Source organism: Cibotium barometz, chromosome 38 (genome assembly GCF_041138505.1).
Source record: "Cibotium barometz isolate CiBa-2024 chromosome 38, ASM4113850v1, whole genome shotgun sequence".
NCBI lineage: Eukaryota > Viridiplantae > Streptophyta > Polypodiopsida > Cyatheales > Cibotiaceae > Cibotium > Cibotium barometz.
Genome location: NC_141083.1, coordinates 5,190,558 through 5,334,736, shown reverse-complemented (window position 1 = coordinate 5,334,736; position 144,179 = coordinate 5,190,558). Strand labels below are relative to the sequence as shown.

Here is a 144,179-nt window from a genome sequence, read left to right as displayed (position 1 = left end):
CAGAGGGATGTCTGCACACTAGGGTGGGCTAATTCACCGCACCAGCCTGGGGCCCAAGAACTAGGCAGCATCATAACCTCTCGCCTCAATCGGCAAACCTTAGTCTTCCCACATGGTACGAGGGATACCTTGGGCCATTCCCGGGCTTTGCTAATGACGCCGCCCGGCTACACAAGCACGGAACGGAGTTAGCGTTGAAGCCAAGAAAACTTGCACTCTTTAAAGATAACAATTTCAATGCAATTTATTAAATACAACATCACACAATTCGTAACTTCATACAATTTTATGTCATTATTTCAAAAAGGAAAAGATACACATTTATTAGCAATATATATGACAAAAACTTTTCTTGAAAATATAACCAATCTAACTTGGCCACCATTTCCTTGAGGAGCTTGAAGAGGGAGGGTTGGAGTCGCATTGGGAGCATCTTTCTTAATTTCGTTGTTGCGTGCTCCTCTCGAGGCAATAATCTTGACCCTTTCAGCTTTGATCCTTTGGCATGAGAGACATTGCTTCAAGTACCAAAGCACATCATTTTTCTAGCCTGCCCAATGAAAGCTCCTTCTTACGGCATTTAATGTTTTTGCATAGCCTGGGTGTCCTGCAAAGCAGGGCTATCATGAGCTTCATGGAGGATTAGTTTCTTTAAAGTAGGATCCTTAGGGATACATAGCTTGTGATTGAAGTAGAGGCTTCCTTCATGAGTGGAGTATCCCTTGATTAGATTCTTCTCTTTCTCAAAATTTCCTCCTTCTTCTACTAACTTCATCATCCTCTGATAATCTGGGTCATGAGATGAGACTTCTTCCACCTTGACCGGTATGGGATTATTTGGCATTGAAATTGCACTCAAGAAAGATTTGCAGCTAAGTGCATCTGCTACCACATTATCTTTCCAAATTTGATGTCGAAGTCATATTCTTGTAGAATTTCAATCCATCTCCTTTGCCGCATGTTAAGGTTAGGCTGGGTGAAGATCCACTTTAGACTTTTGTGGTCAGTTACAAGCTGGAATTTGCCCCCCAAGAGATAATGTCTCCATAATTTCAGGCAATGAACAACTGCTAAGAGCTCCAAATCATGGGTGGCATGATTTGCTTCATATTGCTTCAGCTTGCGGAAAGTATAAGCGATTGGCCTAAGACACCACCAAGTGCTAGACTACTAGCATCAGTAATCACTTCAAATTCCTTGGCAAAATCAGGAAGTTTTAGGACTAGGGCGGCAGAAGTAATAATGACCTTGAGCTGATCAAAACTGTTTTGATGGATTGGCAGCCACACTATTTTGCAATCCTTCTTAAAAAGATCCGTCAAAGGTGCAGCTATACCAAGGCATAATCTTTGATAAAAATCCTATACCATCCCGTGATTCCCAAAAACCCACGAACTTCAAGAGGGGGTGGCCACTCCAAAATATCCTTGACCTTGGCGGGGTCTATTGAAATGCCATCTTTGGAGACGATGAATCCAAGATACTCAATTTGATGAGTAAAGAAGGTACATTTGCTTTTCTTGGCATAGAGTTTGTGTTTGCGCAACAATTGCAGAACTTTACGTACATGCTCCTCATGCTCTTCAATTGATTTGGAGTAGATTAAGATGTCATCAAAGAAAACAAGTACAAATATCTTGCATTAGGCGGTTGAAGGTTGCAGGAGCTCCTTGACTTTGATCTGATAGTAACCAGACCTCAAATCTATTTTTGAGAAGATTTTGGCCCCATGAAGCCTGTCAAGAAGTTCGTCGATGCGAGGGATAGGATACTTATTCTTGACAGTGACTTGATTTAGCCCTCGATAATCTATGCAGAGGTGAAGAGTTCCGTCCTTCTTTTTTTGGAAAAGAACAGGTGGCCCCCAAGGAGAACTACTGGGGCGTACAAATCCTTGCTCAATGAGTTGGGAAAGTTGCTCTTTAAGTTCAATGGCTTCAGGAAGGGACATTTTATAGGGCGTTTTTGAGACGGGTTGAGCTCCAGGGATCACCTCGATTTCATGATCGACTTCTCGAGGAGGCAGTAGCCCTGTAAGCTCGTTAGGGAAGATGTCAGAGAATTCTTGGAGCCAAAAAGGTTCTGTCTCCATACTGGGTTCAATGGCTTTGTTGAGCTCGACTAAGAAAACTTGCTAACCCTTACGTGTTCCCTTGAGAAGATGTTTTGCCTTAACTACCCTAGGTTTAGGTTTTCCTGTTATCCCCTGAACAGATATTACTTGGCCATGCTCATTTTCAAAAATGATACTCCCCTGGTTACAATGAATGCTAGCTTTGTTTGCAATTAACCAATCCATCCCAAGGATTCCATCATAAATTCCTAGTGGCAAGACTCTAAAGTGGCCATGAGTTTGCTCAATACCTAGCTCAAAATCAAGGTTCGAGATACTACTTCTTTCCCATTGGCTAACTCTACAGTCATTCTTCTAGCTGTTTTTTGACTCAAGTTTAATTTTTGCAAGCACCTAGGAGAAAGAAATGAATGGGTACTGCCACAATCAATCAAAAGCTGAAATGGCTTACCGTGATGAGTGGTTGGGGTTTGGATTACACCAAATTGTTTATTCGGACCTTGGTGTTCTACTGCGTGGACGGTGGCACGCTCTTCTTCAGCCATTTCCAAGGTCGGTTCTTCACTTATGATATAGGCGGACCTAGCAACTGCTCCTCCGCGGCCTCTGCCATGCCGACCGCCTCTTGCACCTTGGTTGATAGGGGTTCCACGGCCTTGATTTCCTCTGCTACCTTGGGGAAATGATGTTGCCATCTTGGGACAGTTGGCTCTAAAGTGTCCCGGCTCATTGCACTCAAAACACAGACGGCCTTCTCTGGAAGAAGCAGCATACGAGTGGGGGACAAAAGAGTTGCCTTGTCGCCCTCTGTTGTAGTAGGGAAAATTCTGTAATCAGTCTTATTTGCTATCAAGGGAAATTCCTAGGCCACCATATTATGACATAAGGATAGAGCGATCCACATAGGTGAAATATGGGGGTTCCGCTGTAGTTTCTAAGACTCTAAAACCTGATGGTAAGGGTGGTAGACTCTGGATTGGGGTAGATCCCAACACAGCTACTCTATCAGCAGGTAAGATCTATATCACTTTGTCATACACCCAGCGATCCTGAGGTATGCGAATCCCATCTATAGTCACGGAGATGTCGAATTGTGAACGGATGGGCAGTTTACAGGCATGGGTTGCCTGATTTGGCGGGAGGGGACTGTTGTTGGAAAAAAATTCCTGCTTCCGCTTCGACATCTTCTCTTTTTCGAGGCCTTTTTTTTCGAAGGTGTCGGTTTGTTCTTGGACTTTTGTCAGCATCATTTGCTTTGTCACCCTTCTCCCTAGTCTTGCATCTTTTCGATGTAGGGAAAGGCCATGTGGAGGCCTTTTCCTAGAGGAAAATGGGGAGTTGATGCTAGCCAGTGACCCATTTTCGTAGAGAAAGGCTAACCCATGGCCTTTCCCAACCATCATGGTCTTAGGGAAGTGAACAATTTTTTTAAAATCTCCTTGTTGATGTGACAAATTTTTATTAGCTTTCTATCTTTTAACATTTCATGTGTTGATGTGTCAAGCTTTTATTGGCCTTCTATTTTTTAACACTCTCATTGCTTATGTGTCATCAACTCATTTGCTTTCATTTGAGTAAAATTCCCAGTACGGATGTGTCAATATCTTATGGAGCATTCTTTAAAAACAAAGCTTGCAGTTGTGCGTTGTGTCCCACTTGTGCGTTGTGTCCCTCTGTATCAGCAGGCTATTTTTTGCGTGGTGTTCTACTTCTCGTTCTCTCTCTTGGCGAAAATCAATGCTCCATCTCTGTCTCTCTCTCTCATTCTCTTATCCTCCGAAAGCATAAAATAACAAAATAAAATAAATGGACAGCTTATCTTCGTGCATGCTCTCTCTCCCCCTTTCTTTCTTGCTACATGTCGGCGGACTTGGAGCATAGAGAGGAGGCAGATCGGCCAAGGGAGGTCAACACAGAGAGGCATCAGCCGGTGGTGGCATGTAGATCTATGTGGAGAGGCCGGGGAGGCCATTGCAGAGCAAAGGTGACAGGCTACATCAGAGGTGGCCTCTAGATTTGCATGGAGAGTGTTGACATGGAGGCGGAGTTGAGGCCTCTGCGTGGCCACATGGCCATGGTTTTTTTACTTTACTCGCTTTTGCTTGTTCTTGTGGGATCTCGCTCTTGCTCTTGTGGCTTGTTTCTTCTAGCTCTCAATCCTTTGATCTCTGCTTGTGTGCTTTTGCTTCTGCTCACACGCACTTCGTCGCTCTCGTTTGGTGAACTCCTCGCTTTTTCTTCTTCATGGGATGCCGGTGACGATTTGTTGGCAAGGATGGTTCATGGGATACCGACATTGATGTATTTTAGCAAGTCAGTGTGCGCGCTGCAAGTGTGTGCCCTAGTACAATGTGTGTAAATGTGTATGTGCACGTGTGTATACTAGCACGATGTGTATGTACACGTGTGATTGTTTTATTTTTTATTATTTTCTTGTTTTGTTTTAGTTTTTAGGTTTTTTAATAGTTCATGGTAGATGTCTCTATATAACTGGTAGGTGGCATTATGTTACATATTTATAAGGGGGGTTAAAGGTTCTGGCTTACCAAGTGAAGGCATAGAATCACTTTAAGCCAAGTGAAGGCATAGAATCACTTTCCCATTCAATCACCTTCCTTTTACGAGCTCTTAGGCTTGTTTCATCTTCTCCTTCTTCAACATGAGGTTAGGGTACTCTTTGAGATTTTTTGGAAGATTTTCGTAATGAATTACCTTCTTTTCTTTGAAAAGAATGGGTTCAAGCATGGGAGATCTCATGTTGTCTCCATTTGGAGCTCTAATTTAAAGCACTTTCAATGGTCACAATGTCATTATACTTAACAACTAATTGTGCATTGTGTTTTTACGTGATCTTTGATGTTTTCTTCTTTTGGACCTCTAGCTCTGATCTCTTAGTTATTTCAGGGACTACTATAGGCCTTTGGGACTTGCGTCTCAGACTCTTTAGCTCTAGGCTTTGAAGTTGAAGCGTGCATGTTCTCTTTATTTGGTAGCCTTAAATGTTTCCTTGGCTACTGCCCTCACCTTGTTTAGAGCTTTGTGATGGCATTAAGGTGGACTATATGAGTAAGTCCTTTTTGTATGCTTATAACAAGTTAGGTGATTGTCACTCTATTGGGATAATCCTTGAAAGCATGTTCAAATCCGTACTTGTAACATGTACCTCAGTATGGAATACCATTGGGATTTGGCACTAGATTCGAGGATGGAGTTGGGGTACTTGGTGTGATGGCTCTACGAGGACAATAGTCAACAACATGGTGCAGGTCCTTACAAATGGAAACATTGTAGAGGTGGCATGTGTGACATATTATTAAAGTCTCTCGCCTTTTGTTGCTCCATAGCTTCAAACAAGGAGGCATAGTCAATAGCTAGAGGGCTATTGGATATCCATATAAAATCGTATTACTGATGTGACTGATCATAACTCTCCTATTATGAACTCTTGGAGTTTGCTAGCAAAGTCAATGATTACTATTGTACTAGTGCAATACCAGAAGAAACTGGTTGGGGTGGTAATATTAGAGGTGGGTATGCATTGGTGCCTTTCAATAATAAAGCTACAATGGACTATGTGCATTGGACTATAAGGGGTTTTAATAAAGGTGCACTGGACTATATGCCAATTGAGGTGCATTTGGAATGGTTGGTTTAACATCGAGAACATAGGTTGTGGTGCCAGGATTCCCTAGTTTTATCAATTGTTATTATAAGGAGTAATTCATAGAATTTGTATTCCCATGTTTTTATTTATTACAAATTCTCATAGACGGGTTTATATTGGAAGAGCGATCATAGACTACTTTGAACGTACATGGGTGACTTCGTATATGTGTGAAATATTGATTGTATCGTTTCAATTATTTAGATTTTATGAGGATATTTATATTGGTAGTTTAATCAATTAATGTGAATGGTGCAATTAATGTAAATGCAAGTCCTTAGGTTGGATAATGAAGGCGAGCTGGTGGGGTCAAGCAGATTTTGAGACGCTCAACTTTGGACATCGATGGATTATTATTTCATCATGTAGGACTTCCATTGTTTATTTTTTAGTGGCATCCTTATTATTCTATGGAAGCGGATAATTATTTACATTGGACATGTAAAAGCTCTCTTATAGACATCTGATTTTTGGTACAAAGGGTGTAAAGAATACTTATCATAAGGTTATTATTCAATTGTTCAATTTTAGAAGAAGAGCTTGTATGTAAAGTAAAGCAAGCTATTTTTTCTTGAGATGTATTTTGAGTCCCAAAAAGCTATTTTGAGTATAATCGATTAGAAATACACCAACATGAAGTGTGGGCTCACTCTTGTGTGGGAGAAAATTGGACCCAATCTTGTGTTATTATCTCTACTCTTGTTTTTGTGCAATTTAATATTTGAAGGGTCCTTGTTGCGCCCAACACCAACAATGAGCTATATCATGGTTCTCGTGGCACTAGCAATGAGTACACAACTATTTTGTCTAGGACTCAACATTGGATGTGCCATACCATTGACAAATTATGCACACCAAACTATATCTCCGCATGGAAATAAATGTGGGTGTCCCACTTGAGAAATTGGTTGGGACTAACCTTGGGGTTTCCCTTGGAGCTGGCCTTGCTAGCCTAAACGGTTGAGCAAGGTTTTTGCCAACTCGTCCATGCTCATGTCCTTAACTTCCTAGGAATCTAGCTAGTGGGACTGAAAGCTTATGCAAGTGTTATAATTACCTTTCTTGTTTGGATTTTGGCATGTGGCTACTCCATTAGCAAACTTTCCTCTTTTCATGTTAAGCCAAACTTTTTCTCAGGTAAGACTCTGCTCATCATAACTTTTGTGACATGGCACCCTCACATGCTATCTCCTTTCTTTTCTAGTTTGCGGAGAAGACATTTTGTGGGCACTCTTTATGTGTAAGAGCTTTATATAAAAGTAAGATCTTATGCATAAATAGGAGCTAATGTGGGAACCATCTAAAATATCATAGCCTTATCCTAATGTAATAATATGCTATGTTAATCAAATCAAGGTTTAGCCACCACTGTGATTTGACTTATTACTAATGCATCTTGCTTCTACAACTTTTTCTCATAACATCCCTTAGCCGCCCAGGTTGTGCCATGCCTTTTCTTCAATTCTCAATCCCCCTGGGCCCTAGTGTGGGGTGAATAGAAAAGGGGTATGTAAATGCTCCATTTTATTGTATTGCATAGGTGTGTGGTGCTTTATTGAGTGCTTACTATACTTAAACATGATTATTGTTAATTATGTGATTGATCATTACATAGAAGCCCGTAGGCTTGAGAGACGTCACACTCATTTAGGGTTTACATATTTTAATCATTAGTTAATTATGTTTTATTATTAGTAAACTAACGTTACATTCTCACATTCCCCCTCTTGTAAAAAAAAGAGATTTTTTTGTTGTTATTATATTTTGTTCATCATTAATTTTATTTTATTTGTGTGTTTATATTCATTGAGAAGATTATCTCATGCTCTAAGTGCCTTTGTTGGAACGTTTAGCATGCATCTTTTGCAATCTTTATCCAAATTTTGCACACCTATAGAAAACCAGTTTTTTGTGGAGGGTTGTTATGTGGATTGGGATTGATCAAGGGATTATTTTGAGAAGCCATGACGTTAAACAAAATTATATTAGGTGGTGGGTGAGTAAATTTCGTTGGAAAGGATTGCATTAATATACTTCAATGATAAAAATTAACTTTCTTTTATTTATTTATTTTAATCAATAAGGACAAAAGCCTTTACAAAATAAGAGCAAAGGGTTTGCAATCTAAAAATTATGCAACAGAGAGTACTTCTGCTTCGATCCTGCGTTTGAAAGTTCCTCATCTTGATGGTGACGATGAGTTGGGATCGTTAAAGCTTTGAAGCCTTTGAAGGCGAATGATACCATGTTGAATTACGCTTTATTATTTAAGTGCTTCATGAATTCTATTGCGCACATAGAATATCAATTTCAATGAGGCTTGACTTGATTATGGTTTTGTGGCAACAAACCTTATGAAGAGTAGCACCCATTAACGGAAGCCAATGTCATCTGTGGCATCACACCTTTAAAAACATATTACACCATGGACGTAACTCTTCCAATGCTAACTTAATACTTTTGCAATTGCATGCCTTGCTTTTAGACTTAATCCATATCCCATACTTGTATAAAAACCTAAGTAATTGAAAAGTGGTAAGCTGTTTGGTGATTTTCTGGATCGAGAAGATCACTATCAAGATTGGCATGACATGGTGTCTAAGATTGGTCTGCTCAACCCATTACCAAGTTTTGTTATCAAGATAATGGGAGAGCAAAAAATGGGCTCCCAATTAATCTTTTTGGAAGCTGGGGGGTAACAGTTAAGGAACTAGAGGTTGGTGCATGCAGGCTTCCATGTTGAGGCAAAGAGAGTGCTTTGATCTCTCCAAGTGAGAAGCAAGCATTTGTCGGCACTAGTAGTTTTGAGGCCCCAGCCTTCTTTGTAGCGCTTGAGGAGTGCCCTAACATCATCCACAACATCATCGCTGAATTGGGCCATGCTGAAGCCCGCTCTTGCAAGCCTTTCGCCCCATTGACTACTGTTTTCCCTCTTCTCACAGTGTTCCTCTTCATCACAAGCGAGGAGGTTGAGCATGCTGCGTGCTGCAGCCCGCTCTAGCATCAGCCTCTCACTGCTTACCCTTGGAAAGCTCTCCTCCAGCGACTCGAAATAGAGAGCGTAGAAACGCAACGCTTCACAGAAAGAAGCCAGAAAATCACCCGACACTAGATCAACCTCCTCCTCGACCACAGTTAGAACCTTAGGGTTCATGTTTCTTAGGGTTTGAAGGATCTTATCCCTCGGGCCCGGGCCACCAGCTACTCCTTGCTGCTTCGACTTGCTTTCGCGCTCTGGCACATGGTGAAGAGATTGGTTGCAATTGATAGCCAAAGCTTCGCCTGGTTGAAGATCGAAAGCCCCTTGCTGCAGCCTCTCAAGCTCTAGCTCTTGCTGCACGTTGAAGTCAAAGGGAACGCCCATCAACCTGGCAAACTTCTCCATCCTAGCACCCACCTCTTTCATTGCTTTCATGGCTGACCTGTCCTTTGATACTATAACTGTGGTTAGCCTCAGATGGGGAGCCCCATCTGGCCTTGTTGCAAGAGCCTCTAGCAAAGTAGGCCACTGTGTGCAGAATGTGTTGCTCAGATCTAGAATATGAACCCTGCTCTCACCATTAAAAGCCTCCAGAATGGCCCCATTAGCAGCAACATGGCCAAATGTGGTCCAAGGGCTAGCCTCCTGGAACTTCAATATGGTTTTCCTCAGTGAATCAAAAGAGCAATTCCTCTCCACAGCTTCACAGAGAGTGCTGTGGTAGCTTGGCCCACTGCCACTGATCTTGCAAAACAAGGCTTGGAGAAAGCAGTATGCAAGCCTTTGCTCATAATCCCCATATGGGGAGGCAAGCTCATTCAAGATCCACAAGAGATGCTGCACTCTAACCATGGCTTTTTCTGAAACGGCCTTTGCACACTCCAGCACAAGGGTGCCTGCCCAGTGCCCACCACCATTGGCACTGTTAGCGCCTCCTCCAGCAGGAGCATTCCCAAACTGATCCAGAGAGGTGCCGAGTTCTGCAATCAAAGAAGTCGGATCAATTGAATCAGAGCCATCATGCTTACTAGAAGAAGAGTACCCAGCTTCTTGGGGCCCAAATACGTCTCTCAGTGGAATATCCTGGCTTGGCCTTAGATCCTCCACCTCTTCTTCATCTAGGGTTGTTTTAACGGCTGCTGTGACTCCATCCGCATCTGAGCAGTCGGCCATCTGCTCAGCGCCAGGCGATGGAGGTGAAGCATCCTCCCCATGATCATGGCTTGCAGGGCTTGATCTCTTGCTAGTGTTGAAAGTGGGATTAGATTGCTGGTGATCTAGGATGGGAAAATCCAGGACAAGCCTTGAGTTGGGTTTCTTATCCATTGACGGAAAATCATAATAAGATATGTTATTCAAAGAGGGTGCAGGGATGGGGGGAAGGGGAGGGGAGGGAACTTAGGGAAGGGGAGGCTCTTAAGGAGACAAAAAGCAGAGGGTGAAAAAGTGATGATTATATGTTTGATGAAACAGGCCCAAATGATCGGTGGTGGATGTGCGAGAGAGAGAGAGAGAGAGAGAGGGGAAGACCAAAAATCAGGAGTATCCACACCGTCTCGGCATTATATATATATATATATATTTAGGACAACTAACATCCGCTTCGGCGCACAAGCAACCACAGCTAAAGGCCCAAGCGCCGCACGCGGATAGAGGAGAGACAATACGTGCGACGAGTCACCGCTGGATAATCCATGGGAAAGTACAGCCCCCCTCCTCCGGGAAAGATTCTGTAGGGGGGACCCACCCGCACATAGCGGAGCTGGACCCTTGGCACTCATTCGCCCCACATCTGGCAGCCTACCCTTCATTGCTCTCCGCCCCAAAAGAAAATAAAAATAGAGTAGCTCAATTTTCAAGTCTCCGTCCGCTAAGTCAAAAAAGAGAGACTATGGTTTTGGACTTCACAATAAAAATCACTTCTCACGGGCCCAAGGGTCCCCCATGGTTAGCCAAAACAATGGATGGTGGACAGGGTGAGTCTTGGAAGGCCACCAGTGGGGGGGCATTTGCCACACAAAATGGGAAGGAAGCTCAAACTTAAAGGCTACCATCCGTGGTGGTGGTGGGCCACACCACGGCGACTTGAATAGTGAACTAGAAAAACCGGTCACGACCCCACCAAAATCGAGACCATTGTTGCACCCTACTCATAAGATGCATTCACTGATCCTCAGTCACCACTTCGAATTGGCCTACGTGAATAGTTGACCGAGCATATCCCAGTATTTGTGGGAGCATAAGAACAAGCCCTTTGGATGCCTCAATCATGACTTCTTTTTCTACACCTGAAACAACCATCCAAATGATCATGCCCAAAGCTAACTTTCACAAACAATTCAGTAATATCCTGTTTTTTGCCAACCAGTAGTGCACATCAAATCAAAATTTTGTAATCTAAACCTCTTGACAAAAAATTCCATCTTGGTTGTCACTTGAGTACTTGCTTGGTACATTTCACCTTTTCATACAGTCGTACACCTTGAAATGAGTATCTTTGTTACAAAAGTGTGCAAAAGTTTTTGATCACTTTTGTAGGTGCATGACAAAAGTAGATGTTGCTTTAGCATATGATATACCATTGTTTACAACTTACATGAATTTTTAAGGAAGCATTCTTAAGGCATTGGTTATAATTTTTTAACAAGCCTCCATAAAATATTAGTGTGTCTACAAAGCTAAGTGTGGAAAAAGGTGTGGAAAATTCTGAAACATAGAAAGCAATATAACACTTCATTACCTATAAGGTCTTTGAGAAAGTTAGGCTTGCCACATAGCTACATCACCTTAATTATATCTTTTAGCATGTCATTTACCTTGTGATGTCTATTACCTCTCTTCCTCCATATGTAGCCCATCATTCAGGTCATCACATAAAAGCAAGGAAACACGCATGATATGCTGATGATCATGCACACTTTGTGTCTTTATTTAAAAACCCCAAGCTATCATCCTTCTAGTACACATAACTAGTGTTAAACAAATCATAACGTAGTGGACACATAGTGCGAGTGTTAACCTTATTGTGCATGACAACATCTTTCTCTGTTAGCATGGAAATCCCTGGTGTGAACAACCCTACACACGAGCACTTTTTACTTTGTGTTGGAAGGGGTTTTTTCCTGTGTAAACACACTCTTGTGTGCTAGCCACATCAACCCTAGGGCTAGGGCTTCTAGTAGTACTCTTGTATTCCACTCATTTCTTATCATTATCATCGAGTACTTTCCACCATCAAGAGATTCGTCTCTCGCTCTCTGAGCTTGTCTGTCACATTGTGTGTGCGTGTGTGTCTATGTGATTGTGCAGAGAGCATCTTCTTCCTCATCCAACATTGGTAACGGAGCTAAGGTTTACGACCTCAGTTTCAGAGTTGGTTTTGGTGCCTGCGTGCATTTGACTTTGGACACCTGTCCCATCGACATTTGTGCCTCCTCCCGTCTCGACTTCCTGCCATTGGCCTTGATGCTCTCTTCATTAGTGTGTCCACCTATTGGCCTTTCAGATCTTGGTTACAGAGCCATTAGCTCCTCGTCGCCATTAGTCTTTGAAGCGATGAAGCTTGGTGTACATTTGCTGGTGTTTTACATCTATGCCACCATACATCCATTCATCTTTGCCACCACAAGCTTGGGTAAGCTGTTACACTTCTCACTTTCCTTAGATCTAGGGTTTCTACCTCCTCTGTACATTGGTCAGCTTTTCTTTATGATGTCGTACATTCTGGCCAACCCCACACACTAGCACTATACTCAGGTCAAGCTTTAGACATTGGATTTCTGTATCCATCGAGTTTTCTTGTTTCGGTTGTTTTGTTGCTGCTGTCTGAATACTAGCATTCATCTTTTGACACTGGACACCTAAGTCCGTCGATTCTGCCTGGTTAGCCATTCTACACACCTTTTGGCATTGGACTATTGTGTCCGTCGTCGATTCTGTCTGGTTGGCCATCACCCTGTGTTTGTCAGCTTGGCATGGTCAATAGATTAGCCTTTGGCTTTTCTCAGTCTCAGCACTTCAATATTTAACATTCAATTGTAGCTTCAATTGTACTTAATGATTGATTAGCCATTCAACTGCTTCCGTCAGTTTTGCCATGTCAACAATTGAACCTTTGGCTTCTAGCTTTCGGCATTTGACTTTCTTGTCAATCAGTTGTTTCAGTCAGCTTTGCTCGGTCAGCCATTCAACGTTTGACTTTCCTCATTCAAACATTCCGCATTAAAGCATTCAGGTTCAGCATCTAGCTATTCAGCTATTTTGGCTTCAGCTTTGAGCATTCGGCGCTTAGCTTACGGCATTCAGCGTTTGGCTCTAAGGCTCTCACATTCAACCTTTCAACTTCCAGCTTTTAGCTCTTCAATCATTCGGCTTCAACCTTCAGCACTCAATGCTCGGCTTTCCACTTTCAACGTTCGGCTAGGCATTCTGCAAGTCAGCATTTGGCTACTTCATTTAGCTTTCAACCATTAGCATTTGTCATTTGATTGTGGTCTCTGCGTCCGTAGCTTAGTAATTAGCTTTCAACGCTTTCAGCATTTAGTATTTGATTACAGCTTCCGTATCAACAGATAGCTTTCAATTCTTCAGCTGTCAGCATTCAGTAGTTGGCCAGGTTTTTACCCACAGGTAATCACCTTTCTACTTTGGCACTCTGCTTTCGACGTCTCGATTTTAAACTTCTGCCTTCGACACTCGGCATTTGACTTTCAACTTCCATCAGTCAACTGATTCAGTGCTCGTCAGTCACCTGATTTGGTGCCCGTCTGTCAACCAATTCACATTTTATCTATGGCAGTTGGTTCAACTTCCGCCCATCAACTGATTTTGACGATTCCATCTTAAGCTTCTGACCTGTTGACCTACTGATGCCATGTCAGGCTTCCGAATTGCTGACTCCACGTCAGCATTAGATCTACTAATGACATGTCAGCTTCAGATCTGTTGATGCCACATCAGCTTTGAAACTACTGACTCCACGCCATCAACCTACTAATGTCATGTCAACTCGAATTTGCTAACGCCACACATCACCTTCAGACCCGACTCCACATCAGCATCAGACTTGCTGATTCTACATGAGCTTCATCTTGCTAATTCCTCGTCAGCTTCGGATCTGTCTCTACATCAGCATATCGAGCATGCAGTCTCCACATCAGCATCAGACCTGTTGATTCCTCATTAGCTTTCGGTCTTGTTGATTTCTCGTTAGCTTTCGGTTAGTTGATTCCAACTTGCTACTTCCCCATCAGATTTCAACTTGCAGATTGCTAATTTGCGTTGGTTTTTAGTTTAAGAGTTGCCACCTATGTAGCTCCCACATAAAGTCCTAACATTTTGCAGACCGATTGAAAGGGAGAATACTCATCACATACAGGATTGTCAATTGTTGGTTCATCTGATGTAGAATTGCATGATGCTACTATGCCTGACATAGATCTTGGTGATGATCTGTCCTCAGCTGATTATGCTTTATCGCAGTTGTGAACATAATTGTGTTAATGACTTTTGCATTTGAGGGGGGACACATGATGTGTATTGCTGATGGTGATGTCTGTGCTCACTTATGCATTTAATTGAAGAGCCATTGTGATCTGCTACCTACTGACAATAGTTGGACACGCATTACCTCTTATCATGCATCTTATTTTACTTATTCCGCCCTTGTTGCCTCCGCATTACATGAGGAGCCACCTTCTCTTCTTGATGCATTGGAATTTATTCATTGGGTTTTACAGTCATGCATTTAGCCTTCTGCTCTTGCTGACATTCATCAAATTTAGCAAAAATTGGCCTTGACAATTTTCCCATTGACGTTATAGTATGTATTTGATGTTCAGGCATTGGGCTTTCGCATAATCTAAGTATCCAGTTCATAGCAATCAGGGAGGCATCCTGCTACCTCCAATGAAGCTTTTGATGTTTCCCCTTATCAATGAATTGTCCGATTCCTTATTCCATATGCAGTACCCGTTTGGAAACTCAGTATGCAGTGTCACAGTTGAGCAGATTTTAGCATTGCCCCAGCTTTGGCATTGGCACATAGTGAAGCAGAAATGTGTTTTCTTTATGCTTGCTGCCTCCACCACTGACAACTATTGGGCATGATGTTCTGACACCTTACACTAAGGTGTCTAACAATGGTAACTGTTTTCAACAATAGCCACTTCAGGTTGTGAAGCTGAGTACAACGTAGCATTCACAGCTATCGTGGAATGTGTATGGCTTCGCCCGTTTATCAACACATCTTAGTATTGGACAGTTGTCTTCTACCACCATTTTTTGATTGACACAGCACATTCAAGTGCATTATTGTTATGTCAAGAAAGGCTCCATGTAGGAGAGATTGCCTTGACCTATGTGCCTACACAGGCGAATGCAGCAGATGGACTTACCAAAACTCTTTCCTCGGTAGTTTGCTACACCTTGTGCACATTCACATCATTCACTTTTGGGGGGGTTGTTAGCCTGGAAGTTTGCAACCGGACCTTTAATTTTCTTGAAGAGATTAATCAAAAGACTCATAAAAAATTATATCAAATATCAAAACAACTACTTGAATTAAATTGAAAATTAAAACATATAACAAAACATAAGCAAGAGAAAGAAATACATCACCATCAACACAAGGCAACACAAGACTGGGTGCAATCTTCCCCCCCCAACGTGAGTGGCTTCTTCTCGCGTGGGTTTATTTATATATTTTAAAAAGCAAGCTTTTAGCCAAAAATAAAGTATACATCCATATTTGGACTTTGCCATTTAATTAGCCTTTGTCCTCAATTTTAGCCTTGGTCCTCAATTAACCTTTGTCCTCAATTTTAGCCTTGGTCCTCAAACCTTCTAAGGTTTGCACAATTTTTCTAATACAATAATCTAACTTGTGCACATATGCACATTACAAAATAAATCAACTAATGCTCGTACGCACACTGTACAATAAATTGACACATACACACACACACACACACACATCACACTGATGTCAAAATAATATCAAATGCCATAATATAGCCACAAAATATTGCGAACATAATAATGAGATCTGTCCACACGCCACGACTCAATCCACCATCCGTGCGACACCTAAATCGGTACCCTCGCACTGTGCAACACCTAAATCGGTACCCTTGCACACCTCATCACCTAAACTCATAAACATAAACCACGTCAGTAGTAACAATCAATTGACATCACATCAATCAATCCTAACGTGTTCATGATGAGAAATAGGCATCATAAAAAATATATACAAATTTAAATGACCATGATTATTATTCAAATAACATGGGTCATAACAAAGTTCCTGTTGTGAACTGCCCTACTCACGGGCACTTTTTACCCTGTGTTGGTGGTAGGGTTTTTTTTCTGTGTGAACACACTCGTGTGTTAGCCACATCAGCCCTAGGGCTAGGGCTTCTATTAGTACTCTTGTATTCCACTAATTTCTTATCATTATCATCGAGTACTTTCCAGCATCGAGCTTTGTCTCTCGCTCTCTGAGCTTGTCTGTCTCATCACTATGTGTGTGTGTGTGTGTGCAGAGCATCTTCTCCCTCATCTAACACTTTCTTCGAGCTTCGTCTCTCACTCTCTGAGCTTGTTTGTCTCATCACTATGTGTGTGTGTGTGTGTGTGTCTATGTGAGTGTGCAGAGCATCTTCTCCCTTATCCAATAGTTTCTTCAAGCTTTGTGCTACTAGGATTCACTATTTTGGTGGTGTTGATAAGCCTTGGACTAGCTTATATGGCCTACTTACTCCTCTCTTTAACAAGTAATTCACACTTGGCTTGTTGGGTTTCTCAAGGACTATTTTCTATGTCTTAATTTTCTCTGTCTTACATCCTAATAAATCTCTCCACTCTTATGATCCAAACCAAAATTAGGGTGGATGGACCTTGATTTATCCATGAAACTTTTTCCTTTTAGAAAAACCTTTAGGGGATGCTCCAACGTTAACTTATCCAAGCACTAAAGGAAGTGAAAGAGGAAATTACTTAAACAATGTGATGGAATAGTCTCAAGAGTTGAATTTGACAGAAGAGAAATTTAAGGATAGAGCCAAGGAGCAACAGCAGGAACTTGGACGACTAAAGAGTTGAGCGAGCGAGCGTGAGGCATGAACTAGGGTTAGGGTTTGCTTCTCTAATTTCCTCTCATCCGTCTGTTTTGTTAGTCTACTTTGGCAATCATAACAAGAAAGGCCATAGCCCAAGCTCCTTTCCTGATGGCCGCAAGGCCAATGGGAACAGTAAATGGGACCCCATCTACACACAAGTCACTAGCAAAAGCACACAAAAGAGCCCGTCTCGAGATCATCCAACCCCCAAAGAAGCTAGGCAACCAAGAATTCCAAACACAACGGGAAAAGAAAAGTTCCTCCCCTCCAAAAGGTACATATGGGAGGGTTGAATAGGTTCTAAAGCAAAGTTTACGTTCTCCCACAATGGTAGGGCCAGTGGAATGGAAAGGAACAGCCCAGGGACCTCAGGGCCCTCGGCCTCTACGAGCAACCTGAGTGGATAGGTCCTCTGGAGGAGCAAAGCTTGTTCTAGAGGATAGAAAAAGGTGACTTGATGCGCACACACCCATTACTCAAGTGGTTTAGGTTGGCCTCTGCCACACATGGTAGGAGTTGCACCCTCCCTTTTGTGAACTCTAATTTTTCTTTACTTCCGCCTCGGGGGGGTGTACTATTAAGAAACCCTATATATCACGTGCGTTCAAGTGGTATTTAAAAAACCCCTTACCTGTGAATTTTTCATGAATAAAATGACCCCTTTTTCTTTATGGGACTCACGTGGTATACTTACATATTTTTAAGTGAACTCCCCAAGACTTCCGCAACAACCCTCCGTCTTCACCCCACTTTCCCTTCTTGACTCTATAGCTAGAGATCCAAGAGCCCCTCAAGAGCTATCTTGAGCAACCTGACAAGCCCTATGGCACACCAAGAATAAAGCCTCATCTCAGAAACACATGAAAATGAGGGGAGATGACAAGGCAAAATTGTATTACCTAAGGGAGGAGGCAGAGCTCGACCATCTAAAGGAGGTGCTACACAAACTCCTTCAAATAGCTAAAGGGGAGATCATCCCCAACATATGTAGGGCGTATGAAGTCAATCTAGTGGAGGAGGTTCTTAATAGAACGGACGTGGTAAGCTCTTTGTTTCTCTATGGTGCATCTTGTTCAAGGCTGCAGAAAATGTATCAGGAAAGAGGGACCTCGGCCTCCAGCTAAATCCCTGAGGGCATGGATCCAAAATAACTAGGACACAAGAGGTTTGGTAGTGGAACACATGCAGTACATTACCTCTCACTAATAACTATTTTTGGTTTCTATTCAAAGAGGAAGGCATGGTTGTAAATTCCCTAGGTGTTACAGGACAATGGCTATTGAGAAATTCTCTCTCTCCTCAGGTGGACATCGAAATTCTCTCTAAACGAGCTCGAAACCCACTCTTTGCCCAATTTGGGTTGAATTCCCAAACCTGTTATTACGTAGCTCGATTGGCCTCTGAGACCATCCACCAAAGTGTGGATGGCGAGCAAGCCGGGTTCAGGGTAGAGGGCCATGTCCGACTGCTCGTCGCAGGACTATGCCCAGGCTGTGGGTAGGCAGATCACTATATATGTCCAGTGGTGAAGATCCCTATCCTCATTCCCTCTATGGTTGAGTGGTGATCCAAAGCTCTCCTCCATTGTTGATGCATTTTTGCTACTACATTGGTATTAGAGCCTTGGTTCTCATTTTCACCACGTGAAGGGGGGCATGACCACAAAGTTTAATCAACCTTAGGAACATAATTTTTATTTTTATTTATTTTCGTAGGGTGGAGGAGAATTATCTTATCTGCACGACTGAATGGGTGGAGGGGAAGCCATAGCCATCGCCTGAGGGTGTGTGTGTTTGAGAGGCTTACAGCCATAGCAAGTTCTTGTTCTCTCTCTCCCTCGTAATTCTCTCAACAGCACACTGTGTGTGGAAGAGGAGCTTCAGGCGTTGCATCATCTGTCATGGCCGTTCTCTTCTACTCACAACTCGTGTGTGGTGGGTGTAGCAACAAGGAGCCCATCGCATTTGGCGCTTGGAGGGGGGGTTGCACAAGTCTGGGAACCAACTTCACAGTCGCCTCAAGTTCTCTCCTTCTCTAAGCGCAAGAAGCAGCAACAAAGGGGGAGAAGCATGGTTGAAATAGAAGTGCGCAACAGCAAAGCGTGGTTGGGATAGACGTGTGCAGCAGCAAACTTCACAGAGTACAACAGCACACCCAGCCTCCCACCCGACAGTGCACGCACCAATAGAAGCAAGGAAGGGGGGTCATCACCTTCTCTCTCCCTCTCTCTCCTGTGTGCAAACAGCAGCAACAGGCATAGCTATATCTCTCCCGAAGATAGCAGCCGCCTACTCTCGACTCGCGTGCATCAACAACAGCCCAGAGAGGCACAAGAAGAAAAGCAAGCTTGCCCAGCTATGAGAATCGAACTCAAGTTCGAATAAAAGTAGCTAGCCAAGACTCCATACTCGACTCATCCAGCAATGCAATTCAACGTCGTGCCGTCAAGCCCACGCCAACATCTCCGCATGCATCGCCATAGAGCACCGTCGTTGTGTGTGCTCTATCCTCGACATCGACATCGACAAAACAACAGTGCCTAACACACCTATCGCCTTTGAGTAGCCTCGCTGCACTGCACTGCGTAGGAGATTGCCATCGATGTCACAGTGCATCGAGCGATGACCGTTACCAATACACGGACACATTAACATCAACGAGACCACTGTTAAGAATCATGGGTATCTAGAGCATGCAACAACTGAAGCAATGGAAACAAGAGGATAGCAAAGTATGAAACAATGAACAAGCACAAACAACTTATGAATAGCCATCACATGAAGACACATAGCTTGAGAGAACAAGCATAAACAACTTATGAATTGTCATCACATGAAGACACATAGCTTGAGAGAACACAAGATGTATAGAAAGCTTCTTGTATTACTTTCTACTTTAACCACTCCAAACTTGGCTTACCCGTCTCCTTCATGTGTTACATATCTTGTTACTTGTTACAAAAAGTAGGGTCTCCTGCCCTTTATATAGGGTCCACCAAGGGCTAGGGTTGGGCTAATCTCCATTACCTCTTCCTCTCATCCTTAACCTTATACATCATATAATTCAACAACCGCGTCTCCAGCAACCCGGTACACTCTATGGGACTTGGGTAGCTAGTTCCAATTTCTCCCTTGTTATTTATTTATTTATCATATTTCTATCTTATTTTATCTATAAAATAAAAATCAATAAAAAGAACAAGACTTGAAAAATGTTTCCCTATCCGTAGATGACCCTCTCAATCTATCCGCAGACAGTTAGTGGACAAGCATCCCCTGCAAGCTGACGACACTAATGAGAATTACTCCAAGGACGATCTTCTTGATGATGAGGACACCTATGGAGATGATACTCGATCCATGGATGAGGAGTTAGAGGTTGAGATGGATATCTTGAGGGGGTCCATAGCCCAGTTGTTTGCAAGGACCAGCGCATTGGAGAGAAACCAAATAGAGATTTTGTCTATGCTTAGGAGTATTCATGACCGTGTGGACACTAGTCCTGCTACTGCTTGTTGCAAGGAGTGTTCTTGCACTGAGATCTACACATAGGAGGGTACATTTTCCTCCTACCGAGGATGTAGTACATCGAGTGGGATTTGCTTCGCGAGCTGGAGTGCCTGTGAAGCAACCGTAGGCAACAGCTAATCTCCTCAAGGACATGTAGAGGTAGGGAGTGAGTAGGTGAGCATGAAGCCATGTGGAAAAAGTGCATTATCCCACATTGTATACAAAGAGCCAAGGATGTACCCAAACTCCTATAAAAGGAAACCATTTCAAGAAATGAGAGCAAGTAAAACATCTCAAGTCTTTTTATGAGTACAAGTTTCCATCTTGTAACCTAACTGAACTTGAGTCTAATCTTAATTAGCACACACTCACAATGAGTCTTTTTCATTTCTATCCACCTTAGATTAGCAATATCATTAGAGTAATTAGTGTCAATTTAGCAATTAGGAGAGCTCGATCAGTGTTTCTCAATATGGTAAGTTCAACTCATTAGAATTTCATTAGGTTGAGGTGATTAAGGTACAACTAGCAATTAAATTAGTCTCTTATTTCTTCTCATTTCATTTTCTCAATATGGTAGGTTCAGCTCATTAGAATTTCATTAGGTTATTGAGGTGATTAAGGTACAACTAGCAATTAAATTAGTCTCTTATTTCTCTCATTTCATTAAGATTAGGGTTCTTATTTCACTTAGCCATCTCTACATTTTTGTTGCTCCAAAATTGTTAGTGAAAGCTATATCCAAGAGGAGAAAGGAGTTGTCTAGCTTCATCTGCAATTTCTTAGTAGAGCAACTCCCAAGGAAGCAATGGAGTCTAGATCGTTCATTCAACTTGCCATTTGTGCATGCACGAAGTAGAGGCACAAGGGAGATTGTGGAGGAAGAACATTTTCTAGTGGTTCTTACAGAGAGGAGAGAAGCAAATAGCTCTTAGTTGGTGAATAGGTGTAGAGCAATGCAAGACGGAGGGAGAAAGAGAAGGTAGCCTCCTTGGAGTCTACCGTAGGCCATCAACTGAGGCAAAACACAAAAGGCGACAGCTCAGTCCCGACTGCAGTATAGATGCACATTATCAGCACATAGGTTGAAGTGCAAGCAAAGCAACTATAGCAGAGTCACAACACTAAAGTCCATGTACATTGCAGGCTGGCCTGCAAAATAGAGTAAGGGTTTCACATAGCAGAACAACAAAGAAGACGAGCAAGCGCTTAGGCAACAAAGTAGCGTTGGCAGCCAAGGTTGCATAGTGTAGTTCGCTCACAATGGGTTTCGTAATAGTAGGCAGTCGAACAGCTCTCGCCAAAGCATTAAGAGCAATAGATCATTTAAGCTGAGCAGCGGAGCCTTTTTAGTGTGGCAGTGTGCAGAAGAAGGCAACCACCATCAATTCACACGACTTTATCTTCTTACATAACAAAACCGTGGAGAGGAGAACTATTGTGTATGGCTTAAAACAACCTTAAAAAATAAGGTTTGAATCTTAGATAAAATATGGTGTAAAGTGTCTTATTTAAGAGGTTGTTCATATGAAAAAGAGAAAAGTCTTAAATCAGGCCTCCACAATGGCATTTCGACAGTATGGGATTCATCACCAACATTGAGGTCATCACCAATGTTTTAGACACCAACAGGGCGCAACCGGGATTGATGAACCAGTTACCTACTATCAAGGTGCCCAGTGGTCCCTCCGAAACTGAACCCAAAAAAGCTTCCCTCGCCTGGAAGGCACGGGTGATTCCACTAGAAAAATCATCTATCGGGAGAATTGATCTAACAAGTCAAAGTCTTAAATATCCAAACTAATCCGACCGAACCCGAAAGTCATATGGTTAGATCAAGGAAAAGACTTGCACTTGGTCATAGAATCACCGCTTTTTTTCTCTTTTAGCGAGGCATAGCCGTTGATTCCCTCCCACAGAACAAGGGTCTTTCTAGGACTTAATCTAACTAACGTAACTTAATCGTAACTATTTGTATCGCAAGAATCCCTCGATCTAGCCTACCGGCCCTTGGGTTAGCCAACCATCCAACCACTGTATTGGTAGGATTCCTTTATAAAAATTTGGTTATGTTTTCCCTGGGTATCGAGGAAAAGAGTTCCCAGGTCCCCTAGCCGGCGCTTCAAGCAAAATTTAAGGTAAGCATACCACTTACACACCCAATATGAAATTGCCATTATAACAGATTCGATTGTCTTTAAAACAATCTTTCAATGAAATCATAGTATTACTGATCATAATCCTCCAAAATATTGAGTCTATTTTTTTACAAAATATATCACTCACACTCTCCGTTGAAGACCAGCTGGTCAACCAATGAGATCCAATATCAAAACTTAGTTCACAAAAGTAACTCTTTTCAGTTTATCTGTATTTTCCTCGATGTACGCATGGGTGTCCTAACAACCGCGAGCCCATGCATCACTTGGTCAGAACCCTCTAAGATCCTACTTAGGTGTCCTAGCACTTCACTCAAGGACTGCTTCATTGATCCTCGCCCATCGTACCAAAAGCGCACCATTTTTAATGATACTGAGGCTAGTCAAGACCTTGGCAGGCTTTGTCAGAGCGACGTCCCTCAATGACTCCCCACCAGCTCTGCAATGAGTCTCTTCTTAGTTAATTACATACCAAATGCTTCCTCCAGCATTCTGGCGTAAAATTGTCCTTTAAAAGAAAAACAGAGGTTCTATGCAAGTAGAATTCCCAGTTCGAGATTGATTCCACAAAACCCTTTTTCCTTAATCAGATTTTCTTAATGAGAATCATTGATCTCTCATTAGGGTAATCTACCCATCATTTGGCTGAATGTCCAACTAGATTCTTGGTGATTTCGATTAAGAGAAAACTACGCTAATTCAATGGTAGTCTATTCTTTGTGTCAAAAATTAAAATTGGTCACGAGGTGTTTTCTCCATTCAGATTCGAGAGATGGGCAAGTAGTTTACTGGCCACCCTTCTCATAGTCGTGGTCTAACCAAAATTATTCGGTTTACTTCTAGCTTTGATTCCTAAGGATTTTCTTCAGATAAAAATCTACTGAACTTCTAACCATAAGGAAAATTCCAACTTTATGAATTTCATTCCTTCCTAACCATAATAGATAAAGAAATGGATCTATATGAGAATATCGGGTTTTTATAAAAATACTCTTCTTCCATTAATCTAATTTTGGGTAAATATCAATTTGGTGATTTATCCACCTAAAATATCTAAGAATATTCTTTCTACCAATTTAATTATCAATCCTAAGTTTCTAGGTGGAATTATGGTGAAAATTTCTCTTTTGTCACCAAAATTTAATTTAAACGTTTCTCTACTTAAAATACCATAAAAATTCTTCTTTTAATTAAATACAAATATCTATTTTTTTGAATATGCTTAAAATTCCTCTTTTTGCATTTAAATGATTGAATTCCATATGTCATGGGAATTTCTCTTTTATCATAAAATAAATTTATCTAAAATTTCTCTTTTTTAAATTAAATAAAAATATCTATTATTTTAAATATACCAAAAATTCATCTTTTTGTATTTAAATGATTAAATTATAAATATCCTGGGAATTTCTCTTTTATCATTTAAAAATTTCTTATGCATAAAATAAATTTACCAAAAATTTCTTTTTTTTAAAATTAAATATTTATGCATAAATACTAAAAATTTATTTTCCATGAATATAATGAAAATCATTCTTTTTGGATAGGATGTCCAATCCTAGAATATGGTAGGAAGTACTCTTTTGGCATTATGCATAAAAATAAGATATGTATTTTTTTCTAAAAATTTTGCCATAGCTTCGCTGCTATTACTGATAATTTTTAATTTTCTTAAAAGAATAAAACATTGTAATGAAAATATGATAGAAGATCTATTTTCAAGCTTAAATCTAAACTATGAATTTAAATCATAATTTTAATCATAATCATAAACTTAATTATGATTATTCCACTAGATTAAGTTATTTCCATTATTCCTCTTTTTTCAAATTGATAGGGTTATCTCTTTCTCATTTAGAATCAATTAAATTAGTTTTTAACTACTTATAAATAATCTAAAAGAATTAACTATTATTTTGTTAACATAAAAGCATGAAAATATAATTTTCTTATTCTCTAGCTTAACAAGCTTAGAGTTTGGTTTTGAAATAAGAATTTATCAATGGGAAGCATTCTTTTGCTAAAGAATCAGCTATAGAAATGACTATTCTTTTAGAGAGAGATATACATAAGAAAGCATTCTAAATAAGCATAAAGATTAACTTTTTCTTGATTACACATTAAAAATCTTAGGGAAAGCTTGATTTGAATTTAAAACAACCAATTAGAAAACTTCTCAAGCTTGAGAGGGATTGAGAAGAGAAGTCATTTGAGAAAATTAACAAAAACCCATAAAATTTATTCTTACCTCAAGGATTAGCTTGCTTCTTTTTCTAGAAGTAAGCCCCCAACCAATCAATTGGTTTAGCAAGTGGAGAAGAGAGCTCCAAGAGTTGTTGAAGAGAGAGAGAAACTCCAAGCTCCCCAATAGTAGAGGAATTTTAAGGGATAATAAAAAATATGATTATTTTAATGTAATATTGGCATGGTATAGCTCGCAGATGAGAATACAAAAGAATGAGGGTCTATTTATAGGTGAGGGAGGCCACTAACTGAGTCCAACTAGGTTCTAGAATTTTCTAGCTTCAGTTTGACTCAATTTGGATAAGATTTGGACCAGTTTGGGTCCCCTTGTGATGCGGTTTGATCTAGGAGAGAGAGGAGAGATAAAAATATCACAAATTTTTTGAATTAAAAATCCTTCCACACATGTGAAGGAGGCGCCTACCTCAAAGGTCCCCCTCTCCTTACCAAGGTATCAAAAATTCATCATTTCTCTAAAATATCTCATTTTTTAGTAATATCTCTTAATTTTTAACTAATAAACCTTGTACTTAGTCAACTCTTCATCTTATGTGAGCATTTACTCATTTTTGGATATTTTCTTTTATTCATTAGATTTATCTCATCTCAACACTTGGATTAATCCTATTGGCCCATTGGAACCTTAATTGGACCATAATCCAAAAATTTCTAAAAAGTCTAGACCCTTAGGCTAAGGTCTCTTATATCATTTTTAATTGATTCTTAATACACATTGGAGAATTTATTTTGAACTTTTGTTTCAAGAAAATATATTTTAGATATTAGAAAAAAATTTATATCCAAAAATATCTCAATATTAAATTACCGCTCTCTAGAATTTTTCTTCTCTCTAGGCAAAAAACAAGAAAAAATAATATTTTCTTGTATTTTGAAATGGGGAATGATTACAGAGGATTGAAGTAAAAGCTTATTTATTATTCAGACTGAGGAGGAATCCTACATCCTCTTCCACTTGCGAGATGTCCTCAGCTCGCAAAGTGGGGGTAATCTTTTACGATCTCTTCTTTTTTCTCCTAGGTGGTGTCTTCTAGAGGGAGGAACTTCCACTTGACTAAAAACTCTCTGAGGACTCTGCTCTTGAGAACCTTCTCTCGAACGTTAAGGATTTCTTCAGGCTGGAGTACCATCTGGGCCTTGAGTCGGAGAAATCAATTCTTCATCTCATCAAGCACATGACTTGGGCTGGGTACATATTTCTTAAGCAAACTGATGTGGAATACATTATGTACCTTGAGATAGGGAGGCAGAAGAAGTTTATCAGCTAGATCACCTACTTTCTTTATAACAGCATACGATCCATAGTATCTGGGAGAGAGCTTCTTGTCTTCCCTAAAGATACGGAACTTCTTTTTGGTCATACTCGAATGAAGACCATATCTGATTCTTCAAACTCTCTCTGATCTCTTTTTATCTACATACTGCTTTTGCCTATCTTGGACTGCCTTAATATCTTTACAGATTGATTGCATTTGTTGGTCTATGTCATCAAGCATTTGTCTAGACATCTCAACTCTGATCAATGGGTCGGACCAAGTCGATGGTGTAAGGCAATCTTGTCCATATAGAGCTTTGAAAGGACTCATCCCAATGCCTCGATGATAAGAAGCATTGTAAGCAAATTCAACTAGATGCAAATTCAACTAGATGCAAATGGCTTAACCACCTCTTGGGTTCCCTGTCACACACAGTATGACCAAAGGATATCTTCCATTACCTGATTCACACAGTGTGGCCATTTGTTTTGGGGTGATAGGCTATACTAAGATCCAAGAAAGTTCCTACTACTTCGAAGAATGTAGTCCAGAATTTCGACGTGAACTTGGGATTTCTCTCACTTACTATCCTCTTGGGTAAGCCATGCAATCTATTGATCTCTTTAAGGAAAACTCTGGCAACTTCTACTACAGTGTATGTTTCTTTCAATGGAATCAGATGGAAAACTTTGGTTAGTTTGTCAACTACCACAAAAATGGAGTTGTAACGTGATTGCACTGAAGGTAATCGAGTGACAAAGTCCATACTGATACATTCCCACTTCATCTGTGGAATGTCTAGAGGCTGCAGTTTTCCTGGCATCTTGACTCTCTCTGCCTTGACTCTCTGACACATTAAGCATTGCCGCACATGATCAAGTACATCCTTTTTTAGTCCTGGCCAGAAGACATATAGGTTTTTATAAATTGTGGATGTCTAGCTATCAGGCTATCATGGGCTTCTCTCAGAATCCTTCCCTTAATTCCCTCTTCATTGTTGGGAATACATAGCCAATTATTATAATACATGCATCCTTCATCCAATTTGTATCCAAGAACTCGACTCATTTCCTAAGGAGTCTTGCTTTTCTACATCAGAAGGGTAGCAATAGGGGCAAAGAATTTGTCCTGCTGCATGATTCTCTCCCTTGTTTCAATGATTAATGGATTTGACACTACTAAAATTGCAAGCAAGGAGCTTTTCTACTGAGCGCATCTGCCACCACATTTTCTTTCCTTGGCCGATACTTGATTATGCTCAGAGAGCATCCCCTTTAACTAACCTTCTCAAGAAGAGTACCCTATTTCAGTGGAGTGCAATGTGTCAGAGTTCCTTTGATAAGCTGAAGACAACCTTAGAACCAACCCTGTCCTTAAATTGCCAGATTTTACCAAACCTTTTGAGGTAGTTATTACTGATGCCAATGGGTTTGCCCTAGGCAGTGCTCTTATGCAAGAAGGTCATGCACTGGCCTATGAATCCAAAAAGCTCAAAACACATGAGAGAAATTATGCCGTCGATGACTTGGAGTTACTCTGAGTAGTTTATGCTCTGAAGTTATGGAGACATTATCTTTTGGGGACAGAGGTTCACCTTGATGACAGATCATCAAAGTCTGAATCGGATCTTTACCCAAAGGGATCTCAACATGCGTCAAAGGAGATGGATGCAGACCCTGCAAGAATTCGATTTTGAATATATATTTTAGTTCTCTCTCTCTCTCTCTCTCTCTCTCTCTCTCTCTCTCTCTCTCTCTCTCTCTCTCTCTCTCTTCCCCTCTTAAGTAGACGTATGCATGTGTAAAAGAAGCAACAATGTGCTTTTGTTGCCATATATATAGGTAGTGATGTGTGTGAACACACTTAGGACTGCCGGGGTACTTTTTTTCTCTTTAGGAGGTTTTTTCCCCCGGCTTGTATATACGCCCATCATTCTAGGGCTAACTTATCTTTTGTACATTGACACAATCTAATACACTTTGTGTTGTGTGCATTCTTGCTTCTTCTTCTCCAAGCTTTGTTGCTTTCCTGCAATCCTAATTCCAACAATTGGTATCAGAGCAGGCATCGACTCCCAGGGCTACGTCGCCCGCACCCTCCGACTCACGTTCTCCGATTGAGGTGAGCTTTCACGAGCGCTTGCAAGTCCCTATACTCTGCAAATAAGCCCATAGGGCTTGGCGTTCTCAGAAATCGCATCTGAGGTCGTTCGGGCTCCGTTTTTGCATTGCAAGTTCTACACAGGTGTTTTCGTCATTTTCTGCAAAAATTTCGACTGTGCAGTGTTCTGCAAAACAGGCATATGTATTCTATTGTGGACCGTGCTACATAGCACGAGTCGTTCTCTGTTCAATCTTTGCTTCATTACAGGTAGCTTTTGCATCAGTTTCAGTCAGTAGCCATGGCTGATAACAACAATGATGTATTTTGCATGTTGTCTACTGATGACAAATTGGATAGAGACAGCAACTACCCACTTTGGGCATACATGATGTAGCATGTTTTGGTTGCAAAAGGAGTGTGGAACATTGTGCAAGGTATGGATGTACGTCCAGGTTCTGTGGATGTAGGATCTATTGAGGATGTTGCAGGTTCTAGCAGCTCTACTGTTGCTGTTTTACCCACTGCTGAACAAGCTCGTTGGGATGGTAAAGATGCGCAGGCTCATGCCTTGATTGCACTTTCTGTCAAACGTAACATCACCCCACATATTCGTTCAGCTAACACAGCAAAACAGGCTTGGGATATTCTAGCTGGTTTGTATGCAGGTCGTAACGAGGTAAAAATCTCTTACCTGCGTAAAGAGCTAGAATCGAAGATTATGCAGGAAGATTATGAAATGAATGTTTTTCTTGCTGAGATTAAAAATCTCAAGGAACAGTTGATTTCTGCAGGTGAGATTATTCCTGATCATTCTCTTGTGCAGACTGTTCTTGATGCTTTACCTGAGTCATATAAAACTTTTTCTTCCACCTGGAGACTTGTTACTGAGGACAGACCTGATGTTGTCAAGTATGATACTTTAGTCAATAAGCTCTTGCAAGAAGCGCAGTCCAGGCAAAACAGGGCTAGGCAGCATGCAGTTGATCAGGCATTTGTTGCTGCCCAGCAAAGAAGAAGTGGTAAGGTAGCCCCTTCCACTGTTTCTTCTCCTATCAGTAGGTCTGCAACTTCTTCTCCTTCCACAAGTAGCAACAATAGGCCTGAGAAGGCTCTTGATAAAGGCAAGAAAAAAATGAGGTGCAACTATTGTAAAGGAGGCAACTGATCATGTCATTAAGAATTGCCCTAAGCTAAAGGCTAAAGAGGCAAAGAAGAAAGAGTCAAATGCAGCCACAATAGCGGATGCTTCTACAAATGCAGATTCTGCAAATGTTGTGCATGATACAGAATGGGCGTTTAGCGTGTATTGCCAGTATGACCCATCTGTACATGATGCATGTTTGGCAGTTTCTGTTGACTCTGATGTTTGGTATTTTGACAGTGGTGCTACAAAGCACATTACCTCGCATCGTGATATGTTCACTTGTCTTGAGGCTGTCCCTAATGGGAATACTATCACATGTGCCAATAATGCTTCTTACCCAGTGAAGGGCATTGGTAAAATTATGCTTACTGCTGCAAATGGCAGCGCTTTCACACTTTCAGATGCTGTATGTGCCAGGGATAAAGAAGAATCTATTGTTTGTCTCTGCGTTTGTTAGACTTGGACTTGTAGTCAAATTTGTGGATGACAGATGTACTATTCATGATTTGACTTCTGGTGATACGATTATTGTATCTGGCACCTTGTTTCGTGGGGTGTATAGGCTCAATTCTTATGACAAGTGTGTGGAAGATTCAGCAAATGTAGTTTCTGATGAAAAGGCAGTTTCAGATGCAAAACTATGGCATGTTCGTTTTGGTCATCTGAACTTTGCTAGTTTGCTGCGTTTGCAGAAATTCGATATGGTTGCTTCATTGTCCCCTCTTGAGGCACCATTGAAACATGTTTGTGTAGGCTGTATTATTTTGGGCAAAATGCAGCGTTCTGCGTTTCCAAAGGATGGTTCTGTGTGGGCCACTCGCAAATTGCAACTTGTACATAGTGATGTATATGGGCCTATGCAAACTCCGTCATTTGGTAAACACTTGTACTTCGTGACTTTCATTGATGATTACTCAAGGCATGCATGGGTATATCCACTGAAGGCAAAGTCCGAAGTGTTTTTGTGCTTCAAACAGTTTATGCTTATGGTTGAAAATGTATCCAATTGTACTGTGGGCACCCTCCGTTCTGATCGAGGGGGGGAGTACATGTCTAAAGAGTTTAATGCATTTCTGGCTAGTCGTGGGATAAAACACCAATGTACAGTGCCGTATACCCCTCAGCCAAATGGTGTTGCTAAGAGGAAAAACAGGTCACTTATGGAGATGGCACGATGTATGGTCAAGAGCCAAGCTTTGCCACATGCGTTTTGGCTTGAGGCTGTCATGTTGTGTGCTGCATATGTACTCAACAGGTGTCCCACTAAGGCCTTGCAGTCTATTACTCCATACGAAGCTTGGCATGGCAGGAAGCCTTCTATTAGTCACTTGCATGTCTTTGGTTGCTTGGCCTATGCTTTAGTGTCTGTGCAACAACGCAGAAAATTGGATGATAAAGCTGTCAAATGCATTTTTGTTGGTTATAGTGCTGAGAGCAAGGGTTACAGATTGTATCATCGCAGTCAAATCCTATCTTGCTTAGTCGAGATGTTGTTTTTGTGGAAGATGCTGTGCAGCCTTTGTTATCATGTACCAAAGAGACAGGTGTGAGCTCACGGGATGTATTACGTTGTTGCCTCTATTTACAGGTGGGAATTCTAATGTAAGTCCTAATGAGGCAAATACTCAGCTTATGCAAATTTCAAATTACATCATAGATCAGCCTATTTCTGATGTAGATTTACAGGATGTAATTCATGAGGATAGGGCTGAAAATGAGCAGGCTAGAGGTATGCCTAAATGGCTTGTGCAAACCTTGCGTGATAGTAAAATTGATGCACCTATATCTCGTCATACTCGTTCAGGTTTTCAGCATACCTCTTATGCATTAGATTGTTATGCTTTGGCTGTGTCTAGCATGTGTGAAGAGAAAGAACCTCTTTCATTTGATGAGGCACAAAAAACAGAAAATTGGTTGGCTGCAATGCAAAGTGAATATGATGCTATAATGAAGAATGGTACATGGTCTTTGTGTGATTTGCCTATTGGTAAAAAGGCCATTGGATGTAAGTGGGTTTTTAAGTTCAAACGAAAGCCAGATGGCAGTGTTGATCACTATAAAGCTAGACTTGTTGCAAAGGGTTATGCTCAAGAAAAGGGCATTGATTTTGATGAGACCTTTGCTCCCACTTGTCGTATGACTACCATTCGTAGCATTTGTGCATTGGCAGCTCATAATGGTTGGAATGTACATCAGTTGGACATAAAGACTGCGTTCTTGAATGGAGATTTGCATGAGGAGGTGTATGTATCGCAACCTCGTGGTTTTGTTCAAAGAGGGCAGGAAAACAAAGTGTGCAGGTTGAAAAAGGCTTTATATGGTTTAAAGCAAGCTCCACGAGCTTGGTATGAAAAGATACATGCATGTTGACTGCACATGGTTTTTAGAATAGTCCAACAGAAAGCACTTTGTATGCTAAACATGTGGATGATGTACATATAATCATTGCTCTCTATGTCGATGACATGCTGCTCACAGGACCAAATGAGAGTCATATTGCTGATTTAAAGGCTGATTTGAATGCCTCTTTTGAGATGTCAGATTCGGAACATTTGCATCATTATTTGGGGATACAATTTAAGCAGTGTGATGGAGGTATTGCTTTGTGTCAGACAAAGTATATTGAGACATTGTTGCGAAGATTTGGCCTTGAAGACTGCAAGCCTATTGCTACTCCAATGGAGATAGGTTTGAAGTTGAGTCTTCATGATGCTGCAGATCACTTTGATGTCACACTCTATCAGACAGTTGTTGGTTGCCTCATTTATGTATACATTACGAGGCCGGACATTCAGTTTGCAGTCTCACAGGTGAGCAAGTTTATGCATAGCCCAGGGTCTTAGCATTGGAAGGCAGTTAAACGCATCTTTCGCTACTTGAGTGGCACCATACATCTTGGGTTGTTTTATCCCAAGGGGGGATCGTTGCCGCCAGATTTACATGCTTTTTCGGACTCAGATTGGGCTGATTGCTATGACACAAGAGTGTCCACAAGTGGTTTTTGTTTCATGCTCGGTAGCTCATGCATATCTTGGTTGAGCAAGAAGTAACCTACTGTGGCCACTTCTAGTTGTGAAGCTGAGTACATGGCACCTTTCACAGCTACAGTTGAGTGTGTGTGGCTCAGACAGCTTATGGCTGACTTGGGTGTTGGATAGGAGTCTGCCACCTCTATCTTCATTGACAGACAGAGCGCATTGGCAATTGCGAGAAACCCAGTTTTTCATGCTTGCACAAAGCACATTGAGGTGCATTATCACTATGTCAGGGAGAGACTCTCAGCAGGAGAGATCAGCTTGGTCTATGTACCAACACAGGACAACCTCGCCAATCTTTTCACAAAGGCGCTTCCTCATGAGAAGTTCGAAGCTTTCCGCAAAGCTTTGGGCTTGCTCCCCTTTGTGGACTGATCTACTTCGGGCATGGCACTTCCCTATACATGAGTGCCAGCTCTCGTTGACACCATCACTCCCAGGGGGGATTTGTTGCCATATATATAGGCAGTGATGTGTGTAAACACACTTAGGACCGCCGGGGCACTTTTTCCCTCTTTAGGAGGTTTTTTTCCCTCGGCTTGTATATACGCCCATCATTCTAGGGCTAACTTATCTTTTGTACATTGACACAATCTAATACACTTTGTGTTGTGTGCATTCTTGCTTCTTCTTCTCCAAGCTTTGTGTGCTTTCCTGCAACCCTAATTCCAACAGTGCTCATATATTCAACATGTTAAAGTAAATTTAACTATTCAAGTTATCTTAATGGCTTCTTTTGTTTACAAAAACCTAATTGCGTGGTTGTTTTGTGGAATACAATGAGTTCAATAGGTTCAAAATTAAAAACAAATGTTCATACAAAAATATTGGCACATCCATATCACTTTTTTTTATTTTGTATATGATATAAAGTTGCAAGGTATACCCTCTTATGCCTGTAATATTGTTTATACGTCTATTTGGGATGGCGCCAACATCATGAATGTTGTTGTTTACTCACTGGTTTCTTGGTCATGTAAATATATCGTAGAAAATATTTTTTTGGGGGGAACAATAGTAAGTATCTATATTAGCTAGAAAACCAAGTACACCAATAAGTCATTTAGATCAGAAATTTTCTCAATTCAGTCCTCTACTTCATCTAGAAGTTTACAAAGCAATGCTCATCTCTCCTCCTCCAACAGAAAGCTAGACTGCTCCCAAGAAATCTGATAACCCAACATAATGCAGGCCTCTATAATGCCTCAGTGGTACACCCCCTTGGGATCTGGTTTTCCAAAATGTCCCCCTTCTTTGACCAAATTTTCATTGTGGGCCTGGACCCCACAGGGTTCTCTATAAAAGCAACAAAGGTGTAGTCTGCCATACATGCGCACCATATCATGCGGACCTACAGCAGGCTGCCACATCACTGGTGTCACTGAACAAGCGTGATGCTCATCACAATGACACACTGTCACCTCTTTGAACTCCGCAGAGGCGCATCGGCCTGTACTCCTGCAACCACTAGCGAGGCTACGCTCACCCGTGCCGCAGGAGCTCGGCTACCACAAGGAGTCGGAGTACTAGCCGAGGCGGCTGTTAGTGCATCTAACCGAGTGGAGATGCTCTGTAGCATCGTGACTAAGTCAGCCTGGACTTTACCCATATTGTTCAGTTTTGCATTAAGATATTTAAAAAGTCTACTAGAGAGCTCCGTCTCTGTCAGGACGTCAGCAGGGTCCAATAGGTCATAATCATCGTCGTCATAGTCCAAGAGGTCATCCTCGGTCCCCTCGGCGACGTCGGTGTTCATGTCATCTGGCTCATCGGCCAAAAAGGGGTCATCTGCTACTGCAGCTGTTGCGGGCTCGCTGGGTCCTAAGGTGGGGTCAACAGACGAGGAGGGCACTGGCGGATCACGCGTGATCGACGAGCACACTCCGGACCAAACAACGATCGAGCGTATACAGCCTGACAATTTAGTCGGGGTCAAACCTGCGAGACCGAGGACAAGAGACATGAAAACCCTAGAGAAGTAGAAGGCGGTGGGGACACACTATGCCTAGCAGACATCTTTAATTCTTGCACAAATAAAAATGCGAGAACTTGGAAATTACAAAAAAAAATGTTAATAAAATGAGCAGTGGTGAAGAGAGAATAGTCACCCCCCTTACGGTCGCCTGCGACTGTCGTCGTCTGCTGATTTGTGTTGCGCTGCGAGCCTCTATAAGCGTCGCTACTCCGGGATGCTCCGATCCGAGAGAAAGGTGCCTACAATGGAGCGCTTTGTTGTGTGCAACGGAGAGAGAGAGAGAGAGAGAGAGAGAGAGAGAGAGAGAGAGAGAGAGAGAGAGAGAGAGAGAGAGAGAGAGAGAGAGAGAGAGAGAGAGAATTCTTCCTTCCAGTTCTGGCCGCCTCCCTCCACAAAGTCGATGGTGCCCTGTAGAGAGATAAGGATAAGATTTTTTTGAATGGTTGAAAACCATTGAGTGGGCTCCGGTCCCCGGTCACGCACGGACCCTGACCCAATCAAAACTGACGCTTTAATACCAATGTTAGATTCTCGTAACACCACTACGCGTTACAGCCTACGTGACAGGTAATCTCAGACATTAGCTCTTTATCCTTCCTTGTTCCTCATTCGAATGGAGAACTACTGGAATTTGGTTCTGTGGTGAAGATGCTTCTATAGTGAGCTCCTATCTCAAGTGGGACTCCTACTTATGCATTGTGTATGCTTGCTATTTGTGTGTTTGAGAAACAATTTTCCCTAATGGTATAGCAAAGGAGACATGTCCCAATAATTGTGGTTATTGGGCTGCTTTTGATGGTTGTAGTTAGCTTGGGATAATCCAAGCTCATGATTGACTTTAGATGTTTTAAACATTCTGGCATCAGATATGGTTTGACCACTTCCTAAGAGACTGAACTTTGGTTTTTGGTCATGCTCTCGCTCCTTCATTATAGCTGCTCCCAAAGATAGGGTGGTTTAGCGCCCTTCTCATGAACTTTGGTTTTTGGTCCTGCTCTCACTCCTTCATTGGAGCTTCTCCGAAAGATAGGGTGGTTTAGTGCCCTTCTCATGAAGTTTATGGCACTATTTACAAAACCAATTAGTGAATTTGAAGCTAGGAGGATTGTGGCAGCTCCTCTTTCCAAGTGTTTTGCTATTCCTTCACTCACATCTGTGGTTGTTGGCTCGTTTCTTTCCAAATCTCTTGAAGTGGATCCAAAGGAGTCTAACCTTCTTAACTGGGGGGAGCACTTTGCTGAGTGATGATTGTTTTCTAGGACTGAAGGTGGGTAGATTTGAGGAAGTGCAGTTTGATGCACTATAGTCGACTATATTATCATTTCCAATAATTAGTTAAGGTCGGGTTTCACTTTGGTGAAACAATTCCACAGTGCTTCTTGAAGCAAGTCTGAAAATGATTTCAAATATGTCTGTTCTACTAAAGCTACAAAAAATGTTTTTTCACACTGTTTTTTTTTAAGTTTAAAGTTTTTTTTAAAAGGTTCACGTGTGTTGACTCATGCCCTTGCCGACTCAAGTTTGTTAACTCACGCCTCCGACTCACATCTCTAGGAGTAAGTGTGTTGACTTGTACCTATTGACCAACAGCTATAGGTTCATTCCCTTTTTGTATGAACTAGGCTCACGTACTTTATTTTTATGAAATAGATCAATGTGGGGAACATAATTTTATATATTAGGCCTATGACAGGGTGGTTGTGCTATTATTGGGTAATAATTCTAATGTAATATCCCAATAATACGAAGGACGAGAATATCCCTTAGAATTTATAGCCCAGATGGATATGGATTACAAGCTCGATGGAGCTAACTTTTTTTTTCCCCCGGGAAAAACATCCTTCTATTAGTTAATGAAAAAACAGCCACAAAGGGCTAGATACAACCACGAAGGGCTAAATACAAACTCACCTCATTTAAGGGCGGGAACCAAATGATCAAAAAGGGAAGAGACACTTCTCCTCCGGTTGGCTGCTTTGTGAGAGGAGAAGGCTATCTCATACAGGGGGAGAGGGGGGAGAACAACCACACAGGTCGGCCAAATGGGTCACCACCTCTATCTGTGATAAATGGGCCATCCAAAGCCTCAAGAAAGCTTCCCGCCGCTTCCGCATGCCGTCAGAACCTCCCTGTAACTTCCCCCACTGACTGCGGAGAGTGTGAATGATATTGAGCCATGTGCTCTTGATAGATTTACAGCAGAGTGTGGGTACCCTCGATGGCCTCGCTACATCTAGCTCGCCAAATGTGCCAGGCTGCTATGCTATTGCAAATCTCCCATCTCTGGAATGAGCTTGGACGCCAATATCCCGTAGGTGGGGTTGTGACTGATACTATTGCAATACGATGGTGAGAGACCTGAAGGGCTAGCCCTCCCCCATCCTCCTTATAAGCCCTGACCACTCCAACCTCTGTAGCCCAAGTGACAGTGCCCCATGTAATGATCCGGGTTGATGTCCTATCCATAGTGAAGATTCGGAGAATCTGCTCTGTGAAATCTGCTGAGCCTTCAGGCAATCCCAAAGACAATGTCCTTAAGACTCCTGAGGGTGGCCGCACCGCGGGCACAAGCTACTGGCTGACCTCCAATTGCTAGCTAAGTCCACCGCCAAACTCTCGTGTGGTGCCATCAACCAAAGAAAGAGGGTGATCTTTCTAGGCCGAAAGTTGTCCCAAAGGCTCTTCTAGAAATTTGAAAGGAAGGGCTATGAGAGGCCTTGTGACTGCCAACCTTTATTCAAATGTCACTGAAAGAATAAAGAATGAAGTGACAGTGAAGGGCTATGAGAGGCCTTGTGACTGCCAACCTTTATTCAAATGTCACTGAAAGAATAAAGAATGAAGTGACAGTGATGGGCGCCCGCCACCTGTAGTGTGCAGGTGCGTGTTGCTGCTGTTAGGGTGCCATCTATCTCTGGCATCTGGATCCTGCGATGTAGCCGTGCTATATATGCAAAGAAGGGGGCATCCAAAGTCTCCTCCCGATCCGTGGGGTCATGCCAAGTCCACTCTCCCGGGTCCCATTGTAGGCGTGTGAGAGGTTGGCACTCCATGGCCACCTTGGCTGGTGATGGGTCAATGTGTCACTCCCGTGCCCGAAAACCAATCACCCTCACCCTTTGCAAGGTGTAGCCACTGAAGTCCTCTAAGGGGAGCTCTAGTTTGCCATGGGATCCAATAGAAAAAGTGAGCAGACCACTGTCCTCATGTGCTCCGTGGACTGCACTAGAATATCATGTTTGGTAAACACACCTAGGCACACGCAGGGGTCGGGTCCGAGATAGGAGTTAGCCACTCTTGAGGGATAGCTGAGTCGATATCAATGTTGAGCATGTCTCTACCTTGGATCCTTGTCAGGCTTACCTCCGGGGGTAACTGTCTGTGTGCGATCCAATTTCCATGAGACATGGCTGATCGATGGAACTAACTATGCTCATTGGAAGCTGAATTTGCGGGGGTCTGATTAGTCCTCGTCTCACAAGGAAAGGTCAGGGTGTCTCTTATCAGGCACTTGCTACAGTGCAGAAGAAAGTTAGGAGAGCTGGTATACTAAGTTCCAACCCTTGGAGAAAAACCAACTGTGCTGCTCTTTTCAGCTCCAGGTCATCTGCAAACTGGATCTGAACCTTGGTACTTCTTCATCTCATTTGGGTTTGAAATTGGGCTTGCTCTTGTTGAATCCGCCGTCCTAAAATTGCTTGTAAGTTTCTTTTTGGCTGCAGCTTTCACTGTCCAACTCTTCCCTTTTTCCCAAACTTACCAATCTATTACTACTGGCTTGGTTTGCTTCACTCTTCTTTTCCACGCTTCTCTGACTGAGCCGTGTGCTGCTCCATGCGGTCTGCTGCTCCATCTACTTGTGATGCTGCTGCATCATGCGCATTTGAAATTGGTGGTTGTATAAAAGAATTGTTGATAATACAAACACAGTGAACCAAGGCTGTCCTGATTTGCAACGGAATCTCTCATCAAAAGAAAAAAAAATCATGGCTGAAAATTGGCTTGCTGGACCTACTCTGGTGCCTTTGTCAGGTAGTTGGTAGCAAAGAAAAAATAGCTTGGATACTAAAGACAAAAGAATACACTATAAAGAAGCATGGTTCTTTGAACTAGTTGGAAGCACAAAATTAAGAAAACACGGTTAAGAAACGTAGAGAAGAGGAAGAGAGGAAAAAGAGATGACAGTAAACACTTGATTCTCTCAACCTTTTTTTTGTAAATGGCTGAAAAAACAAATTTACGAAGAGTCTTGCTAGATTCACTAAGAACCAAGCTGCTTACTATGTTCAAAGAGCAAGGCTGTGGACATAGCAAAAAAAACCTCCTGTAGTCGACTCCTAAGTGTTGAAATATGCACTAGGAAGCCGTGGGCTTATGCATTAATTGCTGCTATCTTGAATCTGCCGCTCTTTAAATTCATTTCATCTACCTTGGAGGCTCCAAAAGACTTGCAGAAGTTGTGTAGAATGAGGTGGGAGATGTGCTCTCTCAAAAAATAGAGTTACTTGGGTTAACTGTTATTTTGTGTTAGCTGCATTGTGTTTTAGCATCAAATGCATTTGCACTCACTTGTGCAAGTTTTGAGGGCAGCCTACGGTGTAGCGTTCTTAAAAATTATCATAGCCTCTTTGTTCCTTTTAGTACTAGGGATGGCTGTTTATTCTGCTGAACCCTAACCCCACTAGCATGACTAATACTATTTAAGTGTTGGAGCTGGTGCATGTGAAGTCATGACATCTCTAGTCTTATTGCTGAATAAATCTTACACATACTTCAACCTAGACCTATTTAAACATTTGTGGTATTTTGTGACAGCAGTACTGGGTTGACTAGAAAATGGTAGTTAATCTGTAAAATGATCATGTCAAATAAATGGCAATTGAGTGAATGATGTCGTGGCAATTGAGTGGTGCAGTACACAAATGGGGTATCAGGATCGAGCAGCAACAACATGAAACTACCAACATCTCTTGGAAGTCTTTCTGTGGGTGCTTGCTTTTTGTCTGCAGGAATATCTTTTGGTGTGGCTATGTTTCTTATACCAAGACAGGTAGATTCTTATGCTTCTATGTGTCCGCTTGTGCTTGTACTCTGGCAGAAGTGTTTTATATCTAATCAAGGTTGATGTACAGAAGCATTAAGGTGACTGAAAAGTGAAACAGATGCACCCACTTGCTACAACAACGCCGCCCCTCCCGCCCTCCCCCCCGCGTCCCCCGTTCTCTCTCTCTCTCTCTCTCTCTCCCTTCTTTCTCTTCTCCCTCTTTCCCTCCAAATTCCAATTTTTAGAGACACAGTGGTCTGAAGTGTTGTGGCTAATTACATGCATCACTACCTCCATTAGATGCATGTGGACTGGGCTAGGGCTAGACATAGATGCATACAGTAGTTCTATGGCCAGTGAGTGAATTGTAAGTAGTGCATTTGCACGTAAAGGACGTGGTGTACCTTAAGGCAAAGAGCACTACCCCTAACAGTAGAGAGGCAGGAGACAGAAAGGTCAACCATCTTGATTGATTGTGTATTATGTCGATGGATCTCATCATGGTTTGTCAAAAGCTTGGTCGCAGCCCTATTTTTACAAGAGAAGCCGTTGCCAAGCAGGTTGAGACTTCTGCATCTCAACTGGTGAGAGCAAAGTTGGTTAGCAAGCTGGGTAGGTTAGAAATGCAACATCAGATTAAGCTTGATCAGAACTAGAGAAGTCTCTCCCCGTGGATTGGCATAGTTGGTTAACGGGAGTGTGGTGTTATAGGCTCAATTCCTGTTGGTTGCAGCGGTAGACCTGCTGAATAAATGACGACCTTTGGCAGAAGTTCCGCTAGAAAAGTCTGCCTAGTTGTCACATGAAGAGGATTGTGAAGGCATTTTTGAGGTGCTAATTGCAGCCATATTATTGCTGTTCTGGTATGTTGCCAAACCAAACTCATCCTCACGCTGCAAAAGTTCGAAGAAATTATCAAAAGTTGATGCTTATGGTATTTGGATAAATTAATTTCTGGTGGAATTGAAATAGTATGAACTTTACAAGACCAGGATTTTGTGTTTTTTTGACATCTTATGCTATTGATGCGGATCATGCCTTTGACATCTATATGAATGGACTTTTTTCCTTTTTGCCTTAATGTATGGATGGTATGTGGAGGCCATGTAGACATGGGGTAGAATGTCACTAGGATCATCAATCACAGCAAGTGTTTCACTTCAGTATGATTATGGCAAAGGTGTTTTATCCAACCCAGAAGTATCAGAGTTTTTGAGGAGCTGCTTGTGATTCTTTTTTTTCTTTTTTTTTTTGGCTTGGTTTTTTAGAGGGTTTAAAGGTTTTTTTGGACTTGATAGGGGGTGATGAAGGATCCTAATCCTAGTTAATAGTTGTTATGCAAGTAATTAAGTGTTTTTTAATTTTTTTTGTTGGATGTGCATGCTTCTACCAATTCAAACAATGCATCAAAAAATGTGAAAATTTGTAAAATGCATGAACAAAAAATACTTACCCCACTCTAATCCACACCTAATGGAGCTTAATGCTCATATTTTCAAAGAGGATCCCACTCCTAATCACAATTGCTAAGTTATTCCTTGGCTCAATGCAACAAGATCAAAGGCTTATGGGTTTCTAGATCATACAAATCATCAGAGTTTTTCCCTTCTAAGATATGAAAATAGAATACCCAAACTTCAAATCAAAATCAAAAGCAACACATCCAATGCTATTCAGAGTGTGATCTCCAAATCAACACTGGGTAATATTAGGTGATCCCAATAGCTTGGAATGGATGGATAAATGGAGCTAAGCCCTAGGCTAGTCCTCGACAGTGGCACTAAATATGTTTAAGTCAAGAGCTTACCTTAGCTTTGCCAAAACATGTGTTGTTCGGCCTTGCCTTCCAATCACAAATGCAACTTCCCAATGTGGATGTGCTAGCTTGTACGTTGCATCCTCACTCCATTATCACACCGAAATCTCCTTGCTGATGGGGTGAAGGGAGAGCTCTCTTCACCTAGATAAAGGTAAATAAAGATTGTCCCTTGTGAATGAAGGCAAATAAAGATTGTCCCTTGCGATGGTCCTCTCTCATAAAAGGTGGGGGGGAAGAAGAAGCTAATACAAGAGGGAATCCTACAAGCAAAGCTATTGAAGCAAGCATCCATCTAGCATGCATGAATCCAATAGCAAGAAGAGTCTAAGAGCTCATAAGTATTCTATTATGAAGAAATGATTGTGTATTGCTTATTGTCAAAAATGACTAATATACAAGTGTCTATCACACTAGGCTAGCCAAACTTAAAAATGGTCCGGTACATATGTACACGAAATCCTTAAACTTTTCCTATTTAACATTAAGTAGAATATAAGGTTGCTATAAATATTTTAGCACTATCTTACAAAAGATAAGTGTCCATTCGAGAGCGGGTAAGATGGCAAGTGCCGTATATAGGTGAAACCATGTTGACCTACGAAGTGGTTAACAACATGAAAATTATGCATGATGGAGGTATCAATTGTCCGAAAAAATGACAAGTTTTTCTCAATTTTGATGATCCAAAAGAGATGGATGCAAAATATGTATGTGTCAATAAAATTCTATGAATTTTCTAAATTGATAGGACATAAAAATGTAATGTTAACAAACTAGTATTAAGCTTATCCACCACGAGCTTATATATGGTTTATTGCACATATAATCTTGAGTTTGCACCTCGATCACTCTAACGTATATTGGTCCTTGCTCTATTGTTGATGATCTCATTAGTTTTGATTTAGGTGAACAATTACTTTTTATAAGTCGTGGACATTATTGTTGATGCGGATAGTCTACATGCTTGGGCTAGGTAATAGTGTAAGGCAACCCAAGGGCTTATTGCTATTGTTGTTTGTGCTACAACAAGAACAAACCTTAGTCTACCTTTTGTTGTCAAACGAGGGGGGATGAAAAATAAGGGGATTTACATAGTTGTGTATGCAAGCAAGTAGGGGGCTTAATGGCTTAATGATTATGTTGTTGCAATTTGCCATACCTATGGTGTGTTTGGTCTCAAGTCTAGGTTCTTATGGCATGATTGAGAGTCGTTGATTAGACTCCAATCATTATGCCACTAAGAGCTTGGTTGGGGTTTTAGGATTTCAAATGATTCCTTGATGAGAATGATCCCCAACTTCCCTTTCTCATGTTTTTCCCTTGGAGTGTCCAATATTTCTCAAAATTCGAGACCAACTATTATTTGAGGTACCACCTTAAAGACTTTTGATGAAATATTTCTTAGAATTGGAGACCAACTATTATTTAAGATACCACCTTAAAGACTTTTGATGAAATATGGCTCCAAATAAATTTATCATAGATTTAATTCTTCCCATCAAATCCTTTGCAACGGACATGATTTTTAAACCATAGTTCATCATATTAACATGGTGGCTAACATCTCACCTTAGGGTGACTATAGATGATATCAAGGCTAACGAATGTAATATAGAGGGTTAGACTTATCTAATGCTCGAACATAGTTTTGTTTTGGTCGGGAGCCTTTCACTTCATCATTTAAATGGTTGTAACCTTCTTGTGTGCTCACACACCTTGTGGGCCTAAGTATGTCATTAATTTATAGTTTGTTTTTTATAGGATACACGCCCATCAATTTTTATAGACGTGTCAATTTTTTATTTGTGAGTGATTTACAACTACAATTTCACATAGAAAATCTCAAGATAGCCATGGGAATTCCTTGTTGTTGCACCAATAAGATTTCAAGCTGTTCATGGGAAACAACTTTGGGTGTTTACAAATACAAGTAGAGGTGCCCTCCTTTTCTTGATGGGAAGGGAGATGTCTCGGTGTGAGAGATCTCCCCCATTCTCCCCCTATTTCCCTCTTTGCTAGGTGTGTAAAGACCCTCTTAGCATTGCCTCCTAGGTTTTATCCGAGTGCCCTTGCCTGCACTGTGCCCTTTAGTGCCAAGGCTCCCATAGTGGAAAGTGATTGGTATGTTCATTAACGTTTAGTGCCAAGGCTCCCATAGTGGAAAGTGATTTGTATGTTCATTGGAAGCTAATGACAAAAGTGTTTCTTTGCTCGAGTCTCAGAGACGAGCGAGACACGCTCGTCTTTGACCCCGGCTCGAAAAACAAAACATATGTTCATTAACCCAAAAACCCCTCTATAAAGGGTGTGCAGTCACTGCCCTGTCCAGGACTATGACACGTGGCACACTTAGGAGTAATCAGGATAAATTTTAGGATTAGCGTTTTTATTTTCAGTACATAGCGTGTGGGAAGGGCAAAAAAGAATAAAAAACACAGAAAATACGAGGGTTGTTGTGCTGCATCTGCTTCCTAATGCCATAGCCATCGTCTTCACACGCTCTCTTTATGGATTTTCTGTAGGGGCCTTTGCTCTCATCGGAAATTTGAAAACCACAGCTTTTCACGGAGGCGAAAAACTTGATGTCAGGGGAGCAATTTCGAGTCTGTTTTCACGCTAGCGTTTAAATCTTGATTGTGATCACTGACAGAAAGCACGATATTTTCCACGCAGATCAACCTCAAAGGAACATCGATGCAGTCACTGAAAGGTTCCTCTATACTCAATTTTTAGGGTTTTGTTACTAAGGAGCTGTTTTTAGAAGTTTTTCTCTAAGGAGACGCACTTTGGACGGCAGGGGGATTCCTTACAGGACAAAGTATGGTGTTGTCCAGAAGAAACACATTGCAGGGACATTTAGAAGTGCTCTGCACAAAAACTTCACAGGGATTTTACAGGAGAACACAGAGGAAGGGTTTTGCAAAGGAAAACAGGAGGAGTTTAACGGAGGTTTGGAACAAGAATCTGCAAAAAAGTGAAAGAAGCATTCTTGTGGGCAGTATTTTAGGAAGAAGAAAGGAGAAGGAACCTTTTAGGGGAGTTGTATAGGTATTTTGTGGTGGTTGAAGGTGGGAATGGTTCACATAAGAGTTCCCTGTTCAACATTCCATGCCATTGCCCCCCTTGGTGTGGTATATGTTGTTGGTATTCACATTCATCTGGAAATTTGAGGTGAAGGATGACTGTTTCTATGTAGAAATGAGGGTTTGAGGGGGATTTGTTGGATTGGCCTTAGAATTCAGGTTCTTGCCACCAGGAAAGCATGGAAGGCTTGAACAGGACTGCAGCTGACATCCCCAGAAAATTGTCCGAAGGGGATTGTGTAGAGGTATGTTCACTTTCTTCGTATTAGTTTTTTTAGATTCTCTATTGTGACTTTCTGAGGAGAGTCTTCAGCTTAAAATTGATGAAGAGACAACCACAACAATGTTTTCAACATGCGATCGAGGTGCCTGTATCTGAAACCTGCTGCAGTGATTGTTTTGCTCTTGCATTAAGCAAGATGTTGTGTGAGGAGCATGTGCTGTCTCAATGAAGCCATAATTGTTTACTTAGATGATGTTATTAACATTCTCTAAAAAAACCATGGGATCTATGTTTTTTTTGGAGGCTTGTTTGCAGGTGCGGCAGAAAGAGGTGGGCCTTCGAGGATCTTGGCATTCAGGCATAGTAGTGAAAGTCAAGTATGGTCGCAGAGTGGTGGAATATGATGACTTATTCACTTTAGATGGTTGCAAAAAGTTACGAGAATCAATTCCTCTTTTCAAGGATGTAAAACTTTCATCTTCTGTCCTGCGGGAGAAAAATGGGACTATAGTTGAGCCAAACAGACGTGGCTTCATCAGGCCTAGACCACCTCCTTGCCTTGTACCTTCTCCTCAAAACTGGAAAAGAGGTCTTTTGGTAGATGCCTTTTATGATGGTGCTTGGTGGGAAGGCATTCTCTTGGACAATGTGATTTTTGGTTACGATGAGGCCAAGGTTAAAGTTTTTTTCCCTGAGGAAGGTGATGAACTACGAATTTTAGTGAAAGACATAAGGGTTTCTCAAGAGTGGGATGAGGCATCTGGACAGTGGGCAGTGCGTGGTTATTGGTCATTTGATAGTGGAAAGGGAAGACTTGACCTTGGTCCTTTGAAACAAATGTGCATGAAACCCAGGAGTTTATTAAAAAAGCTATGGAGACAAAAAAGATTTAGTGGCTCACAGGATTCACCAGTGGAAGAGCAGAGAATCTCATACCCATCATTTACACCAGTAATGCATAACCAGTTGGATATGTCAGGGGGAAATTGTCAGAATGCAGTTCAGGAGAAGGCACCTCTGTCTCACAAAGACACCTCTTCTGTGCTATCAAATTGGGTCACAACAAGTCTATCGGAATTTCAACTGCCCTTAGTCAGGATTCTCCAAATCTCAGGTCATCCCATCTCTGCACGGGCATGTGCTTTTTTGGAGGAAGGGCAGCTTGTGGTCAATGGAGAGCATTGTCAAAAACTCATACTCCAAAAAGAACTGGATCAATCCACAAGTGTGACAACAGGGGTGAAAAGTGAGTGCAATTTTTTAGCTCCGATTCTTACCTCTGGATCTGGTGAAAAGGTTTCTCCAGGCCCTGGATTTAACTTGACAGGCTGTACGCCAGAGAGTTTTAGAGAACAAGCAGATGCTTTTGCTGCTCTTTCACAGACTCCTCTCTTGGGTGCTAATAGGTCTGGGTCTTTAGGGGAGGAACTATCTGGTCAGTCCTTAATTCAGAAGTCCAGACGAAGAAAGTCTGATGCCCACAGAAATCTGAAAGACAGGTTCACAAGGAAAGGCAGAGTGAGTTCTAGGATTACAAGAAGTACATTTGCTTTGGAAAAGCAAAGAAATGGTGAGCATCCATTATCTAGGTTATTTGAGTTTCATGGCCAAGATTTACAGCAGTCCACAGTTAGTGACAAGCTGCTGGAAGAAGAAAAGTTGATGCCTACCAGTTTAGATGGAAAGCTTCCAAAACTAGACTTGCGACGTATGATATTGAATGCCTCGGTGATAGGAGGAGATGGCATTAAGATTAATAGTGTTGGGAAGCAGGCTGAAACCAGAAGTGGTGGTCCATTATCATCTGAATGCATACCTTGCCGCCAAGGTAGCCTTGAGGTGTGGGAAAACCATTCCACAGGGGTGCAGGACAGTGATTCCAGGGAAAATGGGGCCTTTTCCCCTGAATGTCCTTTACCTCGAAAAATAAGAATGAGGCAGGCCCGTTTTGCAGCAAAAAGGTTTCTTCTGGATGCTGGATGGAAGATTGAGGCACGAACTCGTTCTCGTGGTCCTACCTTGAAGCAAGAAGCTGTTTACGTGTCACCCAATGGATCTAGGTTTTTTTCTTTGGCAGCAGCTTGTAGAGGATGGAAAACCAGCAAAAACATTGCGAACTTTTTTGAGGAGGGCATAAATAAGGAAATTAAGCTTTTGAATGCATACAGCATGGCTGAAGGTTTTAGGTGCCTTTGTAAACCTTACACTAGACAAGAAAAGGCAGAGCAGATGATGTTATCTAATGGGTCAACAAAAGCCAAAACTGATGTTGCTTTACTATCCATGGCAGAGGTCAAAGACACACTGGTTTTTAACAACTCAGTAGATATTCCTAAGGATGGAACTGGCACTCTTCAACAGAAGAAGGTGGAACTTGCAAGCTCTCCAAGTATACTGGCAAATGTTCACACTCAAGAAGAAGGCAGGCTTAAGAGGACCAAGCTAACTCTTACGGCAGAGAAGTCAAAAAGAAGGAAAAGTGAAGGGCATGGTGTCCTTTTACCTGCAGAAACAAGGCACAAAAGAGGCAGACCGCTTCTTAAGAAGGGAAGCACAAGCCCCTTGCAGGAGAGCAAGGGCTATCATGTTCGAGGAGGTTGTCGGATGCAGGTCTTGCTCTCTTTTCCTGAAAGAGAGAAGGGCTCAAACACTTCTGGCATTGGAGAACCATCTCATTTTAAAAAGTCAACTGTGCTTTCTTGGCTGATAGACAAGGGCATGTTGAGAGATAATGAGTCTGTTTGCTACGTCAATAGAAAGGATGGACATGTAATGAGGAAGGGGCAGGTGACTCGGGAGGGTGTTATCTGTGATTGCTGCAAGGATGTTTTTACCCTATCAAACTTTGAAGCCCATGCTGGAAGTAAGCTTCACAGGCCGAGCGCCAACATGTTTTTGGATGATGGGAGATCTATTTCAGACTGCCAGCTTGAAGCTTGTGCCCTCCAGGATGCCAAAGAGAAGAAGGAAGGCCTCCTGGATATCAGTGATGATACTTGTGGTGTGTGCGGGGATGGTGGAGAGTTGGTCTTGTGCGATCATTGTCCGTCAACGTTTCATGCTGATTGCATTGGTTTGGAGGTAAGGCTAAGTACTTCAAACTATTGACAGTCTGGTTTCATTGGCTCAGTCCAAGTTCCTTCGTTTATAGTGGAGTTAAAACATATCATTTTGAAGATATTTCCGAAGGTGGTTTTATGGAGAGTGGCCTTGTATCTAAATATCATTAATCTCTTGATGCAGGTCATTCCTGAGGGTGACTGGTACTGTCCTAGATGTTCCTGTGGCATATGCGGGATTAACCAGCTGGCTTGTGATGTAGACAACACAATGCTTCGATGTGTGCAATGTGAACTTGAATGTATGTACTGGTTGCCAAACAGACATAATTTGTTAACCTGCTTTGTTTGAAACAAAAATTTAGAAAGATTGAAGGTTTTTGCAGTTCATCTCATGTGTGTGCCTACACACGTCATGCTTACACCCGATCAGGCTGCACAAAAGAACTGGTTTTGTGATCGGCAATGTGAAGAGGTATGCTAGCAACCACATAAGAAGTTTCACTAATTCAACCATTTTCTTGACTAGGTCATGGAGTTTTCTTTTATTGACGCAGACTTCCTTTGCAGATATTCACAGGTTTGCGTGGACTAGTGGGGGTAACAAATCCTATGGAGAGTGGTTTCTCGTGGATGTTATTAAGATCTATGAAAACAGATAAGGGGCTCTCACCATCAAGTCTTGAAGTCATGGCTGAGCATCATAGCAAACTTTCAGTGGCACATGGTGTGATGCAGGAGTGCTTTGTTCCTATGATAGACCCTCGCACGAAAATCAATCTTATCTCTCAAGCATTGTATAATAGAAGGTGAGTCTAATCAAGCTATCAAGCAAGGTGCCTGCGTGAAGGTGGGGTGAGTTTGTGTTGCTGGCTCTAGCAGCCGCCCTCCCAAATTCATAAATGCTCAGGTCTTGATCTTGGCAAAGGACATGTCTTATGATGGACATGTATTGAGAGAGAGAGAGATTAACGTACTCAAAAGACCCACAGGTCTATGAGACCTATAGCTCCATGAAAATACTGATCTATGGGAAAACTGAAAACTGACGAAGACACTACCTACCTATTGCATGCCTCATCCAATTATAGTACCATCCTCTTCCATATTGGAGTGTAGAGTTGTGATGATGTCCACCTTCTAAGGTAAGACCTCTTTGTAATGCTGGAGTATGTCTTGGATCAGAAGTTGGTAGGTGGAAGATCGGAATCTTGGGGGGTGGGGATCAGTCCAGACGTTTCCCCATATGAAAGGGGTCTGGTGGACTCCATGATATCTAAATATTTGGAAAGTACAAGTTTTGGGAATGGGGGATTATCTAATACAAAAGATCAAGCACGTGACGCTTGCCCTAGGCACCTGAGATGGTTTCCACGTCAAGTGTCACGTGGAAAGCATATATGGTGAGCTCGCCGAGGATTTGGGAGAGATCTAGCTTTGAAACATGGTTCTACATGGTGCTCACATACATTTCTAATAAGGTGGAATACAAAGGAGGATTTGGGAGAGATCTAGCTTTGAAACATGGTTCTACATGTACATTTCTAATAAGGTGGAATGCAAAGGATCACGCTCCTAAAATCTAGGCGGGTTACTATTTTTAGATAACCCCCAATGGAAATTCTGTTCGCGTCATTACATTCGTAAGCTAAGCAAATGGGGTAACTTGTTGAAGCACCTTTGACAGAATGTCTACAAGTTGAGATATTTTTAGAGATGAAGTTTGTGGGAGGGACCATCTCTTAAATTGGGACATGTGGCAGGAGTGTGGATCAAAGTGAGACAAGTGGCCTCATACTTGTCACCTTAGCTCTACACTTGTCATTATAGCTTTTACTTGCCATTCTAGCTCATGAGCCCTAAATCTATAAATTGGAGCCCTCTCTTTATTTGAGGAGGCTCTATTCTTGTAAGCTAGCCTCTACCGTGTTGGCAACTCTTCACTATTCTTGGTCGTTCTCTATGCCAAGGTTATGGCTCTCTACCACCTCTATAGGCTGGCCTAATGCTGGCTACTCTCTCTCTCTCTCTCTCTCTCTCTCTCTTTCTTTTCTTTCTTTTCTCTCTCTCTCTCTCTCTCTCTCTCTCTCTCTCTCTCTCTCAGCCACTGGGTGTCACTAGTTGGGCATTCTCTATGCTTTCGGACCTATGGACGGGCTCCATAGTGTAGAAATGACAACTCGTGGACAGGGGACTTACGTCTACGCCAAGGATCATGTGGACCGGCACCTCATGGTAGGGGACTTATGTCTACACCAGGGGCCAGTAGGTTGGATATTAGAGGCTGGGGATTTTGGTCCGTGCCCATATGCAGATTACGGTATTTCGGTTGCCCTAGGGATGTAATGTCGCTCGGAATGACTGCGTGCTACAAGCTAAATGAAAGGGAGATTGACCAATACATTCTTATGCATGGCATACTTGCATGCCTGGAACTGTTTTGGCATGAAATGTTTTACTGCCTGCAAGATCAGTGTGTCTAGTTTACAGGCAGGGCCGCCCTCTTGTGAACCGTGTGCGTGAATTTGTATTCTGGCCTCGCTTGTGGGCTCTAGATAGGTGGTAGGTGTGACCCTAGACTCTTTGTTTAACCTTATTTGTATTTTAGCTCATTGTGCTGCCTTGCAGGTCCACACTTCATTAAAGTACGGTAGGACAACTTATAAGTGAGTTTAGGCATCCACACTTCATTAAAGATTGGGCGGATAGGTTATAAGTGAGTTTGGGCACTTACTGGATGGCGGCCGGCCAAACTCTCATAAATCAGGCACTCTCTTGAGTAAAAGAGCGAGGACAACTTATTGGGCACCCTCTCCACTTATGGGAGAGGTGTGGCTTTGGTTGAGGTGGCCGAATGGCCACGCACTATTCATTTGGAAAGGCTTATCCTCTCCCTCCCTTAAAGGAAAGGGGGTGCCTATTTCATGAGGAGGAAAAAGGGAGCAATTTTCAGCATAACCAGTCCATACACATATTTTTTGGCATGGTTTCCTGCTTTTTCAACTCTTGGAACAGCCAACAAATGAGTGCTACATTGCTGTCCACCCCTTGGGAGTTCTTTCCAGCTGCTTTCTCTTGGATATGTACATGCTGAAAATGCTTTGGAACATTTCTATCGCTGACAATTTGATCAAAAGGTGATTTCTTCTCTCAAAACTAGAAAATTCAATGGCAAGAGCTTCCACAAATTCTCTTCACCTACTCTACATCCGCGTGCTTGACCATTAAGGTCTTCTATGACTCGGCCTGGCCCAAAGCATTGAAAACCATCATGCCATATGAGGCGTGGCACGAAAGGAAACCTAAAGTTGACCACTTTAGAGTTTTTGGATGTATAGCATATGCACATGTATCTCAGCAGTTGAGAGGTAAGCTTGATGACAAAGCTACAAAGTGCATATTTGTGGGTTATAGCAGTGGCAGTAAAGGCTACCGTCTCTTTAATCCTTCCACACAAAGGATTTTGGACAGTAGAGATGTTGTATTTGCTGAAAATTCAGACCAGCCATTGGCTGAATTTTTTGGACAGCCACCTTCGGGCCCACATAACATGTTTGAAGAACTTCTCCCCTTGGGAATTGATGGCCCTACAGATCAGCCATCAACTTTGCCCAAAGGACAGCATTTGGGTGCTCCAAATCAGCCCATGAATGAGCTCATTACACCTCAAAATGTGGAGGAAGCAGTGGAGCAAGAGCGAACAGCAATGGAGGAGACTAGAGTTGTGCCTCGTTAGCTGCTCCGTACTTTATAGGAGAGTAAACTTTTAGCTCCACTTGGTAGCAGGACGTGGGCTGGTTCACGTAATGCAAGAGAACACGCAAATGTTGCTTGTATGAGTACACTTTGTGATGCAGATGAGCCAGATTCATTTGAAGAGGCTCATGAGGATGAGCATTGGATGCAAGCCATGCAAAATGAGATGGATTCTATCCATAAAAACAGCACTTGGGATTTGGTAGACTTGCCTACTGGCAAGAAGCCCATTGGCACAAAGTGGGTTTACAAGTTAAAAAGAAAGTCTGATGGTACCATTGACAGGTACAAGGCCATGCTAGTGGTCAAAGGATATGCCCAGCAAAAAGGCATTGATTATGATGAGACTTTCGCACCCACTTCTCATATGGCCACAGTTAGATGTGTTGTTGCATTGGCTGCCCATCATGGATGGAAAGTGCATCAATTGGACATAAAATCAGCTTTTCTCAATGGGGATTTGTAGGAAGAAGTGTATGTAAATCAGCCCATTGGTTTTGTGTTGCATGGTCATAAAAGCAAAGTATGCAAGCTTCGAAAAGCACTTTATGGTCTCAAACAAGCTCCTTGAGCTTGGTATGAGAAGATCCATACTTATTTGACCATGCAGGAATTTTGTAATAGTCTAACGGAGAGCACCCTCTATGTGAAAGAGGATCATGGTACTTTGATTATGTCATTCTTTATGTGGATGACATGTTGCTAACTAGGAATGACATGGATAAAATTTCAGCATTCAAAGCTGAATTGCAATCGTCATTTGAGATGATAGATCTGGGATTGTTGCATTATTATTTGGGCATACAATTTGTGCAGTCAGATGTTGGGATTTATGTACACCAATCGAAGTACATTTAAAAGCTGTTGCACAAATTCGGTTTCAAGATTGTAAGCCCATCTCTACTCCGATGGAGTTGGAGAGCCCTTTGATATGAGTGTTTACAGCCAAGCAGTGGGCTGTCTCATATATTTATGCAACATATGCCCAGATTCTCAGTTTGGGGTTTCCCAGTGTAGCAAATTTATGCACACCCAGGTACAAAGCATTGGTAAGCAGTGAAGCGGATCTTCCACTATCTTCAGGGCTCCCTGGATCTTGCATTGGTATATCCCAGGGGACAGCCTACAGTTTCATGCTTACAGTGATTCACACTGGGCTGGTGACTATGATACACGATAGTCCACCAGTGGGAATTGTTTCTTTTTGGGGCATTCATGCATATCATGGCTTAGCAAAAAGCAGCCCATTGTTGCCACATCTACTTGTGAGGCTGAGTATAGGGCAACCTTTAGAGCCACAGTAGATTGTGTATGGTTAAGGAGATTGATGATTGATCTTTGTGAGTATTAGCAGACACCCACCACCATACTCATCACTGACAGTCAGAGTGCTATAGCCGTGGCACCAAACCCAGTGTTGTCCTTCTTTCTCCTAAGTAACACACACACCCCAAAGTGATTTACTTGGATGGATTCGACCCATCCTCAAATAATCTGCGAGTTGTTTGGCCAACTCATTTTCCTTAGCCTGGCTCATCCTGTAAGGCGGAATGCCAACAGGTTGAGTACTAAGGACTAGATCAATACGATGATCCACTGCCCTTTCGGGTGGTAAGCCCGATGGTAGCTCCTTAGGAAATACATCTTGAAACAAGTCAAGTAACTTCTTTAATTCTTTGCTCTCAAACACACTTAATTCATTAACATCCATAGTAGGTATGAGAATGAAGAAAGTGGAATCAAGACATAGTGGAAAGTAATATACAAAGAAGAATCCATTATATTTTCAAAATCAACGGTATTTACAAGAGGTCCCTGAGAGGGATGTATACAATCACCTAAGATACAATACTGGGTGTTGCTATGTTCAAAAGAAAAAGTATGACTAGACCAATCTATCTAGACCTTAAGGGTCTTAAACCACTCAATCCCTAATAGCAAGTCTACATGCTCTAGGTGCATAACATAGCACTTCAGAATATCTTTGTAGTCCTGAATCCGGATCAGTAGCTTCACCACCTTTCGATCCCACACTTGCCGATCCGCAGGTAGGCATACCTCGTAGGTATGATCGCTAGGTGTTGTGTCCAGAGTTCAGACACAAGTTTGTAATTAACAAAGTTGTGTGAGCTTCCGGTGTCCAAAAGAATGTGGATTCTATGGCCGTTCACTTCTCCATAAACTCGGACAAGATCGTGCAAGCCAAAAACCTTAGAGTTGAACAGACAATCAGAACATGAACTAGGGCGAGAAAGTACAGTGACTGAAGTACCTGTCAAAGACAACTGGTTGGTTGCCTTCGTGTTGGGTCTTGCATTGGTCTTAGTAGCCTTCTTCTTTGGGCACTCGTTACGCATGTGTGCTTTTTCCTTGTAGATGAAGCAACGTCCCTCCTTCTTGAGCTTTAAAGCCTTGAGGAGACGGTTTTTCTTTACTGGAGTCGAAGTAGAATTCTTCGAAGGTTGGGGTCTGAAGACTTTCCTTTTGTCGTGCTAGCCATCGGCGTGGAGAACTTTCTTTTGTGCTTGTTCCCTTGCTCAGTTTACAGGTTTGGTTTTGGAAGAGACCATCGTATCATCATAAATACGAGCAGAATGAGTAGCCTCGTCCAAAGTTTTGCACTTGTTATTTTTGACCTGTAAATGGTACGAGTAGGGTAAACCTGCTATGAAGAAACCCCAAAGAGTAGTCGAATCCATCTTCGTAGCTTTCATCTGCAAGTCTCTAAATTTCTGGAGGTAGACCTAGTAAGTGAGGTCATGGTCAAACTAGCAAATTGAGCAACTATATCGTAGTCATCCTTCTTCTTGAGGAATTCTTTCTTGAAGACTTCTTCGAACTGCGCTTAGGTTGTTGGTTTAGATTTGAGTTCTTTCCACGAGAGCAAAGCTTTGCTGGAGAGGAAACCTGTTGCCAACTGAATCTTTTGTTATCGCCATATGGATGAAACTGGAAGTTGACCTTCCACTTATGTAGCCACATGTCCAAATCTCCTTGGTATGTTGCTTTTGCTCGTCCCCAAACTGTTCCGGAGTAATGTTGGGGCTTAAAGCAGACGCCAAGGTATCCATGCCCGAGAGAGTAAACAAGGTAGTGGTCAATAAAGAGATGGAATTCTACAAAGCCTGCATTTGTGCGGCGACCTGTGTCTAACGCTCCGTGAAAGAAGCCTCGAAAGTAACTTTAAACTTCTGAAAATCAGATTTAGTCACAAAATCTTCGAAAAGATCACCATCGGCGGCCTCAGTAGCCAGCAGGTCTTCACGTTCGGGAACGGGTTCCATCTCCAATTCTTGGGTTGTCATCTCGAAGAGGGAAAGGGAAAGATGGTGTTAAGAGAGCTCGAGGAGATGTGTGGCTAGAAGCCCACTCTAGGCGTAATTTATAAGCCCCCCAAAAGCGTTTGTTTTTATGTGTTGCTTTTGTGTTGTTGGTTTTTTATTATTATAAAAACCATGCTAGATGGCTTTTATAAAAGCCACACCTAAGGCTAGTAAAAGCCACACAAAAAAAAAACATAACGCACACATAAAAGCCACCCGTTTTTTTTAAAAAAAGCCCACGTTGCTTTTGTTTTTTGAAAACCCACACTAAGCATGTTTTTTGTTTAAACACGCTAAAAAAACGTAAGGTTAAAAAAAAAACAAAAAGCAACGGGGCGAGCTAAAAAAAAAGGGGAAGTCGGCTGACCGCAACGCCCATCACCTGTCGGTTGTAGGAAACGTTTGCCGCCACCTGCATACAACAGCAAATAAAAAAAAAAACGTTGGCCCGACTGCTCCTTGCCCTACGCCGACACGTCCGGCTGCCTACAGCCGACATCTCCTTCTCTCTTTCGCTTGCAGGTTCACACAGCCGACATGATCTTTCTTTCCATCCCTCTTTCGGTGATTCACAGTTGACAAGCACTCTTATGCATCGTTCCTGAATCCTTTCCCAAAAAAAAAACGATTCTGCACATGCTATCTAGTTCGACCCCTTCCAAGACCACAACCCAACCCCGGGTTCCAGTGATGCTATAATACCATACGCTGAATTCTGAAAAAACAGCTGTATACATGAAAAAACAGCAGTCATCTTGAACTCGTACCTCTTTCTTTGACCTCTTTCTTCTCTACCTACCGACTTGCACGTTCTTCGAGGCATGCTCTGATACCACTGTCAAATCTCCACGGATCTCCTCGTAGAGTGCTCGTGAAACATGACTTGAAACCTGCAAAACAAAGCCAAACAATGTGAAGGGGGTGTAGTAGGCCTGGCTCACCACCCAACCATGATAGCCGTGGGCAGAACCCACAAGTCTTGGCTGTCCCCACTGAGCCATGAGCTGAGCTAACTAGCAAGACACACCGACCAATCTCTACCCCGTGACGTCCCATACCGCCACGGAGCTACCCTCGTGGGCCTCGAGATTGCTGCCGGCCTTAGTTGCATGAAGCAGGTGCACGTCTGCACTAGATCCAGGCTCTTGACCGTAGAGATCTCGCAAAGACTCGCGAGACTCTATGAACAACTGACTAACCTTGGCCACCCTTTTATAGGTTCTTGGCTGGTCACTGGGCGTCCTCACTTGGGCGCTTGCTCGTCCATACTTGGGTGCCCGCCTGGTAGTCTATCCCTAGCCCAGCTCGCCAATCAGACTGCCTAGCTTTAAGCTTCCCCAAGCCTCAAAGCTAGTCTTGTGTGCGTGTTGCACATGGTAGATACACTTTGTGCACATGAGAGAGTGCAAGTGGACATGACGTGTGGTTGGCTGGGGGACTTATGTCTACGCCAAGGGTCATTTGGACAGACATCTTGTCAGTAGGGGACTTATGTCTACACCAAGGATCATGTCGATTGACACCTTGTTGGTAGGGGAACTTATGTCTACGCCTAGTGTTTGAAGACTGGAATTTGGTATGCTGGGACTTGATGTCTGCGCTAAGACCCAGTGGATGTTCTACATCCATGTGCATGGTCAATCGGTAAGCATGTGTAAGCATTGAAGCTAGTGGAGAGTACATGCGCTTGATGTGACATGGGAGATTAGGGAACGAGTAAATGCTCCTTGGAGTTGGTGGATTCAACTTGGAGTATGGATAGAGAGATATGATTTGGATACTTGTATTAGTCCATCTTGCCAATTTATTTGGGCCATGGTTATGATATCTGGGTCTCGCACATTTATTTGGGACATGATTATGATATCTCGACCTAAAGGATTGATTTGTCTCACCTTAGCGCCTATCTGGACTTATGGATTGATTTGTCCCATCCATTTATTTGGGACATGATTTTGATATTGATATTATAAATACTTTTTTTTTGTCTTGCCCATTTATTTGGGATATGGATTCTTTCAGTTATATTTGATTTATGAGATTGTCTCGTCTTGTCGACTTCATGGGACATGCTTATCTTGGATATATGGCTTGAAGCTTAAAGTTGCGGACAAATTTTAAGAAGTTGGGGAGGATGTCACTAGCCTGGACATGAAAGGGGCTTGGTAGACTACAGGACGTTTAAACATTTGGAATGTACAAGCTTGGGAAACTGGGGATTATCGAGTACAAAAGATCAAGCGTAGGAAGTGAAAGAGTGCATAGAGCGGAAGCAAAAGAGCACTAGTGTGCTGAATAGAGAGTGCAAGAGAGAGAGAGAGAGAGATATGAAGCAACTATGCTGAATATACTGAAGCAATACAATCCCAAGCAAGAGGCACAAGCAGTCTCATAAGTGAGGGAGCAAAAGATAGACAAGGGAAGATACTAGACTGAGAGGCTAGCCCACCTATTTATAGGTGGGGAGTGTTGGCCGACTAGAGCTACTGAATTTGGCCGATTGGAGGACTGAACTGGCCGACTGGGAAAAAACCATACGGGCTGGGAAAAATCCCAGAAAAATATATAAAATATGGGTGAGCAGCCCACAATCAAGGGCCATGCAAAAGGGGCCAAAAGGACACCAGAAATGGGTAGAAATTGGGGATAAATGTGATCACAGGAAGCTTGCTCTTGTCGACTTCATGGGACATGATTATCTTGGATATATGGCTTGAAGCTTAAAGTTCCGGATTAATTTTAAGAAGTTGGGGAGGATGTCACTAGCCTCGAACATGAAAGGGGCTTGGTGGACTACAGGATGTCTAAATATTTGGAATGTACAAGCTTTGGGAATTGGGGATTATCTAGTACAAAAGATCAAGCGCATGAAGCTTGCTCTTGTTGACTTCATGGGGCTTGATTATATGGCTTGAAGCTTAAAGTTGCGGACAAATTTCAAGAAGTTGGAGAGGAAGTTACTGGCCTGGACATGAAAGGGGCTTGGTGGACTATAGGATGTCTAAATATTTGGTATGTACAAGCTTTGGGAATTGGGGATTATCTAGTACAAAAGATCAAGCGCATGAAGCTTGCTCTAGGTGCTCGAGATGGTAGCATTCAGGTACCAAATAGTACTCTCTGGATTATTTTTTTTGCTCTCTGTTCGCGTGTATAGACGCGTCAACTCTGCAAAAGTTGCGTGTATATACGCGGATACTCTGTGAAATGCGCGTGTATAAGCGCAGCTAAACCAACAAAACGCGTGTATACGCCCTCGTATCAGCGCGTCTGACTGCTTCTATACACGCGCTTTTACACGCATGTCTCTGGCCGCGATGATACACGCGCTGATACACGGGCCCGTTACTTTTTTTCCACAAGTCATTTTTCGCGGCTAGGAGCGCGGGTATGAGCCCGATCCCTTGTAGTGTGTCTCTACATTGGAGTTGAAGTGTCAAGTGGAAAGTATATATGGCGAGCTCCTGAGGATTTGGGAGAGATCTAGCTGTGAAACATTGTTCTACATGATTCTCACATACACTTCTAATAAGGTGGAATACAAAGGATCACACTCCAGAGAAAGAGACCAACCAGCATTAAAGCAGCATGTAGATGTGGTAGAGAGCCATTACCTTGAAGTAGAGAACCACCGAGAACAGAGAAGAGCAGAGGCTAGCAACAATAGAGCCTCATGAAGAGAGAGGACTCCAATTTCTATATATTTGGGAGTTTCATGAGCTAGAAGGGCAAGTAAAAGCTATAATAATAAGCGTAGAACTGAGGTGACAAGTGTAAGGCCACTTGTCTCAATTTAATCCACAATCCTACCACACGTCCCAATTTAAGAGATGGTCCCCCCCATAAACTTCATCCCTAAAAATAACTCACCTTGTAGACATTCTGTCAAAGATGCTTCAGAAAGTACGGACATAATGACACGAACAAAATTTCCATTGGAGATTGTTTGGCCACCCAATTGGTCCACCCGTGCTTTCTCATTATGTATGTACATTGGACTGGCGTCCATGGCAATTGCATATGCTGGGGATTGATGCCACTCATGTGATACTTGGACTTGGCTTTCCGCTGCTTTCTGCTGGGACTTGTGCTTGTGTACATGCCCGAAAATGCCTGGAGGATTGGTGTTCCATTGGGTTTGCTCGGTGGTTCTTTACTTCAAGGTAATGGCTCTCTACCACATCTACACGCTGCTTTAATGCTGGTTGGTCTCTTTCTCTGTCACCATTTGGCCACCCAATTGGTCCACCCGTGCTTTCTCATTATGTATGTACATTGGACTGGCGTCCATGGCAATTGCATATGTTGGGGATTGATGCTACTCATGTGATACTTGGACTTGGCTTTCCGCTGCTTTCCGCTGGGACTTGTGCTTGTGTACATGCCCGAAAATGCTTGGAGGATTGGTGTTCCATTGGGTTTGGTACCTCGTGTACTTGCCTGGAGCACGTCTATTTTGGTATAGTTTCATGAACGGGGATTGTCCATACCAATGCTGCATTGCATAACATCTTTATGTGCTCGCTTGCAATTGAAATTGCATGCTATTTTCATGCTTGCTTGACCAATGTGTAGTTTCGGGTAAGGGGACGCCCACTTGTGAATCGTGCGTGTGGAACTGTTTGCTGACATGGTTATGTGGCATGTGACAGGTGGTAAGTATTGGTCATAAACCTAGCCTTAGGAATTAGCACTAATTTATAAGTGAGCATGTACACACTTCATTAAGTTTCGGGCGACCAAAACTCACTTAAAAGTTATGACTAGCCCTGTGTTCGCACACACTGATGTCTCGAGGTGGACAAAACCCAATGCCCACCGCCCAGACCTTATCCCCTTTGTACAAAGGGAGCAACCAGCCACGTGTCCGCTCTAGCTTGCGCCACAAGCCACTTGTCCTCTCTACCTGACACCTAGAGTGGACAACTCACTCTCTTCCCTCTCTCTCTAGAAGCAGGCACCCCCTTCATGAGGCCTCTTTGGCTGTATTTTTTACAATTTCTCCTTTCCCAACTCCATATCCAAGCTTGCAAGTGTGTTTTCCAGGTGGTACACACTCTCCCACACACTCCCAATGATTGAAATTCAGCAAAACAGCTCTTATTTTTGTTGTAATTTTTGGTCTTTTTGTTGAAAACCCTAATTTCAGACCTCCTTTCTCAAATCGAACCAAAGGGGAAGCTTTCCTAGGGTTCCCTTCATCCTTTTGAAGACTTTTTATTGTGAAGGATCGCGATAAATCAAAGATTTCAACACTCCAAACGCTTCCATCGCAAAGACTTCCACTGTCATCGACTCTACTTGCAATTGGTAAAGCTTTCATGCTTAAATACGGAAGCAAGTAGCAGGAGGGAGGAACCGGACTCCATGATTACATACCCTGTGTAGTGTTCTCTTGTCCTACGTGCTCTCTTGCAGATTGTTGCTAATTGTTGCTACCATGTGTTGGTGGAACAAAAGAGAGCAGATGGTAGGGAACATGGGCACTAGAGAGGGTAGTGTGAGTTGCAAGTCTACACCGACAACACATTGTTTGCAATACTGTATTTATATGCATTGGTATGGAAATCTGGTCAGAAATGCGCATGACACTATATACTTGATTTTCCAAGATCAATATAATTTATTTGAGGGAGGGGTCGGCTGTTCCGGCTCACTGTGTGTCTCTTGTCAATTCAGCAAATTACTTCTTGTATTGAGCATTTTGTCCATTAAATCTTGGTGTATTTAAGTGTATTGATTTGCATTGTGTTCAACCAAATTACATTCTCTCTTTTCTTAGGCTGCCCATGAGGTATACCGACTGTTGGGGGCTGTTATGAAGGCTTTCATCGCGACGAAGAAATTTTTGAAGGCGATGGTGTTTCTTCATTGTAGTATGATTTTCAGCCATTGGGCATTTGTCTTTTTAATTAGCTATATATGGACAGCCATTGGACATTGCCCACAACAATTAGGCATGCATTTGAGCCATTGGGCGCTTGCTATTGCCATGGGGTATTGTATCTCAGCCATATTGGCTTATGGATAGTTTATGGGTCTATGGATTGGCTCATGGATAGCTTTATGGGCTTATGATTCAGCCATATGGGTTTATGGAGAGCTATGTGGGCTTATGATTCAGCCATATGGGTTTATGGAGAGCTATGTGGGCTGTCATCGTTTATCCACCCAAATGGTCCTTTCCAATTTCTTGTGCCCATGTGTGGCGAGTTTGTGGATTTGAGTGTCTAGGATCCCAGTTTTTCGCGTCTGTTTATGGCCAGTGTGTGGATTAGAGTGCCTGGGATCCCAACTCCGCGCCTTTCGATGTGCCAAATTTGTGCCGAGAAATGCCAGTGTTGTGCTTGTTTCATGATTGAGAGATTTTCTCATAACAAAGTGCACACGGACACATGTTTGCATGTTTGAAATTATTTTTGCGTGAACTGTTTTCGTGTGTTTGCGTGCTATGTGTAGCATGCAATAGGCTGATCATCATAACGCTCAATAAAGCCTTCTTTATATCCGTGAGTTTATGCAATTCAACTTTGAGAGAGAAGAGAAGAGAGAGAGAGAGAAGATAGATAGTCGACAGAGTATCGTGTCCCAATTTGCCCACTAAAGGCCCCCTTGCAAGCAAGAGTATTTGCTTATATTTCTTTGCAGAACTTTGTACAACGAGTATGAAAGTTGACGACTAAGGTCTGCTAAATGCAAGGACGAAGTAGACTGAATGTAGGCTGAACCATATGCTGTCCAAGCTCCTTTGAATAGCTCTTTGATGACGACTATGCAAACCCCGAACTGCGGGATGCACATATGCTCGCTGAATGCTGAAGAAACTCTTCACGGAGGCCTTGGGACTGTAGCACACTAAACTGCTGCTTTGCTGAATGTATGCACAAGGCCAGAGGGCTCTAGGCACACATACTGCTCTTGACTGCTTGTAGATTGTTTCATGAATGATGATTTATGCTGAGAACTGAGCACTTGTATTTAAATGGTCCGATGCTGCTGGTCAGCATACAGATGCTGTCGGCCTGTTATTGGACACCAAAAATTCTATTTAAGAGCATCAAATGCTGTGCATTCCTCTATTGCTGTCCCTTATGCTTGGCTGACGTAGATGCTTCGTGACTTGCTGCTAACTGATGTTTATGCTGTCCGACTCATAGATAGAAGCTCCTATAGGCTGCCCGCTGCAATATGGAGGCTAACCATGGGCTAGAAGGTGGCCAATATGCTGAGTATGCTAGTCAAGGTAGCCCTCATGCCTAGGAGCATTGGCAGAGTCCTTAAGACTCATCTTCCAAGCAACCTCTATGTTTTGGGTGCCTTATGGGTTGGTCCATGTGCATATGCCCTATATGCTTGCTAATGCACTATCTAAAGCTAAGGTTGACTTCTACATGAACCTATTTGATAAATTCTCTCTCCAAGTCGATAAGAGGACGCGGACTCTCTATGCCTGTGGAGATTGACCTACGTAGCTCGTTTCACGGCATAAGAAAAAATATTCCTAAAAAGGTGATCCTATTGTATACATGTTGCACTGATGTAGAGCTAGTGTCACATAGCACTCCAGTGTAGGGTACATGTGACATTCCCTCTTGCTCAGCTTGGCGGTAGGTTCATGGCTTCCAAGTAGTCCGCCAGGAGCTGGGGGTACTTTGGAAAGACCTCTTCATCGAGCCAGATTGCTTCATGGGTACCGCGGTCCTTGAACTTCGTGTAGAATTGTCTTTGTTTTCAACGGGATCCATGCTTCCATCTGTGGAGGAGAATCTGTTCAGGCTCAATAACTTTGGCTTTGTCTACCACGTCTGGTTGTTGCTCATTTGCAATATCTTGCAAAGCAAGTCCAATGTAGTGTGAGGGCAAAAGGACGAAAGGACTAGATCTACGAGAGATCAGGGCAAAACAACACACATGAAATAGGTCCGTGAGTCTATATATAATGGTGAGTGAACATATGTACAAGAGGCCCTTTGATGTGAGGAGACTATGAGTAGTAGACGAGTGTAGAAGCAAAGAGAATCCACTATACTTCAAACTTTAAAGAGATATGAGAGAGATATATGAGAACTGTACACCAGATTGGGTCTTGAATTACCCACTGAAGGGCCCCCTATCCCGATAACGAGATAGTATTTGCTTTATTTCTTTAGAGAGAATGACTGTGGACTGCAGATAAGCCAAACGCAAGATCTCGGAGGATCGGAAGCCTAGTTGAACTGTACACGGCTGTAGAAACACCTCGATGGACTGATCTCGAGCCTATGCACTCCTCCCAAGGGCATGAGGAAGGGCTGCTTACCTGAGGTTGAGAAAAGGAGATGGTGGACTGTTCTAAGCTATGTTAGAATGCTGTAAATGCTTATGAATGCTGTGTTACCTTCACCAGAGGGTTGGTGTATGCCTGGATGATGTACTGAAGGCTGAATACTGATGTAAACTGCTGTGGGACTGAAAACGCATGGAAGGATTGCTGGAAATCTGCAAACGCAGGGCTGTGGAGCAGGTTTTTGGCGTTGGACTGATGCTGAACTGAAACGCAATGCTACTGGGCTACTGCTGGACAGAAACGCTGACCTGAAGGGCTGAAAATCTGTAAACGCAGGCTGATTTGTAGGCGGCTGATTCGCATGCAGAAAACGCAGGTGTTTATGCTGAATTGGGGCTGATCTGATGCGCTTATGGCTGTAGGGACTATTGAATAGCATGCGTTGAAGAACCGAGGTTGGCTGAAGCAAACTCGCTCTCCAAGGGTTGGATGAGACTAGTCTAGTGTTGAAGGCAAGGGAACTCCTAGGGCTGAGGAGGAAAGCTCTTAGCACAGTGAAGGCTGAATGAGAAACTAAGCCCTATGCAAGCCTATTTATACTAACTAGAGGCTGGTCAAGTTGGCTGGTCATTTATTTAATAAAGTTTATATTTATAAATGACAATAAATGCTAAATAAATACCAAAAAATATGGAAAAAATACAAGATAAATCCTAGTAAATTCCCTAAGGCTTCTGGGATGTTCTAAATGATACACAGGCATATGAATGCATATTATGCAGAATGCAGAGTGCTTTCTGATGCAAACCCTAAGGCTTCTACTGACTCTACATGCATGAATGATTCTCTCCAAGTGGGTTAAGGGACTTGACTGACTGATTGACCTGCTAAGGCTGAGGAATGACCTACGTAGCTCGTGCCTGACTTATCCTGGACTGAGGATGTAAATGGGGTTATGGCGTACGACAATTATCATCCTACTGGGTTGTAATAATGTACAAATGTTGCACTGCTGATGATGAGCCAGTTTGTCACCATGCACTGAGTGGAGTGCATGTGACATTCCCTCCTGCTTAGCTTGGCGGCAGGTTCATGGCTTCCAAGTAGTCCGCCAACAACTGGGGGTACTCCTCGTCTAGCCGTACGGCTTCGTGGGTGCCTCGATCTCGGAATTTCGTATAGAACTGACGTATCCGTCGACCGGAACCATACTTCCATCGATGAAGAAGGACCTGCTCAGGCTCAATAACTTCTGCTTCGTCTAGCACGTCTGGCTGCTGTTCATCTGAAACATCAAACACTTCTGGACCAACATAAGGTTTTAGCCAAGAAACATGGAAAACATCATGCATTGTCAAACTAGTAGGCAACTTTAACTTCGTGGAGACATCACTTAACTTTTTGACTATTGGAAAAGGGCCAAAACTACGGAATGAAAGCTTGGGACAATGTTTGCCCACTTGTTTCAATCTCTGTTTCATGACACGCAAATAGACCCAATCCCCTTCCTTGAAGTGGACATCTCGTCTAGACTTATTTGCCTGTCTGCTATATGCTTCCTGAGCTTTGGTCAAGTGGTCCTTGACTAACTCAATGATCTTGAAAAATGCTTCCGTGGTTTTATTAGCCTCTAAAGATGGAGACACCACTCTCGTCAAAAGAGAAGAAAAACGGCGACCAAAGGCTGCTTCATATGGAGTCCGTCCGACACTGGATGAATGAGTGTCGTTCAAGATAGCTTGGACGAATGGAAGATAATGTTCCCATTTGGACTGCTGGTCATGACAGTATGACTTGAGAACATCAAAGGCCAATTGGTTATAAATTTCTGTTTGGCCATCTGTCTGCGGATGGAATGCACTAGCCAACTGCAACTTAGGTCCGAAGTTTTCAAATAATGCCCTCCAGAAATGCGAGGTAAACTTGGAATCTCTATCTGATGTTATGGTGCTAGGCAAACCACAAATTGGATACCAATGCTTGAGAAACAGACGGGCTATGTTCTCGGCTGTGGCCGTATGCTTGCATGGGATGAGCATGCAAAATTTACTAAAGCGATCCACAATGGTAAAACATTGAGTGTTATGGGATCCGGTGGATGTCGGTAGAAGCCCTACAAAGTGCATAGATATGTCGATGAAAGGTCCGTCGGGGATAGGCAAAGGTTGAAGTAACCTGCCTTCTTTGTATGGGGAACCTTGACTTTTTGACAAATCTTACAGGCTTGTACATGTGCGTAGACATCACGCCTCATCTTTGGCCAATAAAAGGACCGTTCTAATTTCTCGAGGGTACTGTTGATACCCCTATGTCCTCCAACTAAGGAGTCATGGCATCGTGGAGAAGAGCGGAACGCTTTTCTCGAGCAACACACAGACGGTTCTTGGAGAACAACCAACTGTTCTGTACTGAATAGTGGCCAGGCTCAGAATTGAGGACCAAACTGTACTGAGTACCAAACTCATGGGAGTCGACATATTGGTCTTTCATACTATCTAAGTCTTTCCCCGCGATTTCGAGAATGGTAGATTCTTGGACTGCCTGGATGCTGGACTTTCGACTGAGAGCATCTGCTACTGGGTTATGCTTACCAGGGATGTATTCAATCATACCTCCAAACTGTTGGAAGATTTGACTCCACCTGGCTTGTGTCGATCACTCCACTGGGCACTTGGCATAGTCTGAAGCCACTTAAGTGCTTGGTGGTCTGCTTTCACTGTGAAAGCGTGTCCATAAAGAAAAGGCTTCCAATGTTTGAGCGCTGTGATCACACCCAAAAGCTCTTTGTTATATACCGAATAATTCTTTTCGGCGACATCCAACTTTCTACTGTAATATGCCGCGGGTCTTTTGTCCTGCTGGAGGACTGCACCTATGGCTACATTGCTGGCATCGGTGATGACCTCGAAAGGTTCGTCCCGTGATGGTAACTTTAATACAGGTGCTTCTGAGGTAGCTTTCTGGAGTGCACGGAATGCATCAAGCGCCTTGCCTGTAACCGAGACTTTCTGCTTGCGAGTCTTCACCCCCTTGAGCAAGTCGGTAAGAGGTGCTGCAAGGTTGGAAAACTGATTGACATGGGTACTATAGGCCTGACAAAGACCTACGAATGAACGGATTTCTTGGGCGGTCTTAGGAATGTCCCAATCTAAGATCTCCTGAACCTTTGATGGATCCAGTCTAATCCCATTGGAACCGATGATGTAGCCCAAATACTGAACTTCTTTAACACCAAAGACAGACTTTTTGGCGTTTATGTAGAGTTGATTATCTCGCAAAAGTTGCAAGACTTTCTCCACATCTTTCTCATGTTGCTCCGCAGTGGCTGAGAAGACTAGTATGTCATCAAGGAATATGAAAACACACTTCCCAATGTGGACTGCGAAAATCCTAGACATCATCTTATTGAACGTTGCGGGTGCATTTGTAAGCCCAAAAGGCATGACTACGAACTCGTAGTGACCACACTCTGTTTGAAAAGCTGTTTTTGGAATGTCAGCTTCAAAAATGTGGACCTGATGAGATTTAAAAGTGGACAATCCAAGCTGTATTGAAAGGGTGGGAGTGCCTCTATCTGCAAACCATGTAGGTCAAACCATGATCTCATCTCAACATACCAACAATGAGTATCTCCATCCTCTTGCCAACTATATGGATGAGGTCAATGCCAACCGGGAGTACTTCTGCTGAGGTAGCTCCCATAGCCGCTGTAAAAAGGTAACTACCTGGAATTGGGCCTCGGTCACTACTGGTGCGGCATCCAACTCAGCTCGAACAATCTCATGTGGTACCGATGATTTGTTCCGAATCATGCGGGCAGTCATCATAATCAATGGTCTCTCCATATGCCTCCATCCCTCATCCGTCTCTCTCTCAGATCTGGGATGTATGCTGGGTCCCCAAATTGGAGTTCTGTATAGGAGGGTCAGTGAGACAAGTGTATCAAATAGCCACAATTTGGTGCGCAGCTCCTGAAACTGCGTGTGTGCACACTGCCTCTCAAGTGTCCCCAAGGCTGCATGCCATTGAGCTAATCTAGCTGTTGCTGCCTCTTTCAGGGAGAAACTGTCAGAATGCGCAATGGAAGATTAACGCACCTAGGAGACGCATCACCATCGAGCTCCACGAACACCCCCAACGGGCACTGCAGCATCCCTCCACCGGGCTCCCATCTCCCGGTGAGCTGCCTCCCAAAACACCGGCCGGAGGAGATGAATATGACAAGGTGCCACCACACCCTATATATGGCGCTTCAACTTCCCATGCTTCTACTTATGGGATAATCCAAGGCACGCTCTAGCCATAGATCACAAGCTCGAAATTGCCAACCTTCCAACACCCTCCCTCGATTCGAGCTCCGCAAGCCACCGAGGCGTGAAGGGGTCGCCCAGGACCACACACGCCTGAGCCGCCCAGGACCACACAGGCTTGGGCTCTGATACCATGTTAGAATGCGCAGCAGAGATGATGACCAGATGTGGGAACACGAGCAAAACGCAATGCAGAAAATAACAGCACAAGAGAGAGAGAGATAGAGGCGTGTAACTTTGCTCTATATACACAAAGAAGATCCCGGAATGATACAATATGTGCCAAGGGACTGGGGGCCATTTTATATGACCCCCCTACAGCAGTCGGCCTGCTGTAGGGCAGTCGACAGGCTCAACATCTCCATGACCAGCCACATGTACCAGTCGGCCAGCTGTCCTGAGTCGGCCAGCACACATCTGTGGTCGGGTACATGCAGGTACAGTCGGCCAGCACACAACTGAGGTCGGGTACATGTAGGTACAGTCGGTCCAGAAGATAGAGCCTCCTGCCAGCTCAGAACTGCCATCCAAGCCACATAAAAATGGAAAAAAATATGGGGAAAAATACGGGGAGTGAGGAAAAATGAGTAAACACCTACAAGGGCGGGCACACCCACAACAAAGGCCCTCGTGTCAACATAAAGACAGGAGATGACTTCTAATAGAAACGTGGTCCTGTGAAAGTAACTCCCAAATATATATATGACTTGACGTAATCAACCGGCTCCCCTCCAAAAGTGAACTGATGCTTTGATCTCGTCACCCATGCCTGTGTGGTGTTAAACACCATAACCTTGGTTTTCAGGTTCACTGTTAGATCTCTATCCGCACAGAATGCCTGTAATGCATCCAAATGTCTCTGTAATCCCTCCGGAGAGTCTGAGATTAGAACAATATCATTTGCATATAACAAGATGGGTATTAACACCCTTGCTAGGCATGCCTCTGGGCCTCCCAATCTGCCTACATAATCGGAGACCACATCCATGTACAGTCAAAGAGGGTGGGTGATAGCGGGCATCCTTGCTTCACCCCTATCATGTTGGTCACCATATCGGATAGTCTGCCTGGAGCTCGGACTCTGCTTGTCACAGACTCATACAAAGCATATATCTCCCACTGCATATCCTTAGGTACCTCAATGTCATGCAATCTGTGCATAAGCCTAGCACGTGGTACGGTATCGAAGGCTTTGCGTTAAGTCCACAAAGCAGCAGTATTTCCTTCTCTTCTGTGCCTTACCCTCTTTAATAAGTGCCCGAAGTGTCAGTATGTGATCCAAGGTAGTGAATCCTTTCCTAAAGCCGGCCTGTCCCTATGCTCGGTGACCATGCCTCTCTGCCTAGCAGCTCAGCTTTGACTCCAATATAGAGCCATATAGTTTGGCCAAGTAATGACCAATCATGATTGTCCTGTAGTTGCCTGGTACCATGGGGTCCCCACTCTTAAAGAGCGGTACAATGGTATGCTCTGTCTAGCTTGCCGAAAAACCCTCACAAACGGCACGATTAAACACATGTACAATCAACGGAGCCAAAGTATCGCGCGCATATGAGAAGTGCTCTCCAACTAGCCCATCATGATGTTGTGCCTTTCCATTCTATAACCTGTCTATCGCATCTAGCACCATCCGCATAGTAAAAAAGGTGTTGCTAGCCAGTGGAGGGGGGGTGGGGGGCCGTCCTGGTGCATCATATAGCTCTCTAGCATAAGCATGCCATGCCTTAGGTGTAGTAATCGGAGTACCAAGCTGTCTCTCCTGAAACATCTTCCATGCCCTCTTGCTGTTCTTCCCCAGGAAGAGTTGGTAGATCTCCTCCTCTAACTTAGCCAGGTAGGCTCGTTTCTTCCTCCGCACAAGGCGTCGAAAGATCATCTTGGCCTGTCTATGTGTGTGAGTCCCAATGGCAATCTCCCGCTGTAACTGTGCTCGTGTCTCATGACACTCATCATCATACCAACTGTTCTGTGGGGCAGTGTTGCGGAGAGGGGTGGAAGGGATCATAGTGCAGGGAAACGCATATGAGGTGGATGCATGTAGTACACCTGCCAATCCTCTCGTAATCTCGTCCAGAGGGTTATGCGGGTCTAAAGCAAACAAGCCATCTGATACTGCATCTCGGTAAACCCCATCTGTCTCATGTGTAAACTGATATCTCGGGTACCTAGGTAGATGAGTAGCTGGCCCATCTCTCGAGGATCTAGCTTTTAGTGTGAAACTCAGGTATGCATGATCGCCTGCTATGCCAATGGGCCGACTAGAAATCTTGAAATCCCGCACATCAGATATCAAGGACGGAGATCCCATCAAGTAGTCCACTGTGCTCACTCCCCCTTTAGCGTTCCAACATCTGAGAGCATCTGATCCCTGCCATCTCGATAGGCCATTGTATATGACCAACCCATGTGCACTCCCGAGTGCCATGTAATCTCCCCCTCATCCTGTGCTGATCTCTGCAACCCTACATCCTCTGCCGTGATCTCCCGGTACATAGCCTCATACAGCTCTGTCTGCTCTGTGCCTGTACGTGCATTAAAGTCTCCCAATAGTAATATGTCTCCCATGCTGGCAAACCTCATGATATCATCATATAGTGGTGTATAGGGCGACACTCCTAATGGTGCAAACCTGGAGTTGGCTGGGGGAAAGTAGCATACCGCCACATATGGCTCGCAGCCCCTCTCTGCATACTCGAATCCACATGTACATTGCATCTGCATCTCTATGTACCACATGTATTCTGTCACGAAGCTCCTCCTTGAAGAGTACTGCCACTCCTCCAGATACTCTGGTACCTCCCACTGTGCGTGGTTGAGGGTGGAACACTGATTCCCACCTGTAACCCTGCACGTCAGGGAGCCTCTTTTTTGTGGACTGATGGGTCTCCATATACATAGCAATATAACTATGTCTGAAAGTATTCTCCATACATAGCAATATAACTATGTCTGAAAGTATTCTCAAAGTATCATGCATTTGTTCTAAGGGCTCCATGGCAACTCCACACTGTGAATCGAAAGGACTCATGGGCGGCGCACCGGCAGGCGGGCCTCCTCTCTGTAATGATGACTCGGCCATCTCTGTATACCCCCCATTTCCCCTCTTTCCTTGCCTCAAGCACACGCGGCATGTGTTCCTTCCGGTGTGCTATCTGTGCCGCTCTAAGGTCCTCATCCAAATAAATCTTTTCCCCCTTAAGGGCCATCCTTTTGGAGAGAAAGGCCTTCTTCTCACCAAACCTAATGATCAATATCTTCGCCTACTCGCCATGCTCCAGCAATGAGTACATCAGTGGCTCTAATTTTTGTTGCAAGAGCTTTTGCATCCTCTTGGGAATTCCCCTTATCTTCCCAACCAAGTATGCTTACATGTAACGCACGTGCCCGTTTCTTGGCTTCCTCTTCCAATGTAGCATTCATCACCTCTACTTTATTGAGTGGTGTATCCTTTTGCTTCTTTACTACTTCATTCCATGGGCTTACTTCCTAAATTTGTTTCTTTGTGGAGCTGGCAATTTCAGCCCATGAATGCATTTCCTTCTCACTCGCAGCCACTTTTGCCTTACATGATTCCAAAGTGTTTTGCATTCTGTGATGTCTTTTTCGCGGTCAACCATACATGTCTTCAAGGTGCCTTCGTACGATGCAATCGTTGTGCCGATCTCCTAGAGCATGTCATCCTTCCATTTTTGCATTTCTTTTTTCATTTCCGTGTACATCAAAGCCCATCTCAACTTGTACTTGGGCTTGCATTTCTCCCTTCAATTGGGCATATATCTCTTCCTTCAGCGTTTCGTATATCAGTTTCTTTTGGGCATGCATCTTCTCAGTCCATTCCTTTTCAAGTTCCTGTCGCATGGTGCTCATCTTTGTCCTTATGTGCAATTGTATCTCCTCATAAAGGGCCTCATCTCGTCGGGCCATCTTCGCAAGCCTTCGTGAGCCAGGGGACATGATTCCTTCCCTCATTCTTCTACGGTAGGCATTTGGTGCCTTTGTGGGTGTGTGAAAGATGGCCATCCTTTTCTCCCTCCTGGGATTGAGACATGTTTTCAGTCTGCAGCGCTGGGCATAGGGAAGCAGAGAGAGCAGCGCAGTGGATGCAGGTTGTGCAGGTGCAGGCAGTGAAGCTGGGTGCGTGCAGCGCCGCGGGCACAGGTGCGAGACGGGCAGAGGGTGCGCAAGCAGAGGGCAGCGGGGTACCAACGCCAGCGGCGCGAATCACCAGAGCAAGGGGGCATAGGCTCGCGCCATCACGAGAGAGAGAGAGAGAGAGAGAGAGAGAGAGAGAGAGAGAGAGAGAGAGAGAGAGAGATGTCCTTCAGCAAGCATTTCAGAGAGTAGTTGCTTTTGGATTCTTCTCGCAAAGGTTTGGGATCCAGAGACGCCGTGGAGTGGCCCTAAGCAGCTTCTGGTGTTGGTTCTGGCTCACTAAACAGCGATTCTGCGCGCGCGAAAAACACATCCTCCCATCATTTTTTGGCGATTCTGACGCGACGAGGTGGATCGTGACGTTGCGCAGCACAGAGAGAGAGAGAGAGAGAGAGAGAGAGAGAGAGAGAGAGAGAGAGAGAGAGAGAGAGAGAGATGAAATGATATGATATATTAACGTCTTCAGAAGGCCAAAATGACCTATGGGACCAAAAAGGTTACAACAATTGGTGGATCACGGGAGAAAGAAAGAAAGAAAGAAAGATATATTAACGTCTACGAGAGGCCAAAATCGGCCTATAGACAAAAAATAATACAACTGTGTTCTTCCGGTCATCGGAAGAAAAGAAAGAAAAGAAGAAGTGTGCATGTGTCTAGACACAACTGTGAATCATCATGGATCGGTGGAGCCCATATACAAACAATATAAGGGGGGTGGGGATGTGGATGGAGTGCTAAGGCAAGATGCATCTCTATATGCTGAAGGGGTAGTACAAGCATGCTATGCAGATCTATGGCTAACTCCATCCAGTGCCATAAGAGGGATATAAGATATCATACATCGTTGATGCTGAGGCTGTGAATGGCGTGAACATGTACCCTGAGTCTGAATGAAAGCGAGCTAGCCTCTCCTGTGTCTCCATCTGGTGTCTCATTCGGATAGCTGCTATCTCTCGGTGACGGAGTCAGGGTGCTCTATGTCTAGTCTGTCTAGGTCTCCTCCTGGCTCTCAATTCCTCTGCTCTCTTTGCGGTCACCCCACGTGGTACATCAGCAGGCACTGCCATAGCTCTCTGGAAGAAATCTGTGAGCTAGGACTGTCTCCCACCCCTAGTGGGAGCGGGTGTCTGGAGGAGTCTCTCTCGAGAACTATGAAGCTCTAGTAGTAGTCTGCCAAGCTATCGCTGGTCCGAGGCCTCCATCAACTGATGTAGTGAAGAGTGCTCCTCAAACAATCCTGCATATCTATCTCTGACCCCCTGGTGGGCTCTACATCTACATACAAAGTGATCCTCAGTCTCCACCTCCTCGCGGCACAATCTGCATATCCGCTCAGCTCTGGGAACCCGTGCCGCTCTCCCAGCCTCTATCTCTAGCTGATGTGATGAGACTCGTAGTTGTCCAATAGCAACGCGAGAGGTGTGTGGCATGTATACATCCATGTACCACGGTCGATGTATAAACCCATCCCCTGAGATGCTCATAAAGTGGTCTCTGTAATACCGCATCTTCGGTGGTAGTGGGCTCTCTGGTGCTGTCCATGTCTCCTGTATGTAGTGCTGCCATATGTCCTGTCTCATCACTCTGTTCCTCTCATTGAGAGAGAGGTAACCCCGTGGAGCAGACTGATACTGAAAAGGTGGCAACCGCTCAATGTCTATCCCATGATGTGAGAACCACTGTAGCATCTGTGCATACCAAGATCCAGTGTGTCCAGCCTCGGCCAGCTGTCTGGATGTCTCAAAAGCTCGGCGGGATAATCTCTCCGTGGGCATCTCCCTCATCCTGTATATAAAGGAGATCGTCTGGAACAATGCCTCCACTGCCATAGGTGGTGCAACAAACTCAGCTCGAACAATGTCGTGTGGGACGGATGGTTTGCTGCATATCATCCTCGAGAGCATCAAGATCTGTGGTCTCTCCAGCTGTACCCATGTGGAGGCTGCAAGCCTTGGTGCCCAAACCGCTGCTGCATACATCAAGGCTGGTGTCACTAATGTATCAAAGAGCCACCCCTTCGTGCAGGGTTCCTGAAAATGTGCCTAATGACACTGACGCTCAAGGCCAGCAAGAGCTGCATACCCCCGGGTCACTCTGTCTCGGACTGCCTGAGCCATGGAGAAGCGTCCAGCTGAGCTAGTAAATGTGATGCCAAGGTAAACATAAGAGCTCACCACCTCGACCCGCCCTCCTGCTAATGTGAGAGTAGTGTGGCTCCTGACTGCGGGTGAGGTGTGGAAGATCGTAACCTTGGTTTTCCCAAGGTTCACTGGGAGCCCCTGCTGTGCGCAGAAGTCATCAAGAGCCACAAGGTGTCTTTGAAGCCCAACCTGCGTGTCGGATACCAAGACGATGTCATCAGCATAAAGCATAACATGGACAGTAATACCTGATAGCTCAACCCCAGAGCCTCCTCCCTGTGTGATGTAATCGACCACCTCATCAATATAGAGCCCAAAGAGCGTGGGGGAGAGCGGGCACCCCTGCGTCACATCAATGGTGCTAGCAATTGTGTCGGACAAGCCTCCTGGGCATCGGACTCTCCCAAAGACATGCTCATATAGCCTGTATATGCCCCACATCATGTCTGAAGGTATGCCTAGTGTCTGTAGTCGCCGAAAGAGGCGCTCTCTAGGCACAGTATCAAATGCCTTGCGGAAATCCACAAAGCAACAATAGAGCCGTTGCCTCCGTGCCTTGGCCTGATCAATCAGGCACCTCAATGTAAAAATCTGGTCGATGGTCGAGAAGGCTTGACGGAAGCCTGCCTGGCCTGCTGCTCTCAATCCCCCAACCTCTGCATGAGTGCTCAGCTCTGCCTCCAAAACTGCCCCGTATAGTTTGGCCAATATATGGCCAATCATGATGGTCCTGTAGTTCCTGGGGTCTAGTACATCTCCCGCTTTATGGATCGGCGCAATAGTGTGCATTGTCCACTCAGCCGGAAACCCCTCTGACAGAGCTCTGTTGAAGAGATGAGCAAGAAATGGTGCCAATGTATCAATAGCATAGATGAGATGCTCTCCTTGTAATCCTGTATGATCTGTCGCCCGTCCATGTTGGAGTCGGCATATGGCCCTCCTAACCATAGGTGCGGTGAAGAAGGTGGAGACTGTGGAGCATGGCTCTGTGGGCTGTGGTATAGGGGGCTGTGCAGGCACATCATAAAGTCTCTCTGCATATGTCTGCCAGGTCTGAGGATCGGCAATAGGTGTGGGAGGACGGGGCTCTCTGAGTCTCCTCCAAGCAGCAGCAGCATCTCTGCTCATGAGCATGTGATGTGTGTCCCAGTACTGAGCCTCCTCATAAGCTCGCTGCTTACGGCGGGTGAGAGTATGCATCCTCCTGCCTGCCTGCCTCTGGGTGATCTCCTCGCGAGCCCTCTGCACTCGGAGACTGCGGTAAAGGCTTCTGCACTCATCATCATACCATCGGTTCTGGGGCATGCTCCTAGATGTAGGTGGCTGTCCTGTCTATATGCGGTATGGGAAACTCCTCGCGGCTGCTGAGTGCAGTACATGTGAGAGCTGGGAGGTGAGCGTGGCCATGGGTGCCGATGGATCTAAGGCAAATAGCTAATCATGAACATGATAGTCGTACACCTCGGCTAGGTCCTGAGTGAAGTGAAAAATAGTGCGTGGTGGCTGTATGATGGGTGGGTGGGTCTCCAATAAGCTCCTGAAAGTGAGGGATATGTATGTATGATCCGCCCCAATGGGGCATGGTGGTACGGTGAAGTGAGACACCATATCTGCTGCCTCCCGGGATCCCATCACATAATCCACTGTACTACTGCCGCCTCCCACTGGAAAGCAAGTCAACCCACCTGAATCTGGCCACTGAGTCATCTCGTTATAAATAACGAGATGGTGTTGGGCCCCAAGCTCCAGCAAATGTTGCCCATATCGAGTGCAATCAGCTCCTCCATCAGCGGAGATCCGAGTGGTCCCTGTATCCTCTGTAGCTAGCGGCTCTAGTCTCAAGGGATCCTCAAAGTCATAGATCTTGCACTGTCTGCTCTGAGTTCGTGCATTGAAGTCCCCCATCAAGAAGACTTCTCCCAGTGTCGAATAGTGTAAGATCTCCTCAGTTAAGACAGAGTATGGAGACTCACTAGCCTCTCCTCCACCCGGCTCCTCGGTGGTGGCAAACCGCGACCCCTTTGGAGGAAAGTAGCAAAGGGCGATATAAATCCATCTGGTCTCCGAGAGGCGTAAGCTAATCCACATGTATCTCGCCTCCGAGTCTCGTGCTGCTACGACTCGAACATGCTCATGTAACCCATGTCTGAAAAGCACTGCAATACCTCCTGAACCTCGAGAGGTGGCCTGTCTCATCCCCTGTCGGTGAGCTGACTCCCACTGATAACCCTCAACCCGTGTGGTAAGCCCCTCTCCGGGCTCTCATGTGTCTTTGTCATCAAGATGATATCCCGGCCCTCCATCACCTCCTCAAGTCTCCCTGGATGTGTCCATAGGACTCCATTACAGTTCCAGATTGCTATGTGTATCTCTTTGTCTTCATGTTGTTTCCTCCGTGTCTCATAGGCCAGATGGTGCTATTCGACCCTCTTCCCATCAATGTAGATGTGACCATCCCTATAATGTGCCTTCTTCCCTTCTTTGCGTGCCGCCTTGATCTTCGGCATGCATAATCTTCTGTGCTCCAGTTGCATCCATGTGAGGTCATCATCGAAGTAGATGGGGTCCCTTGGCAAGCTCCTCAAGATAGCCCGTCTTCTCATAAAGCTCATCCTACTCTCCTCGTCCGGGAACTGTAGCACTAAGGCCTTGCCTTTGGTGGAGTCCTTTGGGGTTGTCCTCCATACTGTAGTGAATGGGAGCGGCTCATCCTCCTTTAGTCCTAGCTTGGTACATAGGTTCCGCCCGTCAATCTCGGGCGTGGAGGTAGTGCTCTCTGGTATCCCTGTGACTCGGATGCTGAGGTGCCGGATCCGTCGCATCTTCTCTTCATCAAGAGTAGACTGCATCATGTGTACATCTTCTTGTACCTCCTTCTTGATGTTCTTCTTCATCACTTGTACATCTTCTTGCACCTCCTTTTTGATGTTCTTCTTCATCACTTCTACCCATCCTTCGCGGGCCGCCTCCATTTTCCCCTCGATTGTGTGGGTGAGGGTTTTGGTGATCTCTTCTTTGATTGCTTCTTTGTCCACCTCAAGAGTCTCTCCTTCCTCCCGTGGACGATCGCGTAAGGATGCCACTTCGCCCTTCAAAAGGTTGATTTCCTCCTGCATGGTGAGCTTTTCCTTCTCCCACTCCTCTTGCATGGTAAACTTCTCTTCCTTCCATATTTCTGCTTCGGCCTCCAGCTTCCCCATGTGCGTCAATAAGTCCTTCTTGATTGGCGAGCGAGAGAGAGAGAGAGAGAGAGAGAGAGAGAGAAGAACCGCGATAACTAGTACAATGATACCATGGGTATACAGTGCCATGGAAAAACTAAAAAAACGACGGAGAGAGGAGTTCAGAGAGAGATTGTGCTCATTGAAATTGCCTTTTTGGTTTCAGATCCAAGGTCACCAGGCTTAACTACTGTGGCTTTTATACTATGCTTTTGGAGAGAGGGGATGAGATTATTTCAGTGGCAACAATCAGGTGTGTAGGTTCTTCACAATGCCAGAAGTGTAGATACCTTCAAATCACGTGCGAACATCTTGTGCCGTAGCAGTTCTACATTTTATACTGAAGATGAGGGCACTTTTTTATTTTTGTGCAATCTTGCAGAGTACATGGAACCAGGCTTGCTGAGGTGCCTCTTGTTGGTACCCGGTATCAATACCGCCGTCAGGGCATGTGTCGTCGCTTGATGCATGCTCTTGAAGAGGTCTAGTTGACTGCTAAAATTTGTCATGCAGTTGATGCAACAAGCCATTTGTGTTGCAAAATTTTCTTGGACTTCAATTTATATGTTGGCCGTCAGTTGATATATTGAATTTCTGAGTCTAATCGTCTCTTTTAACTGCCAGATGCTAAAAAACATAGGGGTGGAGAAACTGATTCTACCAGCAGTTCCTGAGCTGCTAGAGACTTGGATAGGTGCATTCAACTTCCAGCATATGAGTCTCCCAGAGACACGAGAGCTCAGTAAATTGAGCTTGATGACATTTCCTGGAACCACTCTACTTCAAAAGCGTTTGCTAGCAGCTGCTCCTGTCAGCAGACCTATTTGTCAGCCTTATATCTCTGACAGGGTTGATAATCTTGAGAGTCCTTCATGCAAATCTGTGGATGAATTTTTCACCATGGCCCGTGCATCATTGGATAGTGGTGTTCTAGAAAGCGGGGAAGCTTGCTTAACAGGAGGAACCATGGAGAGAGACATTCCTTTGATGGATCCTTCTGGCCAAAATCTTTGTGCCAATTCTGACATGTTCAATCACGTGCAAGATGGGATGCAGCCATTTTTGCCAGATGATCCACATACTCCAGTGACAGTTCTAGCCTCTGAGGGACACCTGGACATGTCTTTAAAGGGGGGAAGATTGAAGAATCGAATCAGGTGCAAATTTCTAGTTGAAAGGTATCCTCTGACCCCTTTTCAAGCCCTGCAATGTTCCACAATTAACAATGTGAATTTTAAGGGGATACTGGGGGGCTGCTAGTATAAGTGATCCGTGTCAGTATTCTTTGCATACTAGTCTCAAGGGCTCATGATTGCTCTCAGGTGTAGACACTCTAGATGATTTTCTTTCTGCATACCAGAACTGTTCTGGCTAAATCCTAGCTTGTGAGACTTTTTCTGAAACCCTCCTCCTTCAGGGCTTATTTGAACTCAGCTCTATGATTGTTTCTTTTGTCTATTCCATTGCATTGGCCTTTCAATAGGGTTGCTGGGCTTAAATTAGTAACAACAGAGCTGTACTCACTAAACTCAAGCGTGTAGCTTGCCTTTCTACATTAGGCAAGACATGTCCAACCCTATTTTACTTGGAGACTGTTAAACCAGCCAACAGCTGCTCATATGTTTCGTCTGGCACCTACAATCAATTCAATCTGGTTTAGTGCTAAATCTCAAAGCTTGAACAATATTACTCATTTAGAGTGGAAGAAACGATGTTTTTTTTGTTCTCTTTAACTGAATCTTCAACATTTGATTTTCATTCACAGACATAATTTTGTTTTCTTTAGCTTGCAAAACAATGTTAGATAAGGGTATGCTCTTTTCTTTTTCTCCCCAATGAATAAAGTCTTTGATTTAAAAAAATACATGGGCCTACACAGAAAATACACATTGGAGAAAACAAGGAGGGCTATATCAAGGTGAGTAGAACAAGAGATCATCTAAGAAAATGCATGAAATGTTTCTTTCTCAGTTTGAGGGGGGAGAGATAGTCCCACTGCACTTGAGCCCATGTGTTACATGGGTGCTTGCGGAAGCGTGTTTATGATTGATTGATTGATTGCGATCAGCACCTAATCAGATACTTAAAACCTATGCACAACAAACTACTTCTTCTTCATGTTCAATACAAAATAGAGAGAGGAGACCTAATCTACCATGTATTACCATTAAGTATATACAATGCTAACTAGAGAAACGCAATGGTAGCACTGCTCCTAAGCTCTCAATGACTCAATGATGACTAACTGATCAATTAATGAATATGGCTAAGGCCCAGACTCCTATTTATAGTGTCTAATGTTGGTGAGTTGGCTACCAACCAGACCAACCCTAATAATAATGTCCAACTAAGTGTGTTCACACAACGACCCAATAACTCTATCTATATTTGGCTACTTATTGGGTGCTTGGACACTATTACAATGACCTGGTGTAATAGCCCATACAAACACATGAATCCGGCCACGTACTCGACCTTTGATCTAGCCAATAGGTAGAAGCATGTCCACGTCACACGGGGGGGAGTGTGCACGTGACATCTCCTCTTGCTTTACTTGGAGCACGGGTGCAAATGATTCTCCATCGCTCCAACCTAGTGTGGATCTTCTAGCGAACTCGCTCTCTGCTCCACACATTGGTCCGAATTCCAATAACATGGCTATCGGACCTGTTGTCTCCTTTGATGTCTCCGCCATTGCCTCCTTGGGAACTGCGCGCACTGGAACTAGCCCATTTGCCGCTGAATGATGTTGAGCTAGCATGGTAGACACCACAGCGCTCATCTCATCCTCCTCAATGGATTTGGAGTGGAAAGTCTGAAACTCACTTGATGACTCCTCCCTATCCTTGAAAACTGGAATGGACTTTGGGATGAGTTTTTCTCCATGTGTTTGGATCACCTCCAAGCCTGGCAGTATCTGTGCCTTGGGCTTATCCTCTAGAATTTGCTCCTTTCTTGGGGACACTGTCACCGATGCCACTTCCTCTCTTGAAAGCTTTTCAACATCCTCGAACACTGCCTCCTGTTGAGCTTCATCTATGGATGGACTAACCACTGTATGTGTTGCCTTTCTTGCTTGGATCTCTTGTTGAGTTCTACTATGCTCTTGTAGAGACTGATGTGATTGGACCATGTTGCCTCCCAAGACACCAAAGAGCTCTCTCATGTCTGTCAAAACTACATGTTCTACATGTGTACTTGCCGTAGATGTATGTGAAGAAAAGCACACACACCTTACTAAGTGAAGGTTTCATCCTTGTGAGATGTAGGGTGGGTGGGTGTAGCCTATTGGCTCAAGCAAGGCGACCACATATACCCAGATATCTAAATGCTACCTTGTCTACCCCCTCTGTCCACAAGCTGGCCAGCTTGTAGCACCCCCTTGGAGGTGCCCCTCTGATGCGTTTTGCTGATGTAGATGGTTGCCTATTGTAAGCCCAGAGTGGTGTGCCATGACAGACTCAACCATGTATCCAAGAGATAAAGATATAGAGAGAGGGGGAGAGAGAGAAAGGTTTAGGAACTTTGCACGGTACACACTGAGCGGGGAATAGGCCCCACCCCCTTTCAAGAATTTATTCAGGAACAATCTACGGGCACGCTGGCCTGGATCAATACAACAAATTACAATGAATACAAAAGCAAACAAATATGCCGATGTAGAATCCCAAGTTGAAGTCGGTGTTGTTGCACAAGATCTCTGATACCTAAGCACACCACGGGGATGACCCACAAGAATCTATCATCGGGCTAGTACCAGATCCAATATCCAAGTCCAAGTCCCAGTCCAAGTCCAAATCCAAGTCCAAGTTCCAAGACCAAATCCAAGTCCGAATCCAAGTCCAAGTCCAAGTCCAAGTCCAAGTCCAAGTCCAAATTTAAGTCCAAGTCCAAGTCCAAGTCCAAGTTGGAAATTCAAATCCAAGTCCAAATCCAAATCCAAATCCAAATCCAAATCTCAAATCCAAGTCCAAGTTCCAAGTCCAAATCCAAGTGAACTCAATACCCAATCTTTAGGAAAATCCTCAAGAAGCTTCTCGAAAAAGCAAACACCCAAATGGCGGATATGAGTGTCTGACTGCCAATCCCCCTACTAAGGACTGGGAGGAAAACGTTGGCAGTGCTATGGGCGGCGACGCACAAAGGGAGCTGCGGCGCTGCCCAGAGGGTGGAGGCAACGGTGGCGCTGCATAGGTGGAGCTGGGCGGTGGCGGCGACTAGACGAAGATGATGTTGATGATGATCACCTCGCTCTCCACACACTTGATGATGATGAAGGTGAGGATAATCTCCAAGCTTCCATGGATGATGAGAAGGGAGAGGTTCATGCTTCTTTTATACCTTGGGGAAGCCTTGCTATTTGCCAAAAGCTATACTTTATGCTTTGCTTTTCTCTTTTTGCTTTAATATTTCAATAATAATAAAATACTTTTACAAATGACTTGAAAGGCTACTTTTGTGATAAAACATAGAAGCAGGTAGCAAAAATCACAAGCATTTTGGTCTGTTTTGAGGTCTTTTACATTATTCATCATTTTCACATGTGCCAGAACTGTTTGATAAGCTGCTTGCAAACCTTGGAGCTTGATGCTAATATAATTCATAAGTAATGCCTTAAACACGATTTTGTTGAGTATTGTGATCTTGAGGGTGATTGTGCTGATGCTACTTTTTGGATTTTTGGAGTGTTTATTGCAGTTCAGGTGATGCTTTAGCGACAGGTAAAGAACGATTGGATGATGATATATACACCAGAGTGGTTATTGCAACCACCCGGTCAAAACGATTGGTAAAAGAAAAACCCAATATCAAAAGTGCATTTATCCACCAGAAAAATTCACTAACATCTGTCATTTATGGAAGTTTTTAAATAGACAATTTAATTAGTCATGTAACAAGGTGAGTAGCATTCAAACATAGTGGCAGGTAATCTTTCTTTCAAGCGTAAGAACATTGTAGTAAGTGATATGCATGTTTAATTAGCTTCTAATAATGTTTTATGATGGGTATTTTTTTTTCCATGTCTTGCTTATGCTCGATTGTTCGATGGGTAGATTTACACATTAGATTTATCTTTGTTATGTGTATCACCTCCAGGGATTGCCATTGTATTTTGTGCATTGTTTTCATTAAATTATTGATGGGCTATTTTTTTTAACTTTTTTCTTTGTCTCAGCTCCATCGAGTCATGAGTGAAACCATAGTTGTTACGAGGCACGCCTCTAACAGTTCGAGGCGTTCGAGGTGTACGACTGCCTGATCGAGGCGTCCACAAATTTTTTTGTTTTTGTTTTTTTTTTGCTGGTTTGAGTCTTGAGACGGGGGCTTTAAGGGCCCAAGGCAGCCCCTCTCACACACACTCTCTCTCCCTCATTCTCTTCCTCCCTCAAGCCTTTCTCAAGACCCAAAGTTCAAAGTTCAAACTTCAAACACACTAGGATGATGATGTTTTTTATACCCACTTTTGGAGCTCTCTCTATAATCTACCGGTTCATTTCATTTTACTTTGTACCCTTGAATCTTGATGTTGTATCCAGATGATGAGGATGGACTATTTTGGTCTCATAGGTCATTTTGGCCTTTTGCAGACGTTTAATACAACTTTCTTTCTTTCACACACACACTCTCTCTCCCTCTCTCATACACACCCTCTCTCTCCCTCCCTCAAGGCTCATACATACACACTCTAGTCTCTCTCTCTCAACTTTCATTTTCTGGTTTTTATCCAGACATTGTATCAGATCCACCATGATGACTTTTTGGTCTCATAGGTCATTATGGCCTTTTGAAGACGTTAATATAACATTTCATTTCATTTCATTTCTCTCTCTCTCTCTCTCTCTCTCTCTCTCTATATATATATATATATATATATATATATATATAACAGTCGCCTCTAACACGCCTCTAATGTCTCTAAAAATACGAGGCGCGTACCATACCCGCCTCGTACCAAACGCCTCCCCCGCCCTCGTCCCCCTTCCCAACACAAAAAAGAAAAAGAAAAAGGGAAAAAAAAACTCACGTGTACCCCATCGTGCACCCTCCCTGCCTTCTTCACCCTAGCGTCAGCTGCCCTAGCCCTGCACACCCCCTACCCTTTTTCTCCTGTTTTCGTTTGAACCCCCAGCATGTTCTTTCTTTGCTACTTGCTAGCTCAGCACTATGCTTCAAATGGAACCTGTGAGTGATTTCTGTTCCCTCTGTTCTGGAGGACTTCATGGCAGCTGCTCCACCTTTATTGATTTGAGATCGCCCTCAGCTGTCTTTTTTTTGGAAGCGGACCTCCAGCTCGTCTTACATTGGTGGTCTCATTGGGGGCCACCACGTTGGTTTGCAAATTTGTTGGCAGCCGACCCCCATGGAGACAGATTTGGGACCTCTTATAAGCTGTGGTTGTTGGTGAGCACAGATGTATCACTGAGATCCATTTCCCAGGGAACAGCTTCACTAGGGTAAAGTTCGACAGGGAAGAGAGTTTTGGAGCAGAGCCTCACGGTGGTGCATGGTGTTCACATGTACTTTGCTCAAAGGAAGCACGTCTTCTGGCCTAATTGTGAGCTATGGCTAGATTCCCGGTTACAGCTTGCTTCGTGGGTCTGTACAAGGAGTTTTACGAGCTTCTCCTTGTGATTGGGCACCCTTTTAGTCAGCTGCTTGTGACCCTGGCAGTACCTGGGCTGGAGGATCTCTCGATGATTATTGTGCTCAGCTCCTCCTCAGGTAACCTCCCTCAGCATCTCTTGATTCCTGAACTGGATGAGGATAGCCAATCAATTGCGGAGTCCCTGCGTGTGAGCAGCCAGCCCAAAACCTCCTGCCACCAATCCCAGCCACCAACTCCAACCACCACAACTCTCTCCTTGGCAGGAGCAGCAGTGGCAGTAGGCACAGATTGAAGATGAATTGCAGACCCCATGTCATTGCCAGTGGTAGAGGTGCGCAAGGCGAAGGGGATGTCACTGTGTGGGTGCGTGGTCAAGGTAAGGGTCCCACATAGAAATGTTACTTGCAGTTATCACAGTATATATTTCCTAAACATCCTGCAGATAAGGTAGGATAGTCAGCTACCCAAAAGGGGCCCACCGTGCTGCACTGAAAAGCCCCTTTTTAATGGAGCATATGGCAGCCTCGTGCACGTTGGGGTTTTTACATTTTTAAACATTTTTCCTTGTGCACAAGAGAGTTACGTATTGCATAAGCTCTATGCATAACTCTTATGCATAAGAGCTATGCATAGAACTCTTGTGAATAAGAGCTAGCTCTTATGCATAAGAGCTTTGCGTAGAGCCTTAATGCACAAGAGCTATGCATAGCTCTATTGGTCTTATGCCATATGGCTTATGCATAAGAGTACAAGAGCTATATGCATAGCTCTTATGCATTAGAGCTGTTATGCATAAGCTCTTATGCATCAGACTCTTATGTGTAAGAGCTATGCATAGAGAGGTCTTATGCATAAGAGCTATGCATAGCTCTCACACATAAGAGCTCTCTATGCATAGCTCTTACACATAAGAGCTCTGATGCATAAGAGCTATGCATAGAGATCTTGTACTCTTACGCATAAGCCGTATGGCATAAGACCAATGCATAAGAGCTGTAGTGCGTAGGTCTAATGCATTAGTTCTAATGTATGGGTCTAATTTTGTTCTTTTGTTTCTTATCTTCTTTTTGCATTAGACATAATGCATATGTCTAATGCATCGTCTTAATTACATATCTAATGTCATCTTCTTATCTCTCATCGTTTTGCATTATACATAATAATAATATTATTGGCTGTTTGCCTTGGACTATGGACGATCTTGTAACATAATCCTCTCTCTCTCTCTCTCTCTCTCTCTCTCTCTCTCTCTCTCTCACTCTCTCTCTCTCTCTCCAGAGTCATGGGATACCAGGACCAGAGGTGTTTGGGATTGTTCTTGCTTGAGCTGCGGAGACATAGAGATAGCCTGCTTAGGCGCACAGAGAGCCAGACTCAGAGGCACATTACAGATTTCTTTAGTCCAGCCATCACTGCGCCAGATGGACCACAGCAGCAGCAGGACATGGATACCGCCCACACCAGGGGTACACTGATTGATCGTGCGATTGAGCTTGGGTGGTCCAGACGCCCACGACTACGGAGGGGGGCATCCCAGTATAGACGGAGGTTGCAGCGGCAGATTCGGATTATTCTTGCGAGGCATGCGGGACACCCAGTCAGGGTGCTGACCACAGAGGATATTGAGGAGATCCGCCAGTGTCCGATGCGGCACATATTATGAGATGGAGGCACCTCCATAGTGTACCCCTCCGTCCCACATGATATTGTATCCTCTCACTATATTCCACTCACCTCCATAGCGTACCCCCCCCTCGCTATATTCCAGTTCCAATTTCATTTTCTAGGTGCCAGTAGTATCATCTTTATTTTTCATTTTCTGGGTTTTTTTTTAATCCAGACATTGTATCAGATCCACCATGATATAACTTTTGGTCTCATAGGTCATTATGGCCTTTTGAAGACGTTAATATAACATTTCATTTCATTTCATTTTCTCTCTCTCTCCAATGCTTCTTCTTCCTGTTCTCCTCGTAGAGTTCCCTCATAGAGGGCACAAACTGGAGACGGATGAGGAGAGGCATACTTTAGCATTTGTGGAGACAGTTGATTGAAAATTAGCGCGAGTATTTGGTACAATATTTGGATAATGCAAGGCAGTGCTACAAGCGAACATCACATCTGCTTGCCAAGCAGTCAAGGACCAATGGCATTAACCGAAACAGGAGGCTCGCACACTAAAAATGAGGGGCCTAACTAATAATTCGTCCATTCTAAATAAGTGAGTGTGAATCCTTTTAAAATACGGGGTGCCCAAGTAATAAAAAAACACGGGGTGCCCAAGTAATAATTTGAATGATGTGAATGCTGTGAATGGTGTCCACCCACTGTAATGAATGATGTGAACACCATAGCGATGCCCTTTTTAAAGCCTTCATTGACATGCTTGTCTTTCCCCCAAATCAGTGAGGTTGGCCGGGAGTGTTTCACCTCTCATATGCCCATCCTCTTGTCCAAAGTCTACTTTTACAAGTTTCTAGGGTGCCTAGAACCCTTGTACAGGATAATCTTTTCATTTTCAAAGATGTGTTGAGCACAACCCTTGGGTGTCCCGGTGCCTTTCAAAGCCCGTCCACAATTTACAAAATGGTAAAAGCCCGAATTAATGACATCCCCCTAGCTTCTGAATAGTTGTTAACTTTGAATGCTTCTGCTATAACAAGAGAAGTTACATAGACCATAATGCTGTAGGGATCCTTGGCTCTGCAAGAGAGCAGATAGATTAATGGTCAGGTTGAAACCATAGTTCATATCATTCGCGAATGGTTGTGAGGCAAACGTTTGAAGAAAACGCAAATGAAATTTGGGTTTCATACGTGAAGGGTTTTTTTTTTGGGGGAGATTTGATGGGTGTACTTTCTTGCGCCCAGTTCGAACTTCAAAGTTGCGCCGACATTGAGCCTCTGCTTCTGCACTTCTGCACCCGTCATTGCCTCAGCTAAGTACTCCCGTCAGCCTGTACAGCTGGTCCTGTACCGCCTGTACGCCCTGTGCGCCTGGTCTATATGGCTGCCATTGGCTGGGCGGCTGGGCTATGGCCCATGGCAGGCTTCAGTAGGGCCCATTGGCCGAATGCCTAGGCCCTAGCCTGTAGCTCGCAGGAAATTTGCAGAAATTGGGCTTTTAAAAATTTGGGAAAATTGAGGCTTTTGCATTTTTCTAGAAATTAATGCTTTTACAAACCTGCAAAATTGGGGCTTTTACAAATTTTAAAAAATTGTGACTCTAAGTGGACATTGGACATTGGACATTGGAAATTGGAGGTTTTTTATTTTCTGAAAAATTGGGACTTTGTGCAGTATTTCCATTGATTTTGGTGAAAATTGAGGCTTTGTAGGACTCCAAATTCAAGGTGGGGAGACCAAAAGGCTTGATTCAAGATGGGGAGACCCAAAGGCTTGGAATGGGAGCACGTGACTATTAGGCAATGGTATGTTTACATGCAGGTGCAAATATTGTGGGCATGAGTGAAATGGTGGCCCTTTGCGCATAAGGGGCTTTTAAAAATTTGGGGAAATTGGGGCTTTTGAATTTTTCCAAAAACTAATGCTTTTTTACAAACCTGCAAAAATTGGAGATGTTACAATTTTTTTTAAATATAGTGGATATAGTTTTTATATTCTAATCTATTATTATTATTTAGGGACTTTAGGGAAGAAGGGTTAGGAGTGCCGCCAGAGCCGTGCCGAGGGGATTTTACAAATTTTAAAAAATTGAGACTTATAAGTAGACATTGGACATGGAAATTGGGGTTTTTTAATTTTTTGAAAAATTGGAACTTTTTGTGTAGTATTTCTATTGATTTTGGTGAAAATTGAGGCTTTGTAGGACGGGGAGACTTAAAGGCTTGGAATGGGAGCATGTGACTATTGTGAGACCTGTAGGCAAGGGTATGTTTACATGCAGGTGCAAATATTGTACGCATGAGTGAAACGGTGGTCCTTTGCATGTAAGGGCCCATATTTTATGCATTACTAGCCATGGTGTGCGCAAATGCACTAGTGTCCCCCAAAATGTCACCATTTGGCCACCCAATTGGTCCACCCGTGCTTACTCATCATGTATGTACATTGGATTGATGTCCATGGCAGTTGTATATGCCGGGGATTGATGCCACTCATGTGATACTGTGGACTTGGCTTTCTGTTGGGACTTGTGCCTCCGTATACATGCCCGGAAATGCTTGGTGGTTTGGTGTTCCATTGGGTTTGGTACCTCGTGTCCTTGCCTGGAGCACGTCTATTTTGGTATAGTCTCATGAAGGGGGATTGTCCATACCGATGTTGCATTGCATAGCATCTTTATGCGCTTGCTTGCAATTGTAATTGCATGCTGTTTTTATGCTTGCTTGCCCAATGTGGAGTTCCGGGTTAGGGGACGCCGGCCTACGAACCGTGCGTATGAAACTGTCTGCTGACATGGTTATGTGGCATGTGACAGGTGGTAAGTACTGGTCATAAACCTAGCCTTAGGAGTTAGCACTAATTTATAAGTGAGTGTGTACACACTTCATTAAGTTTTGGGCGACCAAAACTCACTTATAAATTATGACTAGCCCGGTGTTCACACACACTGATGTCCCGAGGTGGACATAACCCAATGTCCACTGCCCAGACCTAATTCCCTTTGTACAAAGGGAGTAACCAGCCATGTGTTCACTCTAGCTTGCTCCACAAAGCACCTGCCTGCCACCTACATTGGACAACTCACCACCTCACTCCTCCTCCTCTCTCTAGAGATTGGCGCCTCCTTCATGAGGGCTGTTGGGCTGCATTTTCTGCACTTTCTCCTTCCCAACTCCATTTCCAAGCTTGCTAAGGTGTTTCTCAAGCTTCCAAGACTATTTCCGGATGCTAATCACTCTTCTACACACTCCCAATGACTCCACTCTTAGTAATGATAGGCTAAAATTCTTGCAAGAATACAATTATTGTTTTGCTGATGAGTTACCAAATGAGTTGCCACCCGTACGATCGGAAGATCATCGCATTGATCTTGTGCTGGGTAGCTCACCACCTAATAGGCCAGTCTATTGTGTAAGTGCATCCCAAAAAGAGGAGATCATGAAGTAGGTGAATGAGCTTCTTGAGAAGGGTTTGGTTCAGCCAAGCTCCTCCCCATATTGTTCACCCATCCTCTTGGTTCAAAAGAAGGATGGATCCTTTGGTATGTGTGGATTATTGAGCTTTGAATAAGCTTACTATCAAGAATCGGTTTTCGATTCCACGCATAGACGACATCCTTGACAAGTTGGATGGATCGGCATACTTTAGCTGAATTAATCTCAAGAGTGGGTATCATCAAGTGCGTGTAGTGCCTGAGGATGTACACAAAACTGCTTTCAGGACAGCATTTGGGCTTTATGAGTATGTTGTTATGCCTTTTGGTCTTACAAATGCCCCGGCTACATTTAATAGAATGATGGATCGCATATTCCGTGGGTACAGGAATTTTACATGTGTCTTCTTTGATGACATCCTAGTCTTCTCGAAGACCGAAGAAGAGCATAAAGCTCTCTTGGCCATTGTTTTTGAAGAAGTCCGTATGCATAAACTCTTTATAAATGAAAAGAAGAGTGAGTTCTTCTTGTCAGAGATACATTATCTTGGGCATATTGTGTCCAAAGATGGAGTGCGGATGGATCCTGCAAAGATTAGTGCGATTTGGAATTGGCCCGAATTGAGTTCGGTGCATGAGATCCATAGTTTTCTTGGATTTTGCTCTTACTACCGCAGGTCATTCGGCACTTTGCATGGATTGCTTCTCCTTTGCATGATTTGACAAAAAGAAGAAGGCCGTGTTCAAATCGACTAATGTAGAGAGGGATGCATTCCTCAAATTGAAAGATGCAACTACTCATGGTCCAGTGTTGGTCATTCCGGATTTGCAAAAGCCCTTTATTGTGGAATGTGATGCATTTGGAAATTGCATAGAAGCTGTCATTAATCAAGAGGGACATGCCCTGGCTTATGAGAGCCGTAGATTGCTCTCTCTTGGTATTTATGAGAAAGAGCTCTTGGCTGTAATTCATGCACTTACTATATGGAAACATTACCTTCTTGGGGCTGATTTCACTGTGAAGACAGATCACCAGAGTTTGAGGTATTTTCTTACCCAAACTAAGTTGTTAGAGAAGCATATGAGAATGGCCAATTTTCTCTCTATGTTTCATTTTTAGATCTTGCACACCCCAGGAAAGAAGATATAGTGGCAGATGCATTGTCACGAAAGCCGTATGTAGCAGCTATCTCGGTTGCCTCTCATGGGGACTTGTCTACCATGTGTGATTTGTATCATACGGATGCTGATTTTGCCACTATTTGGGCTGATTTGATGGCTGATATGCACATGCCTCATATGTGATCAAAGAGGGTTATCTCATGAAAGATAATTGCCTATGTGTGGTGTCTGACATGAGGCAAAAGGTTTTGGATGAGTGCCATGCTCCTCCATATGCTGGTCATAGAGGCATAATGTCTACTACGCACATGATTGAGCGGCATTTCTTTTGGCCAGGTATGCGGAAGGACATAGAGGCACATGTACGTGCATGTATGTTCTGTCAAAAGGTGAAATTTGATAGGGAAAAGGCACCACGTTTGCTTCAGTCTTTGCCTATTTCCAGGCAGCCATGGGAAAGTATTACAATGGATTTCATTATGGACTTGACACGCACCCAACTTAGTAATGATGCAATTTGGACAATTGTGGACAGGTTTAGCAATCAAGCTCATTTCTTACCGGTCCAAAAGACCATCAAAACTAAGCTTATTGTTAAAACATATCTTGCTCAAGTGTTTAAGCATCATGGAATGCTGAAGTCCATTGTGGGGGATAGAGATCCCAGGACTACAAGTCTCTTTGGGTGAGGTTTGTTTGATAATATGGGCACCATAGTGGACTTCTCATCAGGTTATCATCCTCAAACGGATGGGCAAAGTGAGGCTGCAAATTCAGCCGTGTTGGATCTCTTGAAATGTTATGTGGCGGATTAGAAGTCTTCTTTGGAGATGTACTTACTGCTTGTGGAATTTGCATACAACAACACGGTGCATGCATCTAGGGGAAAGGTCCCGTTTGAGATTGTTTATGGTAAGGTGGTTTTGTCGCCCATCCTTCGCATAAAGGATGAGATATTTCCAGCTGATGAGTATGTAAGAGACTTGGATATTGCTTTTCCTCAGGTGCGGACAGTCATTGTAAGGTCACAAGACAAGCGTAAAAAGGCTGCCGAGAAGCATATAAGGCAATTGGATATTAAAGAGAATGATTGGGTATTGTTGAAATTTGAGAAAGCAAGACTTGCAAAGAGGCTTGGCAAAGAGGGTGCATATCTTAAGCTTGCAACTAGGTACTATGGGCCTTTTCGAGTGATCGAGAAGATCAATGAAGTGGCTTTCAGATTGGCATTACCTAGTCATTGGCACATACACAATGCTTTTCATGTGAGTCTCCTTCGCAAGTATGTAGGGCGGGAGCCCAGTGAAACGGTCATTGAGGATCCACCAGAAGTGGATGAGCTTGAGGAGATCTTGCAGCCTGAGCAGATTGTGTATCACAAGGAACGCAAGCTTGCTGCAGGCAAAGTTGTGAGGCGTTACCTTGTGAAGTTTAAGAACTATCTTCCCATTGATGCTAAATGGGTAGATGAAGAGTTCTTCAGAGATTGCCGTATGTGCTTCAGACATATTTGGATGCTTTTCGTTGCGGACAACTGTTTAGAAGCCGGGGGGGATGTCACCATTTGGCCACCGAGTTGGTCCACCTGTGCTTTCTTATCGTGTATGTACATTGGACTAGTGTCCATGGCAGTTGTTTATGCTGGGGATTGATGCCACTCATGTGATACTGTGGACTTGGCTTCTTGTGGGACATGTGCCTCCGTGTACATGCTCGGAAATGCTTGGTGGATTGGTGTTCCATTGGGTCTGGTACCTTGTGTATTTACCTAGAGCACGTCTATTTTGGTATAGTCTCATGAACGGGGATTGTCCATACCAATGCTTCATTGCATAGCATCTTTATGTGCTTGCTTGCAATTGAAATTGGATGTTGTTTTCATGCTTGCTTGACCAATTTGTAGTTCCGGATAAGGGGACGCCCGCCTGCGAACCGTGCGTGTGAAACTATCTGCTGACATGGTTATGTGGCATGTGACAGGTAGTAAGTATTGGTCATAAACGTGGCCTTAGGAGTTAGCACTAATTTATAAGTGAGTATGTACACACTTCATTAAGTTTTGGGCAGCCAAAACTCACTTATAAATTATGACGAGCCCGGTGTTCACACACACTGATGTCCCGAGGTGGACATAACCCAATGTCCACCGCCCAGACCTTATCTCCTTTGTACAAAGGGAGTAACCAGCCATGTGTCCACTCTAGCTTGCTCCACAAAGCACCTGCCTGCCACCTACACTGGACAACTCACCACCTCACTCCTCTTCCTCTCTCTAGAGATTGGCGGCTCCTTCATGAGGGCTGTTGGGCTGCATTTTCTGCACATTCTCTTCCCAACTCCATTTCCAAGCTTGCTAAGGTGATTTTTCAGCTTTTAATAGTGTTTCCGGATGCTAATTACTCTCCTAAACACTCCCAATGACTGAAATTCAGCAAAACAGCTCTGTTTATTGCTGTAATTCCCAGCCTTTTTACTGAAAACCCTAATTCTAGTCCTCCTTTCTCAAGTTGAACCATAGGGGAAGCTTTCTCAAGGTTCCCTTCATTCTCTTGAAGACTTTTGTCGCGAAGAATTGCGACAAATCGAAGATCTCTTCACTCCAAGGACTTCCATCGCGATGACTTCCGCTCTCATCGACTCTACTTTCAATTGGTAAGGTTTAATGCTTAAATATGGAAGCAAGTAGTAGGAGAGAGGAACCGGATTACAAGATCACATACCCTGTGTAGTGTTCTCTTGTCCTACGTGCTCTCTTGTAGATTGTTGCTACCATGTGTTGGTGGAACAATAGAGAGCAGATGGTAGGGAACATAGTCACTTGAGAGGGTAGTGTGGGTTGCAAGTCTACATCGACAACCACTTGTTTGCAATACTGTATCCATATGCATTGGTATGGAAATATAGTCGAAAATGCTCATGACACTATGTACTTGATTCTCCCAAGATCAATATACTTTATTTGAGGGAGGGGTCGGCCGTTCCGGCTCATTGTGTCTCTTGTCAATTCAGCAATTTACTTCTTGTATTTGAGAAAGTGTCCATGAAATCTTAGTGTATTTAAGTGTATTGATTAGCATTGTCTTCAACCAACATTGGTATCAGAGCATACGGTTCTCTTTCACTTCCTTCGTGAGAGACGATCACCGTGAACACTAGCTATCCCTACAGTTAGAACATTATGGACAGCCATACAACGAATGTTGGAGATGTTAACACAAGAGGCAGGGACAATGAAATGCATGCTTCCAATGTTTTAAAGGATGAGCAAACTCATGTGGTGCATAATAGGGAACATCAATATGTGGGACAACCGTCCCGTGGCAAAGAGAAGATGCAGGAAGAAGAGTCTATAGTCTTGAGGGCTGAACTTACTCGTATGCAGGCTCTTCTCCATGCACAACAAGAATTGAATCTCTACCGCCGTGAGGATCCATTGGTACATGACCGTTTGAACTTTGAAGGCCAAGAAAGCTGAATCTTATATGGATCATGCAATGGCAATGATTTCTCAAGAGTTGCACATGCAACCAAGAGATGTAGCACGTGCATACTTGGCTCGTACCGAGGATGCCTATGCAGAAAAGGCAACCATCCCACCTGTCTTGGAATCCCCAAAGGTGCCCGAACAAGAACTTATGTCTAAGAGGATGAATTTCCATGCTATGGGAGAGGAACAATCAGTGACTTCACGCCATGCAGGAATACCTTATGTAGCCCGTGAAGGATACAATGTTTATGGGGGCAGTGGTCAAAATGTATGTCAAATGCCATTGCTGGCTGAAAATGTGCATGCACAACACATGCAACATGGGCTGCATATTTCTGTTGGTGCAGGTATTCCGCGTATCTCTCATGCCACTCATGCCTTCAAGTGTGCTCGTGAGGGAGAAGCTATGGCTGAAAATGTATCAATGCATGTTGAGGGGCCAGCCATGCCTCATGCTTACAGGGCACATGTATGTATGCCTTATGCATCACCTTTTGGTCCTAAAATGATGCTAGTCACAGGGGCTGTCCCAATGGACAAACATGGGGAAAAACATGTTGAGATGCATGCACATGCATCAAAGTCTCGTGACTTCAAAGCCGGAGACAAATCTGTGAAGTTTGACACATATCATGGGGAATATGATGCATCAAAGGCACTTGCTTTTATTGCCCAGTTTGATATTGCTTTCAGTGATGAGAATTTCACTCAGAAATCCATGATCCGGCATGTAAGCATGTTCATGAAAGGCACTGCTGCCCATTGGTGGCTCACGGAGAAGCTCTCACGGAATCCTGTTAGATCATGGGAAGAGTTTAAGGAGAGGTTCTATGCTCAATTCTTACCTCCCAATGCATTGAATGAGATAACAATGAAGTGGGTGATACAAAACTGGGTTGCAGGAAACGTGGACTGAAGGCAAGGAAAGTTGAAACGTCGTTTCCTCGTTTCCCACCCAGCTCCACGTTTCCTATAACGAGAAACGGCTGGGAAACGGAACATTTTAGAAGCCTTTTTTAAAAACACGTGGCAGGTCTTTGGGACCAAAAAGTGACAAGAACAGCCTGCAAATTAAAAAAAAATGAACTTGCTGCCTGGGCCATCAATTAAAAAAAAACGATTCTAGTTTTTGCCTTCAAGCGTATTTTGTTGCCCTACACACACTCTGCACATAGTTAATGAACCCACAAGCCCACAAAGAGAACGAGTGAGCTCTATAGAGCATTCCACGCTACACATTTTGAAGAAATATCGTGAACCTTAAAAACGAGGAGCCCGTTTTTAAAAAAGCCCGTTTTGGGTTTTTTTTAAAAAGCCCCTTTTTAATAAAATTAAAATTAAAAAAAAAGTTAGTTGAGCTTGAGCGTGAGCCTGCAACGTTGTTAGCTCTCTGTGAGAAACTTACACACACACACAACTCTCTCTCCTTCCCAACTCTTTCCACCCTCTCTCTCTCTCTCTCTCTCTCTCTCTCTCTCTCTTTCCCCCCCTGTTGCTGCTGTTTTGCTCCTGTGTCATGGATTAATTTTCAGTCCATTGACTGTGGGAATCTGCAAAAAGTCATGACCAAGACTGGGTTTAAAGAGGAGCTCGTGAAGATGGAGGACAAGCTCGGCACAATTATCAAAGAAAACAAGAAGATGGTCGACTCTTCCGTCACCGCAATCATAAACCGCCTCTCCAAACTCGAGAAGGGATTTGACAAAATCCAAGAGCTCGAAGAGAGATCTTCCAAGCAAGAGGCTGAGATTTCAGCTTTAAAGGAGGAACTAGTGGAGGCCAAATTGCATGCTAAGAGTCAAGCGGCTGAAATCTCAGCCCTCAAAAAAGAGTTGGCAGCCACTTCAAAAAGCAATCGTGAGGATGGAAAATTTCAGCCCTCCTTTCTTGAAGAGCTGAATACCATCAAGGAGCAAATGAGGATCATTCGAGAGGAAGAGGAGCAACATAAAGAGAAGACATCTTCATGGGTGGAGGTGATCACAAAGACACAAAAGAAGATGGACGAGGCGGAGAAATGGATCGAGGTCGCCAAGAAAGGGAAAGGTAAAGAATCGCCACCCATCCCCACTCCCACCATCATCAACATGACCCTTGAAGAGGAGCAAAGGAGGAAGACCCGGGCCTTACATGTACGAGTGTCCGGTCTAAAAGACCGTGATGATGCGGAAGGGGAAACCAAGGAGCTCTTCTCTATGATGGGCATTGAAGCCACGCACACAAAGGCATGGAGAGTGGGAAAGAAGGGAGAAGGTAGTGGTGGCGAATCTTCTAAGGAGAGAGCACTTATCATTCGTTTCCCCTCCATGGAAGCGAAGAAGGACTTCTTGAAGAGACGTCCTTTACTCAAGAAGACGGGAATATTTCTTGGAGATGACCTCACACTCTCGCAACTTGCTCACATGAAAGAAGTTATGCCAGAGATAAGGGCAGCCCGAGAGAAAGGGAAAGTGGCCTTCTATAGAGATGGTAGAGTGGTGATTATGGAGAGGCGCTCTTCATGATGGCGCGAGACCTATGGGACTACACTCAAAGTTGCTACTTGGAATTGTAATGGATCTCTACGTCTTGATGTAGGGGCTTTTGAGGATAGTTTCACTGGGAGGGACATCATCTTCTACTGTGAGACGCATCAGGCTCCTGGACAGTCCATACCACATGTTAGTGGATACCGATGGGCGACAGCTTGTAGACAGGAGACTCGTTCAGAGCATAGAGGACGGGGCTCAGGAGGAGTGGCAGTATTGTTTAGAGAGGAGCTACAGCCACTGATACATATAGTCCGCAGAGATGAGCAGGCTAGGTACATGTGGGTTAGACTGAGGCCAGAGACGGGCAGATATCTCTACATTGCTATATGCTATTTTGCTCCTAGTACATCAGTGTATGCATCACCTAGCGGGCAGTCTCCCTTTTCTATTTTGGATGATGATATTTGGGAGTTCTCCAGGGATGGTGACATCATTCTCCTGGGAGACTTCAATGCCAGGACCGCCCATAACCAGACAGTATTTTATGATACCTCAGAGGAGATGTTGAGGGAGCTTGATGTTAGGGATGTGGGCCTATCTAGACTATCACAGGATGAGGAACATACAGTGTATGGGCGGTATTTGATAGACATGGGGACTACACATGGATTGGCCATCCTGAATGGCCTACAGAGATTCCCGACATCGGGCGGTTTCACTTGCTTTCCACATAGGCATGGTGCTAGTACAGTGGACTATGTTATGGCTCAGCCCAGTCTCATTCCCTCTTTTCAGGATTTTATGGTAGGCACTAGGCCGGTTGGAATAGCAGTGGATCATGCTATCTTGTCCTTCACTCTCACATTTCAGTTCAACACCGCTCCATTGGGACAGGTCTCCACACACACTCGTTATACCTTTACGAGGGAGACTGACACCGTGTACACGGATGAGATATACAGACGCTTATGTGCCGAGGAGCCGGGACGGCCATTAGATGAGCTCACTCAGATATTGATAGATACGCTTCATGCTGCAGCATTAGAGGCATATCCCCATAGTCAGCCTACACGGAGACGATCTGGGAACATGCCCCAGAACAGTTGGTATGATGAGGAGTGCAGAGAGATGAGGATCAGATTACAGAGAGAGGTGCTCATGGGTGTTACCACTCACAGACAGTCACGGATTACCTTCCGGCACCTAGTGCGACGGAAGAAGAGGGCTTATCTTGCTCAGTTAGAGGGAGGTTTGTATCAGTTATTTATGAGTCGGGACTCAGGCGAGGCATGGAGACTATTTCATGAGCATTCACCATCACCAGCCATTACCTCCACAGAGATTTGGGGTGAGTATGCAGCATCCCTGTACACAGCAGCAGGACAGCCGCCCCTGCCAGACCCATCGGAGCCATGCCCAGAGACATGTGCTTTCTTTACTGCTGAGATGGTAAAGAAAGCTATTGACAGGATGAGGACTGGGAGAGCATATGATCATGATGGTTTGGTAGCAGAGCACTTTATTGATGCCAGAGATATGCTTGCAGAGCTTATTGCTATGATGTTTAACCGAGCCATGTGAGAGGGTTTTCCTGAGACTTGGAATATGTCCACGATTGTGCCTATCTTCAAGTCAGGGGATCCCATGCTTCCTGGGAATTATCGTACCATCATGATTGGTCACACATTGGCTAGATTATATGCATCTGTTCTTGAGCAGGAGTTGAGTAGATGGGCAGAGAGAGAGGGCATACGTGCATCAGGGCAGGCAGGGTTCAGGAGAGGTTTCTCCACTCTTGACCATATCTTGACACTCAGAGCTATTATTGAGGAGGGCAGATTATATGGCAGGAGGATTTATTGTTGCTTTGTGGATTTCCGCAAAGCCTTTGACACAGTACCGAGAGCCAGATTGATGCGCAGACTACAGGAGATGGAAGTGCCCAAAAAGCTGATTTGGGGAATCATGGCTTTATACAGGACAGTTGTGGGACAGGTACGTACTACTCAGGGTATATCTGAGATGGTTCACTCCACTATTGGAGTGAAACAAGGCTGCCCCCTTTCTCCCACCTTATTTGGGATGTACGTGGATGAGGTTTCAGACTATGTAGAGCGGGAGGGTGACAGAGGAGCACAGCTAGCAGGGACATGGATTCCGCTGTTATTGTATGCTGATGATATTGTGCTGATCTCAGATTCTCCAGAGGGGATGCAGCGTCATTTGGATGCATTGCACACATTCGCACAGGACAGTGGATCGTCTGTTAACCTTGGTAAAACCAAGGTGATGGTGTTTAACACCACAGCACAGTGGGTTAGGAGGTCAGTACCCACCTTTACATATGGTCAGGAGACAGTGGAGTATACAGATGCATATACTTACCTTGGTGTGGTTTTCAGTGGCCCACTATTTTCCTTGAGGAGAGCAGCGGAGACCAGATTGACCAGAGCTTATGCAGCATTGGGGAGACTAGAGAGGATGTGTTCGCAGGTTCAGTTTCACGAACCTCGAACAAAGCTCTGGCTCTTTGACACTTTGGTCACTTCAGCCATGCTGTATGGAGTGGAGATATGGGGACCCTCAGTGGATCACCACAGCCGAGCTGGTAGCACTGATGGATGGAGACATATGGAGAGGCCCTTGGTTTCTATGATTTCCCGGATGATTAGGGCCAAGGCCTCCGTACCACATGATATTATCCGTGCAGAGATGGCTGCCCCCCCATTGGTGGTAGAGGCACTCACTCGATCAGTCTCCTTTATACATAGCACTTGGGCTCTCCCTAGAGACAGATATGCTCGCTTAGCCCTGGAGTCTTCATGACAGTTGGCATCACAGGGAGACGGATCATTTGGTATGCACAGATGACAGCTTGGTTCCAGTTGCATGGCTTTAGTATGGAAAGGCTACCTCCATTTCAGTACTCTCTGGATGCACCCTCCCTCTCTCTCACACGGGCAGAGATTACCAGACTTATCAGGCAGGACTTGATTCAGCTGGACACTAGGAGGACATGGATACAGCCGACACAGGAGCTTGGTACGAAGATGGCTTTCTATAGGGATCATCTTCTCCAGCTCACGCAGGATGGGTTTGTGATTAGACCCAGCTACATGGATACTCATCTTTCTCATGGGGTACGGTGTGTTATTGGTCAGATGCGCACATCCTCACACCAGCTAGAGATTGAGACTGGCAGATTCAGAGGAGTACCAGCTGAGGCCAGGATTTGTTAGCTATGCCAGATGGAGCCAGAGACAGAGTTACATTACATATGTCACTGTCCAGTATATTATGAGATACGAGGCCGTTTTCACTGCCTGTTTAGAGAGGGTTTCGGACCACTTTCTAGAGTCATGAGATACCAGGATCAGAGATGCCTCGGATTATACTTGCTGGAGCTTCGTAGACATAGAGAGGGTCTCTTGAGAGGGACGGGATCACAGAGGGAGACACACCTACAGAGGCAGATTACAGACTTCTTTCGACCAGAGATTGAGCAGTCAGGCCAGCAGGCATTGCAGCTAGCCCCAGAGTATAGCCGCACTAGAGGTACACTGATTGATCGGGCTATAAAGCTGGGGCGGTCCAGGCGCCCCAAGATGAGAGGCCCATCTCGACACCGGCGGAGACTACAACAGAGGATCAGGACCATACTAGCACGGCATGGGAGACGTCCAGTCAGAGTACTCACCATGGAGGACATTGAGGATATCCGCCATCGACCGATGAGAGACATCTTTGGATAGTGATGTGTATGATGCTTACCTTTGTTGCTAGAGTCTTCCTCCCAGATGTTATCCATTAGGAGCTCCTAGTACCGTACTTTTCCTCACAGTTATTTCAGTTTCAGTTAGTTGTTTTTAGCTTTTCTTACACAAACATTGTATCAGATCCACCAATTGTTGTAACCTTTTTGGTCTCATAGGTCATTTTGGCCTTTTGAAGACGTTATCATTTCATTTCATTTCATTTCATTTCTCTCTCTCTCCCCCCTTCCCACCCCTTTCCATGCAAGCACAGGAGGAGCCCCCTTGCCTTTGCTTAAACTGTGCACCCCAACCTCCTTGCATTTGCTTTAACTGTGCGCCAAGAAGGATCATTTTCGAGCCTTGCAAATGTCCCCTTGATCCTAAATACCACCTTTCTCTCGCAGATGCTATTCGGCATAGAGCCTTAAAATGCAAATGCATCAATTTAGTTTCTGTCCCTGAGTGGCTTTGTTCGAAACAGCTTCAATCGGAGCAAAACCACAGGCTTAGAAGTAGAAGAGCCCCTGTTTTTTCCTAACTTCTAATTTCAACCATGTTCTCTTCTTCTTCTTCTGTGGTCCCCCTTATCACGCCCTTCAAGCCTAAAGCACCTCATGCTCCCGAGCCATTGTGGAAGTATGTGACTGAGAATGCAGCATTCGGAAAGGGGGGCAGCAAGAAATGGGAATGTTCTTTTTGCAAAACAAATTTTGCAGGCTCCTATCCGCGAGTACGGGCCCATTTACTCGGCATCAAGAACCAAGGCATCCAAGTGTGCTGCAAGGTGTCGACTGAAAATCGAGCAAACATGACTCGAGAAGACCATGAGAGCGCTATCAAGAAGCAAAAGACTGGCAACAATCTAGTCAACAAGAAGCCTACAATGCAACCGTCCGTGGAAGGTATGTTCAAGAATGCATCTCGAGAGGAAGTAGATGAGGCTGTTGCTCGATGCTTTTATGCATGTGGTATGCCATTTGTTTATGCACGGTCTCCTTATTTTCATGACATGGTGAGTGCAATAGCGTCTTTTGGTAAGGGTTACAAAGCCCCAAACTATGAGAAGCTTCGCACCACACTCTTGGACAAGGAAAAAGACAGGGTTTGCAGTCGTCTCTCGGGGGTAGAGTCTACATGGCCACACTTTGGGTGCTCCATTGTGTCTGAAGGATGGACAGACACAACAAAGAGGCCCTTGATTAATTTTATTGTCTCCAGTGCTCGAGGTGTGGTATTCAAGAGATCCGTCGATACATCCGGGAGCCAAAAAACAGGGGAGTTTATTGCAGCTCTTTTGGACATCATTAGGGAGGTCGGTGTGGACAATGTGGTGCAAGTAATTACGGATAGTGTTGCCAATTGCAAGCTTGCAAGGCACTTGGTGGAGCAAGCATATCCCCATATTTTTTGGACACCATGTGCAACTCATTGCTTGAATCTTCTACTGAAGGACTTGGTCCTAATCGAGTGGATGGATCGAGCTATCACCCAAGGCAAAGAAGTCCAGCAGTTCATTTCGAATCATGATGCAACAAGGGCCATGTTCAGCAAACACTCCAAGCTCAAGCTTATTAGGCCAGGTGATACTCGATTTGCTTCAAACTTCATGATGTTGCAGAGATTGGTGAAGGTGAAGAGTCCCTTGAAGCAGCTAGTCACAAGCGAGGAGTGGGATGCATGGAAGAGAAACAACGAGTATGCTTTGCACATAGAGATGCAACTCTTGTCTACTCCTTTTTGGGAGGACATAGAGAAGTATGTCAAGGTCTTGTGGCCGGTCATGGCAATGCTTCGTATGGTGGATAGAGATGAACCGGTCATGGGTACGGTTTATGAGGGCATTGATCAGATGCTAGAGAAAATCAAGGAGATATTGAAAAAATACATAGACGGCAACGGCGAGTACGAGGAGATTCGGGAACTTGCACAAGAGCGTTGGGAAATGCTTCATTCTCCTCTTCATGCCACAGCTTTTGTCCTCAACCCAATGTGGTTTTTGAAGCGACCATACAAGGACAAGGATGTGATGAAAGGGTGGAGAAAGACGTTGGATAGGGTGGGCAAAGATGAAGATGAGAAGACAGAGTACAAAGCACAATTGTCACAGTACATTGGACTACAGGGGGATTTTGCAGAGTCTTCATCTTTAGCGGACATGCAAAAGCTTTCTCCTATTGCATGGTGGGAGAACTATGGTACAGGTACTCCTATGTTACAGAGATTGGCTATTCGTGTCTTATCTCAAGTGTCTAGCGCTTCAGCATGTGAGAGAAATTGGTCCACCTATGGCTTCATACATTCCATGAAACGGAACCGGCTAGGTCATACGAAGGCAGATGACTTGGTCTATGTGCACAGTAATCTTAGGCTCATATCACGGAAAGAGCCCTCTTATTCTTCAGGTCCATGCCAAGCATGGGATGTATTAAAGGAGGATTCTATATATGAGTGTCTTGAGGATCAGTTTGAAGATGAAGGTGTACTTCCCATGTAAACAATTTCTATCTTGTAGAATGATTGATTAATGAAATTCAGCCATGATGGTCTTCCATTGTTCTGCTTTGTTTTTCATCTTTTAATGGTGCTTACCGGTCAATAATTGAATTTGTACATGTACTTTAATTTTTTTGTAAAAAGATATATTTGTACTTCTGTTTTTTTACCTTAAACTTAGCCTACCCCCGACGTTTCCTAGTAATTGAGTTTGGCGTTTCCAAACGTTTCCCGGGTCTTGCCGTTTCCTACCAAGAAACGTTTCCTGCAACCCAGATGCAAAATGAGGGGAAATCGGTAAATGCATATGTAGAAAAGTTTTGGAAAGTGCTTTTGGAGCTGTTTCCATTTATGCATGTCACCGAGACGGAAAGGAAGAGAAGGTTTCAATCGGGATTGCGCAAAGCGGGACTATAAATGTATCCTGGTCATACCTTACACCAACTAATCGCAGTTGCCACCGCCACCGAGCAATTGGAACTCAAATTGAGTCGATCCAATAAGGCTAAACCCTCATTTCAAGGCAAAAAAGGGTTGTCCAAAACCTGCAAAATGCTAGATAGCCACCTAAAAAGGACCAAAACTAAGTTAAAAATGGTCCAAAGGCTGAAAATAACTCTACCAAGAAGCGTCCCTTCAAACTGAGAGACTGTGGTCTCACTCCGGAGCAGAAAAAGCAATATATGAGGGAGAGGAAATGCTTTACTTCTGGTAGCACCGAGCATATTGCAAAGGCATGCCGAAACAAGAAGAAGCGTGATAATGCAAATGCATCAAAGCCTAATGTGCATATGGTTCCGGATGTGCAGGGCAACACTTCACATGATAGCAAAGACAGGGTTGTATGTAAAGCTTGGGGACAGCTCAAGGATCGGCCCGCTTTGTTCATGTTTAATGATTGTGCATATGAAAATTTCATATCCACACAGATGGCAATTTGATTTGGGTAATCAAGTGGAGGACATGGGTTCTCAAATTGAAGTAGGGGTTGCCTTTGTTGGTATACAAGTGCAGGTCATGCCTATTTTAGGCAAGTTGCGCATACACATTCGAGGCTATGTGGATCATGAGGATTTTCTTGTTGCGCCTTTGAATGGCTTTGATGTATTGCTTGGAAAGCCTTGGCATACACGTATTGATCCATGCAAGGCTTACAAGACCAACAAGACCACCTTCATGCATAAAGGCCAAGAGCATGTCATTGATGCTGGTGAAGAGGGTGATACCATTCTCCTTGTATCTCATGTACAAATTAAGAAAGTAATGAAAAAGAGTGTTTTTGCGTACTTGATTTTGTACGAGATCATGTTGAGGAAAATAATGTACATGTAAAGACTCTTTAGTAATGATAAGCTGAAATTTTTGTAAGAGCACAATGATTGTTTTGTTGATGAGTTACCAAATGAGTTGCCACCTGTACGACCGAAAGATCATCGCATTGATCTTGTGCCTGGTAACTCACCACCTAATAGGCCAACCTATCGTGTAAGTGCATCCCAAAAAGAGGAGATCATGAAGTAGGTGAATGAGCTTCTTGAGAAGGGTTTGGTTCAGCCAAGCTCCTCCCCATATTGTTCACCCATCCTCTTGGTTCAAAAGAAGGATGGATCCTTTCGTATGTGTGGATTATAGAGCTTTGAATAAGCTTACCATTAAGAATCGGTTTTCGATTCCACGCATAGACAACATCCTTGACAAGTTGGATGGATCGGCATGCTTTAGCCGAATTGATCTCAAGAGTGGGTATCATCAAGTGCGTGTAGTGCCTGAGGATGTACACAAAACTGCTTTCAGGACAGCATTTGGGCTTTATGAGTATGTTGTTATGCCTTTTGGTCTTACAAATGCCCCGGCTACATTCAATAGAATGATGGATCGCATATTCTGTGGGTACAGGAAATTTACAGATGTCTTCTTTGATGACATCCTAGTCTTCTCGAAGACCGAAGAAGAGCATAGAGCTCATTTGGCCATTGTTTTTGAAGAACTCCGTAAGCATAAACTCTTCATAAATGCAAAGAAGAGTGAGTTCTTCTTGTCAGAGATACATTATCTTGGGCATATTGTGTCCAAAGATGGAGTGCGGATGGATCCTGCAAAGATTAGTGCAATTCAGAATTGTCCTGAATTGAGTTCGGTGCATGAGATCCGTAGTTTTCTTGGATTATGCTCTTACTACCGCAGGTTCATTTGGCACTTTGCATGGATTGCTTGTCCTTTGCATGATTTGACAAAGAAGAAGGCTGTGTTCAAATTGACTAATGTAGAGAGGGATGCATTCCTCAAATTGAAAGATGCAACTACTCATGGTCCAGTGTTGATCATTTATGATTTGCAAAAGGCTTATAGTGTGGAATGTGATGCATCTGGAAATTGCATAGGAGCTGTTCTTAATCAAGAGGGACATGCCGTGGCTGATGAGAGCCATAGATTGCATGATGGAGAGCTATCTCTTGGCATTTATGAGAAAGAGCTCTTGGTTGTAATTCATGCACTTACTATATGGAAACATTACCTACTTGGGGCTGATTTCACTGTGAAGACAGATCACCAGAGTTTGAGGTATTTTCTTACCCAAACTAAGTTGTTAGAGAAGCATATGAGGATGGCCAATTTCCTCTCTATGTTTCATTTTTAGATCTTGCACATCCCAAGAAAGAAGAATGTAGTGGCCGATGCATTGTCACGAAAGCCTTATGTAGCAGCTATCTCGGTTGCCTCTCGTGGGGACTCTGGTGTGATTTGTATAATACGGATGCTGATTTTGCCATTATTTGGGCTGATTTGATGGCTGGTTATGCACATGCCTCATATGTGATCAAAGAGGGTTATCTCATGAAAGATAATTGCCTGTGTGGTGTCTGACATGAGGCAAAAGGTTTTCGATGAGTGCCATGCTCCTCCATAATCTAGTCATAGAGGCATAATGCCTACTACGCACATGATTGAGCGGTATTTCTTTTGGCCAGGTATGCGGAAGGACATAGAGGCACATGCACGTGCATGTATCACCTGTCAAAAGGTGAAATTTGTTAGGGAAAAGGCACTAGGTTTGCTTCAGTCATTGCCTATTCCCACGCAGCCATGGGAAAGTATTACAATGGATTTCATTATGGACTTGCCACAAACCCAACAGGATAATGATGCAATTTGGACAATTGTGGATAGGTTTAGCAAGCAAGCTCATTTCTTGCCGGTCAAAAAGAGCATCAAAGTTGAGCATATGGTTAAAATATATCTTGCACAAGTGTTCAAACATCATGGAATGCTGAAGTCCATTGTGGGAGACAAGAGATCCCAGGACTACAAGTCTCTTTTGGCCGGCCTTATTTGATAATATGGACACCAAGTTGGACTCCTCATCAGCATATCACCCTCAAACGGATGGGCAAAGTGAGGCTGCAAATTCAGCCGTTTTGGATCTCTTGAAATGTTGTGGCAGATTAGAAGTCTTCTTTGGAGAAGTACTTACCGCTTGTGGAATTTGCATACAACAACACGGTGCATGCATCTACGAGAAAGGCCCCGTCTGAGATTGTTTATGGTAAGGTTGTTTTGCCACCTATCCTCCGCACAAAGGATGAGATATTTACGGCTGATGGATATGTAAGAGACTTGGATATTACTTTTGCTCAGGTGCGTATCTCGTGTACTTGCCTGGAGCACGTCTATTTTGGTAGTCTCATGAACGGGGATTGTCCATACCAATGCTGCATTGCATAGCACCTTTATGTGCTTGCTTGCAATTAAAATTGCATGCTGTTTTCATGCTTGCTTGACCAATGTGTAGTTTCGGGTAAGGGGACGCCGGCGTGCGAACCGTGCGTATGAAACTATCTGCTGACATGGTTATGTGGCATGTGACAGGTGGTAAATATTGGTCATAAACCTAGCCTTAGGAGTTAGCACTAATTTATAAGTGAGTGTGTACACACTTCATTAACCTTTGGGCGACCAAAACTCACTTATAAATTATGACCAGCCCGATGTTCACACACACTAATGTCCCGAGGTGGACATAACCCAATGTCGACTGCCCAGACCTTATCCCCTTTGTACAAAGGGAGTAACCAGCCATTTGTCCACTCTAGCTTGCTCCACAAAGCACCTGCCTGCCACCTACACTGGACAATTCACCACCTCACTCCTCCTCCTCTCTCTAGAGATTGGGGCCTCCTTCATGAGGACTGTTTGGCTGTATTTTCTACACTTTCTCCTTCCCAACTCCATTTCCAAGCTTGCTAAGGTGTTTCTCAAGCTTCCAAGAGTGTTTCCAAATGCTAATCACTCTCCTACACACTCCCAATGACTGAAATTCAGCAAAACAGCTCTCTATTGCTGTGAAAAGAGAGATTGCACTCAATGATGGTGCGTGCAATCTCGATCTCCGGCACTCGTTGCCGCTCTTTGACATAGGCCTTCGTGTTTTGAGTGGCTTGTACAAGCCCTCTAGCACCGGCATCATCAGAGGGATGTCGTGGTCGCTTTGATTGGGAGCTTCACCCCGATCCTTCCCCAATATTGACACTCGCGCTTCCGGATGCCAAAGAGGGCATGAGTGTCTCTTCCTTGAGCTCTTGTTGTCGAAGAGGTGGGCTTGACCTTGTGTTATCCGCTTGCAAATGAGAGTTCTCCCTAATCACCTCATCGGCAATGGCTTGTGGAATGGATTGACATCCGAAGATTCCACATCCTCCCAACTTTGCCATGTGGCGAAGCACTCGGGTGATGGTGCTATTCCCTTCGAAGCCACGATACCGGCATTTCCACCCCCCCTCCCCCTCCCCCCTCCCCCCCCTCCAAACGGGCGGTGGGGGGTTCAAGCACTATGGTGAAACGATCCCATGCGGGATTGGCCGGCTTAGGCATGATGGATTATGAGGGAGAGAATTTGTGTGTGTATGAGAGAGGGAGAAAGAAAGAAGAAAAAGAAAGCTGTATTAACGTCTACTAGAGGCCAAACTCGACCTATGAGACAAATCAATGTACAACTGTGAATGTCTTCTGGATGTCCAGAAAAAAAAAAAGAAAGCACAAAATGAACATGAAATAAACTATGAAAGTACTGAGCTAGTGGGGGGGTGTGATGTATGGAGCACTACTGCTAGAGGCTCAGTATGCAACCTATATGCATAGGGTATACAAGAATGCAATGAAGATCTGTCTAGCTCCAACTAGTACCATAATGAGAGAGAGAGAGAGAGAGAGAGAGAGAGAGAGAGTGTCTAGAGAGAAAAAGGCCTTGAGGGAGGAAGAGACGGTGTGTGTGAGAGGGGGAGAGAGAGAGAGAGAGAGAGAAAGTGTGTGAGAGAGAGAGGCCTTGAGGGAGGAAGAGGGAGGGTGTGTGTCTGAGAGTGTGTGTCTGAGAGGGAGAGAGAGATAGAGTGTATGTGTGTGTGAGAGAGAGAGCCTTGAGGGAGGAAGAGAGAGGGTGTGTGTGAGAGAGGGAGAGAGAGAGTGTGAGAGGGTGAGAGTGTGTGTGTGTGTGTGTGTGTGAGAGAGAGAGAGAGAGAGAGAGAGAGAGGGGCTGCCTTGAGGGAGAGAGAGTGAGAGAGTGTGTTGGGCCTTGGCTTAAGCCTTAGAGGGGCTGTGGGTATGAGAGAGTCGAGAGGGGGAGAGAGAGTGCTGCCGGCTGTATCAAATAGCCCCGCCCCTGTCTAAGACCAGTCACCAGACTGAGTCAACCCAAACGGGTATAAACGGACAGAAACGGGCCTAATCGCAAAGTTTCCGAAACGGGCGAAAATGGCGCAGTTGGCGAAAAAAATCACTGAGATCCGTACGCCTCGGTCACCTGTCCATACGCCTTGAACGCATCGTACGCCTCGCTGAGATAGGTGTGTGCCTCGTAACAACCCTGGACTCGGAATGGGAATACCCTCCTAGCTCTTGCTTGGGCTTTTTTATGAAATAATATGTGAGGAATACATACATACATGTCTTTTACATTTGTAACCGTGAAATAGGCTTTACAAACCTTGAAATAGGCTTTACCATTCTTGAAATCAAATATGCATCAATTTCAGGAGTCTGAAGGTATGCTTATTGAAGGATCGTATGATTGCATGCTTCACAAAAGGGACGCCTCTGTTATGCTTCACTGATTTGTTTAGTTTCCTCCTTACATGTAGGTGAAATCAACAAGGTGGGTTGCAGATGGGCTGAAAGAACTGAAGGATGCCAAGCAGTCGAAACGCACTCTTGGTATGGAAGGAAACTTGCATAAGATGCCTTTCTCTGAAACAGCCCAAGAGTTGAAGTGTGATCGCTTGCTAGAGAAGTTTGCTCAAAATGAAGATGGTGAAGACGATGGGCAAATCATGGAGAATGTCCATGTAAGAACAAGGAGGAAAGCGGCACCCATGTCTGTGGAGGCTGCTGAATGCAATGAGACTCAGGAAGTTCCTGGTTTTTCAGCTAGGGAATGCATGAACAATTCTGTGGTTGAATTTCTTCACTTAGGATATGGAAAACACTATAATCTTACTTTGGGAATCGTGGACGCAAAGAGACTTTCAAGTCTGAGTGCTGAAAAAATGTCTGGCGTGAGCATCTGGGACAACAATCTGAAGGCCAACAGTTGCCTCGGAGATGGCTTCAACGGGGATAATTCTGCTTCAGATACAATCAATTATGATCAGTTAAGCAGTGGCGAAGCAATGAATAAACTATTGATTTGCCCCAAGTTTTACACTCGGCGCAAAAAAAGAGATAGCAGGCAGGAAGAATTAAAGATGGGCACTCCTGCAAAGGGATTAGCGAGACAGACTGCTGGACCATTCTCGCTAGATCAAACATTAAGTGCGCCAATCAGGGATATAAAGCAAGACTTGGGGACAACCTTTACCTCTCCTGTTTGTCCTAGATTGGTGCCTGGAGCTGTAGATAGACAAGGTATGCCGACTGCTTTTTTTTTTTTCTTTTTTCTTTGGGGCACTTATTTTGGCAAAGCCTTTATGAAGTTTCAGGAGTTTCTTTGTCCAAGTTGAATTAAAACTTTTAATTGACCTCAACCTAAATTTATACTACAGAGACAAGTACGTCTAGTTTGTTTTGGAATATATGTACATAAAGGCTAGTGAACTAATTCCTCCTTGACATATGTAGCATGCAGCCGATATGGTCGTGTAACACATAGCAAGGCCTTCTTTATACCTTTATGTTTGAGTGAATTTAAGCAATCCACTTTAATTCTTGAACAAGGAGATAGAGCTATACGTAGAGAAGATGGAAAGTCAAAACCAGATTGGGTCCCAACTACCCATTTAAGGGCCCCCCTCTTGCAAGCAAGAGTATTTGCTTTTAGTATTTTGGAGAACTTCTTTACAATGCAGACTTTACCAAGAACTTACCGACGACGGTTGACTCTGGAATGCCAAACGCAAGGACGAAGAAGACTGAGCATCGGCTGAACCATCAAGCGGTCTGTAGACAACGTAGAAGCCCCTTCAGGAGCCAATATGCCCACCTAGATTTGCTGAGGGGATGCGAGACTGATGGCTGAATGCTGAAGATAACTTATGGCTGCCTTGGACTATAGCACACTGAAGTGCTATGCTGTAGAGATGTATGCACAAGTGAGAAGTATCAAGCACACATGATAGCTGCTGTGTTTTGCTGCATGAATTATGCAAGAATGAGATGATTTATGTATGGACTGAGGGGCTGCTTATATATGCTCCCCTACATGAAGTCCTCTGGTCTACATGTTGTCGGCCTGTTTATTAATGTCCACGACATGTTGAAAAATGCAGGCGCCTTTTACATGTGTGGCTTGTGGGCTTATTATGCTGGCTGATTGATGCTGCTGCTGGCCGACTTGGGCATAATGCCAAGGCTTGCCCCTTTTGTGGCTCTTGTGGGAGCCCACCTAAGGCTGGCCCTAAACCAAGCCTAAAGCCCTTTGCTCCTACATGCCTGGTACATGCATTGATCCTAAGATGACCTAAATGCTCTGTTCTCTGAGTGGGTTAAGTGACACATACCCACACCTAAGGCTTCAGATGTGACCTACATAGCTTGTGCTTGACGTGTCCCTGCACTAGCTCACAATGGGGTCACGTCATACAACAAATAAATCCCTAAAAAGGTTCTACTGATGTACAAATGTAGCATTGATAATGAGCCAGTGTGTCACATAGCACCTCAGTGCATGGGTGCATGTGACATTCCTTAATACTAAGCTTGGTGACAGATTCATGGCTTCCAAGTAGTCCGCCAAAATCTAGGGGTACTCTTGGGCAAACTCTAGTCGAGCCAAACGGCTTTGTGAGTGCCTTGGTCCTTTTGGCTACCATGGGAGGGAGGCTACATAAGAGGAGGAGGAGGGAAGCCAAACTCGTGGCCTGTAGTGCCAATGACGGTACCCTCCTTTGTGGAGAAGAAGGGCCCGATGCTCTAGGTGCGGAAGAAAGCAACCCGTTGTCTCCGTTTGTCTGAGTCCCCTGCGAGGCGCTCTAGGTGTCCTCGTAGTGTGTCAATGAGATCAACCGGATAGCTCGAATGGTCCTTGGAGGGGGGGGGGGTAGTTTGATTTGCAATAGTCTCATTGCAGCATGCTCACAGATGCGTGAGGCGGAAAGGCTACAAATGCGCTCCCAATGCTGGCATGTGCCAGTTTCCGGAGTCCAGCATCAAAAGGATACTTTGGCCATTGAGATGCGGTAGTGCGAGAGTACAAGAGCTAGGCGATAGCTTTGGGGAGGGGGGGGGGGTGGTTGACCTGCAATAGTCTCAATGCAATGCTCTCACTGGATGTGCGAGGCGGCAAGGCTACAAATGAGCTCTCAATCATGTGCCGATTTCTGGAGTCCAGTGTCGAAAGGATAGTGTGGCTACTAAGATGCGGCAGTGTGAGATTACAAGAGCCAGGCCATCTTCATCATCCTTGTAGAATAGTGTTGCACCGGCCGACGTCACCAAAGGTATGTTCTGCCAAAGCCACAAGCGTGAGGACGTGACGTTCATGGCCTCAAGGGAGGGGATCAATGTGCCACTTCCGCCCCTTAGGCCCATGATGCGGACTCTTCGGAGGGGAGTGGGGGAAGTGCCATCTTAAAACTGTCGTGAGCGGGTGAGGCCAAACCCCCTGCAGATCAAGGGTAGGCCTTCCACCCAACCAAGAATTAGGAGGGAAACCCTTGTTCTAGAGAATGAAGCTGTCCAAGCATCGGCCGAAGGGTCAGGGGAGGAGGAGCTAGTGAGGAAGGATGGGTGAGGCCCATGGTGGAGGCACCGATGTAGGTTTAGGATTGCATAGGTAAGCCTAGCTATGGGGGATCAAAGAGATCCATGGTGTGTGTGTGTAGAGAGAGAGAGAGAAAGAGAGAGAGAGAGAGAAGAATAAGAAGAAGATATATTAAAGTCTTGCAAAATGGTCAAAGACAAAAGGTGTACAATGTGTCCATGGAATCTCATCATGGAAAAAAAAAGACAACATATCGAAAAGAACTAACACTAATATGGATCATCATCCTCATCCTCATCATGGAGGATCACATCCTCATCATCGTGGATACAAAGTGGGTGTAGAGGATACGGGGGTCTGAATGTAGAGAGGGAGCTATCCATCGATGAGATGCATTAGTGTATATAAAGTGTTTCTCATCCTCCCTTCCTCCCTATCGTGTACAATCATCTCTTGAGATGTAAAAGTCGACAATTATCTTTTTGACATGGACAAGTGTGTACTGCTGATGACTCTTAAGCATCTCTTACATGCATGTCTAACACGGGTCCATAAAGGATTTCTAGCATCGATGAGGGGGTGAGGAGGGACCCTAGATGGAGAAACTGGGACTAGGTAGCATTTATAGATTCTTAGTGGCGGGCGATCTCATCAATCTTGGGCTGGTGAGCCTGGGGTGCTCGAGGTCTAGGAGGATGAGGTTTCCAAAGTTCGGTGGCACGAGCTCGAGTCGAGGGGCGAGATGGTGGGCCCCTCATCGCTACTATGGTGGCCTCATCTGTCCGATTGTCCTCCTCCTGTGGGCGGATAAAATTGGTGATGGTAGACAAAGATGGGTGCCAGGGTCGAGGATCTTTGAATAGTAACTCTCTGTGTCGTTGGATCTCCAACAAGAAGAGTCCGAGACAACGTTGATCTGGATACTCCATAACTTGAGACAGTGGCCCAAACTCCTCTCTGAATAGGAAGTGGAATCTCCCCCTGATCTCAAAAGACACCGGTATATATATATATATATATATATATATATATATATATATATATAGAGAGAGAGAGAGAGAGAGAGAGAGAGAGAGAGAGAGAGAGAGAGAGAGAGAGAGAGAGAGAGAGAGATGAAAATGAAATGAAATGAAATGAAATGTTATATAAACGTCTTCAAAAGGCCATAATGACCTATGAGACCAAAAAGTTACATCATGGTGGATCTGATACAATGTCTGGATAAAAAACCAGAAAATGAAAAAGAAAAATAAAGATGATAGTACAGGCACCTAGAAAATGAAACTGGAACTGGAAGGCAAACAGAAACCCTTATAGGGTGTGAATATAGTGAGGGGGGGCTACGCTATGGAGGTGAGTGGAGTATAGTGAGGGGATACAATATCATGTGGGACGGGGGGGAACACTATGGAGGTGCCTCTATCTCATAATATGTGCCGCATCGGACGCTGGCGGATCTCCTCAATATCCTCTGTGGTCAGCACCCTGATTGGGTGTCCCCCATGTCTCGCAAGAATAATCCGAATCCGCCGCTGCAACCTCCGTCTATGCTGGGATGCCCTCCTCCGTAGTCGTGGGCGTCTGGACCACCCAAGCTCAATCGCACGATCAATCAGTGTACCGCTGGTGTGGGCGGTATCCATGTCCTGCTGCTGCTGTGGTCCATCTGGCGCAGTGATGGCTAGACTAAAGAAGTCTGTAATGTGCCTCTGAGTCTGGCTCTCTGTGTGCCTAAGCAGGCTATTTCTATATCTTCGCAGCTCAAGCAAGAACAATCCCAAACACCTCTGGTCCTGGTACCCCATGACTCTGGAAAGTGGGCCAAAACCCTCTCTGCATAAACAGTGGAAACGACCACGTATCTCATAGTATGCAGTACAATGGCATATATAATGCAGCTCTGTCTCTGGCTCCCCATGGCATACTCGGCATATCCTGGCCTCAGCTGGTATACCTCTATATCGGCCAATCTCAATCTCAAGCTGGTGTGAGGATGTGCGAATCTGACCAATAGCACATCGTACTGCATGAGACAAGTGTACATCCATGTAACTGGGTCTGATCACAAAACCATCTGCTGTGAGCTGAAGAAAATGCTCTCTGTAGAAAGCCATCTTCGTGCCCAGCTCCTCAGTCGGCTGTATCCATGTTCTCCTAATGTCCAGCTGAACTAAATCCTGACGGATGAGTCTGGTAATCTCTGTCCGTGTGAGAGTGAGAGAGGGTGCCCCTAGAGAATACTGGAAGGGAGGCAATCTGTCCATGCTAAAACCATGTGCCTGGAACCAAGATGTCATCTGTCCATACCAACAAGCCGTGTCTCCCTGTAAAGCTAATTGTCGGGATGACTCCAGGGCGAGGCGTGCATATCTGTCTCGGGGGAGATCCCACAAGCCATGTATGTAGGAGACTGATCTCGTAAGAGCCTCAATCACCAGAGGGGCAGCTGCCAGCTTTGCTCGAATAATCTCATGAGGTACCACGGCCTTGGCTCTAATAATCCTAGCAATCATAGATACCAAAGGCCTCTCCATACCTCTCCACCCGCCTGCGCTGTGATGGCCCACTGAACGTCCCCATATCTGCACTCCATAAAGCATAGCTGATGTCACTAGAGTGTCAAAAAGCCAAAGTTTCGTTCGAGGTTTATGAAACTGAACCTGCGAACACATCCTCTCCAAACCACCTAGGGCTGCATGTGCTCTAGTCAATCTAGTCTCTGCTGCTCTCCTCATCGAAAACACTGGCCCACTGAATACTACCCCAAGATATGTATATGCATCTGTATACTCCACAATCTCCTGCCCATATGTAAATGTGGAAGCTGATCACCTAACCCACTGTGGCATGGTGTTAAACACCATAACCTTGGTTTTGCCAAGGTTGACAGACAATCCACTATCATGTGCAAACTCATGTAAAGCATCCAGATGACGTTGCATACCCTCAGGGGATTCAGAGATCAACACAATATCATCAGCATATAACAATAGTGGGATCCATTTACCTGCTAGCTGGGCTCCTCTGTCCCCCAATCTCTCAATGTAGTTAGAAGCCTCATCCCTATACATACCAAACGATGAAGGAGATAACGGGCAACCTTGCGTCTCGCAATAGTGGAGTGAACCAAAGTAGAGACCCCCTCTGGGATGCGTACCTGTCTTGCAACTGATCTATATAAAGCCATAATCCCCCATAGCCCCATCTCCTGTAATCGCCTCATCAATCTGGCTTTGCGCACTGTATCAAATGCTTTGCGGAAGTCCCCAAAGCTACAATAAATCCGTCGCCCATGCGACCTGCCCTCCTCAATAATGGCCCGCAGAGTCAAGATGTGGTCAAGAGTAGAGAAACCTCTGCTGAACACTGCCTGTCCCTCTGCTCGAATGCCCTCTCTCTCTGCCCATCTACTCAACTGCTGCGCAAGAATGGATGCATACAATCGTGCTAGTGTGTGACCAATCATAATAGTGCGATAATTCCCTGGCCCCTTAGGGTCCCCTGACTTGAAGATAGGCATGATGGTGGACATACTCCAAGTCACGGGTAAGCCTTCACACATAGCACGATTGAACATCACTGCTAGAACCTCTGCCAGCATGTCCCTCGCATGAATAAAGTGCTCAGCGGCCAATCCATCATGATCATATGCTCTCCCAGTCTTCATCCTATCAATGGCCTTCCTTACCATCTCTGCGGTAAAGAAAGTACATGTCTGTGGGCATGGTACTGGCGGGTCCGGAAAAGGTGTCTGTCCAGGAACTGTATATAGAGATGCTGCATAACTACCCCAGACCTCTGTAGAAGTGATGGCCAAAGCAGGGGAGGACTCATGAAACAAACGCCAAGCCTCCCTCGAATCCTGGCTGAAGAACAGGTGGTATAATTCCTGCTCTAGCTGAGCAAGGAAGGCCCGCTTCTTCCTTCGCACAAGGCGCCGGAAGGCAATACATGACTATCGGTGAGTAGTGACTCCCAAAGCAACCTCCCGCTGCAGTCGGGCTCTCGTCTCTCTGCACTCCTCATCATACCAGATGTTCTGGGACATACACCCAGAACGCTGTCTTTGTCGAGGCTGAGTATGTGGATATGCCCCTCTCACTGCATCCTGTAAAGTCTCTGTCAATATATGGGTCAGCTCCTCCAAAGGTCTCCCTGGCTCCTCTGTGTACACAGACGTCTATAAATCCCATGTGTGTAGACAGCATCAGTCTCTGAAGTAAAAGTATATCGAGTGTGATCTGCCCCTCGTGTCCTCTGAGCTGTGGTAAAGTGAAAAGAGATAGTCAATGTCAACAATGCATGATCCACTACTACCCTCTCCGAACGTTGTGTAGAAGCGGTTGCAGCTCCTCCCTGAAAAGAACTGCCACCCCCCCTGATCCTCTACTACTGTGTACCAATCTCGTCCCTACTCTGCAAGCTGTCTCCCATCTGTATCCTGTCACCTGTGGCATCATCTGACCAGGGGCCTGGTGAGTCTCCGAGTAGAAGACTATATCTCTATCTCTGAAGCTGTCCTCAAAGGCACCTACATCAAGTCTGAGGGATCCATTGCAGTTCCAGGCTGCCAGCTTTAATTTGGTCCCATAGGTCTCGCACCGTCATGTAGAGCGTCGCTCCACGATGACCACCCTCCCTTCTCTATAAAATGCTATCTTTCCCTTTTCTCTTGCCGCCCTAATCTCTGGCATGACTTCTTTCATATGTGCAAGCTGTGAAAGAGTAAGATCGTCACCAAGAAAAATGCCTGTATTCTTTAAAGTGGGTCACCTCTTCAAGAACTCCTTCTTCGCCTCAATAGAGGGGAAGCGAAGTATGAGAGCTCTTTCCTTTGATGTTTCCCCGTTGCCTCCGCTTTTTTTGCCCACTCTCCAGGCTTTTGTGTGTGCCGGACTGTCAATCCCCATCAACACCATAAGCTCTTTCACCTCCTCTTCAACTTTATCCTTGTCTTTAAGGCCGGTAATCCTGACATGCAAAGCACGTGTACGTCTTCGTTGTTCCTCTTCCAAAGTCATGTTAATGATTGTAGGTGTAGGGGTTGTTATCTCCTTACCTTTACCCGTCTTGGCGACCTCTATCCACTTCTCAGCTTCATCCATCTTTCTTTGAGTCTTGGTGATGACTTCCACCCATGAGGAAGTCGTTGCTTCGTGTTGCTTCTCTTCTTCCTTAATTGCCCGTACTTGTTCCTTGATAACCTTGAGCTCTTCTATCATGGATGGCTGAATTTCACCTTCTTCTAGTCCACCATTTGCCTTAGCCTCTGCAAGCTCCCTTTGAAGAGCTGAAATTACGCCTTTGAGCGTGTTGACTTCCCCGTGAAGGTCTTTGACTTCTGCTATGAGGTCCTCCTCCTCTTTCCACTGCTTACCCTCATTGAATACGATTTGGAGAAAGTTGGCTTTCTCTTTTCACCATCCCTCCATCTCCGCCTTCCATTCTTTCATCTCCTTTTCCACATTTGTTATCCTCTTGTTTGTGACCATAAAGGTCGCCTTCGTTGGGTTGCGCAAGGGGGAAGCCATGGAAGAAGCGAGAGAGAGAGAGAGAGTTATGTTGCTGCCTTGGGGGCCTGAGCAAGTGTGGGCGGGGAAACAAGGCCACAGCGGTCCTGTGCGGCTAACAAAGAGGGCGGCTACGAGAGAGAAAGCAGCGATCAAGGCAGCAGGCGGGAGGGAGGCGACCGGTTCGAAGAGAGAGAGGGAGGCGACAGGTCAGCAGGCGGGAGGGAGGGCGGCGGAATCCAACAGAGAGGGGGCGGCGGAAGCAAACAACAGGGAGAGAGAGAGGGGGGGCGCAGGCAGGCAGCGAAGCGGGCAGCGGGCAGCGGGGAGCGGGCAGGGGGGGGCGCAGGCGGGCAGCGGGAGGGGGGGCAAGTGGGTAGCGGGAGAGAGAGAGAGAGAGGGGGGGCGCAGCGAAGCGGGCAGCGGGAAGGGGGGGTGGGGGCAAGCGGGCAGCGGGGGGAGAGAGAGAGAGAGAGAGAACTATCCACCATAGGATGTAGAACTAGAGAGAGAAGGGAAGAGAAACATCCACCACAAGATAGAGAGAGAAGGGAAAAGAAATATCCACCATAGGATACCGAGGCAGAGAGAAATGAAATGTTATATTAACGTCTTCAAAAGGCCATAATGACCTATGAGACCAAAAGTTACATCATGGTGGATCTGATACAATGTCTGGATAAAAAAACCCAGAAAATGAAAAATAAAGATGATACTACTGGCACCTAGAAAATGAAACTGGAAATGGAAGGTAAACAGAAACCCTTATAGGGTGTGAATATAGTGAGGAGGGGGGGGGGGGGGGGGGGGTACGCTATGGAGGTGAGTGGAATATAGTGAGGGGATACAATATCATGTGGGACGGAGGGGTACACTATGGAGGTGCCTCCATCTCATAATATGTGCCGCATCGGACGCTGGCGGATCTCCTCAATATCCTGTGGTCAGCACCCTGACTGGGTGTCTCGCATGCCTCACAAGAATAATCCGAATCCGCCGCTGCAACCTCCGTCTATGCTGGGATGCCCTCCTCCGTAGTCGTGGGCGTCTGGACCACCCAAGCTCAATCGCACGATCAATCAGTGTACCTCTGGTGTGGGCGGTATCCATGTCCTGCTGCTGCTGTGGTCCATCTGGCGTAGTGATGGCTGGACTAAAGAAGTCTGTAATGTGCCTCTGAGTCTGGCTCTCTGTGCGCCTAAGCAGGCTATCTCTATGTCTCCGCAGCTCAAGCAAGAACAATCCCAAACACCTCTGGTCCTGGTACCCCATGACTCTGGAAAGTGGTCCAAAACCCTCTCTGAATAAACAGTGGAAACGACCACGTATCTCATAGTATGCAGTACAATGGCATATATAATGCAGCTCTGTCTCTGGCTCCCCATGGCATACTCTGCATATCCTGGCCTCAGTTGGTATACCTCTATATCCGCCAATCTCAATCTCAAGCTGGTGTGAGGATGTGCGAATCTAACCAATAGCACATCGTACTGCATGAGACAAGTGTACATCCATGTAACTGGGTTTGATCACAAAACCATCTGCTGTGAGCTGAAGAAAATGCTCTCTGTATCCATGTCCTCCTAATGTCCAGCTGAACTAAATCCTGACGGATGATTCTGGTAATCTCTGTCCGTGTGAGAGTGAGAGAGGCTGCCTCTAGAGAATACTGGAAGGGAGGCAATCTGTCCATGCTAAAACCATGTGCCTGGAACCAAGATGTCATTTGTCCATACCAACAAGCCGTGTCTCCCTGCAAAGCTAACTGTTCGGGAGGACTCCAGGGCGAGGCGTGCATATTTGTCTCGGGGGAGATCCCACAAGCCATGTATGTAGGAGACTGATCTCGTAAGAGCCTCAATCACCAGAGGGGCAGCCGCCAGCTCTGCTCGAATAATCTCATGAGGTACCACGGCCTTGGCTCTAATATCATAGATACCAAAGGCCTCTCCATACCTCTCCACCCGCCTGCGCTGTGATGGCCCACTGAACGTCCCCATATCTGCACTCCATAAAGCATAGCTGATGTCACTAGAGTGTCAAAAAGCCAAAGTTTCGTTCGAGGTTTCTGAAACTGAACCTGCGAACACATCCTCTCCAAACCACCCAGGGCTGCATGTGCTCTAGTCAATCTAGTCTCTGCTGCTCTCCTCATCGAAAACACTGGCCCACTGAATACTACCCCAAGATATGTATATGCATCTGTATACTCCACAATCTCCTGCCCATATGTAAATGTGGAAGCTGATCGCCTAACCCACTGTGGCGTGGTGTTAAACACCATAACCTTGGTTTTGCCAAGGTTGACAGACAATCCACTATCATGTGCAAACTCATGGAAAGCATCCAGATGACGCTGCATACCCTCAGGGGAGTCAGAGATCAACACAATATCATCAGCATATAACAATAGTGGGATCCATGTACCTGCTAGCTGGGCTCCTCTGTCCCCCAATCTCTCAATGTAGTCAGAAGCCTCATCCACATACATACCAAACGATGAAGGAGATAACGGGCAACCTTGCTTCACTCCAATAGTGGAGTGAACCAAAGTAGAGACCCCCTCTGGGGTGCGTACCTGTCCTGCAACTGATCTATATAAAGCCATAATCCCCCATATGAGCTCTGTGGGTACCCCCATCTCCTGTAATTGCCTCATCAATCTGGCTCTGGGCACTATATCAAATGCTTTGCGGAAGTCCACAAAGCTACAATAAATCCGTCGCCCATGCGACCTGCCCTCCTCAATAATGGCCCGCAGAGTCAAGATGTGGTCAAGAGTAGAGAAACCTCTCTTGAACCCTGCCTGTCCCTCTGCTCGAATGCCCTGTCTCTCTGCCCATCTACTCAACTGTTGCTCAAGAATGGATGCATACAATCGTGCTAGTGTGTGACCAATCATAATAGTGCGATAATTCCCTGGCTCCATAGGGTCCCCTGACTTGAAGATAGGCACGATGGTGGACCTACTCCAAGTCTTGGGAAAGCCTTAGCACATAGCACGATTGAACATCACTGCTAGAAGCTCTGCCAGCATGTCTCTCGCATGAATAAAGTGCTCAGCGACCAATCCATCATGATCATATGCTCTCCCAGTCTTCATCCTATCAATGGCCTTCCTTACCATCTCTGCGGTAAAGAAAGTACATGTCTGTGGACATGGTAAGTGATGGCCAAAGCAGGGGAGGACTCATGAAACAGACGCCAAGCCTCCCTCGAATCCTGGCTCAAGATTAGCTGGTATAATTCCTGCTCTAGCTGAGCAAGGAAGGCCCGCTTCTTCCTTCGCACAAGGCGTCGGAAGGCAATACGTGACTGTCGGTGAGTAGTGACTCCCAAAGCAACCTCCCGCTGCAGTCGGGCTCTGGTCTCTCTGCACTCCTCATCATACCAGCTGTTCTGGGGCATACATCCAGAACGTTGTCTCTGTCCAGGCTGAGTATGTGGATATGCCTCTCTAGCTGCATCCTGTAAAGTCTCTGTCAGTATATGGGTCAACTCCTCCAAAGGTCTCCCTGGCTCCTGTGTGTACAGACGTCTATAAATCCCATCTGTGTAGACAGCATCAGTCTCTGAGGTAAAAGTATATCGAGTGTGATCTGCCACTCGTGTCCTCTGAGCTGTGGAGAGAGAGAGAGAGAGAGAGAGAGAGAGAGAGAGAGAGAGTATTGCACAACCCAATGACGTGATTAGATTGATATGATAGAAGTGAATTTCACTCACCAAGTACAATGCTTTTGTAGGCTTGCAGCCTTATCTTTTGACCCATACAAATATCACGCTCTAATAAGTGTATGCCACACATCACACTTATCTTATCCACTTATAAAAGCGTGTTCACACACTACTAGAACAATAACTCTTTTAGGGGCTGTTCACACACATACGTACTCACAAACAAGGGATCACACACAGGAGACTCGGGATCCCAACAACCGTGCATAGATCTAGGAGGTGCTCCTGTTGGGTTTGCTTGCTCGATGGAAGCGCCTCTAGGTCCCAGAGTTTGGGCAGGGCGAGAACATAGTCTTTCCCAAGAGAAGTGAGATCAAGTCCCAATAAGGTGGCCAGATGGAAGGCGGAAGAGAGGGTTCTAGGTGATGGGATGGTGGTGCCATAGGCACCATAAAAATTTCGGGGTTTTTGAGGTTTCGGGACAAAACGTTTTGTCTTTCGGCTAAGAAACGCAGAGGTTTCGTAGTTTTTTCTATATAAATACAATAAAATGGTTTAGAACTTGTAGTTTGTAGACCTACCTAGTGCTAGCACTTGAAATATGGTAAAAGCTTAGCCAATTATGGTCACAATTGGGCAATTGGGGAGTTGTGGAATTGTGACTCGTGAGAAATTGGGCAATTGTGAGAAATTGGGAATTTATGAGAAATTGGGTAATTAAGAATTTAGGGAATCGGGAATATTGGGGAATTTGTGAGAAATTGGAGGAGAGAGGAGGAGGACGAGGACGAGGAGGACGAGGACGAGGAGGTGATTGTAGATTGCATGCAAGAGAGAGAGAGAGAGAGAGAGGGAGGAGGAGAGGTGACTGCAAATCGCGCGCAAGAGAGAGAGAGAGAGAGAGAGAGAGAGAGAGAGAGAGAGAGAGTCCAACATTTTAAAAAAGCACTTGGACAAGAAAAATTAAAAAGACAAATTGTTTTTTTAGAAACGAAAAAAATCCCCGTTTTTGAAACGCATTTTGGCAGTTTCGGCCGTTTCGGAGTTTCATAGTTTTGCCCAGAAACCCGTTTCTATGTGACTATGGATGGCACTCTAGGTCCTCCTGGAAGTTTTTGGGGGGGGGGGGGGGTGTGGATCATAGTCACATGGGACGCGAAATAGGGACAGGGACAGAAAAGATTGAGAATGGCCATTTCCTGTGACTATAGAATGACATGGGACGGGAATGGGAACAGGAAGATGCTGCCATCCCCAACATTTCCGAGTCTAAAAATGCCCATTCCCTGTGACTATGGTGTGGATCAATGCTACATGCCAAGCCCAGAAGGGCTCCTGGAATATCTGTCAGTGAAGGAGGTGATGAACTCTCTCAAGGGGGCTGTGGAAAAGAATCATGGCACAGCTGGAGTTGAGGAGCCACCCATGGGTTGGGAGCCTGGAGGAGATGTGGCTCAAGGGAAAATCCTTCCAAGGCTCTGTCTTTGGTTGGAGACCATGAACTATCAACTTGGCCAGAAGGGCTCTGCTACGTACTGCAGGGTTTATGAGGTCAAGGCTGCCCGGTAGTGGGCAACCAGGTCCTCTTCGCATGGCCTTCCATCGTTCCTGAATTGGCCACATATAGCAGCTGATCCGGAACTTTCTTTGGTTAGGAGGCGACAATAGGCCCACAAGGGCCAAGCTGGCTTGGAGAGTGCTTGTTCAACCATCAGAACCACCCGGTCGGTGAGGGAGAGGCGGGCAGTGCTCTAATAGAGAAGTTTCCTATGATTGCTTTGGAGGAGGAGGAGGAGGAGGAGGAGGGGGGGTGGGGGGGCGGATCTGCTGCTCCGACGTCATGTCAAGTCCCACATGACATGCAAGGTAGCGGTTTGAAGTGCTAGGGAGGACCTAGTGGAAACCGTCAACTGGCCTCCAAGTCAGTTTAGTGTGCCCTGCTGACCTAGAAACCACACCACTTGTGTGAGTTGATCGGAGCTCCTCAGGCGAGATAAAAATCCTTGATCGCTGCTGCAAATCGTGGAGGTTACCCTTCTAGGTATGCAGCAGTGTCATTAGCAAACTCGAAATCAAGGAGCTCCTTGAGACTGCAGATGGAGACCATGGAGTCTTGTGTCCTACACCAGGAGGTAAAAGTGCATCGCCTCTGCTATGAAGAGGAAGAGAAAAGGCAAAAGGCACTCGCAGGCAGCCCTGCTGCATAGAGCGCGAAATGGCAACACAATCTCCTTTCCCCCCCTGGATGAAATCCTGGCTTCATGGGCCAGAGTGTAAGGCAGAGACGCCTTGAATCCAAGAAGATGAGTGTGTGGGCGCGTGTGCTGATTCGTTTGCCTGCTTGACCCCTTCTGACTCTTTTTTGCCTCGCCTGTGCATCTACACTTTGTCTGAGCCTCACTTGCTCCCACAGCTTTGCTCCTTTCTTGTTGCTACTCATTGCCTCTTGTTTCATAGCTTCCAACTGCGCTTCCTCCTCAGCTTCTTGGCTGCCTTGTGTGTGTGTGTGCGTGTTTGTGTGTGATATCAGCGAGAGTTTATTGTGCTGTTTCTGTTTTCTGTGACCTGTTAGTTCACAGATGTTCAGCTTCATCTCGTTTTGTTGTGAGCATCTTCTCCAAGTGCTCTCCATCAGTTATGGATGCGGCTGATTTTTTGTTTGACACGATGAGACAGTAGGACCAGGTACTCCTACGAAAGAAGGCATGAAAAATCTATTGATGTCATGGATTCTAAGAAGCCAAGACATGAGGATCCTACTGCGCAGTTTCTTTATGATGCTTTGCCGCAGGACTTTCAGGGTGCAAAGTGGGAGAAGCCCAAACCTACATTGAAGTGCACTATACCGAAGAATGTAATTCTCCCCAAAGTAAAAAAGTTCTCTGAACATGTTGTAATCCTCTTGTTTCCAGGTCGGGTGCCCTCTGTGGAGGATGTTGGAGAGTGGTTTTACATAGTGCTTGCAAGCTTACACCACTGTTACAGGCTGCCCTAATGATGGCTACTCTCTTTCTCTCTCTCTTGAAGGCTGCCCCATGAAGAATACCGGCTGTTGGGGACTGTTTTGGAGGCTTCCATCGCGAAGAAATAGTAAACTTTCTGACGAGTGAGAGGCCACTTGTCTCACTTTGATTAAATACCCTTGCCTTCAGTATTTCTTCGTGATGGAAGCCTCCAAAACAGTCCCCAACAGCCAGTATTCTTCATGGGCAGCCTTCAAGAGAGAGAGAAAGAGAGTAGCCATCATTAGGGCAACCTGTAATGGTGGTAGAGGCTAGTATGCAGCAAGAGAGCCTCTATTAATGAAGAGAGAGGGCTCCAATTTATAGATTTGGGGCTCCCATGAGTGAAAATGGAAAGAGAAGGCTATGATGACAAGTGGAGAGCCACACAATAGCTGGAGTGACAAGTGTGAGGCCACTTGTCTCACTTTGATCCACTTTCTGACAATTGTGAGGCCGCTTGTGTCACTTTGATCCACTTTCTTGCCACATGTCCCAATCTGAGAAATGGGTTCTCCCATAATCTTTACCTCTAAAAATATCCCAACTAGTAGACATTCTGTCATAGGCACTTTGCCAACTCTTGTTATCTACTCAATTCCAGATGTAATGACGCAAACAGAATTTCCATCGAAGTCGGGTTAAAAATAGAACTCTCCTAAATTTTAGGAGTGTGGTCCTTTGTATTCTAGGATAATCCCCCATTCCCAAAGCTTGTACTTCCAAATATTTAGACATCCTGGAGTCCACCAGACCCCTTTCATACTAGGAAATGTCCAGACTGGTAACATACTCCACCCCTGAGATAGTGGTTGTTCCAAGTCTGTCCTCTGTTGCCTCTATCATGTTGAAGTCACCGCCCATGCACCAAAACTCAGCTTGGGGAAGGGCCTGTCGGATAGTGCTCCAAAAGATAGCTGCCACATTCGGGACATAAATGTTGAGGAAGCCAACACTATCCTCTCCAATCAGAATGGTAACCCATTGAGCACGTCCTAGAACTATGACTCTTGATCCTATTACAAACGGCAAAAAAACTGCTCACTGACAAAGAGACGCAAGGAGTGTTGTGTCCCTAAAGAGCCAAAGGATGGAGACCAAAAAGTATGACTCCTGCCTGGTAGAATCTTCCCGCAGCGGCGGGTACGCCCCTCAGTAAGATGGTGCTCCTAAAGGAAAAGAATGTCGATAGATCCTACCACCATAGCTCGATGCAGCTCTCCTCTAAGGACACCTTGTCTTTGAAAGCATTGAGCCCCCCCTAAGCCCTAAATGTTCCATAAGACAATCCTCATATCAATCTCAGTGTGAGGCAGAACTACTGGAATTGCCCTCCACTCGGAGAGTCTTGGGTGCAGGCTTAGACGGGGAATAGTCACAATCTGTCTTGGTGCGGAGTCGCGCCAAGTGGGCATGGATCCTGCCCTCCATGTACTACCACTCTGCTCGAGCGCAAGAGTATGCATACTCCGTGCTCCATCAATCACAATGGAGGTATCTGTAAGAAGGGGGGAGAGGTACTGCGAGAGAGGTATGCATGAACGCAAAAAACAGCACCTCCATGCTGGAGGTGACCATCTCCCCTCCCTGGTATGTGTGCGCTGATCCACCAAGCTCCATCCTAGCCAAAGGCCATAGATGAGTACGAACGTCGGTGATCCGAAGATCCTGCAAATGATGTGATAGCTGAACTGCCTGATCTTGTACGGTGGATCCCACTCTGTCTAAGGGGCTGCGCTCAAGGGGAAAGAGAAGATCATTGCACCATTCTTTGGCGTAGAGGGTCTGGAGTGGTGGAAGACCACACATACTCGAATAGGGGCTACGATCTCCTCGAACCTTTGTCTCCCTTCCGTCGGAAGACATCTGAAGAAACTATAATCCACAGGCTGCCCTAAGATCCGGCCCTCCGGGGGGACCTGCCTGGAGACTCAGGTGGGAGAGCCCTCATTGGTGAGGCAGCAGTGGTCATCTCCACCGGCTTTTGAGAAACAATGAATGAGGCGGCGAACGGTACTCGCCGGCTGTCTCCTCTCCAGGTCAGGGGCTGTAGGGGGCCGATGGGAATGCTCTGGAGAGGGGGGGGGGGGTCGTAGGCACAGAGAAAGAGGAAGGGGCAAATGGAGCGACTGCGGGGAGAGTCGGAGGCGAGTGTTGGGGGGGGAGGGGGTAGCTGGCGGGCAAGGAGGCGAGGGTGGAGAGGAATACTGCTGAGAGGTATCCATCGGAGAGGAAGGCTACTAGGAAAGGCTCGACGAAGTGAGGGTGGGGTCAACCTGCCCAATTGGACACTAAAGGCCAGAGGAGAAGTCGTGACGAGGAATCGGCCGCCACCTTGGGGGGGGGGGGGTCCTCTCCGTGATTGGAGGGGGCCTACCGTCTGCGGGCGGGTGCTGTGATAAGTGCTCGAAACGGTTCTCTTACCCTCCATGTTGCCAGCCTAGCGCGCACGTCGGCAACTCTGAGCTCTAGTGCTTGTCTGGCGACCGGGGCGGGAGCCAACTGTCTGCCACTCTCCGGCTGATGGGTCGTCCATGGTGGGAACCTGGTGCTCCGTGGCCTTGGAACCTGCTTCTCCCTCAACCCCCTGATGAGGATCTAAGTGGGAAGTAGGAGGGGGAACCACCGGGAGCAGTTACTGAGGGCAAACTCTGACGAGATGACCCATCTGTCTACAAATAAAGCATTGGCCTGGAAAGCCGGAATACTCCACTCGTTGCATAATGGGATCGCCTCGAAGATTGGGAATAGATATCATGTGAGGCACAAAATCCAGCGAGGCAATACAAATGCGAAGAGATGGAATATCATGTGGGCCAAGGCAGTTGGGGGGGGGATTCCATCACTCTCCCGAAATCACTCAGGGAAGAGGAAGGTATTCCTTCCTGAGGCCTGGAAAGCAAACTGTCACGGGAAAGCCTAAAACTCCGGCTAATGGGTCAGATGCCGGGTTGAAGCCATGCTGCCACCGTGCAAAGAAGGCTTGGGCCGTATGCTGTGCAATGGGGCTCAGTTGCATGACAAGATCAGACACCGCTAGTGAGTCGAGCTCGAACTGGTAGTAGCCACGCCCCAAAGGATGAATATTTGTGATCTTTGCTAGCGCACCTAGGAGGCTAGCCTGAAGATGATCTTTGAGTTGGCCATGCGCGGGGCGGCTACCAACAATCTTGCATACCAGAGTGGACGCCTCTAGGGATGCGATAGTTGTAGCGAGAAGCTGCAGGTCCGCTTCGGAAAACGAAAGGCAGGTAACGGCGGCCTCGGTTGGGGGAGACCGAGCGGTTTCCATGGAGTGCTCCGGGGGGCGAAGACTAGAAGAGGCCAAAACTTGCCGAGACAATGAAGAAATATACCCACAACCTGAGGGTGCTACCGGAGGAACAAGGACAAGCTAGAGATGGCAGAGAAGAGCTTAGAGAGGAAAGGCAGAGGCGGAGGGCGCAGAAAGGAAAAGAAAATAAAAAGAAAAAAGAAAAAAGAAAAAGAAAAGAAAGAAAAAAAGAAAAGAAAAGAAGAAGGAAAGAAAGAAAGAAATGAAAAAGAAAAAGAAAAGGAAAAAGAAAAGAAGAAAAGAAAAGAGAAAAAAAGAGAAGAAAAGGAAAAGAAAAGGAAAAAAAAAAAAGAAAAGAGAGGAGAGAAAAAGAACAACACCAAAAAAAGGGAGGGGGAGCGGGCTGAGGAAAGGGCGAGAGGGAGGGGCTGAGGCAGGGCAAGCAAAAGGGAAGGAAGGAGCCCGAGGGCGGGGGGGCGGGGAGGAAAGGCAGGCGGAGATGGGAGGGGGGGTGCGCGCTGGCGGAGAGGTGGGGGGGGGGGGGAGGGGGCGTGGCAAGTGGAGAGGAGAGAGGGAAGCGCAGGTAGCAAGGGGGGAGGGGGACAGGGGCGCGCACAGGCAAATAGAGGGGAGACGGGAAGGCATACGCAGCGGGAGGGGGGAGGTTGGCGCAGCTACAGAGAAGGGAGAAAGAGCGAAAAAACTAGGGGGGGCAGAAGCAATAGGGATTGGAACGAAGGCACGAGGCAGAAGGAAGGGGGCGCAGAAGGTGGTGAAGGGGCGCAGGATGACAAACACAGGTGGGGGGGGGGAGCTCAACATCGCGCTACGGCTGTTTCGCCATTGTCATCCACCACTTTTCTCAGTGTATATACCAGCTTTTCAATTGTCAGCCCATTGGTTTTGTGATCCATGGTCATGAAAACAGAGTATGCAAGCTTCAAAAAGCACGTTTTGGTCTCAAACAAGCTCTCGGAGCTTGATATGAGAAGATAAATACTTATTTGACCATGTAGGGTTTTCGCAATAGTCCAACAGAGAGCACCCTCTATGTGAAAGAGGATCATGGCACTTTGATTATGCTCATTCTTTATGTGGATGACATGTTGCTAACTGGGAGTGATGTGGAGAAAGTTTCAGCATTCAAAGCTGAATTGCAAACGTCATTTGAGATGACAGATTTGGGATTGTTGCATTATTATTTGGGCATACAATTTGTGCAAACATGTACATCAATCAAAGTACATTAAAAAGTTGTTGCACAAATTTGGGTTTCAAGATTGTAAGCCACTCCGATGGAGCCAGGGCCAAAATTGAGCATGTGTGATGTTGGAGAGTCTTTTGATATGAGTGTTTACAACCAAGTAGTGGGCTACCTCATATACTCATGTCCACAGCCCAGGTACAAAGCATTGGCAAGCAGTGAAGCGGATCTTCCACTATCTTCAGGGCTCCCAGGGGGGCAGCTTGCAGTTACATGCTTACAGTGATTTCAACAAGGCTGGTGACTATGATACACAACAATCCTCGAGTGGGAATTGATTCTTTTGAAGGAATTCATGCATATCATGGTTAAGCAAAAAGCAACCCACTGTTGCCACATCTACTTGTGAGGCTGAGTACAGCGCAACCTTTAGAGCCACAATAGAGTGTGTATAGCTTAGGAGATTGATGGTTGATCTTCGTGAGTGTCAGCAGACACCCACCACCATACTCATTGATAGTCAAAGTGCTGTAGCTGTGGCACGAAACCCATTGTTTCATGCATGTACTAACCACATAGAGATTCATTATCATTATGTCAGGGAGAGGATTCATACAGGGGAGGTCTCATTATCTTACTGCTCTACACAAAACAATGTTGCATATCTGTTCACAAAGGCGTTGCCTCGAGAGAAGTTTGAAGCTTTCCGCAAAGCTTTAGATTCTCTCTCCTTAAGAATGTTCTGCTGCCAACCTTGTACAAGTTCACATTGCCGCTACAGGAGGGATTTATTGGCATATATGCTATGAGTAGTGCTACATGTGAACATGGGCTAACCAAGGGCACTTTTCTCCCTCTGGGTTTTTCCCCTTGATATCTGGTGTGAAAGGACACCCCACATTTATTATATTTTGATATTATGGAGTTGACTCCCTAGCTCCACACATTCCAAGGCAATCCATTTAGTGTGAGCATCAATCGCCATCTAATGTGTTCTGATTCTGTGTGTCTGTTTGTTTGGGACTCTAGAACTAACAGGTATTCCTCCAGATTTTTTTTTTGGCTCTTTGGCAAGTGGCCTTCTACATTGGATCATCCTCGGCCCTTTCTAATCTGGACTAGATTTGGGTTTATGGACAATTTGGCATGCAAGAAATCTGTTGGTTTTTCATTCGGTGAGGATTGAATGCTATACTTACTTTCGTCAATAATAAATCTGTTGGTTTTTTATTTGGTGAGGATTGAATGCTATCCTTACTTTCGTGAATCCTTGTGTCAGTCTTTGCTTGATTCCATCCACCTGGAGCAGATAGATGATGGCCAGTTGGCTTTGATTTTTCAGTGCTTTTAGCTTTTGTGACTGCTCTTTAAGAAGTTTGCCTCTTCTTTGAGGACTTCTTTCTTTGTACAGTGATGCGATAGAACATAGCCTTTTGCAAAAGGAAAAAAAAAGTGTGTGTGTTTGTGTGTATGTGTGTGTGTGAGAGAGAGAGAGAGAGAGAGAGAGAGAGAGAGACAGAGAGAAAGCTTTCAGTCCTGATTGGTGGTGTGTTAAATTTCAGGCTGGAATCCAGACAGCAGCCTTGAAAAATAATGGTTTCAAAGCTGGCTGATATCATGCAATATACCAAAAGCTGAGTTTGAGGAAGTCCGTTAAATTGGTGGAACTGAGACTGAAGTCCTTGTATACTGCGACACGCCCGGACAGTGGATCTTCATGGGATTGAGGGAAGATGTGGAAAGTGTTTTTTTTGCCAAGTCTCATCGAAACGTCTACTTTCTGCTTCAACACTCAAAGTTTGCAGGAAGTGACAAATGATTGTGAAAATTGCTTCATTTTCCTTAGAGCTGGTATAGTTGACAATAGCAGGCCCAGCTGTGTTATTTGTATCAGTTACCTCAATTGTTTACTCTCCAAGAATGGTGCTTTGATGCCCGTTTGTTTTTAATCTGCAGACAGGAGCTGATAGCCACAACTTCAAATTCGAAATTTTGAATAATAAGGCTGCCTTAGACACAGGGCTGCATGTATACTGCGTAGGTATGTATATATGTCACCAATTTGTGAGGACGGATTATTGATCCAATTTTCTTCTGGCAAGTGATGAGGGTACTGAGGGGACAATAGCATATATTTTACCTAGAAGATCCACACACACACACAACACCACCAAACCAATCCCCCCCCCCCCCTCCCCCCCGCGGTCAGGCTCTCTTTCTCCTTCAAAATTTTGTCCAGAAAGGCAGTTTTTTTGTCAAATGGACTTTGTACATCTGCTCTAGACACAGTGCTAGGTGTACCTTGTACAACGATGATAAATTTTAGTTTATTTCAACAGATACACTCGTAAAAAGAGACACAGCTCCTTGTCATTACAGTATCACGTGCTAATGCGACCATATTTGGTACGAAAAGTCGAAGCACCTTCTTGAAGTCATATGAGTTTCTTCTGCATGATGTGTTTATCAGTGTTATCTTAGATTTCACTTGTTTTATGCATGAGAGTCCTACAGTTACACAATAATCGGCATGCTAGGGAAGTTGGGTTTGGATGTCCTTTAAAAGTAGCTTCACATTTTGGCACGGTACTTTCTCTATAGGAAATGGAAGGTGAGTTCCAAATATGTGGAGAAATAGTTTGGTTCCTATGTACTCTGGGAGTTTGCGAAGAATTGCAAGATGATCAGCCGAGTACAAGTGGAGTGTCAGTTGTGCCAGTAACAATGCTGGGAAGAGTAATAGGTAGGGCAGAACGGCTGCAAGCATCTAGGGAAGTCACCACCTCTTTTGGCAAGTTTTCCTTTTAAGGATCAAGAATTTATGAAGGACAAGAAATGGGGTTTGTATCCTTTAAATGAAGCGATGCCTTTTTTTTTTAAAGGACAAAATATGGATAAGTAGATCATTTCATGCTTTAAGTGAACGTTGTTAACAGAGGGGTATTTGATCCCTTGATAAAGAAGGCTTCTCGTAAAGCCTTTCTCTACTTAAAAGGGTGATGATTTTAACATTAGATTGCTACCATTATGCACTTCGCCGAGCAGTTTTGTGTGAAGGGATGATGACGTGCAAATATGAAATGCAGCATTTTTTGAGATCCTTTAAGTAGGGCTTGAAAATACTGTTATCTACTGTGTTTTCTATTGGCTATTATAGAGAAATTTACGATTGGAATTTCACCTTGCCTTGAATTAAAGGGATTGATTCGTGCATATAACAATCCTAGTCATGACAATTTACCAATTTCCTCTCTTTATTTATATGGATATAAGAAAAGTTATTTGAATATTGTGCTTACACTAGTGTCTATTGCGATGTCAACTATCATACTAACTTTAATTAATGTAAATTGTTGGAAATCTCTAAACTCCCAATTTGGCCCAGATTGAAATTACTCTCTCTCTCTCTCTCTCTCTCTCTCTCTCACACGCACACACACACACACACACACACACACACACACACACACACACACGTGGGCTGATCTGGGGCATCATAGGACCCATCGGCATACATGTGACTTGGTTGGTGATGGGGGTGGGGGCCTCCTCTCCTCTAGCATCTGCCATGCCTTGGAGCTGTCTGCACCCAAGAAACACCTGTAGAATAACTACTCCCTCGTGGCTGCTGCTTCTTGCGCCTTGTAAATCGCCTAGATCTCTGTTGTTCTTGTCATGTGGTGATGATGCCCCTTGCTTGGTCTTGGGGAAGCTGCACATGATACCAAAACTGATTTGGGGTATGGATCCAGTAGAGGTTTGGTTTTGTTGATGGGTGGTGCATAGGTAGGTGGCTTGAGCTAGTTGAGAGCTGGATGGTGGCATTGGAAAGGGGGGTCGTATGGAAGTCAATGGCTGAGAGGGGACACCATATGTGATCTTTGTAGATGTTGTCGAGATCATGGTGGAAGTGCACCTTCATGTATGGGGAGGTTTGTATGGGATATGGCATCGAATGTGCAAGATTTGATACAGTGGAGGCCAGATATGTATGATCAGCTCCGATCGGGGGAAGGGGTGTGCTGAAATGTAAGGGGTAAAACTTCGAGAGCCCGTAAGGTAGTTCCTCATCCATGTGCAAAGTATGTGAATCCTCCATATTTTGGCCATCCCTTATATATAGTCAAGTTATGTGCAACACCCATGTCTAATAATAATCTCCCAAATGCTGTGAGTTCCATGTCGTTTGAGGTCCTACTAGTGCCCATCTCTATAAGGTTAAGCTCATACATGATGGTTGAATCACGATCAAAGTCATATGGCTGAGACTTGAGGCTCTGTGTCCTTGCATTGAAGTTCCCTACAAGGAGAATGTGTGCTTGTGTGGAGAACTCCATAAAGTGGCATGAATGAGGAGTTTCGTGAAAAAATTCTAGATGTATCTAGCGGGAAGTAGCACATTGCAATGTACAAGCTTCACCTGTTGGGAAAGCTAAGCGTGATCCACATGAACCTAGCTTCCACGTCCTACTTCATGATTGTGATCATAGGGCTGAGAACAATATTGCTACTCCACCCAATCCTCTAACCCCTCCATCCTTGATAAGCTGACTTCCACGTGTATCCAGTGACCATTGGAAGACCTCTTTTCGTGAGTCTCGATATATATAGAAAACCAGTTGCCTCCCATTGTATGTCTCCATGGAGCCTCCCACGTCAGACCAGTGTCCTGTACCACGAGGAGTGAGAAAGAGAGAGAGATCATCCAAAGAGAATGATGAACACTACTGCAACATGCTTCTAGTGGAATATGGGCAATCCTCTAATTTTGCAATGTATTGGGGAGCTCTTGGAGGAAGAACGACAATTCTCTCTCTCTCTCTCTCTCAAAAGGTTCTTCTTTTGGGCATTCCAATTTTCCGTGAAAATTGTGTTGATATATGCATTAATTAATGGCCACCATTAGCGGTCTTTAATTAATCCATCGAGGGAAACCTTAATGTCCCTAACAAGGAAAGCGCCGTCTGCCTCCTCAAATGCATGCACATAGGTTGCACCCCACACCAAAACCACTGTCTCCTATCTGCACTCTTCATTACAATAGCATCCCCTATCCAACAAGTGCGTGCCATCCATACATGACAAACCAAAAAACAAAATCTCCATATCCACACATTTCTTCGAGAGTCCTCCAAATTGCATCCCAAAGCACACTTGAGTTCATAGAGAAAAACGAGTGGTTGAAAGATCTGTCATGCTCAGGTGACACACTAACCATTTGTGCAAGTACAAGCCATTCTGCACGGAATCTTGCAAACCTACTACAGTATGCTGCAGACTTCCTGCAGTGTGCTGATGTGGCAAACAATGATTGGCAATGACACCCGCATTGGAATTTGACATTCTGGAAGTTGATGGGTAAGGATCTCCTTGATTCAAGAAATTGGATCTCCTTAAGTTGTGAATTCCGAAAGCTAACATGTACAATCTCCTTGCATCTCTTTCCGTGCTTCCTAGGACCATGACCACATCATCTCCTTCTTTGCTCCAAAGGACCATGACGGTTGGGAATGATCCCAACAGGCTCTTGGTTACGCTGGTCACCTAACCGGCTGGAATGGTCCTCCTCGCCTCGTGACTATGTGACACCATGTTTCAAGAGGGATCTATGGTTGGAAAGAACCGTCTCGCGAATCGCAACAATTTTACACCGTGGATTTGCAATCGGAAGTGAACTAGGGGAAGCGATCTTGCGGGTGAACTAGGGGGGAAGGGGGATGGGTTAGGGAATTAGAAAACATTTGAGATAGTTCAAAAGAGGATTTGAACTTAGACCTTGCAACTTGGAAGTGAAATGTGTAACCACTATGCTATACTTTCTAGCAAGAACTTAACATCGTCAAAAAAAACTTTATTCTAGTAAGAAACTAATCTTCCAATCCCCTAGTTCACCTCAAGTTTATTCTTGTAGTTCATTCTGAGTTGACTCCTAGTTCATTTTTTGTCGGATAATTTTCATCTTAGTTCACCCTTAGTTCACTTAGCCCTAGTTTACCTTGAGTTCACCAGTAGTTCACTTTAGAATCCGATGATGCAGATTCAATACCAATCACGACTCATTTTTCCAACCATTGATCCCTCCTGAAACATGGTGTGTCACATAGTAGGGAGGTCCTCCCCAAGAGGATTCCCTCACATGACGTTTTCCACAACAGCCGATTTGAAAATGACCTGAAAACCTACAATAGCATTTTGAACGTGCTGACGTGGCAAACACAGATTTGATCTTGCTCGTCGCTTTCTGGGAATGGTACGTGCCGTCTCCCTGCAACTCTTGCACAACAGAATGCTTACAGGTAGAGAAAGAGAGAGGGCGCCCGGGGGGGATGTATAAGCTATACCCACATATTTAGATGACCTAACGCCCCAGGTTACCAATAGTGCACATAACAACATGCTTGCACTAGATTCCACCGGTCTTCTTGCTTGCCTGCAGAAGTTCTACAAACTGCTGCCCATTGTTTTCTCCATGTCATGTAAAGCGCAGCAAATATAGCCCCGGGTCTCCTCCACTTTGGCTCGGATTATTCAAGACCGACAGATGGCTCAAGATCAATCCTAATGTCGTAAAAGCCCGCACAGCAGCCCGAAAATCTGCATGGGCATTGCCGGCTGGAGAGAGAGACAGATATCACGGTCGTAGAGGACGGGCTTCTACGAGCAGGCGAGCCTTGGCAAGATGCAGACCTTGCGGAAGCGTGCGCACCAGCACGTCACGCCAGACAAGAAAAATGGTCTCGTGCGGTTGTACTCACTGCATGCGCTGCTCGAGCACCCCCTTTCTACCTGCAACTCCATGTGCATACATACCATCGAGCCTCTAGCCACTGGGCGTGGTCCAAGAGCCTTGCCTCTTGCGTACCATTCAGATTCACAAGCTTTCGAGTAGTCACACTTCCAAGAGCCTTGCCTTGCGTACCATTCACATTCACAAGCTTTCGAGTGGTCAGTGTGACCCTGGTGATGTTTTGACATGCTCGTCCTTAGAGCACTTATAGTCGAGTTTTTATCTACCCCCTACGAGCCTGACAGCGATACCTTTGTTGTTTGCTGCACATGGTTTTGTTGCACACTAGATCCCTTAGATCTTCGCTCTTCAGAGTGGCCAATGTCACAACACATCATACATGCATGTGATACCCTTGCACCCTTCCTCGCGCTGAGCTCTTCAACACTGCCATATGTGAAGGCCTACCCCTCTCTTGGGCTACCAACACAATCGTTCCCATCCAGAAAGCTAGGGATATCCTCGACACAAACAACTACCATACTATCATGATAGGGCACATCCTAGCCAAGCTTTTTGGTTTGTCCTAGAAGCAAAAATCAGCAATCATGTAGAGAGACATGGCGAACAATCCTAGGGACAGGCGGGGTTGAGGAGGTCCTTTTGAGGGTGATTCAAAGGAGGGATTGCATAGACATTTGGATGCTTTTGGGGATTTTTGTGAGGAGTATGACCTCAAGGTGAACCTAGGAAAAACCAAAGTCATGATTTTCAACACATCTAAAGCAGTAGCAAAGAGAAATCATTTTACATATGGTGATGGAGTGGTCGAGATAGTCTCATCGTACCTATATATGGGCATTACTTTCTCATGACCGATCTTCATAATGAGGCCATGAGCATCGACATGGACGGCACAAGGGCATGCAGCTTTGCCTAGGCTCAAGAGACAGTGTTTCTAGGCCCACTTCCAGGAACGAAGCACAAAGATGTGGCTCTTTGATACCTTGGTCACTCTTGTAGTATTTTATGGGCTAGTTTTTTTGGGGATGAGATAAATGGCAAACAGAGTGGCAAAATCGAGAGAGGATACATATCTTGATAGTGTCGAGGATGATCTGGAGCAAATCATCGGTACCACATGAGATCATCAAAGTAGAGTTTGGAGCTACCCCCTTGGTAGTGGGTGTCCTTTTCCAGACAATGATACACTTACACTTGGTATATGCATTAGGTAGATACCACCTCCTTAGATTAGCCCTAGTGTCCTCGATGAGACTAGAGACATAGGGAGCAATTTGTTCATGGTATGCTTGCACTAGGAGACGGTTCACCTCACACTCCCTAAGCATTGATGGTCTACCACCTTTCTAGTATAGCCTTGACTCCCCCCCCCCCCCTTTGCCCAACTGCCTCATCCACACAAACCTCACTCAATTAGACATTTGTACTACATGGCTAGACCCTTTGGAGCTGCCCACCAAATCTCAGTTCTACAATGAGCATTTTCTCAAGCTCACACCAGATGGATTCATACAGCGGCCACACTACCAAAGGCACATGTCACATGGCATGAGGATGGCAATTGGGCCAGACCTGAATCTCATCACATTCACTGATGAGCATAGAGAGAGGGAGATATGAGAGCATACATGGAGAAGCAAAGGATCTCTTAGATGTGCACCACTGGGGAGGTGGAGACAAAGGAGCACTATATCTATATATGCCCAATATACTATGAGATTTGGGGCCGATACCATTGCCTATTCAAGGAGGGATTTGGCCCACGTTCCACACGATGATGGATTACGAGGATCAACATTGCCTAGGCCTATTCTTGTTGGAGATGCATCGCCAGAGTCATTCACGGCACAGGGACCAAGGCGGGACACATCATAGAGAGTCCCCGCATAGTTTTCTTTCCCGACCAACCCCTGAGGTGACCAGACAGACATTGTATATGTAAACAGGAGGAGTCCCAGCTCAGGCAGACCCACCAACACCTTACCCAAGGCACCTATTAGTGAGGGGTCATGTAATAAAGCAACAACTTTAGATTAGGTCTAAGACCTTGGTCATGGGCTGAAGTACAAAAGGGGACTCATGGACCACTATTGTACCTTTTGACACCTTTTTGATATCTTATAATATTTGGTTACCTTGACTCTTGGAACCTCATGGCTTTCATGGAAGCCTATTTTCATTCTCTTGGTGGGATGTTAACTCACTTAGCTATCATCCCCATTGTATGAGATTATCTCTTTAATCTTGTATTAGTCCATGGGAATTATCCCAAATCTCAATTTTATGACCACTCCATTTCAATTGATATCAAAGCTCTTAGCGTAAATCCTTGTTTAGGGAGTGACTGGAAGATTTATCATTTTTGGAGTATTCTTAATCTAATTTTTAAAATACATTTTAATCATGATTAATGATAATCATTTTTAGATTACTATTAATCTAAATTTTTTTAGAATGCATTTTCTTGATCATGATTAATGTTAATCATTCTTGGATTAAGAATTTCCACAGTTAATTTTCTTAATTTTCTTGCATTTCTTGATATTCTTGAAAATCTTCTTAATTTTCTTGATTTTTGTAAAAAACTTACATAAGTTAAAATCTATTTTCATCAAATCTTCACATAAACCGTAATTTCCTACTATCATTCACATAAACCCTTATTCTAAGTGGTGTCGCTTCTTCACAAGAGTTGCAGACTCAGTTCGGACCTCTTGACAACTCTCCTAACATGCACAGTCGACGTGACAAAGCAAAACAAAAGTGCAAGCCATCATTACGCTAGCCTTCGTGCAATAAGCGATTCTCTCTCTCTATTAACTGCAGCAACAGCACTTCATTGCACTCTGAGGCTTAGGACCAGATCTATTTACAAGTAACGAGCAGTTTTCCATCTCATATTGTTTCAGTTGAGTGCAGCTGATGAGGAGGAGGAAGTTGCGATTTATGTTCACTATTTCAAAACATCAGCCCCACATATGCTCTCTAGCGTCAGAGAACTGCAATGATGCCTACTACCTTCCCCGAGACGCATATGGCACAATGAACACCGATTCACAACAATTCATCATATAGGAATGGCATCTAACGCTAAGGACATCTGAACTATCCGGCATGCTCGTTATCAAAAGACATAAGGAGGTAATACTGCAGTTAGCCATGACTTCATGGCGAAAACACCCACATCTGAGGCAACGCATGCGGCTCTTCATCACCGAATTATCACCCAACGCACAAAAGCAGAGACATCACGTAGGTTGAATGGCGTGCAAAGTAAGCGCATCATTAACCTTGAGTTTCTCAAAACTACTTCATTACAAAACCTCGCAACAACATATAGTTTTACCTTCAGTTCTCAATTGATCTGTCAACAGGACTACAATCTTCAGGTAGTCCTTTATATACTATTGGACCCCGACAAACCTAGAAACATTTGTAGTTCTTCTAAGCTTTTTAGGTCAAGCCATTTGAGAATAGCATCCACTTTCTCAGGATGCATCTCCTCGTGGATATAATATGGCCTAGATAATGAATTTTCTAAGCAAAGAATTCACATTTACTTTCCTTTACGATTAAACTGTCCTTTTTAAGTAATTCGAACACTAAGTGTAAATGCTCTACGTGTTCCTTTCTTGACTTACTGTAAAGTATGCCATCTAGGAGAACTACTACAAATTTTCCTAAGTATGAAAATGTTGTCCATTAGCATCATAAATGTCACTGGTACATTAGTTAAAACAAACGACATGACCAAAAATTCATAATCCCAAATCGAGTTCGAAACACGATCTTGGGAACAACCTGTTTCCTGACTCTAACTTGGTAATAGCATGACCTAAGGCTAATTTAGAAAAAATAGTGTGCACTATTGAGCTAGTCAAACAACTCGTCGATGTGGGGTATACTTATTCTTAATCATAATCTGATTAAGAGCATTGTTATCTATGCTCATATGCATAGAACCATCTTTCCTTTTTCCTAAAAGAATGGACGAAGCCCATGGCAAAGAACTAGGTTTTATAAAACTTTTTCTCACATAATTGGCCAATTGTCGCTCAACCTCCTATGCTTTCGGAGTGGCTAAATCTATAAGCAAGCTTGCTTGCAGGTTTGCAACCTAGACATCAATGGAATGGTCTACCGCCCTAGATGGTGGGACATCATCCGGCAAATCATTAGGAAAAACATCCCGATACTCTTGCAAATAAAGAATTTAAAGTATCTACGTACTTACCATTATTAATTGTTTCATTTTTCAGCCTTGGTTTTTTTTAATTTTTGCTCAGAGGCAGACAAAAAAATGTTGGCAAAATAAAGGTCTCATCCAACGCTATTAAATTAATGTTTTATCTAACGAAAACATTATTCACTTTTGTTTTATCTTTGGAAACAAAATTATGCAAAAGATTACAAATGTATACCTACTAAATCTCGTCGTGCTTGTAAGCATGTCATAACTCCATGGATGATATCCAAGGTGTAGCTGGCACATCATGCTCATCACCACACAAAGTAATGCATCTACCCTCATGCATGAACTCTAGGCTATTATCCTAGTAAACTACGACCCAGGGTAGGGCCCATGTTATACAACCACTCCCCGCCTAGATAGACATTTGACCTAGCTAAATGCATGACCTAGAAATCAAGTGTAGCCTCGTAGCCTTGCATAGCAAGTTGGACTCCCAAAGTCATCGTATCCCAAATGGTTTTGTCATAATCATTACCTAGCAAAATTGTGTGTACTTGTGGTCACTCTTGGGCTCGAGCAACTTCAACTTTTCGATTAACGAGTAGTTAAGAAAGTTATGTGTGGCTCCATCGTCGATTATAATGGTGACTCTATGGCCACACTAATCCTTCCATATAGACGAACAAATCGCGTGGCCCAAAAGATGACTGCCACATAACCTGTGAAATACAACAGACATGGGTGTTGCTTGTATGGCAAATTGTCACCTGTCCAAACTCTACAGATCAGGCAAGTAACACCTACACTGTATATGAACTTGCCGAGAGGATTTACCATCCTTCGTGGCATCACTAGAACTACCTCCATCTCTAGCACCCAAGCCTTGCTACTATGCCTCGTCTCAAAGCAGTGAAAGCATAGGTTTTCTTTTTTTGCTCTTTCATACTACTACTGTTTTTGGAGATTGGTAGAGTTTTCTCTCTTATTTTTCATGGTTTTTTAGACCAACGTCCTCCTTGCTCATCAATAGTGATCATGTCCTTTGTGGCCTCGAAAGTATATACCCCCACTCTCATTTGTCATCTGCTTAGAACCAGATTCTGACCTACAAGATATATCATCGAGTATTTGAGCATATTTTACTGCCTCATCGAAATGTTTAAGCTCCTTAGGCTGTACATAGCTCTCGTAATCTGGGTCAAGACGTCACACGAACTTGCAAGACGAGAAGAGTTTGAAACGTATCGATTCCCTTTAACTTTAGCACTATTTCTCAATAGTTTGAGATATATTGGGTGGGTGAAATGCCACACATAGAGCACTCATGCCAAGACCTCTGAAGCTCATTAACTGGTAAAAACTCTTTGTGAAATGCTGTCTCGAACTCTACTTGAGTACGAGGGCGACTGGCACTATGGGCCAAACTCATCCCACCATTTATATGCTTTGCTTGTAAAGGACAAGCTTGCCTCGATGGGCCTCACATCCTCTAGCGCGTAAGCCTAAGGTTATGTAAGTCTGACCACTTCTATAAGAAAATGTTGACTGTATCTTTGTGGTGTTCCTTTTCCTCTCCCTCAAATCTCGGTGCTTTGATATCCTTAAAGATCCCAACAAGATGTACAGGCTGCTTGGCAAACTTTACGGACTACCACCCTATGAAAGTCCCAACCTCCTCCTCCTGAGAAGATGTAAACTATACTCTTCTTGCATGAGTGCAGGTGACACAACACTAGCAATAGGAGTGGCCGGACATGAGTCTAATAGGTGGTGCAAACTCCTAAGGATGGTCAAAATTTTATTTTGATTTTGTTCTAAGGTTTGGGTCCTAGCAAAAAGCATCAAAATGGACTTGCATATAAGACGTCCTTCCCTGAGATGTCAGCCTCGAATTGAGTATCGGGATCTACGTCACTGAAATCGTCCTCATTAAGGAGGTCATCATCTGTGCTCGGATTCAACAGTGTATCGCTAATCTCCATGGACTGGTCGATTACTATTAGTGGGGTGTGTTTAGTCTTTACAGTAGACAATGGAACCATGGGATCATCTACAGACAAGGAATAGGGTCAGGGACGTGCCTCTTACACCATTCGGCTCCTATGCACCAAGTCACAAGGTGGATAGAGGACGAACGACCTCCGTCTAGAATGCAAGAATAGCTTACCACATGTGAGCAAGCTCGGTTTGTGTAAGGCCAAAAATAGGTGATAACACTTGAGAAAAATCCCCCCTGAATCCCTTGAGATAGGCATGCTACCTCCCTCAAAGCCATTTTTTAAAAAGTAAATAAAAATTGCAAAACCATGCAAGCTTTAAATGCACAAAACTTTACTGAATACACAAATGGAACCAACTACCCTGATATGTCCCGAAGTGTGCCAGTCGATGGAAGCTTGGGGTGTTGTGTCACCATCGATGGAAACTCAAAGCCAGTGGCACTCCAAACTTCACTGGAATCACCTCAACCCCCCCAATGCCTCACACATAATTGATTCATAGATTGTCGTCGCTTGATTCAAAGGTGGGTTTCGTCATTTCTTATACTAGCAGATGTGGTGGATTGTTAGCAGAGGCCCGAGGGTTTTTTGAATAGGAGCCCCGAGCAGAGCGCAGGAGACACTCGTCACTCGACTCCTTGAGCGAGAGAGAGAGAGAGAGAGAGACTCCAAGCTTCGAAGAATAAACCTTAGGCTACAAACTTTGAAGAAGAAGCCTGTTGTTGTAGGCTACGCATTGCGAAGAGGAAGCCTGCACCTCCCCACTTCCTTGAGCCCTTAGTTATAGGACCCAAGCTTCGTTGTTGCTATTAGCCTGTGGTCAATGTGCTCTTTTTGCGTTGTTCTTTTCGCGTAGGCTATTGCTACTATCACCATGGGTTGGCGTTGTTGCTACTATTACCACGGGTTGCATTGGCTATCGCCTGTGTGATTGAGCTCTCTCTTTGTCTTTCTTCCCTTGACGACTAGAGCTAGCAAGCTCTGTATGTAATACACACACCCTCCAGCAAGAACCCAACACATTAGTGTATACTTCTCTTGAACCCAAGCTCTATATGTAACACACACACCCTCCAGCAAGAACCCAACACATTAGTGTATACTTCTCTTGAATCTTCAATTCGATTTGGGACTTGGATGTGTGTCGCCTTGTGTTACCCATGGTTGAATTTGCAAATGCTCATTAATGAGGCAAACAATACCCAAACCAAGAGTTCAAGTACTTAACATGAAGCTTGTGAAGTGTACTTTCTAGTGGTACGATCACTTTTGCACAACTCCCAAGATTCTTTTACTGAATCAAGGAAGAGTATCTACTATCAAAAATTCCAGAGAGTAGTTCTTAACAATAGTTTTTTACAAATTCTTAAGTCCAAACCACCCAATGTCATGTACAATCAATCCAAAGCATGTACATACATCATTGACATCACTTCATCATTATTTTGGCATGGATTTGGCATCATATCATGGCCCATAAGCATGTACTATATACATTCCAATCAAGTAGTTAGGACTCAATGTGAGCCAATGCAAGCCCCTCTTAATATCAATCACGTGTTTCATACATTGCCATACATTTGCACATACATGTGACCACGAATCTTCCACTACTCCATACATTCCCTATTCCTCCCATTCCTTGATTACCACAGCCCTGAGGTAATGAGATTCAAGCAAACCCTCTCACTTGGCCCCATCTTCCTCCTCTTACCAAGGGTATTCCTCACCACAAGCTAGATAAGCTAGATTCTATGAAATTGAAATGCGATTTGATAAGAGATCACAAGAGTGAGATTGAAACCACTTACAACTTCTCATGCATTCCCACTTTAGCATGGACTCATGTTGTTTCATCCCAATCACCATTGCATCACAACTCTTCTAATAGCTCCAAAGCTTTGCCTCTATCACCAAAAAACTCATATGCCTCTTACCAAGAATTTCAAGAAAGCAAAGATACTTCTACATGTATCAAAAAATACATAACTCTTCTTCAAATGTTTGCAAGAAGCATGCTAATGCCATGAATTTTGCCTCTTACCAAGAATTTCAAGAAAGCAAAGACACTTCTACATGTATCAAAAAATACATAACTCTTCTTCAAATGTTTGCAAGAAGCATGCTAATGCCATGAATTTTGCAAGAGTGCATTGAAAATCTAATCATAGCCTGAAATCACTTACTTCTGATTCTAGTGACACCATTCTTTATAAGCTTATTAAAATTAAACAACACTCCATGCATGTAGTCAACACAAGAATTTCAAGAAAGCAAAGATACTTCTACATGTATCAAAGCACATGCTTGTGGAGTATTAAGTTATAATTTGGATGTCAGTTATCTGCATCTATGCCGTGTGGGCAGTTACGCAGGCATTGCTCAAGGATTGACATTGCATGAGAGTCCATGTTGGGGGGCTGGAAACTTCCAAAAATGTTGGTTTTACAAGCTTTATGCCTAAAATGGCAGTGTTGGGCACATGCTTGTGAACGGTGGATGCATAGGGAATTTGTGCGGGAAATTCTTACCAGTGTTTTGTATCTCCGCATCCTTTAACGACCTCATTCCGCTAATAATTAGCGAAGAAATGCGATCGTCAAAAGAGGGAACCATTTTGCAAGCCCGAGTGGTGCTTCGTCTAACAAGCAAGCAAGAGCATGTACGCGGCATTATGGCCAATAAAATCAGGATTTCCAGCAAGGAAATCAGCCCCAAAAATTACTGCGGTATTGCTGGTCACTATGCATACGAATTGTCCGAAAATGCAAGCTCACATACGGTCAAGGCAATTATGCGTCTATGCAGCCTGTTGCAAAACAATGATGACCAGTGGCAGAGCATCGAATCACATGACACCACATGCAGCAGACTGGTTCAATGAGATGAAACCTGTCAAACATGCATCCGGGAGATGATAGTAAGCATGAAATCACTCACACCTGTGATGTTCCAATTAAATCGGTGAATGGAAAAAGTCACACACTCGGAGATGTAATGTATGTGCTTCGTATCACAAAGAATCTTGTGTCGATAGGCCAAATGATCGAGTGAGATCTTGAAATCCGGTTCAACAAACATGGGTGCACGGTTTATGACATGAGAAACATGCATGTTGTTGTCGCAAAAGGCAAGAAGACGAGAAGAATGTTCAAGTTGGAAGCAATGACGCTGGACATAAAGGCAAACAAGTAGCATCAACTATCAAGGGGGGTACTCCAAACTATACAAGAATAATGGAGTGGGCCATTGAAGGCTTACTCCAAATCATCTGTGAAAACATCATGACTTTCGATCTCTCTATCCTCCTCCAATCATCCTCCATGAGGTCTGGTCCCCAAAAGGAGGCCCCATACATCATAGCAAATGTCACAAGTGTGTCAAAAGCCACCCTTTAGTGCTAGCCTCCTGAAAGTGATCCTGGAAGCAATGTCGCTCATTCGAGCCAAAGCCGCATTACCCTATGGCTAGCCAAGCGTCCCACCAAGATCTATTCATTTGGACTTTGTCTAGCTAGTGGTTTAGGTCCCTAAACCCACTTCAAAATGCTAGCTATGAGGTCTTGAGACACACCTTTATTGTTGGATTCTCACTCAGTGGAGCCAGATAGAGCCCCATTACACAAATCTATAACCTTAAGCAAGAGGAAGGAGAGATAATGTGGGACTATATTACTAGAACCAAATACCTCCACATGAGATACAATAGCTCCC

The 144,179-nt window shown here is 44.4% G+C and overlaps 2 protein-coding genes and 1 pseudogene across 12 annotated transcripts; 2 read left to right on the top strand and 1 right to left on the bottom strand.

Annotated features, from left to right (window-relative positions):
- Nucleotides 1–8,040: 8,040 nt before the first annotated feature.
- LOC147616273 (protein SHORT-ROOT pseudogene) lies at nt 8,041–10,250 on the bottom strand (annotated as a pseudogene). The gene has a single exon (XR_015262458.1). The product of XR_015262458.1 is annotated as a protein SHORT-ROOT pseudogene (transcript).
- Nucleotides 10,251–43,785: 33,535 nt separating this feature from the next.
- LOC147616271 (uncharacterized) lies at nt 43,786–129,877 on the top strand. 10 transcript variants are annotated; one of them, XR_015262460.1, is made up of 12 exons: nt 43,786–44,472; nt 44,766–47,531; nt 47,694–47,811; nt 47,896–47,984; nt 48,080–48,318; nt 76,845–76,931; nt 77,061–77,160; nt 77,303–77,856; nt 81,377–81,467; nt 107,803–108,565; nt 129,098–129,374; nt 129,480–129,877. XR_015262460.1 is itself a non-coding variant. In XM_086777295.1 (11 exons), exons 1-11 carry the CDS (start codon nt 44,407–44,409, stop codon nt 129,115–129,117), a joined length of 4,905 nt encoding a protein of 1,634 aa, XP_086633421.1. In that variant the 5' UTR covers nt 43,786–44,406; the 3' UTR covers nt 129,118–129,877. The 10 variants fall into 10 exon arrangements, 7 of the variants coding, with proteins under 7 accessions (XP_086633421.1, XP_086633423.1, XP_086633424.1 ...); XR_015262459.1 differs by having other exon boundaries at nt 129,086–129,374; XM_086777295.1 differs by having other exon boundaries at nt 129,086–129,877.
- Nucleotides 99,410–101,833, top strand: LOC147616272 (uncharacterized). Its single transcript, XM_086777303.1, has one exon. The coding sequence runs from the start codon at nt 99,732–99,734 to the stop codon at nt 101,670–101,672; it is 1,941 nt and encodes a 646-aa protein (XP_086633429.1). The 5' UTR covers nt 99,410–99,731; the 3' UTR covers nt 101,673–101,833.
- Nucleotides 129,878–144,179: the final 14,302 nt, after the last annotated feature.

Excerpts from the sequence above, each read along its gene's own strand:
- LOC147616272 (XM_086777303.1), top strand. The coding sequence starts at position 99,732 with ATGTTCTCTTCTTCTTCTTCTGTGGTCCCCCTTATCACGCCCTTCAAG.
- LOC147616271 (XM_086777295.1), top strand. The coding sequence starts at position 44,407 with ATGGAAGGCTTGAACAGGACTGCAGCTGACATCCCCAGAAAATTGTCC. Across the intron at positions 48,319-76,844 it reads CAAGCATTGTATAATAGAAG|ATCCAAGGTCACCAGGCTTA; the intron begins GTGAGTCTAATC and ends TTTTGGTTTCAG. Across the intron at positions 77,857-81,376 it reads TGCAAATTTCTAGTTGAAAG|TTCAGGTGATGCTTTAGCGA; the intron begins GTATCCTCTGAC and ends TGTTTATTGCAG.